This window comes from Mesoplodon mirus, assembly GCF_964341445.2.
Source record: "Mesoplodon mirus genome assembly, chromosome: 9".
Classification (NCBI taxonomy): domain Eukaryota; kingdom Metazoa; phylum Chordata; class Mammalia; order Artiodactyla; family Ziphiidae; genus Mesoplodon; species Mesoplodon mirus.
In genome coordinates, this window is record NC_138985.1 from 15,425,545 (window position 1) to 15,569,723 (window position 144,179).

The 144,179-nt window shown below is 38.0% G+C and overlaps 1 protein-coding gene across 2 annotated transcripts; it reads right to left on the reverse strand.

Annotated features, from left to right (window-relative positions):
* Positions 1 to 11,392: 11,392 nt before the first annotated feature.
* Positions 11,393 to 102,305, reverse strand: GNAI1 (G protein subunit alpha i1). Of its 2 annotated transcripts, none has more exons than XM_082631641.1 (9): positions 102,184 to 102,305; positions 101,508 to 101,672; positions 47,194 to 47,236; positions 46,958 to 47,099; positions 37,240 to 37,397; positions 33,611 to 33,739; positions 27,164 to 27,293; positions 25,963 to 26,116; positions 11,393 to 13,473 (listed from the first exon to the last, which is right to left on the reverse strand). In XM_082631641.1, the coding sequence occupies exons 2-9, from the start codon at positions 101,623 to 101,625 to the stop codon at positions 13,283 to 13,285; spliced, it is 1,065 nt and encodes a 354-aa protein (XP_082487767.1). In that variant the 5' UTR covers positions 101,626 to 101,672; positions 102,184 to 102,305; the 3' UTR covers positions 11,393 to 13,282. The 2 variants fall into 2 exon arrangements, with proteins under 2 accessions (XP_082487767.1, XP_082487768.1); XM_082631642.1 differs by lacking the exon at positions 102,184 to 102,305 and adding an exon at positions 101,776 to 102,076.
* Positions 102,306 to 144,179: the final 41,874 nt, after the last annotated feature.

A 144,179-nucleotide genomic window follows, 5' to 3' on the forward strand; every position in this document is an offset into this window, starting at 1 on the left:
TCCTAAAGATGGATTCTTTCAAACATTAGATTGTTTGATATAAAAAATGAATATAAATTTACTTGAATATTAATGCCTTTAATGGATACATAATCATTATTTAAATGATAACTAAGTGGCTATAAAACCTATTCTTTTTCTTCTTATAATTGTTAGAGCAACTTAAATCAGCTTTAATCATTTAGGCTATTCCAAACTTTAAAAAACCCCAACTAAACATATTTCTAAAATGTGTCTTGATAATTTCAACTATTTACCAATGAAATTATTCACATATCCCAATATAGTTTTATTTGGTACACGTTGTACTGAGTAGAAAACATTATATTTCTCATGGAATGATTTATGTATGTATACTCTCAGAAGTATGGCTAAAATATGCATATATGTAAAATAATCTTTCTCAGATTGATACTATTCAATTAATGAACTCAAATCCTGAGGGAAGTTTGAGAATCTAGAAAGCTTCAATTATACAGAGAAACAGATGTGATTTTATTGAAACTTAGAAGAGATGTGATTTTATTGCTTTCTTCTGTCTTGATGAGAAATACAAAACATGCATCTAAGACCTTGGAATATTTGGTGTCCTATCTTGATTTAAGCCCTGCAGAATATCAGATTCCTGTCCTCCTCCACACCTCCAGGGAGCCACTCTTTCTGAAAAAAAGTTCAGAAGCTTTTTTAATGCATGACTGTGCTCAGCCCAGTCCCGTGGGAGGTGTGGAGGAAGAAAGGAATTTGGCTGGGGGAGTTGAAAAATATTAAAAAACAAAGCACAACACAGTAACAACATTAAAAAAACCCACTAATATTGTGATTTGGCTTAAGAATGCTAAAGAGATGGGTTTGTAAACCAGGATTTAGTAATTTTCCAGTGCCCTGATGCATCTACTCCTATTCCACGTATTGGAACTAAAAATAAAGACACAGCTATTTGAAAAACTCAGTTTTAGTTTTAGAGTATGGATTTAAAATGTGTATTGCTCTCTTTTATTACAGCTGACATATTTGAAGTGAGAATGAGATAGCCAACCCCCTCCCCCTGACGGTAAAGGCCATATTACACCAAACCAAACCATAACATTTTATAACTGGAGTAGTCTTCAAGTCTTAGCTTTTTATCCATGGTATTTGCTTCTCTTAAACTTGGGAACTGTTCCATGGAATGCAAATAGAGTTGTTGTGGAAGAAAAAAATCAGTGTTTCACTTCCAAGTAGAAAGATAATGCAAGATGCTTGAGTATTTTATATATTCCATGAGGCACATTAACCAAGTAAGGAGAAACAGGTGGAATTTTAAAGATTTATTTAATTTAACTCAGTATATCCAAAATATTAATTTAACATGTACATTCTTTGTTCGCATAAGTCTTGGAATTCCTGTATGCCTTTGCCCTCATGCCACTCCTCAGTTTGGACCAGCTACATTTCAAGTGCCCTGGAGTCACATATGGGTGGTGACTGCTGGGTTAGCACAGCTCTAGGTTTGTAAAACAGCAGGTTAATACACACAGGGGCTTCTTTACTGAAGGACTTTTCATGGCCATTGACATGCTAATGTACACCAGGCACACTTCACATCTGCTTAGGCAACACCATTTGGGACACACTGCACAACACCCTGCGGCACTCTTAGGGAATAAAACCTCTTGATGCGACTGGATTCTGAAGCCATGGCTAACAAATGACTTTCAGCCCTGGATTTTACTCCCACTCTGCCATTTGCCAGGGATTCAGCATTACACCAGATACTTAACCTTTCTTAATTTGTCTCCTTATCTGAAAAATGGAACTTTGACCAATGACATTGCAGGACTTCTCTGATGACTAAATGGGAGCATTCGTAAAGCACCGTGAGAAGTCCTGGGGCACAGCAGATACCAAGGAAATGTATTATGTATGCATTTTCTATGTGTAGTTATGATATTAGAAGGGACATGTTGTGTGTAATATATTAGAAACTTATGTATAAGCTTATCGTGTTGAAGGAATCCTTATTATATTAGTAAAACTTTTCAAGGGACTCAATTTAGAACTATGTTGGGTTTTTTTCCTATATATATATATATATATATATATATATATATTTAAGATGAAGTACAATTGATTTACAATGTTGTGTTAGTTTCAGGTGTGCAACAGAGTTATTCAGTTACACACACACACACACACACACGTATATATGTATATCTATCCATCCATCCAACTATCTGTATTCTTTTTCAGATTCTTTTCCATTACAGGTTATTACAAGATATTGAATATAGTTCCCTCTCTACTATACATAAAATAGACAAAGAACTTTGTTGTTTCAAATCTGTACTTAGAAGCCATAGGTGTCAGAGATCAGAGGTGGGGTCTCAGAGAGAAGAAAGGGCACTTTATATTGGCTCCATGCTTTCCCCTCTACCTTTGGGCAGAAGAACTCTTTAACCATTAGATGTTAGATGAGTTTCCTTTTGACAAAAAATATACATAGTTAAAACTAATTGGTAATCTAAAATAATAGGGAATTTAAGAATGGAGTAAAATATATTCCCAAGCCTGCAAAAAAGTTCCATTAATTATAGGTTAATTGCCTTGTGAAGTAGATTGCTATGAGAAATGGTCACTTATATTAACAGGTTACTTATGTTTGTGAAAAAGGGAAACGTGTTATATTCTAGTGGAATGCTGCACAATGAACATCACAAATTAGATAAAAGAATTTGCTGCTGGGATGGTCCACATCCCACAAGCTACAGAATCAACAGTTCAGTACTATCGGGTTGGCCAAAAAGTGCCTTCGGTTTTTAAGTAAAAATAAAAGACAGTTTTCATTTTCATCAAGAACTTTATTGAACAACGTATTAACCCTTTTGTTCCACTACCTTCTGCCATTTTACAGGCAACTTCATAATTCCATCTTCCCAAAACTTTTTATCTTTTTGAGCAAAGAACTGTTCCAGTTGCCTTTTACAGTCTTTTACAGTCTTGCAGAGAATGGAAATTTTTTCCATTAAGAGAATTTTGTAAAGACCGAAATAAATGGAAATCCAAAGGTGCAGTGTCTAGTGAATATGGCGGATGAATCAGAACTTAGGGAGGAGCTCATAATAGAGGACTCCCTTCTAATCCCACCATATACACAACATTACCTTCTTTGGATGGAGACCGGCCTTTGGTGGTGTTGGTGGTGGTTCATTTCACTTGCCCCACGATCTCTTCTGTGCCACATTATTGTACAGTATCCCCTTTTCATTTCCTGTCACAATTTGTTTTAAAAATGGAATGTTTTCATTACATTTAAGTAGAGAATCACATATGGAAATATGGTCAAGAGGGTTTTTTTGTTTAACTTATGTGGAACCCAAATATCAAAGCAATGAACATAACCAAGCTGGTGCAAATGATTTTCAACACTTGATTTGGGTATTTTGAGTATGTCGGCTATCTCCCGTGTGGTATCACGCTGATTGTTCTCAATTAATGTCTCAGTTTGATCGCTATCAACTTCAACTGGTCTACCCGACCGTGGAGCATCTTCCAGCAAGAAATCTCCAGCACGTAACTTCACAAACCACTTTTGACATGTTCGATCAGTCACAGCACCTTCTCCATACACTGCACAAATCTTTTTTTGCATTTTGGTTGCATTCTTTTACCTTTCTTGAAATAATAGAGCATAATATGCCAAAAGTGTTGCTTTTTTTCTTCCATCTTCAGTATTAAAATGGCTACATAAAAATTCACCAATTTTGATGTTTTATTACATGCACGCTGATATGACAGCTGTTGCATACAGTCTAACAAAATTGTTTTGAATGAAGCTAAAGACAACTAAGTGCTACTAGAGCCATCTTACGGAAAAAAACAAATGAACCTTTTTGGCCAACCCAATATTTTTTTTCCTTGAATGAGTACATTTTTATTCACAGACAAATAGAATTTTAAAGGTGGCATTTATTCCTTATTCTACTTATTTTTATTTAGATATAATTGACATTGTTTTCCACAGTGGCTGCACTTATTTACATTTCTACCAACAGTTCACAAGGATTCCCTGTTCTCCACGTCCTTACCAATGCTTGTTATTTCTTGTCTTTTTTATAATACCCATTCAACAGGTATAAGGTGATAGCTCATTCTGGTTTTGACTTGAATTTCCCCGATGATTAATGACTTTGAGCACCTTTTCATGGACCTGTCGTCCATCTATATGTTTTCTTTTGAAAAATGTCTACTCAGATCCTCTGCCCATCTTTAAATCAGATTGTATTTTTTGCTAATGAGTTGTAATGAGTTCTTTATATATTTGGTCTTTATATATTTGGATATTATCCCCTTATCAGGTACATGGCTTACAAAATTTTCTCCCATTCTGTAGGTTGCCTTTCCAGTTTGTTTATGGTTTCCTTTGCCATGCAGAATCTTTTTTAGTTTGATGTAGTCCCACTTGTCTATTTTTGTTTTGTTGCCTTTGCTTTTGGTGTCAATTCTAAAATATCACCACCAAGACAGCTGTCACATAGCTTACTGCATATGTTTTTTTTCTAAGAGTTTTGTGGTTTCAGTCTTACGTTCAAGTCTTTAATCTATTTGTAGTTAATTATTTTGTGTGGTGTAAGATAGTGGTCTAGTTTCATTCTTTTGCATGTGGCTGTTCAGTTTTCCCAACACCATTAATTGAAGAGTCTGTCCTTTTGTCACTGTATATTCTGGGATCCTCTGTCATAAATGAATTGATCTGTAGATTTATTTCTGGACTCTCTATTGTTCCTCAGATCTATGTGTCTGTTTTTAATGCCAATATCACACTTTTTGATTACTATAGCTTTGTGTTATAGTTTGAAATCAGGGAGTGTGCCTCCAGGTTTGTTCTTGCTCAAGATAGCTTTAGCTGCCTGAGGTCTTTTGTGGTTCCATACAAAATTTAGGGTTGTTTGTTCTATTTCTGTGAAAGACGCCATTGGAATTTTGATAGGGATTGTATTGAATCTTTAGATTGCTTTGTGTTGTATGGTTACTTTAACAATATTAAGTCTTCCAATCCATGAGCATGGAATATCTTTCCATTTATTTGTGTCTTCTTCAATTTGTTTTATCAGTGTCTTATAGTTTTAAGTGTACACTTTTTTGGTTAAATTTATTCCTAGGTATTTTAATCTTTTTCGTTAATTTCTCTTTCTGATTGTTATTAGTGATAGAAAGGCAACAGATTTTTGTTGACATTTATATTGACTTTATATCCTGCAACTTTACTAAATTTGCTTATTCTAATAGGCAGCAGCTTTAAAAATATGAAAATATATATAGTCCTGTGGGACCACAAGCATAAATCCTACTGGCCATCAGAGCCAGGTGATCTGGAGCCATCTTCTGGAAAGCGGTTGCAAAAATTGGGGCATGAGATGAGTGTGCAAGCCCCTTTCCAGGAGATACTGGCAACCTGGAGTGAGGCAGAGGGAAGCACACAGATGGTGTCTGCTTGGCCTCCCTCCCCTACACTTCAGTAGACCTGTAGATATATGCGAAGTCAGAAGCCTGCCCCTTAGGTTGCAGCTCCAGGACAAGCAAATAGGCCTCTTTCCCATAAAGACTGGGGGTGTGTTTCAGTCTGCTGTCTGCACTGTTCCCTGGTGGTGGTAACCAGCTAAGAACTGTCTCTCCATTTGTTACAGTCCCATGAAACCCATGAATGAAAGCCCCATTTGCTACCAGAGACAGGCAGTCAAGGGGCATCCTCTGGTTGACAGACAGAAAAACTGGGCCACCAGACATGTGTACAAGCTCCCCTCTGGCAGGTACTGTCACTCAGGAGCTCAGCAGAGGGAGAGTGAAAAGAGAGTGCCAGGCTTCTGAAGTCTCTGGAGAGGATAGAGTTGGCCCTTAGATGTGTGTTTAATAAGCAGCCTGCCCCTCAGGCTGCAGCTATGAAGATGAGCTAATGTAGCACTTTCACAGAAAGACGGGGCACAGCAGTCTCTGGTCTCTTGCTGGGCCCTGGGGATGGTAGCCCGTTAAGGACTCTTTCTCCGTTTGTGACAGTCTCTTGGCAATGGTGATTGTAAGCCCCACTGGCCACCAGAGCCGGGCATTCTAGAGGTGTCCCCTGGGCAGCAGCTGCAAAAATTGGGGTACCAGATGAGGGTGAAATTTCCTTTCCAGGAGATAACATGTGACCTGGAACAAGGCAGAGGGAGCCCACTGTCCTCTGTCCCTGGAGAGTATTTCAATAGGTCCCTAGATGTGTGTTACGTTAGATGCCTCTCAGGTCCATGCTTTAAGATAAGCATAAAAGCCTCTTTCTCAGAAAGTTTGGGTGCTTTTCAGTCGGCTGTCCCTGTGGATGGGCCCTGGCATGGGTGCGTCTGTGCTCCACCCCTCTGAGAAGTGTTTCTGTTTGCTATAATCTTGTGGGTCTCATGGACGTGAGCCTGCTAGCTTCAAAGCTAGATGTTTTGGGTGCTCCTCTCTGAGGTGCAGGTCTTAAAAGTTGGGGTGCCCAATGTGGGGTTCAAAGCCTTTGCTCGTCAGGGAGAAGCCTGGGGTTTTGAGTTCTGTTCTGATTGTGGGTTGCCATGCCGTGGCTGGGTTTTATGACAAGATTGTGTCTCAGTTTCCCTTACCTGGTTCGACGTGTTTTTTTTTTCTCATTTGCCCAGTGTGTAGGAGTTGCTCAGCTAGTTTTTCGGTTTTTTTCCAGAAGAAATTTTTCCACATGGAGCTGTAATTCAGTGGGTCCATGCGAGGCAAGTTCAGGATCTTCCTATATTACCCTCTTGAACCAGAACCCAGGATTATTTCATTCAATGAAAATTAAAGACAGAATTGTTTAGAAGTAGCATTGACTTCACTCATTTTTGATTTTCAAAAGTAAGGAAAAGGATCAAAGTCGAAACTACTGTGATGTTTTCACAGAAAATAAAATTCAAGAGGGCATGACAGAAAATTCCAGGTAATATCCAGTCTTCATAGTGGCTTATTTGTAAGACTAGCTTTACAATGAAATTGTACAAATATGTCAATTTAGTAAAAATTAACTGCAAAATTGTACACCTGTGTTGGAAAAGGAATTTCTTTGGTTTGGATTCTTAGGTTCTCAAGAGTCCTACTCCATGTACTTTCTTTCAGGTGGGGCACTATGCAATTCAGAAGGATATGGTACCTTCTTTTGCTAAAAGTGGCACTACCACCTGCTGAAATAGTAGTTAAAATCTGCTTTGACTTATCTTCTATGCATGGTTTGCTAAATACTGGCATCTCATTTTTAATCAGTTACGATGCATTCTTAATTTGAACAACTATCCCTTGGCAATGTTTCCATTCAGTTTGTTGGTATGGAGACCCAGGAAGATGGCCAGTAAATCAAAGGAGTTGAAAATATTTGACATTATATACGGTGCTCGAGACTTATAACATGGTAGGCCTGTCCCAGTTCAGGCCTCCTCAGCCCTGGCCTGCTAGATTGCAGCAGATTCCTGCCTGTGCATATTTGGGTGTTTCCAGACTTGATGAAATGTGTTTCATAACTTTTAAAGTAACTAAAAAATCCAAGTAAATAACAGAACACATCACAACAGACACCAAAGCAAGCAGTTATTGGTTAAGGGAAAAATGCCTAGGAAACAGGCCAATGGAGTTGTAAAATACAAAAGTTTTGATATAAAGCCATTTTAATTATTAAGATGGGGGTTTTCAGAAGCAAGAGAAAATTTCCCAAACTAGCTTTAAAATAACATAAATCTCCCATATTTTTGGTTACATTAAATAACGTCATAATAACGTAAATAATAAAAAAATAAAGATAACAGAAGTGTCCTGAAGTTGAGATGCATTTTTTTTCTTCTCACGTTTTTCCAATATCATTATCAATGTGAGACACTCTGAAGTTTTAACTATAAAGATGAATTATGATAGTTATCTTGTTTGGAGACATATCATTCAAAGCTCATATCAACAGCTGCTGGTTAAGCACTGATTATGACTTTAAAGGCACCCCCAAATTAAATAGTTTTTATAGTCAAGTAGCAATAATACTTACTGAATGTTTACCACGTGCCAGGCTCACTTCCAAGTACTTAACATGCATGTGAACTTAAAATTAATGGTCTGATTATTTAATCTCTATTTTTTCAGATGATAAAAAGGAGGCCAAGAAAAATTAAATAACTTGCCCAGGTTTACCCAATTAATAAGAGATAGAGCCAGGGTTTGAACTCAGACTGAATGCCAGGGCCTAGGCCACCCCCACTACTTTCAACTTCTCTCTAAAATAACACATTAAGCAATGACAAGGCTAACATCTGTAATATAGATTACATTATTAAACTCCTTTACACAAGGCACCATGGGTGGTTCTGTAGATAATAAGTGATGTAAAAATGCCCATCACTGTTTGTCCCCTTGTGTCTTCAAATCTAATGGGTGTTGATAACATAAATAGCTTTGATACAAAATATAATAAGTATCATACATATTGTTTGAAGTTTTTATGTATTTTTATTGAGATATATTTGACATATAACATTATATTAGTTCATGTGTACAACATAATGATTTGCTATTTGTATATATGGCAGAATGGTCACAATAAGTCTAGTTAACATCCATCACCATATAGTTACAATTTTTTTTTCTTGTGATGGATGAGAACTTTTAAAATTTACTCTTAGCAACTCCCAAATATGCTACCCAGTTATTAACTATAGTCACCATGCTGTATGTTATATGCCCATGACTTATTTCATAGCTGGAATTTTGTAGTTTTGACTTTCTTCACCCATTTTGCCCACCCACACACCACCTCTGGCAACTACCAATCTGTTCTCTGCACCTATGAGCTGAATTTTTTTTTTTGATTCATATACAGGTGGTATCACACGATATTTTTTTCTCTTATTTCACCTAGCATAATGTCCTCTTCAAGGTCCATCCATGTGGCCGAAAATGGCAAGATTTCATTTTGTTTTATGGCTGATATTCCTCTGCATATGTATCACGTTTTCTTTATCCATTCATTCATGGATAGACATTTAGGTTGTCTCCCTGTCTTGGTTATTGTAAGTAACGCTGCCATGAACATGAGGGTTCATGTCTTTTTAAGTCAGTGTTTTTACTTTCTTTGGATAAGTACCCAGAAGTACAATTTCTGAATCATATGGTACTTCTATTTTTAATATTTTGGGGAACCTTCATCCTGTTTTCCATAGTGACTGCCCCAATTTACATTCTCACCAATAGGGCACAAGGGTTCCTGTTTCACCACATCCTTACCAACACTTGTTACTTCTTGTCTTTTGAGAATAGCCATTCTAACAGGTGTGAGGTGATAGCTCATTGTGGTTTTAGTTTGCAGTTCCCTGATACTTAGTGATGTTGGGCAACTTATTATGAACCTGTTGGCCAACTTTATGTCTTTTTTGGAAAAAATATCTTCATATTCTCAGGCCATTTTGTAATCAGGTTGTTTTTTTGCTATTGAGTTGTATGAGTATATTTTGGATATTAACTAACCCCACATAAGATATATGATTTGCAGTATTTTTCTCCCATTCCACAGGCTGCTTTTTCAGTTTGTTGATGGATTCCTTTGCTGTGCAGAAGCAGCGTCTCAGTTTGAGGAGGTCCCACTTATTTTTGCTTTTATTGCCTTTGGTTTTGGTGTCAAATCTAAAAAATGATCACCAAGACCAATGTCAAGGAGCTTACTGCCTATGTTTTTCTTCTAGGAGTTTTATGGTTTCAGGTCTTACATTCAAGCCCCTAATCCATTTTGGGTTTTATTTTTGTGTGTGGTGTAAGATAATGATCCAGTTTCATTCTTTTGCATGTGCCGTCCAGTTCTCCCAACACCATTTGTTGAAGAGACTGTCCTTTCCCCATTGTGTATTCTTGGTTCCTTTGCCATAAATTAATTGACCACATATGCCTGGGTTTATCTTTGGGCTCTCTATTCTGTTTCTCAGATCTATGTGTATGTTTTTATGCCAATACAACACTGCTTTACTCTAGTTTTCTAATATAGTTTCAAATTATGGAGAATGATGTGTACAGCTTTGTTCTATCTTACGTGTATTTATTCTAAAAATATTATGATTCAGATAAACTCAGAAGGTGAGAATGGGAATGGTTAAAAGACTACTTAGCCATTTTCTGGAAATAAGGTAGCATTATTTGGAGTTCTCTGATAGGCATGAAGTCAGAAGTCATAGGTTTGAAACCTTGATCTTGCTCGTTCATTAACCTCTCTGAGCCTTTTTTGATGTATCTCACAGTTACTGCTGGCATTCAGTAAGAACATACACATTTTATAGTATGGATTTTTTTTTTTGGAAAAGATTGAAACTGAATGAATGAGATGAAGCATGAAAGTATTTTTTAGAAGGGTACTGAAATAGATGGAAGGGGATTTTAGAAACCAGAAGAGCTGTAGGAACTTTAGGAATGGGAACCAGGACTATGTGATTGGTTCAGCTGGGATGCTTGCCCAGTGATGGGGATGAGGAGTGGTCCAGGGAGGTGAGAACTGTGATTGGCAGCCCTATCAGAACCATGCAGTTCCCAGGAGGGCAGATTGAAGAACAGATGCCAGTTGATCTAAAAAAGAGACCACAAACAAAAGTGCTAAGAAATAAAAATAACATTAACAGACGTGAATGAACATTTCCCATGTTCCAGGCATTGTTTTAAGCATATTTCAGGTGGTATGTAGTACAATACTTGAAGGAAAGCCCAGGCTATACACAAAGTATTATTAGAATGTAAGGGAGAGAAAGGGGACGTAGTGAAGTGGACTCAGATGATGAAGAGCCTGGAATAGAAGGCTAAGTTAGATTTCACTTTATTGACAAGTCAGAGCCAATGCACAGAAAATAACACAGCCAGAGTTTTAGATTAGGATAAGTAACCTGGATTAAAGAAGGGAGAAACTGGAAGTGGGGAATGTAATAAGCCATTTTAAGTGGAAGTTAAGCAAAGACCTGAATTCAGTAGGTGGTAGTGGGAATGGAAAAGAGAAAACAAACAAAAAACACATGTGAGGCACTGGGAAAGTAGACTTGTGAGCAAATGGTGACTTACATGGCTGAAAAATTCCCCACTGAGGGATTAAATGAATGACGATGGTGCAATGGCAAAGTCAGAGGGTGAGAACTGGCTGACAGGGAAAATAATGAATTTGGTTTGCACATACTGAACTGGAGCAGGCAGTCACTCCTCAGCAGGGGATATCAAGCAGGCAATTCCAAATGTGGCCCCACATCTCATGAGGAAACTTGGGGCAGGGAAAACTCAAGCTTCTGGAGTAGATGAAATTGCAGAAGGACAACACAGAGAGAGAAGAAATGAACACACAATAGACTGATACTTAAATGCTAATGCAAAACATGTATTAGCCAACAGGTTTGTAAAATTTTAAAAATTCAAATTTATTAGGTTTTATTAGTAACACAATTACACAGACTAAAGTTCAGGAATTCATCAATTATGGTCACCAATATGTGCTTCTTGTGGCATTTTAAACTTATTTCTCATGATTCGGATTGATTTACAGGATAGCTGAACTTCATACATAGCTTCATAATATGAATACAACAGGTCTTCCATCCATAAAATTAATGAAAACATATCTTTCATGAAAGGCACATAAAGAAGCTAAACTAACACATTTGAAGAATTTTGTTAAGAAATTTTTGAATTTCTCTACATTACAAAGAAAAACAAATCCCCAAAATGAAACGGTTATACACACACACACGCGCACACACACACACAACCACAAAGAGACTTCAACAAAATGACAGCACACAACTAAATTTAGAAACTACTTACCCATGAAGCTTACTGAAAGACTAACTTTTTCAAGATGAGTAAAAAAGAGAAGTAGGGTATGGAATGCTGTTCACTTTGCTGAAACGAGGTCATAGAGACACACCATGAATAATTAAAAATGACTATCAAAATTCAGTATCTAGCAGAAATGTAACACTTACTTGAGGATACACACAATCACTGACTTAATTAAATACTGTTACTCATTTTCTAAGTGTAATTGCCCATTTCATTCTCAGAAATAATAGCACAGTTTAAAAAGAAATAATACAAACTCAAGCAAGTGGAGGAAATCTGAATAATCTAAGGGAAAAAATTAATTTTAACATAGCGTGATAATTAAATTTGAAACTAGTTACTTACATATATGAATTTAAAGCTTGCATTTTATCATCAGCAGAATATTCAAAGATCTTTCTTGTTATCTTCTAAACAAGGAGCTATCATGTATAGTAGGTACAAGGGATTTCCCAAAGGAAATACGCAAATGAATGTCTCAAAATTCATTATGCTAACTTATTTTTTACCCACAAAAATGCTCTCACACCCACCTAAACTTAGTTATAAATAAAAATGTAGTTATTTAAAGTGTATAAAAATCTGGCATCACCTTTAAGGCAATGCATGAATACCATCCAAATATTAAAATTCAAAGTGAAAACAAACCAACCGAATAAAAATTAAGAATTTATAATAAGTCTGTAAGTATATCCTCAAAAATCTGAAATTTGTTTTCAAACCAAATCTAATGTAGAATCAGATTAGCTTGCATTCTTAAAAGAAAAAGTGAAATGCATACAATGTTTAACTGATCCAAAGGCAGGTATACTCATCCACTTCAAGAACGTTTCAATAAAACACATTAAATTTAAAGAACAAATCATGTTATTAAAACAGTCTGTGCAATGTTTGTACAAATAACATTTTTATGATTACAAGTATACATATAATCAAGACAAGGGCTGCAATGTGTCCTAATATTAATTACTGTACTTAGAAATTTACAGGACATGAACATAAATAAAGCTGTTTAAAACTGGCAAACATAATAGTCTGTCACTCAGTACAAAGTACTTAATATTTCTGTTATTTCCCAAGCCAGCACGCTAAAATCCTAAGTTGCCACTCTTAATACCTAAAAGTAATGTGGAAAACTAAAGTCATAAATACATGTATACATACATTTGCATATTTACACTTACACAGAAGTCATCAATACACTAGAGTCCAGCTTTAACACTGCCCTTAGTTTCACACTGCAGGACCACCTCTCCCATTTAAGAAAGGACCTTCCATTACTTCCAGTTGAAAAAAAAAAACCCAAAAAAACAAACAAACAATTTTGGTCAGGTCCCAGATGCACTTCCCATATACTACATTCTGTGTTGCTGCAAGACTCTAGTGTAGAGAGATCCACATATAAGTACTCATTTGGTTTGAAAATGCATTTTACCATTTACTGCAAAACTCAGAAGAGACCACAATCTTTTAGATTATTTTTTATGATGACATCTGTTACAGCATCAAAGACAAACTGCACATTCTTGGTATCTGTGGCGCATGTGAAGTGGGTGTATATTTCCTTCGTGTCCTTCCTTTTATTGAGGTCTTCAAACTGACACTGAATATATGCAGCTGCCTCTTCATATGTGTTCGAGCCTGATATGGGAAAAGGAAAGAAACATAAGGCGAAGTTAAGATGAGTACACCACTAAGCAACATGGACCTTAAAATACTGAAATCAGTTTCTTATGTGTAAAATATGTGGACTCTGTAATCGTCTTTGCCCTCGAGAACAAGATAAACTATTTCTTCTAAGTGAAAAATACCCAATGTTAATCACCCTGTAATGACTATAAGTTACCCTTGGGGAAAAAAAAAAAAAAAAAAGCACGGTACTCCACGTTCCCCATGATCTTTGTTCCTGCCTCAGTCCCCAATTGTCAGAGTCCCTTTTCTTCTAACCCCTTATACTCTACTTCCGAACACGGAAACACTCAGTTTCCTGATGATGGCAGCACACTATTTCACTTCTAGCCTAGTGGCTGGATCAAGAAATGTTGGCCGATGCTGATCGGTATTTTTTATTCCCCTTCCTATATATACATTAATTAGCATTTCTCAGTTTTTGTATTCAAAAACTGTACAAGGGTCTACACTGTGGTTTATGCCTATGAAAAAAAGTGAATGACACACTTCTGCTTTCAGGTGATTGACTGAAGACTCCTGAGTACAACACTTTGATACTTGGCGGGATCTAAAGCTAATCACACATACTCTGTGACCCAAGAGTTCAGTTTTCCAGGTGTGTCCTTGACAGAACTATATACATACGTTCACCAGAAGACATATAAAGACTGTTAACAGCAGAACTTCTACTTTAGGCAACAACCCAAAAGTTCATTAACTGTAGACTGGCTAATAAATCTTGGTATATATTCATACAATGAGCTGCCATAGAGAAATGAGAATAAAAGGACTACTGCTACACACAATACTATAGATGAGCTTCACAAACAAATACTGTTGAACAAATGAAGGCAGACACAAAACAGTATATGCTGTAAACAATTGATGTTTAGAAAACAAGTTTGGAAACAATCAAAATTAATCGATGAAGACAGAAGTCATAATAGTGGTTACTTTGTGTGAGTAGGTGGGTGCATGGAAGTTGATCAGTTAAGACTGGGAGGGGCATGACAGGGTTTCTGGGGACCTGGAAATGTTCTATTTCTTGACCTGAATGGTGCATATATCAGTGTTTTCACTTTTTAAAATTCAGTGTTTCACATTTGTGCTAAGTGTGTATCTATATACTGTATCTATATAGTTTATATATGTATACATATGCTACACATACATATGATACATAGTTTATGTATGTATACATATGATACCTAAAATGTTCCTTTGAAAAAGAACTGTTAATTCTGTCTCTTGCAGTAATAACACAAAATTATATGCCTGGACTTCAAGGTCCTCTGTTACCCCGCCTGCTTGGTAAAGCCATTCTAAGACCCTCTGTTCCACATGTGAGGCTCACTCCGTGTCAGGAGGAAACCTGTATTCAAAGGACCACCTGCGTTACTGCAGTGCTTCCCCTCCCCTGTGCTTCGCCAGCTGTGTTCATAGCTTGGCTACTCTAAGTAATGCTGCAATGAACAGAGAGGTGCATGTATCTTTTCCAGAAAGTGTTTTCATTTTCTTCAAATAAATACCCAGAAGTGTAACTGCTGAATCATATGGTAGTTCTATTTTTTAATTTATTGAGGAATCTCCATATTGTTTTCCATAATGGCTGCACCAATTTACATTCCCAGCAATAGGGTACAGGGGTTCCCGTTTTTCTACGTCTTTACCAACGTTTGGCATTTCTTTTCTTTAGGATACTGGCCACTCTAATGGGTGTGAGGTGATAGCTCATTGCGGTTTTGATTTGCATTTCCCTGATTGGTAGTGATGTTGAGTACCTTTTCACGGACATGTCGGCCACTGGTATGTCTTCTTTGGAAAAATATCTATTCAGATCCTCTGCCCATTTTAATAGTGAAATTGTGTTTTTGTTACTGACTTGTATGAGTTCTTTTTTTTTTTTTTTTTTCTTTTTTTTTGCGGTATGCGGGCCTCTCACTGCTGTGGCCTCCCCCGCTGCGGAGCACAGGCTCCGGACGCGCAGGCCCAGCGGCCATGGCTCACGGGCCCAGCCGCTCCGCGGCATATGGGATCCTCCCAGACCGGGGCACGAACCCGTATCCCCCGCATCGGCAGGCGGACTCCCAACCACTGCGCCACCAGGGAGGCCCTTGTATGAGTTCTTTATACAGCTGGCCCTCTGTATCTGTGGGTTTATAACCAGCAAATATGGAGGACCAACTGTATTATGCCATTTTATGTAAGGGACTTGAGCATCCATAGATTTTGGTATCTATGGCAGGTCCTGAAACCAATCTCCCAAGGATACTGAGGAATGACTGTACATTTTGGATATTAACCCCTTATCAGCTAAATGTTTTGCAAATATTTTCTCCCATTCCTTAGGCTGCATTTTTATTTTGTTGATGGTTTCCTTTGCTGTGCAGAAGCTTTTTAGTTTGATGATATCACCCAACTTGCTTCTTTTTGCTTTTGTTGCCTTCGCTTTTGGTGTCAAACTTAAAAAAAAAAATCACAACTATCAAGCTTACTGCCTGTGTTTTCTTCTAGGAGTTTTATGGTTTCAGGTCTTACGTTCAAGGGTTTGAGGTCTCACGTTTGAGTCTTTAATCTGTTTGGGTTTATTTTTGTGTATGGTGGAGAAAGCAGTCCAGTTTCATTCTTTAGCATGTGGCTGTCCAGTGTTCCTAACACCGTTTACTGAAGAGACTTCTTTCCCCGTTGTATATTCTTGGGTCATCTGTCATAAATTACTTGACCATGTTTACATGGGTTTACCTCTGGGCTCTCTATTCTGTTCCTCAGATCTGTGTGTCTGTTTTTTATGCCAATACCACTGTTTTCATTACTGTAGCTGTGTAATATAGTTGGAAATCAGGGTGCAGAGTGCCTCCAGCTTTGTTCTTCTTTCTCAAGATTGCTTTAGCTTTTGGAGTCTTTTGTGATTCAGAATTTTAGGACTATTCTCTTTCTGTGAAAAATGCCATTAGAACTTTGAAAGGGATTGCACTGACTCTGTTAGACAACTTTAGGTAGTACGGACCTTTTTAACAATACTTATATTCCTCCAATCCATGGGCATGGAATATCTTTCCATTTATGTGTATCTTCAATTTCTTTCAATCTATGTTTTAGTTTTCAGTGTACAGGCCTTTCCTCTCCTTGGTTAAATTTATTCCTAGAAATTTTGTTCTTTTAATGCAACTGTAAATCTGACTGTTTCAGTTTTTCTTATAGTTCATTACTAGTGTTACAGATTTTTGTATACTGATTTTGTATCCTGCAACTTTACTAAATTCACTGATTATGCGTATTTTGTGAATCTGAGATTTTCTATGTATAATACCATGTCTTGTGCAAATAGTGACAGTTTTACTTCTTGCTTTATGATTTGGATGCATTTTCTTTTTCTTGCTTAAACTGCAGTGGCAGGACTTGTAAATACTATGTTGAATGAAAGTGGTGAGACTGGGAAACCTTGTCTTATTCCCTATCTTAGAGGAAAAGCTTTCAACTTTTTACTGTTGAGTATGATATCAGCTATAGGCCTTTAATATATTGAGGTACATTCCCTCTGTACCCATTTTGTTGAGTTTTTATCCTACATGGATGTTGAATTTTGTCAAATGCTTTTTTTTTTTTTTGCATTTGTTGAGATGATCATCTGATTTTTATCCTTCATTTCGTTTTGCAGACAGTGAACTATATGCTTGCATCCTCGGAATAAATCTCACATAGTTGTGGTGTAATGATCCTTTTAATGTATTGCTGAATTCAGTTTGCTAATATTTTGTTGAAGATTTTTGCATTTATGTTTATCAGGGATATTGGCCTGTAATTTTCTTTTCTTGTGGCATACTTGCCTGGTTTTGGTAACAGGGTAATGGTGGCCTGGTAAAATGAGTTATGGAAAAGGAGAGAATGCTTCCAATTTTGGAAGGGTTTAAGAAGGACCGTTAACAATTAATTCCTCTGTGTTTGGTAGAATTCACCAGTAAAGCCATCTGGTTATGAACTTTGTTTATTGGGAGGTTTTTGATTACTGATTCAATCTCCTTACTAACATAGGCTGTTCAGATTTTCTATTTCTTCATGATTCAAACTTGGTAGCTTGTATGTTTCTATGAATTTTTCCATTTTCTCTAAGTTGTCAAAATAAGTTTAAGTTTTATCCCTTAAGTTGCTAGCAGACAACCATATACTCTACAAATCAAATTTTAAGTTATTGAATCATAGTAAGGTTGGTACTCTGAAATTCTAAAGCAACAAACGTCTTCTTGACTCACAGAAGCTAATACAACCTCTAAATTAAAAACATGTTTTGAGAAAACAGCTTGCCCTGAGTGCATGGCTCAATTTGCTGTATCTATTCTGGGTAGCTAGTTAGATTATTGAATCCCTAGAACTACAAGACACATTCCTCAACTTGGTTAGGGGGAAGGTGACAGATATTTTCTAACGTGATAGAACTGTCTTGAATAAAGGTTAAGTACAGATGATAATCTGGTTCAATACTGGAGAACTGGGTGCCTAGTGATATAATTCAAAGGGAGATAAAGGAGATTTGAATAAAAAAAATAACGTGAATTCAGTTGGAGTCTCAAGTGCTAAAAAACATGGATAGATTCAACAAGCAGTTGGAAATGCAAGCCTGAGTCTCAGCAGAGAAATTAGAGTTGACAACTGAATTTATCATGCTGAGAATAAATATGACTCTGAAAGAATGGAGTGCTAGAGGATTATAAGACTGCAGATGGAATCTGGTGAAATGCCAAAATGTAAATAGATAAGAAGAGGAGAAGACAGGAGCAGAGAGATGTAGGGGATAAACCAAGTGAGTAGTTTGGAGGCTACAGTGGGTTCTCCTATAGCAAACATAGCCACAGGGATTAAGAGTTGAGGGTGTGACAAGAGGTGACAGGATCAATACTTAGCGTGTGCAATGATGTTTTTAATTATAGTCTTAACACTGGGACTATGAAAGAATTATGTAATACTCTCTTTGCTCAAAACGCCTGAGATCAGTGATTCTTATTAACTTGACAACATACGAGAAACATTTTGAACACAATGCATACCTGGGAAAAAAAGAGCTAACAACCATCTTCTTGGCTGCTCTAAAAATCCCTGTAAGTATGTAATATTTGAGGATTCATTTGGGTCCTCTGGTAATGTTAGCACAAAAGGGGTACTTCACAATAGAAAATGACAAAGATGAACGGAAAGACAGAGGAAAGTAAAGGCCAAACGGAGCCACCTTGATTCTGGGTAACTTCAATCTTGGAATTAGAACTATAAATAATTTTATTCCTAACAAAGCACTAAAGAATGTTTCTGAATAAGGTGACTTAGGACACTGACTTTCAAAAAGAAAACAAAACTTTTAAAATAAGTTAATTCTGTGCAATTATTTCAAAGTATAACTTTGCGATACATAAAAAGGGCTGTAGTAATGAGCAGGAGGATCATACTGATTGGAGACCCTCCCGCTCTGCCTCCATTGAAGATATATAATTAAATGTATTCTGGTTGTTAATGTCCTGGATGCAGGAGTGCAACAGACTTGGGTCTGGATTTGGACTCTATTGCTTCATTAAATCACAGTGCTCTCACCTACATAAGTGGGATGTAAAAGCACTGATATCATATGGTTGTTTTAACACTGCCTGCAAAAAGGCAGTGAATACTCACTGTACAATTGACTGAATACAAAATTGACAAATTTTGTTTATAATGAAACAAATTCTTGAGACTTGGGCAGCAGTGGGGGAAGCCGGATTCCATGACAGCAACAGCAGGGATCATGGCAAGAATCACGGCTTGAAGGCTGCCCCGGGTGGTCTCATCTTCCTGCAGCTTGTAGGCCCTCAGGCTTAGTGGAGCTGTTAACAGAGGCAGCGGTAACCCAGAGCAGCAAGAGTAGCACCAGCAAGCACTACACTCAGCATCGCAGCATCAAGATGCCATATGTCTCCGTGTGGCTGACAGGGACTTGGTGCCTGGGCCTGGAGTCAGGCCTGAGCTGCTGAGGTGGGAGAGCCGAGTTCAGGACATTGGACCACAGAGACATCCTGGCCCAGTGTAATACATCAATCAGCGAGAGGTCTCCCAGAGATCTCCATCTCAACGCTAAGACCCACCTCCACCCAACAGCCAGCAAGCCAGAGATCTCCATCTCAACTCCACCCAACGGCCAGCAAGTTCCAGCACTGGATGACCCATGCCAATCAACTAGCAAGACAGGAACACAACCCCACCTGTTAGCAGACAGGCCGCCTGAAATCTACTAAGTTCACAGATACCCCAAAACACACCACCGTACACTGCCCCTCCCACCAGAACACAGGCACTAGTCCCCTCCACCAGGAAGCCTACACAACTGAACCAACCTTACACAGTGGGGGGCAAACACCAAAAACAATGGGAACTATGAACCTGCAGCCTGCGAAAAGGAGATCCCAAACACAGTAAGATAAGCAAAATGAGAAGACAGAGAAACACACAGCAGATGAAGCAGCAAGGTAAAAACCCACCAGACCAAACAAATGAATTCAGAGTAATGATAGTAAAGATGATCCAAAATCTTGGAAGTAGAATGGAGAAAATACAAGAAACATTTAACAAGGATCTAGAGGAACTAAAGAGCAAACAAACAGTGATGAACAACACAATTACTGAAATTAAAAATACTCCAGAAGGAATCAATAGCAGAATAATTGAGGCAGAAGAACAGATAAGTGACCTGGAAGATAACATAGTGGAAGTAACTACTGCAGAGCAGAATAAATAAGAATGAAGAGAATTGAGGACAGCCTCAGAGACCTCTGGGACAACATTAAATGCACCAACATTCTAATTACAGGGGTCCCAGAAGTAGAGAAAAAGAAAGGGTCTGAGAAAATATTTGAAGAGATGGTATTCGAAAACTGCCCTAACATGGGAAAGGAAATAGTCAATCAAGTCCAGGAAGCACAGAGTCCCATACAGGATAAATCCAAGTAGAAACAGGCCAAGACACATATTAATCAAACTATAAAAAATTAAATACAAAGAAAGAATATTGAAAGCAGCAAGGGAAAAGCAACAAATAACATACAAAGGAATCCCCATAAGGTTAACAGCTGATCTTTCAGCAGAAACTCTGCAAGCCAGAAGGGAGTGTCAAGACATATTTAAAGTGATGAAAGGGAAAAGCCTACAACCAAGATTACTCTAGCCAGCAAGGATCTCATTCAGATTCAATGGAGAAATTAAAACCTTTAAAGACAAGCAAAAGCTAAGAGAGTTCAGCACAACCAAATCAGCTTTAAAACAAATGCTAAAGGAACTTCTCTAGGCAGGAAACACAAGAGAAGGAAAACATGTACAATAACAAACCCAAAACAAATAAGAAAATGCTAATAGGAACATACATATCGATAATTACCTTAAATGTAAGCAGATTAAATGCTCCAACCAAAAGGCATAGACTGGCTGGATAGAAAAACAAGACCCGTATATATGTTGTCTACAAGAGACCCACTTCAGACCTAGGGATACATACAGACTGAAAGTGAGGGGATGGAAAAAGATATTCCACATAAATGGAAATCAAAAGAAAGCTGGAGTAGCAATTCTCATATCAGACAAAAAAGACTATAAAACAAAGACTATTACAAGAGACAAAGAAGGACACTACATAATGGTCAAGGGATCAATCCAAGAAGATACAACAATGGTAAATATTTATGCACCCAACACAGGAGCACCTCAATACATAAGGCAAATGCTAACAGCTATAAAAGGGGAACTCGACAGTAACACGATCATAGTAGGGGACTTCAACACCCCACTTTCACCAATGGCCAGATCATCCAAAATGAAAATAAATAAGGAAACAAGCTTTAAATGACACATTAAACAAGATGGCCTTAATTGATATTTCTAGGACATTCCATCCAAAAACAGAATACATTTTCTTCTCAAGTGCTCATGGAACATTCTCCAGGATAGATCACACCCTGGGTCACAAATCAAGCCTTGGTAAATTTAAGAAAATTGAAATCGTATCAAGTATCTTTTCCAACCACAATGCTATGAGCCTAGATATCAATTACAGGAAAGATCGGTAAAAAATACAGATACGTGGAGGCTAAACAGTACACTACTAAATAACCAAGAGATCACTGAAATCAAAAAACACCTAGAGGGCTTCCCTGGTGGCGCAGTGGTTGAGAGTCCGCCTGCCGGTGTAGGGGATACAGGTTCGTGCCCTGGTCCGGCAGAATCCCACATGCCGCGGAGCGGCTGGGACCGTGAGCCATGGCCGCTGAGCCTGCGCGTCCGGAGCCTGTGCTCTGCAACGGGAGAGGCCACAGCAGTGAGAAGCCCGAGTACCGCAAAACAAACAAACACCTAGAAACAAATGGCAACGAGAATATGACGACCCAAAACCTATGGGACGCAGCAAAAGCAGTTCTAAGAGACAAGTTTATAGCAATATAATCCTACCTCAAGAAACAATAAACATCTCAAATAACCTAACCTTATACCTAAAGCAACTAGAGAAAGAAGAACCAAAAAACCCCGAAGTTAGCAGAAGGAAAGAAATCATAAATATCAGATTTAAATGAAAAAGAAATGAAACAGAAAGATCAATAAAACTAAAAGCTGGTTCTTTGAGAAGATAAACAAAATTGATAAACCATTAGCCAGACTCATCAAGAAAAAAAGGGAGAAGACTCAAATCAATAGAATTAGAAAGGAAAAAGGAGAAGTAACAACTGACACTGCAGAAATACAAAGGATCATGAGAGATTACTACAAGCAACTATATGCCAATAAAAGAGGCAACCTAGAAGAAATGGACACATTCTTAGAAGAGCACAACCTTCTGAGACAACCAGAAAGAAATAGAAAATAAAAACAGACCAATCACAAGCACTGAAATTGAAACTGTGATTAAAAATCTTCCAACAAACAAAAACCCAGGATCAGATGGTTTCACAGGCAAATTCTATCAAACATTTAGAGAAGAGCTAACACCTATCCTCTCAAACTCTTCCAAAATATAGCAAAGGGAGGAACACTCCCAAACTCATTCTATGAGGCCACCATCACCCTGATACCAAAGCCAGACAAAGGTGTCATGAAAAAAGAAAACTACAGGCCAATATCACTGATGAACATAGATGCAAAAATCCTCAACAAAATACTAGCAAACAGAATCCAGAAGCACATTAAAAGGATCATACACCATGATCAAGTGGGATTTATCCCAGAGATGCAAGGATTCTTCAATATACACAAGTCAATCAATGTGATACACCATATTAACAAATTTAAGGGGAAAAACTGTATGATAATCTCAATAGATGCAGAAAATGCTTGCAACAAAATTCAACACAAATTTATGATAAAAAGTCTCCAGAAAGTAGGCATAGTGGGAACCTACCTCAACATAATAAAAGCCATATATGACAAACCCACAGCCAACATCGTTCTCAATGGCGAAAAACTGAAACCATTTCCTCTAAGATCAGGAACAAGACAAGGTTGCCCACTCTCACCACTCTTATTCAACATAGTTTTGGAAGTTTTAGCCACAGCAATCAGAGAAGAAAAAGAAATAAAAGGAATCCAGATCGGAAAAGAAGAAGTAAAGCTGTCACTGTTTGCAGATGACATGATACTATACATAGAGAATCCTAAAGATGCTACCAGAAAACTACTAGAGCTAATCAATGAATTTGGTAAAGTAGCAGGATACAAAATTAATGCACAGAACTCTCTTGAATTCCTATACACTAATGATGAAAAATCTGAAAGTGAAATTAAGGAAACACTCCCATTTACCACTGCAACAAAAAGAATAAAATACCTAGGAATAAATCTACCTAAGGAGAAAAAAGACCTGTATGCAGAAAATTATAAGACACTGATGAAAGAAATTAAAGATGATACAAACAGACAGAGAGATATGAGAGATATACCATGTTCTTGGATTGGAAGAATCAACACTGTGAAAATGACTACACTACCCAAAGCAATCTACAGATTCAGTGCAATCCCTATCAAACTACCAATCGCATTATTCACAGAAGTAGAACAAAAAACGGCACAATTTGTATGGAAACACAAAAGATCCCAAAAAAACCCCTTACCTAAATGTAAGGCTAGACACTATAAAACTCTTAGAGGAAAGCATAGACAGAACCCTCTATGACATAAATCACACAGCAAGATCCTTTTTGACCCACCTCCTAGAGGAATGGAAATAAAAACAAAAATAAACAAATGGGACCTTATGAAACTTCAAAGCTTTTGCACAGCAAAGGAAACCATAAACAAGATGAAAAGACAACCCTCAGAATGGGAGAAAATATTTGCAAACGAAGCAACTGGCAAAGGATTAATCTCCAAAATATACAAGCAGCTCAATATCAAAAAAACAAACAACCCAATCCAAAAATGGGCAGAAGACCTAAATAGACATTTCTCCAAAGAAAATATACAGATTGCCAACAAACACTTGAAAGGATGCTCAACATCACTAATCATTAGAGAAACGCAAATCAAAACTACAATGAGGTATCACCTCACCCCAGTCAGAATGGCCATCATCAAAAAATCTACAAACAATAAATGCTGGAGAGGGTGTGGAGAAAAGGGAACCCTTTTGCACTGTTGGTGGGAATGTAAGTTGGTGCAGCCACTATGGAGAACAGTATGGAGGTTCCTTAAAAAACTAAAAATAGGACTACCATATGACCCAGCAATCCCACTACTGGGCACATACCCTAAGAAAACCATAATTCAAAAAGAATCATGTACCACAATGTTCACTGTGGCTCTGCTTACAATAACCAAGACATGGAAGCAACCTAAGTGTCCATCGACAGATGAATGGATAAAGATGTGGTACATATATACAATGGAATATTACTCAGCCATAAAAAGAAATGGAAGTGAGTTATCTGTAATGAGGTGGATGGACCTAGAGTCTGTCATACAGAGTGAAGTAAGTCAGAAAGTGAAATACAAATATTGTATGCTAACACATATATATGGAATCTAAAAAACAAAACAAAAAAAAAGTGGTTTTGAAGAACCTGGGGACAGGACAGGAATAAAGATGCAGATGTAGAGAATGGACTTGAGGACACGGGGAGGGAGGAAGGGTAAGCTGGTACGAAGTGAGAGAGTGGCATGGACGTATGTACACTACCAAATGTAAAACAGATAGCTAGTGGGAAGCAGCTGCATAGCACAGGGAGATCAGCTTGGTGCTTTGTGTCCACCTAGTGGGGTGGGATAGGGAGGGTGGGAGGGAGACACAAGAGGGAGGGGATATGGGGATATATGTATACATATAACTGATTCACTTTGTTATACAGCAGCAACTAACACAACATTGTAAAGCAATTATACTCCAATAAGGATGTTAAAAAAATAATGCAATAAATGTAATATTTCACTTTCACATTTTTCAACCAAAAAAAATTCTTGAGACCTTTTTTTTTTTTTAACAGTGAGGATGGAGTGAGGGTAACTTGTATCAATTAGCTAAATTAACCAAGCTTCATAATGTTTAGATTTAGAGATCAGATAAACTATTGGTAGTCAAACTTTTTTTTTTTAGGCATCGAACTTTCTTCATTAAAATAAAGCCTTATTCAGAAACCCAATATGCAAAAAACAGATGAAAGCTAAATTACTCTGCCTTAGGGAGGGAGAAGTTGAGTGTGGAGGGGGTCAGGGGGTGGGGGGTGAGTATCACTGTTCCTTGCACCCACTTTCAATAGCAGCCAGGGAAGTGTTCCAAGGAACTAAACTTAACCAATGTTTTAGCCCAACTTCTGATTTCACAGATGGGGCAGTGAGACCCCATTAACTGCTTTGTTCAAGATCAAAGAGATAATTATGGAAAAGCCAGGACTGCATCTCAGGTCTCCTTTTCTCGCTGCAGACCATTTTACACAGTAGTAAAATTAAAGTACCACTAACAGTCTCATTACCAAAGCCTGGATTTTTGTGAAACCTTCCCTGACTCCCCTGAGGAGTTAGCTAACTCACGGACTCCTTTCTAATTTTTTCCCCCTTCCAATTACTATCCATATTCCTTTGTACTCACGTGCTGCACTGTTGTTTAGGAGTACCTCTGTCTTTGACATTAAGTCAGTGACCAGACACACATTTTATTTATTGTGCATCACACAATACCTGACATAAGATCTGTTAACTGGATGAACCAATCAATATCGTAAGTTTACGAAGACTTGGAGTCATCATAGAAAATTATCTAACAGCTTTTCCCTAAAATGAATGTTATTTTCAATCACCTCACCCACAACTCAAGGAACTACTTGTGCTTGAATGCAGTTTGATAAATAATTTCTCTTCAAGGTTAAGAATTACTAAGCCCAAAGATTCCAATCAACAACTGAAATCTTGCCTTAGGGGAACGTTCACTTAGAAATATACGAGCTGACAAGTTATCTACAGACAGTAAAATACCTGCATATTCTGGATAGCATATAGTGAGAGGGCTCTTTTTGATTTTTTCTTCGAAGAGATCCTTCTTGTTTAGAAAAAGTATAATAGATGTATCTGTAAACCATTTGTTGTTACATATGCTGTCGAACAACTTCATGCTTTCATGCATTCGGTTCTGTAATAGAATACAGCCAGTTTGTCATAATGGCAAGGATTTTGAGAAATATTACTTTTAAAAAATGAGCATGGAAAAAAAAAGTATGGTAGTAATACAATAGAACTTAGCTGAAAAGTAGGTAACGTCCCACAAAAACATATTTTTGCCATTTAAGAACAAGCACACACTTTGGTTTTAGGCAAGATGAGTGTCTACATCACTCATCACTTTTTTGCATTCAACCAGTACTTGCTGAGTGCCGGCAGCGTGTCACTGTGCCGCAGGACCCTGCGATCTAGAAATGCGAAGTGCAAACGTTTCAAAGGAGACCTCATTATTACAGAGTGAATTGAAGTTTCCATTAAAAGATAGGTAGAGGTTTTTAAAGATTAATAAATTAAACTGAAAAAGCTGAAACACAATTAGCCCAATACCCTAAATATAATGGTATATCAGGGAAGGAAACCTCCAATTCCTGTTTCGTGCCCTTCCAGTATTTGTGGTTTCAAAAAGGGCACTAATATATTTTATAGTGCCAGGATGACAGAAATGAACATGTGCACTACACCTACTGCCTGATAATTGTATATAACTTATTTTAATAAAAGAAACTGACACTTACAGCTTTTTTCTAATTAAAAATATTTCCCCCAGATTAATGGTACACTGAAACACATCTGAAAATTACATGACAGTAGCAAGGTATAACAGAGATCAAGGATTACTGAGCTGGCAGAAGTAATAAGTTTAGAAAAATAAGCCTTGGACTATAATGGAACTAACTTTATTTGCATTTAGTATGTAGATACCAGATCTCAGAAATGCCTAGTTAAGCAACTAGGGTTGAGGTGAGATTAACTTTTTGTCATTTCCTTTTATTCAGGATCCATCTGTTCTTTGCATTCTAAAAGGGAAATATACTGAACAGAAAAGTTAAAGAGCCTGAACTTTCTATTAATTTAGGCATCAGTAAGAATTCTTCAAGAATTTTTCACAGAAAAATTCTTGGCAACATCTCCAGCTCTTCATAGGCCATGCTCAATCTTTCAAAGGGGTTCTACTTGCCATTTCTTCATCTTCAGCTAGAACCAGGTCATAGTCACTCAGTGCCACACAGAAGATGATGGCGGTCACTCCTTCAAAGCAATGAATCCATTTCTTCCTCTCAGATCTCTGTCCTCCCACATCAAACATTCTGTAAGAGGAAAAATAATGAGTTTGACAACATGCGGAATGTTCAGAGGCTCTGAGGAGTTCTATAAAAATCAACAAAAAAAGCTCCAAATCGCATAGGGAATGTGGGATGGGAAGAAAGGAGAAAAGGATTTTATGGGAGGAAAATAATGTCACAAATTGATTTTCACAAAGGAAAAGAAGTCTGCTGGTTTTTAAACCATTTTGTTTTATCTCACAGTAAAACAAACAAACAAAAAACCCAAAATACCCTAAAAAAAAATAACACATTCATTAACATATGAGAACACTTTAGAACAGAAATGAAAACAAATACAAAAGAAGAGGCAGCACTATAAGAATGTGGAGATAATAGAATATATTCAATTTGCTCAAGTCACAGAACATTAGAGGCAGAGAACATGGTCCCCTCATCCAACTACAAAATGTTTTCTCTCAGAAGCAATACAGCAGAACTTCGATGTAAAGGAGAAACCATCCCAGGGAAGAAAAGCTGAGCAAGCAAGTCATATTTAAACAGGGGCAAACAGGCTGCCTAACTTAAAAAGTAAAACCATGGTATAGAAAAAAAAAAAAATGAGATAAATGGATGGCCTACTGAATAGTCTGAAAATCAGGACTGAAAAAACTCAATTTTTACATGATACACAACAGTAGACCATTATAGGTTACTGTACAGGGTAGTAACACAAACAGTATAAAAACAATAATCTTTTCCTCCTTTCCTTGTAAGAGTTTAAGTTAAGCACAAGTTGAAATTCACATAGATTACGTTATGCAACCTAGAAATAACCACTTACATAATGGAAACACTATGCAAACTGGTACATTTTTAAAGGCTCCATTTATCTAGATACTGCACTAATTAAAATAGTCCCTATTTAATTCTCAGGCAAAAAGAATTTTCCCTGTAGAATAGTCTTGGCCTATAAACCAAATCCGACTACATAAGATCTGTACTCATAACAAAAGTAACTAGTATTGTTACTTTTATCATCATTTAAGTGCCATTCTTTCTATGAGTGTAGCTAGTAAACTGTTCATTAAGTTTAAGTATGCTATATAACAAAATGATTCTACTACACACTAAAATGGGTAAGATATAAAAAGGACAGCTGGTAATAAAGATCAAACAAGAACAAAAGAAATTAAAATGATTACCCATTTGTTAAATTGCCAAGGAACACAATTTGAAGACAACTTTACCAAAAAGATAATATATTTTAGCTAACTTCTCTGATCAAATGTCACATATTTCCTGACCACTCCATGTAAAATAACAACAAAACCCACCCTGTCCCATATTATCCCTCTGTTGATGGCTGGTTTTATGTGTCAATTTGGCTAGGCTATCATACGCAGCTATTTCATCAAACACTAATCTGGGTGCCACTGTGAAGGTATTTTCTGGTTATGATTAACATCTATAGTCAGACGATTTTCAGTAAAGGAGATTATCCTTGATAATGTGGGCAGACCTCATGCAATGAGTTGAAAGGCCTTCAGAGCAAAAACTGAAGTTTCCCAGAAGAAAAAAAAAATTCTGCCTCAATACTGTAACATCGGTTTCTATCTGAGCCTGCTGTCCTGCACTACGAACTTCCAATTCGCTGGCACGTACAGTCACGTGAAGCCAGTTCCTTGAAATACACAGAACCTACTGGTTCTGCTGCTTGCGAGAACCCTGACTGACACAAATTTTAGTACCCAGAGTGGGGTAATGCTGTAAAACAAATTCCCAAAACTGTGGAAGTGGCTTTGGAAGTGGGTAATAGGGAAAGGCTGGAAGAATTTGGAGTTACTTGACAGAAAAAGCCCAGAATGCCTTGAAAGATGGTTGGTTAGAAATACGGATATTAAAGGTGATTTTGATGAGACTTAGATGGAAGTGAAGAGCATGGTAGAACAGCTTCTATCTCAGAGAATGAATATATATCATCATGAACACAATGGTGAAAGACATATGAATGTTAAAGATGTTTTTGTTGAGGTCTCAGAAGGAAATGAGAAGTATATTATTGGACGCTGCAGAAAAGGTAATCCTTGTTTTAAAGTGGCAAAAACTTGGCTTAACTATTCTAGTGCTGGGTGTAAGGTAGGACTTGTAAGAGATGAACCTGGGTATTTAGATTTAGCTGAGAAAATTTTCAAGCAAAGAATGCAAGGTACAACCTTGGTTCTCCTTGCTGCTAAAGTAAAATGCAAGATGAAGGAGAGAAACTGAGGAGTGAACTAATAAGCAAAGAGGAACCAGACCCACACAGGGAAGAAGGCCAAGGGCTGGAGTGATATGGCCATAAGGCAGGGAACACCAAGGACTGCTGACAACCACCAGAAGCTAAGACGAGGCAAGGGAGGATTCTTTTCTCGAGCCTTCAGAAGGAGCATAGTCCTGCTGACAAACTGATTTTAAACTTCTAGCTTCAACTATCAAAGAATAAATTTCCATTGTTATATGCCACTAGTTTGTGGTAATTTGTTACAGCAGCTTTAGGAAACTAGTATATCCCCCCCATCTTGCTTTATTTCTCTTTGTAGCAATTATCACCCCCTGAATACTAAATAGCTATTTCTTCTCCTCTCCTCCCCCATCCCTAAAACAACATAAAGGCAAAAACTTTGTCTTGGCCATGTTATATCCCCTCCACTGGACAAACACACACACTTCATAAACATTTGTTGAATGAAAGAATGAACTGTGTCTACAGAATATTTTAAAACACTTTCAAGCAATAATAGACTATTTTTTACCAATGGCATTTTTCACAGAACTAGACCAAAAAACTTTAAAATTTATCTGGAAACATGAAAGACCCTGAATTGCCAAAGCAATCTTGAGAAAGAAAAACAGAGCTGGAGGAATCAGACTCCCTGACTTCAGACTATGCTACAAAGCTACAGTAATCAAAACAGTATGGTACTGGCACAAAAACAGAACTATGGATCAATGGACTAGGATAGAAAGCCCAGAGATAAACCCACGCACCTATGGTCAATTAATCTATGACACAGAAGGTAAGAATATACAATGGAGAAAAGACAGTCTCTTCAATAAGTGAGGCTGGGAAAACTGGACAGCTACATGTAAAAGAATGAAATTACAACATTGTCTAACACCATACACAAAAATAAACTCTAAATGGATCAATAATAGGTTAGTTTTACCATGTTGAAGATCTAGACCTTCCAGTTATGCTGTGGGAATGTTAAAAATAAAAGCGCTTTAACTTGATAATCAAGTAATATGAATACAGAAGAAATCTTCAATTTATTTAATTTAGAAATGAATGAGGGTCATTCATATACTGGTCATAAAGAACCTTTAATCTAAGCCACTGCTTCTCAAACTTTAGTGTGCATTAGAATCACCAGGTGGGTAAGCTGATGCTGCTGATCTGGGGACCACACTTTGAGAATCACTGGCCTAATTCATAAGTCAAGGAGCAAAAATGACTAAGAACTAATATGACAAAGGATCAGACTGTGCACAGAGCATTTTCATTATTTCACAAACACAGGAGAATTATCTTCAAATTCTGAACTTCTATTTCTTTAACCCAAAACAAAGCAAGATTATAGTATGTTCTCCTTCATATGAAAAGTTGAGACTTTTGACTAGGATCAAATAAGGAGTGAAACTGAGTTTTCTTAGATTTCTCTTTTTAGAGGGAGCAGGGGGAGGGAGGGAAGATGGAAGGGGATATATTGGCTATCCTGAGCTATGCTGTCTTACTCTCAGGCTGTCATCTAATTCCACTGTGACCAAGACTGAGACAACGCTAGTTGACCATATATAAATACCAACCCCATAAATGACATTCCACCCCAAAACCAATTGCACATTACATTACTAAAGAAAAGGAACAGAAACATGTTATGATGATTTTCTAATAGAAGGGATGCTTTAATTCTATATTCAGCAAAAATATAACAAGATAAAACTGTTAATTCTTTAAAGCAAAATAATCCTCATAGATACTTTCCATAAATGCCTAGTCACAGAGGTGATAATATATATTGTTAAGTTATAATGCCTTATTGCCTCATTTTGAATTTGTTAATTCCCATACCACAAAATAAGTGAAACTGAAATTTTATATCAGCAGTTAAAAATCAGACAATGAATTTATACCACAAAACACACAAAATGATAAGCACACTCAAGTTTCCAGTAGAATTGTTCTAAGTATATTTTTGCCCTCATTCTTCTGAGGCTCACTTAATATATAAAAAGTTGGAACCACATGTTAGCAATGATAGCAATTTAACAGAATTCAAATCCAAAATAAGACAAAGTTTATTTGAAGTTCCTGACAGACCTATGTTTATCTGTAAGTCAGCAAGTGAAAATGGTAACTAAAAACATCCTGTGAAATTTTACCTCACCCAAGGAGACTAAATAGAGCAAGATAAGTAGGCTTCCTGGAAGGATCAGGATGACAGACAACTCCTGATGTTGAAATGGCAACTTTGAGAAACCTAGGCTGGAAGTGAAGTGTATGGTCTGGAAGCAAATGTTTAGGGTGCATCTACCGAAGAACGAAACTGAATTTTGCACAGTTAGATTGCCCAAAGCACCAAATAATTGATGTGACATTTACCTTTGCCGTTTCCCATCATCTACAGGCTCACACCTCTACGTTTCCTTTTACAGACAGTAAACATTTTATGTATAAACCTCTGACAATGAGCAAGATTGGAACAGTCTGTTAAGAATCTTAAACAAGCTTGCCCTTACCTAACCAGGGGCCTATGTCCAGAATCCTTACTTGCTAACCCTAACCCTATGCATTTTCTCCTGAAACTTCATGGTTAGAATAAAGTCATCATCTGAACATAACAATTTAAGTTTGCTATAGAATATGGTCTTAAAGCAAGGTAAATAGAAACCAAAAAAATCAGAATTTAAGGTACACTAGGATTAAAAAAAGACCCAATAAAGCTTTTAAAATCTAATAGTGAATTTCCTTATAATTAAAATCACTTTATAATTTTTAAATACATCTGGCAACAGTTATCAAATAAGACAGATCAGATTATTTAAAATAATACTATTTTAATATTCCTCGGTTTGGTTATTTAATATTCTCCAAATAGTAAGCAAACTATAAGATTTCAATAAGAGATCATACCAGCAGGGAAAGGAAAAAAAAAAGCCCACTGACAGCAAAAAAAAAAAGTGAAAACAGAAAAAAATTAAAAGCAAATGCAAAACAGTACCATGTTACAGTACCAAAAGTTACATGGTCAGATAAACTAATTATGATCTATATCTCTGTTTAAGAAAGCAGGGCAATGTTTGCTTTTTTGGAGGGAAGCTGCCAGGGAAAATTGAAATTAAATTTTAGTTTTCTGGAAAACTTAACTACATTAATCACTGAATGTGGGATAATGTAGTGATAAATGATAGTAACACATGTATTATATTTAAAATACTTATGGAGAGAATCAGAGGTATAGTTGCATATATTTAGCTGTGCTCCCCACAACTTGTAATATTGAGCTTCTTTACGAGGTGAGCTGATGAATATTTGTTTTTAATCTTTCACTAGTAGCCTTTCTTTAAGATGGTTTCAGAAATTCTGCTTTATTATCATACTGTTGGAGAGCACTGGAGTTAACTGAAGCAAAATTCAGCAGTTTTTCTCATACTTTGAAAACTGTTACTTATTGGAAAAAGAAAAACATAGTTCTGTAAATCTGAATGCAATGTTTAAATGAACTTCCCTGAGCTCGGTTCATTACACAATGAGCGGGCTAGACAAAATGAACTCCAGATTCCCTTTCATTCTAAAGGCTCACTTGGTGCTTCTCTGTTCAGACTTCAGTTAAGTTATAGTACACTGTAAATTAAATGAACATTTTTCATCATGAAATAGTCCAAACATGAGTTTGCATAAATAAAAATCTTCGTGAAAATTTTTAAAAAGGTAACTTTTAAAAATATTTCCATAAATAAGCATATACTCTATCAGTAAAACCTAAAACTGGATGGCAACACATTCCCAAAATACAAAATATTAGAGCAGTACTTTCTTTTAAAAATAAAAGCCAAAAACTATTTTTATTTAAGTCACTGTGAAAAATATAGGCAAAAGGAATTTGCATGGCTATTTTTTCTTAAATAAAAATATAAATATTCCTCCTGAATGTTTCTTGACCTCTTTCAGCCCAAAATTCTTTTGTCCAATCAGGTGTGAAACATTTTTTGTAATTTCAAACTCTAAACATTTTAAAACTTTTATTAGTATACCTTTTTTCCTTAAACAATGTGTTCTGTATCTAAATTCATAAATCATATGTTTTGAAGATACTCACTTAAAATGAAGATCTTTGAAAGTAAAATGGGTTTCAACAATTCCTGTAGTTTTCACTCGGGTTCTGAGAACATCTTGTTGAGTTGGGATATAATTTGGTTGTGCAATTCTGTCCAAGTCATTCAAATAGCTGAAAAAATAAACAACAATATGCTAATAGTTAACACTGTCAATAAAGATCATCTAAACCAAAGAGTAAAACGTTCTGATGCATGTGATACTCCAGATTACTGAAGTTTTTATATTTCTGTGGAATGATGTAATTTTAAGTCTATATCTTACACAACTCTCGCAGAAATGAAAATGTTTATACTTCTCCAGCCACAAAGTTCCTTAAATATTTCAGTAATTCTCCTTGTTGGAAAAGAAAACAAAGTAATAACTTCATAAACATCCAAACTCACGGCACACCATGAATTTGTCCCTTAAAACTCTTTATTACACTTCTTTGATGTAGCACTGTGTTTATGTTCCAGACATTATTCGTTTGTTGAGAAATTAGAAAGCCTTCCTAAGTAGTGAGGAAACCTCTGGCCAAAGGCTGAATTCAATACTGTTCCTTTTCAACCAACCTTAAGTAACATACAGGAAAACAGGACACATGCTCCTGTACTCTACATTTTACTGCCTCTATGAATCAATATTCATATTTTACTTCTCATTGATTTCAGTCACTCATTCAACACTTTCTGCCAATGATGCAAAATACGTTGTGCTATAAAAATGTAGTGGTGTCATACCATGCAATTCTTTTATCTTGTGTCCACTTATGTAGTAGAATCAATAGTTACAGTCCAGGTATGGAGAGATTAAGGTGAACCTGAGTGGTTCAAGAGGGCTTCATGGATAGTGAAGGGCGTAAATAGAAATCTGACAGGTGCAACGGATAAAAGGGAATGTCATTCACATCAGGAAAAGCAGTAGAACAGTATGGAGGTAGGAAGAGTCACATCTTGTATCTCAGAAGGTAAGTCCACTAGTAGGCTACGTGTGGAATTAATCCTAAGGTCAGTTGAATGTGGGGAGCATCACTGAAGTGTTTTCTAATACTAGAGTGGAAGAGTCCAAGATAATTTAGAGGATACATCTAGGTTTATTGTAGAGAGGCACCAACTTTTGCAACTTTAATTGATGTTATCCTCTGAAACTGTTCCTTAGCCATTTAGAATGGGGTCTTACAAACAAAAGGAGCTCAATAAATATTTTACTTCTGGAGATGGGGTTGGAAAGCTATCCTGTGAATTAGTAATCAAAATGTTTTAGACAGTTAAGTCTATGTATGTGATGCTGATACCAGAATACATGGAGATGATAGCTTGAGTTATCTGTATTATACTTACTGAATTTAATCCCCTAGTACTTCATCTGTGTTTTTAGTTCCATATATATAACATTCACCTTATTGTAAGAAAACCTGACTTAAAAAACAAACAGACAGGCCATGGCTAGATTTTACTAATTGTCCCTTTGAAATAGTGAGCTATTCTTATTTAAGCTTTTCTCTGATTACTCCTATATACATTTCTTTGCTTAAAACTGCTATAGTTCTATTAGCCTCTAAAAATAATGCACATTTATATTTCAACAAGACAAAAAAGAGAAAACAGGCATGGTGAAAAACTCCCAATTGTTTTAAAAGATCACAAATTTAAAATGTAAATTGGTGGTCAGATGGTCTTAATGGGCAGCTTGGCAGCATCCCCTATCTCCGGTCAAGAATTCAGAAATCAAGAGAGCTTGTAACTACCATGGGGAAAAAAGATTTTTATGATTTCCTTCCTTCTTGAAAAATGGCTCCACTATTGCCATCTTAAGATCAGAACGACCAGTAATGAAATAACGAGGAGCCAAAGTGACACGTTTCTTTCAGAGCGTGTCCAAGCACTGTGCACAGGACAAAGGGTCTTGGTAAATATACTGAGGGGGGTCCAGAAAGATAGGGGGAAAGGAACTTCAATCTATTGTCCCTAAGAAACACCCCTTAATTATTCAAATAGTTCCCCTTGCTGGGCTCAGCTCAGAGGAACCTTCTCACCGTGAGTGACTTCCACTTAGATCTTTCTGCAGGTTCTGGTGGTGCCAAAGCAAGTATGGTGGACTAAGAGCTGTGTCCTTGCCCTAAGAATTTTTTTTCTAATTTTCTCTTCTAGCTTCTGGAAAGTTTGGTTTACTAATTTAAGGGCATATTGCGTGATGACCATGTATCAGGCAATGGAGATATAACACTGGGGAAAAACAGACCTTACTGAATTTACAGTGCAGTGGCAGAGATAAAAAAGAACCAAAGTCTCAATATAAGTCAAACCACATCAAAATAAATGTAAATCTGTGAGTAGTATGGAAAAAAATACACCACATCATGAATACCTAACAGGGAGTCAAAGGCCTACTCACTGAGTCAAAGAGTATTTCCTTGTAGCAGTGAGGACACCAGTTGGAGAGATGGGCTACATAGCAATAAGAAGATGCTACATATACATATATAAACTATGTATGTAATAATTTATATGTTTATACACTTGTAAAACACTAAAAATACATATTGAGAAATATAGCATTATAAAAACTGTGACGGTTACACAGTATTACTTTGTATTACTTATGACTTTGTACATTGTATTACTTATTCATTCACACTAAATCATTTACATAACACTGAGTACTCTGACGTGCAATACATGACATGCTATACGATAATAAGGTCCTCAGGAGCCATACCCGTTGGTTTTCCACTGTGGCAAAGTATGTGTATTTACCTGGACCTTCTAATACCTGTCATCTTCTGTTTAATCCTCACTTGTGTTCCTAAGAGCCAATCACTCTGTCAAGAAAACTGAGTAATTTCGGAAAGTCAAACGAGTGCAACGCACATGTTTCTCTAGTCATATCATCTTTGACATTTCTGAGTATGTGTGCCAAGTAACGGAAACAAATCCTTGATTTTTTTTTTTTAATTCTACGCAGATCATCAAACAGAAAGCTCCCTGATTAGGTTTTATCAAAACTTCCTTTATAGACTTTTCTGGGGCCACCATCTGGAAAATCAGGGCAGATTTTTCTTCTAAAAAACTAGACTTAGATATCTGTAAACAATGTCCAATGTAACAGGGCACATATAGTTGACAACTTTCAACTGTATAGCTATTTTATTTTCATAAGTGAGAAAATACCTTGGCATCACCATGCACCCCTTTAAACCGGGTGCCTGTCACTCAAGGTGTCTGTCACTGGACAAGTAACTTCTCAGGCACTTAGTAAACAGAAAGCACACAAATCAGTTACCCTCCCCTTTGGCTAGCCCCAGGTAAACTAGAGATACACCCAAATTCAGAGTGAATTTTGGCAAGTTCCAATTACTTTCTTGGAAATATACTGGAAACAGCTCCATTCTGCATGTTTCAATTAGTTACATGGGTCCCTTGAGACAACTTTTGAACACAAGGGAAATACGAGCCTGGCTACCTACAAACACACACAAAAAAGACAGAAGTTTTGAAATACTGTCATCCTAAGTATCCTGAGTTGTATAAGAATGTGTCAGACAATTCTGCATTAAAAGTGACTTGGAGGTATACCTGACTTCCAAGTAATTATTCACGATAATGTAGCTCTGAAGTTATGATTACTTACTATGCTGCAGAATCATTAAGCTGGTACTCTCGGGATCTGTTGAAGCAGGCTTGTACACCGCTGTCTTTCCACAATCTCTTTATAACTCCAGCAAGTTCTGCAGTCATAAAACCTTCCTCAGCAGCGCCAGCAAGCACGAAGAGTTGGCGGGCATCATCCTGAACATTCAAAGTCCATTTTTATTTAAAAAGTAAAAAGGCAGATATTACAGATAAAGTATACTATAGATTACAAAAAGTGCAATAGTGAATTTCCTTTATGCCTTTTATTGGTGTCATAACTTGGATTTCTCTAAAAGCACCACTTAAAAAATTGGCTTAATCAAAAAAGCATAATCTTAAATCATGAGTCCATGTTTTGTGGTATTAGTAACAGCTATCAAGGCACTAAGGAGCTGAAAGAATGACGACACTGCAGCTCATGAGAGAATATATTAACCAACTACCCACTGACGGTCTGTTGTACCCTTTTGAGAAAACAGAGGAATGTATGCTTCGCCTCTCCCTTACCAAAAATGTTTCTAATCTAAAAAACACATTAACACCATTAGAGGTTATTTTTAGAATCTAATTAAATGTTAGCTTTGTGATATACTTCACAGATGCAAAGTAAGTTCAGAGAAGGGAGAAATCAATGTGGAATAAAGCAAGAATAGTTCCACAGAATGGTGTGAGATTTTTCAGAAGACCTTAAAGTAGGTATACCTTAAAATCAATGGGCCAGGAGATGGGGATAGCTGTTTGCTAATCCAGGCAAGGAAACAAAATAAGCACAGCTTTGGAGTAGAAATACTCATGACACATACAGAAGAGAGCATGCAAAGTTTTTAAATGAAGGAATACTACATATCAATTGAATTAAATTTTGCTTAAGTTTTGAGGTTCCAATATTTACAGTTATTCCACTAGGTCAGTGTTGTCCAAAAGAGATATGAGCCACTGACGCAATTCTAAATTTTCTAATAGCACATTTTAAAAAGTGTAAAAAAAAAAAAAAAGTAAAATTAACTGTAACAATATATTTTATTTGACCTGTATATAAAATATCATTTCAACATGCAATCAATATAAACTTATTGAGATATTTCATATTATTATAGATATTTAGTGTTTGAAATGTGGTGTTTCTTTTATACAGACAATGCATCTCAATTCGACACATTTCAAATACTCAGTAGCCACATATAGGTAGTAGCTACAGTGCTCTATAACACAACTCTAGTCTTCAGGTCATAACACAGTTAATACAAAAATAAGGGATGTGTGAAGTTACCATCTTCGCAAAGATTCTTTCTGGCCTGAGATATGCAGCTTTATGTTAACTGGAGAGACAGTCCATAATTTTTCTCTAGGGACATTTTTTCCAATGTGGTGTAGTAGCTCTTTATAAAGTGATGGCACATATTACGATAAGGCATACAGAAGGGACGCACTTGGTGACACAGGCTAGCAGAGGGTACTAGCTGACAATATAAGTTCATTCTACCGCCAGTTTGTGAAACATTTTCTTTTCAGATGGAACCCATGGTGAGAAATAATTAAGTCACTCAGCATGGGAACGTATTATTCAAGCATATATTTCCCTTTTTAGTAAATCACAAGAGAAATGCATGCAAGCAAGTAACACTTGTACCATGTCCTTAATAAACCCCAACAAAACACAATTTCAAGTCGTTTTTAGCACCATTTACCTAATTCCAGTAAACAGTTATTCAATTTTCCAAATAATGACTTACATGAGAAATTTCTAAATTTGGTTATTTTTATTTTTAAGTGACATCAAACATACTTTTCTCCAACCATTTAGAAAAGCGCTTTTCACTTAAGTGAGCTTTCAACTGAGCTTTCATTATGATATATTTATTCAATTTCCATAAAATTTGTTGACAGAAAAGACTAATGCCCTCTGGTATGGGTCATAAGATCACGTTCTCTTCAAACTTTCCAGGAAAGAAGCCTGAAGAAAAGACCTGGGAAACTGTGGAAGCTCTATTTATAAAATGCGGCATTCAAAAATGTCTCCTCTTCACAAAATGTAAAGAAGTCTCTTTTCCTTATACTCATCTCCATGTCATTAGCAGGACATTCAGATGTCTGCAGATGAGCTTGAAGTAATAAATTTAAGCAGGAAGGTACTTTAGAAATTGTTCTACCTAATTTTTTGTTTTGTTTAAAAAGAACCTGAGACAGGGAGATTGTGCAATTTATTTAAAGTTCCACAGGTAATTAGTCACCCAATCCCACATATTAGTCAACAATTACTAAGCAGCCACTGCCTAAGTCAAGATAAATTTGACAACTGCAGAATGATGACAATAATCCTATCTTGTCATGGACTGAAGTCTTTTCAAGATTCATGTAAAATGTTACGTAAGAACATTTAAGAAAGGAAGACAAACTTGAGTGTACTAAAACAGTATGACATAGTGTTGAAAGAGGGTAGGGATTACTAAAGGGCTATAGGTAAGTAAAGCAGTTTATAGGAACTCTTTTTGTAGTGTTAAAAACAAATTTATTGGGCTTCCCTGGTGGCGCAGTGGTTGAGAATAGGCCTGCTGATGCAGGGGACACGGGTTCGTGACCCAGTCCCGGAAGATCCCATGTGCCGCGGAGCGGCTGGGCCCGTGAGCCATGGCCGCTGGGCCTGCGCGTCCAGAGCCTGTGCTCCGCAACGGGAGAGGCCACAGCAGTGAGAGGCCCGTGTACCACAAAACAAAACAAAAAAACAAACAAAAAAAGAAATTTGCCAGGCAATTATTTGCAAGTAGCAAGGAAAAAAATCCTTGGATGTAGCCGAGTTAGTATGTTTTCAAATGACTAAGAACTAAATGAAGATAAGATGGTTTAAAGAATGTAAATTCTAGTTCATATAACTGCATGTTTGGGGAACTCAGAAAGGAGATACGAAATGCCATCCTGTCAAGAGACACATAATAGCCTCTTCTCACACGGTGATGATCAGGGAGCACCTGTTAGTGACAACACATTTTATTTGAAGCTGTCACCTATTTTGTGAGAATTATGGGGAAGAGAGGACTTTGAGGGACCATGATGGCTGTCTTCTGATATATCAGGAATCATCAAAGGTAAGAAAGAACTGACTTTGTGCTTAGGCACAGAGCAGAAAAAGAATTCTGAGGGCAAAAGATATCAGATTTCAGTTCAATAAGAACACTTTTTCACAACCAAAGCTATCCAAAAACACAAAAAAAGGAGGGAGAGTGAGAGACCGAAATTGTTAAGCAAAGGCTAGATGAGTGTTTCAATAGAAACATCAGAAAGCCCTTCTACAACAGAGGCTAAGTAATATGATAAAGGAGTGTCAAAAAAAAATAGTGCACCTTTGAATTTTTGACCACAGGGATAATGTATTGATCTCATGATTGATACAGGTATAGAAATCCTTTGTTTCAATGGTTTAGGATAATTATTTCATTAATTACATTAGGCAACAATACCGAACACCACATACAATGAGAATTACTGACATTACTGACATCTACCACATTTCTAGAGCATACAATCACTCCTATAAATTTAAGACAGTTATACTGCTTTCACCAAAGTTAGTGTATTGGTAAGGAAATCTTGAGAACTTTAGTGAAGTCACCTCTCCATGGCATCTGGTGCTAATCCCAGATGTTAAAGAATTGCTTTAAGAAATGTAAGAATGTAAGAAACAAATGTAAAACTTTTTTTCTCTAAAAATACAACTGTAACCAAAGTAAAAATGACTGAGGCAAGGAAAGAGGAAGTTGTTTTTCTTTTTTTCCCCCGTAACACTGCTTAAGGGGGAAGGGGTGGGGGATAAAAGTAAAATCATCTAAATTAATTTTAACTAAATTGCAGATGGCAAAATTTTTGACTACATTGCAGTGAGCATGAGCTTCATTATGTCAAGAAGAGAAATTATAATAAGTATGTTACACAAATATAACTTTAATGTATATTTTTATGAATCTTACAACTATATAGCTTTAATTTTCAAATTAATAAAATAAACATTAAACTCTTCTTTGTATGCACAATAGAACCTATTGTGAAAAGATAGACAAACATGTAATAAATAATACATGAACTGAGCAAAGTAGAAAAATACTGTGTTGGAGGCATATAATACATTTCAAATGAAGGTTAATATCACTTTGTCACATCACTGATTTGTCACAAATCAGTATTTCTCAGAATCAAAAACAACATAATATTATAACTTCTTCATCTTAGTTCTCAACGATAAACCAGACTACTACTATAAATAATTCAAACATTCATCTGGAAAAATGATAAGTAGAAATAACTAGAAACATTTTGAAAAAGAATACTGGGGACAGAGGGCTGAAATGATCAGATATTAAAAGTCTACAATATGTAGAACATCTAGTATTAATGCACATCAACAGGGGGAGAAAATCCCAAATGTGAACTTACATGACAAAGGTGGCAAGATAAGTCAGTAGGAAAGAATACAATTATTAAAAAAAACACTTGTGAATAATTAGATAGTCAGATGAAGAGGAAAAAAAATAATGCAGATCCTTATTCCATGCATACAACAAAGTTTCAGAGGGATTAAAGAACATAGAAACGATGTTGAAATTCACTCCCCTAAAAAACTTTTAAAATAGCACAAATATTCAGTAAATCTTTGGTTGAGAGAAGATTTTCTAAATTTAAACACAATGGAAGAAATAATAGGGGAAGTTTTTAAAAATGACAACCTAAGATTAAAGGCAATAAGCCAAATGTGAGAGAACATTTGCATTAGTGGACAAAGGGTTAATATACAAGTACATACAAACAAACAAATACATAATCAAAACATCAAGACTCCAATCCGTAGATGAATAAAGGATAAAATAAGCCACTAACATAGAGAAATAAAAAGTCAATAAAGAAATGGAAAACTGCATAGTTATATTAAAAAACTGAAAATGCAAGTTAAATGTAAATAAGACTTACTAATAAATTAGCCAATATTTTAAACATGTCAGACTCCAAATGTTGGCTACCCAGAGTGCTAAGAAAAGGCACTGCTGCTAGGAAAGTAAATTGACACAGCCTTTCTCAAAAGCAATCTGGCAAGTCTAGCAGAGACATAATATAACTAAATAATGAAATTAATTTTAAAATTAGAGGAAGAGAAAGGTGGCCATTATGCAGGAGCACGCTGAGGTTTGGGGGAGAAAGGGAGTTTAAGTCAATTCTAGGCAAGGTTTTCTGTTCCTTACAGCCCAGCTTATTCCAAGGAAGTGCTTCTCAAGCTTTCTGGGATGAAAGATCAGTCTTTTGTGTTTTATTTGTTTCATTTTCTTTTGTTTCCAATCTTTCAAAACTAATACTATTGGAAAAATAACATTTAAATGACGTAAAATATAAATACATTTTTGTAAACTATCAGAGTTAACATATAAGTTACTCTGTCAATTGATGTAAAAGTTGGTCTAATCGCTTCCTTTACTTCTGTACTCACCTGTGCACAAGGCTGTGTGCAGGCACTGTCCATGGACCACACTCTAAGCAGCACAACTCTAAGTGATGCAGTGACATGTTGATAGGCCCCTGTTCAACACTTCCCTAACTGTACATTATTAAAAACAAAATAATTTATCAATAAACTGTCATCTACAGATTGACTACACGCATTATGAGAGTTTTGAAAGGATATTAGGCACAAATTTTGATTGCTCTATGCCAGCCTTGAAAACCATTTTGTTTCCTCTCATTTTAAATAACTAATGTGTAATCTGCTTTGCATATCTGGTAGCTGCCAAATACGAAGCAAACCACAGCAAATTGTCACTGTCTCTTAAAATTTTACATCTTTTAGTCAATTCTCACCCAGTTAACCTACATATTAAAATGTAATTCCAATCAAGATACCGACAGGCTTTTTTTGTTTGTTTCAAAAGGGATGTGAGGAATTCAGTTGATTCCCAAGTTTATTGGGAAGAGAAATGCATTATAGCCTTTACATTTTGGTTAAAAAAGAACAATGGGATGGGTGCACTTACCCTACCAGATACCAATATCCTATGAAGCAAGAGAAACTAAAATAATGTGACTCTGACAAAAATAATAATAGTAGTATAATCATTATAAATAACAACAGCAATAACAAACATTTACTGAGCATCGATTATGACCAAGGCATGTAGTAAAGGCTTGTCATTATTTCTCAGAACCCTGTAAGGTAGGTGTTATTATTATTTCCATCTTATTATGAAAATAAGTGACTAAGCTAGGGAAGAAAAGAATATATCAATTTAAAAAAAAATGGAGCTCAGAAAAACACTCAATTTAATGCTAAGGGTAGCATTTTCAAGTCACTCAGGAATGGAGTATTAATACATGGTTGTAGGCAAGAGCTGATCAGATTATAAAATATACTTAGATTCCACCTAGAAAAAGGAAGATGATTTTTAAAAAATAATTGTAAGCTAAAGAATGTCTGACAAGGCACAAAACACAGAAGTCACAACTGATTGAAGAAAATTTAAAGTTCTGTAACAAGAAAAATACTGTTTCAAAAAAGTGAAAGAAACATGCTGAATAAAAACATTTGTAAAACATAAAGAAGTAATATCCCTAATATTCAAAGAGATTCAGTGTGAAAAGGGTTAGGAATTTAACAGAACTGAGTAAAGAATACTAAGAGGAGTCCACAGAAGAGATACAAAAAGACAAGATTCTCAACCTCACTACAAATCAGGAAAATAAAAACTAAAAAAGAAAGATTTTTTCACTAAGATATTAAAAAATTAAAATGTTAATGTATCTAAGTTAATGACACTCTGGGAAAGTTGACACTGATGCACGGTTGCTAGAAAAGATTATTCACTTCGTGTTTTTTCTGAAAACAGAAAAAACTATGGTACCTATCAAACTTAAATATGTGGTTATCCTTCAACTTAAAAGGCTAATACTTCCAGGAATCGATACTGTAGAAAAAGAAATATATTCAGCCTTTATCTATACTGTTTCTTCTTTCTAGAATGCTTTTTCCTTGTTTTTGTCTAGAAAACTCTTAACACATGTTCCAATACCAAGCTCAAAGTCCCCTCCTCCTGTCTAAGCCATGTTTAATTCATCTTTGTATTCCTTAGCACAATTTCAATAGCCTCATAGTATTTTAAAATTTGCAGACTTCCCTGGTGGCACAGTGGTTAAGAACCTGCCTGCCGATGCAGAGGACACGGGTTCAATCCCTGGTCTGGGAAGATCCCACATGCTGAGGAGCAACTAAGCCCGTGTGCCACAACTACTGAGCCTGAGCTCTAGAGCTCGCATGCCACAACTACTGAGCCCATGCGCCACAACTACTGAAGCCTGCACACCTAGAGCCCGTGCTCCACAAGAGAAGCCACCACAATGAGAAGCCTGCGCACCACAACAAAGAGTAGCCCCCACTTGCCGCAACTAGAGAAAGCCCGCAAGCAGCAACAAAGACCCAACACAGCCACCAATAAATAAATAAATAAACTTATTAAAAAATAAATAGAAAAATAAGATTTGCGTAGAGGCAAGGCAACAAAGACACAGAGTAGACCAATCAGAACCAATGAGAGAGACTGAAGATGTTTATGTGAAAGAGTAACAATGGCAAAGGTAACAGAAGTAACAGTCGGAAGGTAGGAAGAAAACAAGGCACCAGGGGACAGCTAGAGAGAGCCTAAAAAGAGTGGGTGAAACTAGCACCAGTGAAACAGAAATGAGCAGCGCAGGCCCCCATGTAGATTCCAAAGCATCAGAAAACCAGTTTTAAAAAAAAGCTTGTGGTGAGAGAGCAGTTATTTCCAGTCAGTCCTGAAACAGCCCAAATCTGCCCCAAAAAGGACAGAAAATGACAATATTTCTTGAGAGAAAAATATGAAAATAAAAAGCCCTCATAAAAAGCAGCTTGCATCGACCCATCATTACCTTGTACAATGGAGGTTACAAAAACCTCTCTCTCTAATAATCAATCACATGTAAGATCTGAACACAGAATACTGTACACATGAATTGGAATTAGAGTACAGTTTATTCAATTCTTTATCATAGGGTAGCTCTCTTTTGTGTAAGACTAAGAGCTCAAAAAAAATTGCTGAATGAATAAAAGATAAATGAATAAGTTGAATGCATAGTATTGATAAGGCAAAAATTGTCTGGATATGATCAAATCTTATTTCAGATAAGATAATTTAGAAGAATGTTATGAATTATTATTAAAAATGATCTTGAAATCTATTTGAAAATTTTAATTCATTACACTAAGCTTTTTAATCTTTGTTTAAAAGGAAAAGCTTAGTAAATTAATATGGCCTAGCAACTTATAAAGAAGTATTAGATTAACTTCTTATAAAAAATAAACCAGATTTGCTTTACAGATTTCTCCAATGTATGTTCTCTAATGTTGCTTTCATTCATTTTTTTTTTCCTGTTAAGCACCAATTGAGGCTCTGTGTAAAAATAAAAACCTAGCAGAGATTAAGAAGACAAAAAGTTACGGTCTCTATGCAAAAAATCTTCACAGTATTATCAGGGAGAAAGCACACACATATTGAACACATAAAAATAAAAGGGAACTATAAAAAGGGGTAACAGTAGTAGTAGTAATAATAAATCTACTTTGTACAAAAATATTAGAAATTAATCTAGAGATTCAGTTAAAGGTTTCTGGGAAGGTCAAGTTTCACATCAGTTATTAAAAAAAGAATCAGTGAAGAATAAACCATAATAAGATAATAATAAAACTTGAAATAAACAGATTAAGCAAGCAAACTGGGACTGGGGGAAAAGGAGAAAAAGAAAATACCCTATGGACTGGCTGGGGCTACTTCCAATCAAACTGAAAATACGTTACACATTGGGCCAAACAAGGAAGCACAGGCACACTGCATTGGTTACCACCGTGTGGCAATCTTTCCTTCATGTAATGTCCTGAGTTCCAGTTTCTTTACTGATAAAATAAAGAGGTGAAACTAGCTTGTCTCCTAAGGTCCTAGCTTTGAAATTCTGAAAGATGTTTTCTGATAGCCAGTATTTTCTGATTGCAAAGATTAGCAAACTTGTACACTGTTTTCATCATCTGAGACTAGACTGCTTTTTCGTCTGGGCATGAACGCAAATAGTTAGATCATTTCAGCACTCCAAATCATAAAAACAAATTCTGAAGAATGCCAGTGTAGGCAGTATACTAAACTCAGTAGTAACTACTAAAAACTGCTATGGAGGGCCTCCCTGGTGGTGCAGTGGTTGAGAGTCCGCCTGCCGGTGCAGGGGATACGGGTTCGTGCCCCGGTCCGGGAGGATCCCATATCCCGCGGAGCGGCTGGGCCCGTGAGCCATGGCCGCTGAGCCTGCACGTCCGGAGCCTGTGCTCCGCAACGGGAGAGGCCACAACAGTGAGAGGCCCGCGTACCGCAAAAAAAAAAAAAAAAAAAAACTGCTATGGAGATACAGAGGTGCCCAATATGCCATGTTATATAGAAAACACTGCAATGGATATTGAGTGGTCCCAATCATCTTATGGATAAGGAAAGTATTCTAGCTCTAAAGGGAAGATTATGCAAACCTGTGTATTCTTACTTCACTCACTTCTAAAGCTTCTGACCCACTTCACTCACTACCATCCTTCTGGTCCTGAGACAGTTGATAAATCTATGTTATACAATATGGTGTTAATCACGCAAGTTGTTTTTTTACTCATCGGGTCTGCTCCAAGGACTTTAGTAACTTACAGCCCGGGCCGCGTCACCGAAGTCTATCTTCAACCTTCCCATGGCCCTAATGATAGCGATAATTGACTGGATGGTGTTACTGTAGACCACTGCTTTGTACTGTTTACATTCCTCTTCTGAATAACCAGCTTCGTGGATAATTCTAACAAGACAAAAAGAGAAAAGGTAACTCTTACTTCCTTTGATGGAACAGTACACTTAAACATAAAAAAATTTAATGTTTTAAATCTACTTACTTCATTTGCTTCACAATTGTACTTTTCCCAGATTCACCAGCACCTAAAAAAAGGGAAATAAATGAGGGATTTCTAATTTTATCACTTATGTATATCCAACTCCCAACACACACTCTACTCTCTCTGTCTCTTACAGTTAATTTTTTTTTTTTTTTTGTGCCACGCGGGCCTCTCCCATTGCAGAGCACAGGCTCTGGACGCACAGGCTCAGCGGCCATGGCCCACGGGCCCAGCCGCTCCGTGGCATGTGGGATCTTCCCGGACCGGGGCACGAACCCGCGTCCCCTGCATCGGCAGGCGGACTCCCAACCACTGCGCCACCAGGGAAGCCCTCTTACAGTTAATTAAAAAAAAATTTTATTGGAGTATACTTGATTTACACTGTTGTGTTAGTTTCTGCTGTACAGCAAAGTGAATCAGTTATACATATACATACATCCACTCTTTTTTAGATTCTTTTCCCATATAGGTCATTACAGAGTACTGAGTAGAGTTCCCTGTGCTATACAGTAGGCCCTTATTTATTTTATATATAGTAGTGTATATATATCAATCCCAATCTCCCAATCTACCCCCACTTCCCCCAAGTTTGTTTTTTACATCTGTGATTGAATTTTTTATATCAAAATGATCTTTATTGGTTTCCAAACATACAGAAAATGTCTTAAAAATAAGTCCCATCTGTTTATTACATCATAATTCTTAAACTCAGCTTAAAAAAAAATGCTTTCATCGATGTTTTTATGTATTCCCTGAAGTATTAAAAAAATTCTTTCTTCCATAGCTTACACTGAAGCAGTATAAATACATCTTACTCAAGATTTTGCTCCCCACTGGAAGATGTTTATCTGTCTGGCCAATTATCATAATTTCAACCTTTGCCTCATGTGAAGTGGACAGCCCAGTGGTGCCAAGAAACCACGAAAATTATTTTTAAATAATACGTTATAGTAAAATAGCTATCTCACACATTATATAGTCAACCACCATTACCGAACAAGTGACACACAGCCGGCGTGCTTTGCTAACACCGGGGATGCAGTGGTATGGCAGAAATGTCTCCCCCTGTGTTTTTCTTTATTCCCTGTCATAAACCCATTCTCAAAACTCTCCTTCACTCTCTACATATTCATGACCTCCTCACAATTTGAGTCTCTAGAATTACGCCATCACAACACGAAAGTATCACTAACAAAATGGCCCTTTATAAAATTAGAGCCCTCTAGATAGCGTGAACATCTGAGCACAGGACACAAAACAAGGAAGATATGACAAGTCTGTTGTTTGGCTTCATACCATCTTTGACCAGCGCTACAGATCATGGAGCTGTTATTACTGTCTGAGAGACAGGGCTCAGGATTTTCATTATCTAGGCCTCATATTCCCATTTTTCCAGAGCCACTGCTACGCGCTCTGTGCTCCAGTGTCACTGAACTTACAGTACTGACGACACCTACTGCTGATGACGCCACCAATCTTCAAACATACTGTTCCTCCTGCCAAAGTGTAATTCGCTCTGCTTCCTAGAGCTACACTGCTGATGGCTGTATCAACCACCAAACCTACCCCCTTCCTCAGCCTTTCCTGACCCACTCCCGCTGTGATCCCTGTTGCCTATCCCTTTGAACATTTTCTACTTGAATGCTCAGCAGCTAACTAACTTGTGCTAGACACACAATCAACCAGAAATGTACCTGAATGTATTCAAGCTATCTGTGACGGATCAGTTAGATGGCAAACTTCTGGGCCTCACTGCCTTCTCCCCTGCCCCCTCCAGCTACACACATCCAAATCATCAGAGGCATCTGAGAATAAGTCATAGTTAAATGGCCTATTTGAAAACCTGGGGGGGAAACTGCTTAAATTTTACTTGTGATTTGATATTCAAGAAAGTTTCCCAAGATAGCTGCATATTAAGTAGAAAAGCAGGCGCTGAATAAACAACGAGGGCATTATTCATCTACAGACAGCCTTTGAATCTTGGCAGGGCATCTGCCAATACAAACAACTCCAAGATAAACAACCCATTATATATTAATCAACAAGCCATATACTTGGCTCTATGAAAAGCACAATTGTGGGCATTATGGCTCACACATTTCTGTAATTCAAGAGAAGCCCACCCAAGTAACACACCCTCGGCAGTTTCCAGCAGGGCTATCTTCAAGGGGGCCCTCTGTGCTTCTAGGGCACGGCAAGTTGACTCAGCAGCAGCCGTGTTTTGCTGATAGGACATTTTAGATCCCAACATCCGTTCACGGGGTGGTGATTCCACATGCACAGTGAGCTTCGATGAACAGCCACCCATGGCCCATTCTGTTAGTGAAACAGCTCAGAGGTTCAGAGAAAGGCTCACATGATACAAGCTCGTGAGGTCTGAGAGCCATACAAGGGGAAAATCAGAAATAGTAAAGAATAAGATGGTTACCAGCTGAACTCTGTGTATGCAGATGAGAATTTTTAAATCTTAATGAGAAAAAGGCAAGTTTTCCTAATGTTAGACATTATCTTTAAATTCTAACTCACTTCCTATCTCATACAATAGTTGGTGACATGAGACAGTGAGCTTACGCCACAGTGAGCATCTAGTCAATGGCTTGCGGTCCCCCAAAATCCTGAAATATGTTTACTATTAAAGAGTGGAGATGGCAGTGTTCTTGGCTGGATTTCTACCTAATTTCTTTGCTAGTTAGACAAGGTACTCTCTGTGGACCAGATTTCCTAAAGACAGAAATACTGGGGAAAAAACTTTCATAATTTAGCAGTTTATATAATTACTTTTCAATTCTTACTTCCATGCAGAGACTCCTAATAGGAAAATTAGAAATGCTGCACGGTTATGGTTCCAGCCTTCTAAACACTGGTATTCTTTCCACACAGCGTACAGGAAAGAGTTAAAGGTTGTCCTCCAGAAATCTCAGTCAGCACAGTCCTGTCTGAGAGACTGACAGGAAGCAATAGTGTAAAAAAAACCAAACCAAAACAAACAAACAAAAAACCCCTCAGAGGTAGTGGAGGCAGGAGAAAGGAGAAAAGGGTAAAGTTTCCTAGCAGTATTCGGCTAGGCAGCTATTGCTTTTCAGTTCAATCCATAGGCAAGACTAAAAGAGCGAGAGTACCCTTCTTTCAAGAAGAAACAAGGAACATGTAACACGTATCAGTCAGGAAAGATCAAAGCGTGGGACCGCTGCGGTCACAAAGCTGAGATGGTCAAGGTGACTAGGTGGCCTGTAAAGTAACTGTTGACAAGCTGGTCGCTGTGAAATGAACGAGACTTTAGGGTAGTGGGAAGGGACGATGTAGCTCCCCAGGGCAAGAATGTGTGCAGGGTCGCCACAGCGGGCCAGGAACCATAAAGCCACTGAGCGGGATCCCCCAGACCTCTCTTTAAGGAGGAAGTGGCAGATGGAAAACTGCATATCTGAGAGTAAATACTGAGCCCAGCAGGTGTGTGAGGTGGAGCTGGGCACCTGATAATGCACCACACAGATAATGGGAGGGCAAAGGAGCATCACCACAGTAACACGGACAGGGACTCACCTGCGGCTCCCTCCGGGCTACACGCACAGGGCCGCTTATTCACAGGGCTCGGAAAAGCAAAACATATCAAGTGAGGACAAGGAGAAGGACGAGGGAGGGGAAAGACTAAAAACAAATCAAGGTCTAAGTAAAGTACCCCTTGGCTAGATTATAAGCCCTTGAACAGAGTTATGTAAGTTACCATTATAAAAATGATCATCAAATAGCGCTCACCCCTGATCTTTGGTGAGCGGCAGTCTAGAGAAATTTGGAATTTTAACGGTGGCGAGGTTTAAAAGAAAAAAGAAAACACCTCTGACCTCAGAAAACACATACTCGCCCCCCCCAGGAATATTCTTTATCCAACTTTGCTTGGGTTCACATTTATATCATTTGTTTCCTGGTTTCAGCTGCCTAACATCAAGGCTGTTCAGCATTAAAACGGTGATTTAGTCAAAGTCATCTTACGCTGAATTCCTGACACCACTACTCCACTTTTAAAAACTCCCAACTTTTACGTACAATTAAACCATTTTTACGTTCAATAAGACTAAATTACAGTTCAGTTTAAACTGGAATAAAACCAAATTTACAAGTGCATTTAAAGTCGCTTCTGTTTATCATAATGCTACTGTAAGATTAGTAAGATCAAGGTCCTTGTTTTTAAGATAGAAGCAAATAAAGAGGATGCAAGGGCAGATACTAATTAAAAATAAGAGGCTTAATTATCCCCCTTGAAAGTAAAGGAAAATTTCCTTCCCTTTTTCTTAGGACATTTACTTTAGAAAATTTTTAAACATAAGTGCTTTCTCCTCTCTTTGAAATGTATATACAGTTGACCCTCGAACAACCTCGGTTTGAACTGCATGGGTCCACATATAGGTGGATTTTTTTTTTCCAATAAATTCATACAGCACTACGCAGTCTGAGGTTAGCTGCATCTGTGGCAGGTCCTGGAACCAATTCCCTGCAGATACCAAGGGACAACTGTATACCCTTTTGAAAACTAAACAGGCCTTTTTTGTCAGCTTTATGATCAAGAATGTCTTTCTCAAGGACCTGAGAACCATCTTTTTGAAAGGTAAACATCACAGGAGATAGCACCCCTATCTTCCAGTTTCTGCAGGTAGGTAGGAGTCTAACTTGGGTGGGTGTCTTGCTCCAAGTTGCAAAACTACCTCTTGTCATAGGATAAGTTTGTTTCTCTTCTGGATAAGGTCAATTAGCTAAAAGATGGTTACCTCAATTACCAGGTAAAGTTAGGATGAACTGTGTGTGACATAAGGTGTTGTAAAGCCTCTCATTTAGGGACTAGTTGTCATTTATCTCGAAAACATGTACGTAACTGGTTGAATCAGCTTGGCTATGTTAAGTGGGTGACATACCTTTCTGTCTTGCAGTCTCTTAATGGACTGCTTGTGATGCAATCCATTCAATAAAAAAAGGTTTTCTTTCTCCACTACCTTTGTGAAGATGATTTCTGGGTTGGGAGAAGACTTTGTTTTTAATTATAATTCCCCAACGTGGGTAACAGTCTAGAAATCTTTATTATTTAGCCGTGAGAAGCTCTGGACTTACATTTATATAAATATATACGTATTTATAGGCTATATCTGACATTCTGGGATATAAAAATAATGACTGTAAACAGCAGAATCTAGATTCCCCCAAATGATCCCCTTTCTCCAAATATTAACTCCCCATAAAATTACTCCCCGAGCCATTCATGTCTGAGATAGGGCTCACACTATTACACTGCACAAGGATGATTACACACACAAGACTACTCTAGAATCCAGGTAGGACAAAAGAAAGGAGAACTGTGGGCAACACAGGAAGCTTTTCCCTGGCAGCCTAGTCAAAGAGACCACAGAAGTAACTAACTGAACTGAGAGATCAATGTTTCCACGAGTCGAGTCTCAAGGCTCACACGGTGAGGGTAAGGAAGAATAGAGGGCTGGGGGGCACAAGTATACTCCTCGGGTCTACAAGTTTGCTGCAAGAAATTTTAATTCAGTGTTTTTATTTGTATAACAAGAATAATTTAAGAAATGCTGAGTCATCTGAATGCCTCTATCTAACTGAATTTCAGGATCTATACTGGAGTTTGTGTTTATAGGTCCTGAGATACTCAAGCAAGTGCCAAACATTGTACCTTGCTTGAGAATCTATCCATCCATCACTCTATCTGGTTTGGCTGTCAATCACTAGACCCCCTATCCAAAGAAAGGGCCATGTGTTTCCAACAGGCCAATCTGAGTTGTGTTGGAGAGTAAAATTCCCTATGCTTATACATCTTATACAAGCCATCAAACAGAACATTTTACAAATTAATATATGTAAACATATTTATATATAATATACACAAAATATACTAAAAACTTAACAAAATAATCACTTTGAATACACTGATCTTTTTTTTTTTTTCTTTCTCCAAGAAAGGAATGAGATCTAGGTGCCAGAGATTTATTTTCCCTGGCCTTTTATGTGAAAATTATCAAGAAAAAAACCCACAGCACTCAAAGCATAATGTGAAATCTGGCCCACAGAAGTCATTTTCCATGACCACATCATGGAAAACACCATTAAAGGATGGGGCCAAAACAGAGGGAGGTAGCACTGAGAGAAAACTAGGATAAGAGAAGCCAGACAGCAACCCTTGAGCCTTTAGATACAGTCATATTTAGGGAGTCATATTACAATTGACCATCCAGAGTGAAACACTGTTGAGAGTTAAAGGGGGCAAAAGCATAAACTAGGACTGACCTGGGAAAAGGAGAAAATATATCACTCTAGTCAGAACTGAAGACAATTTCAAGTTGATGTGCAAGCTATGAGTCAGTTATGAGTTTGCTTTCTGTCACATGAACCCGAAAAGAGTTTTGGACTAACCCTGTGCCAAACAGTATTACTTTAATTATCCTTAGCTAATGAAGGAAAAACAAAGGAGGTCAATGATGCATTTGCAGCAAGTAAAGGTCAAATGATAATCACTGCATGCTTTACAAAAGAAAGTTACAGAAGTTCAGACAGAGAAAAGATGTGGGAAGATCAGTCATTATATAGCCCACTGTAGAAGAGGGATGCCTTCCTTAATCCAAGAGTCATACTGTAAGTACAATTTACTGTGACTTATATTGGGTTGGCCAAAAAGTTCGTTCGGGTTTTCCTGCAACGTTACAGAAAAACCCGAACGAACTTTTTGGCCAACCCAACCATCATTATTTGTCTTACTAAATTCATATTGACTTTACTTTTTAAATGTTCATATACATTATGTTATAAAACTGTTTGTTTTTATAGTTCATAGAAGACCTATAAAGCATAAGGAACTTTGTTCCCAATGACAGTTACACACATTTGTGAAAATAATTTAGAACTATACAGGGGGGAAAGGTTTTCCTTTATCAGGGGGCCATACACTGCACCGTCTAAAACTCAAGTCTAACTGCTCTCGTGTTTTTGCTCAGCTGTTTACTATTAAGGACCAGTAAATAATTAACATATACAAACTGTCAACTTTTCCTATGTTGCCCTACAATTCTCCATGCGTCTCTGACACATTTCTGAACATATGTGAGCAGAGGCACCGACTGCCTTTATTCTCAACCATCTTTTCAAGGATGTTTATATAGAGAATAGTCTTAGAAGACAAGAGATAATGCTTCCCTCTGGAACAGACAAGCAGGTCTGTTTGTTGTCGAGCATAATAAAGATAACACGCTCTGGGACAAAGATCAGGTGGGCTTCCTGCACGTTATGAAAAAAAGACCGGGGATCCCTAACTTAAGGGCTCCTCTACTGCAACACAACCCATTGCTTGTGCAGCCATGGCTCTCTTCGTGTTGCCCTTAGGGAACTGGGGCTGGGTAAGTCGCCATAAAGGCTGATACTCTGACAACTGCAATTGCTGTAATAAAGTCATTTTTGTCTCTGAACCAGGACTCTCATGTCTTCCGCCAGCAACCATGAAACTGGGGTGGGAGTTCTCCAGCAGTCCAGTGGTTAGGACCCCATGCTCTCACTGCCATGGGCCCGGGTTCAATCCCTGGTTGGGGAACTAAGATCCTGCGAGCCGCGTGGTGTACGCCCCTTCCCCCCCCCCCAAAAAAAAAAGAAAAAAGAAACTGGGGTAAGCTAACTTGTTAGCTTGTAAGCAGGGTAAAGTTTCAGGTACTGAATAGTTCTTGACATGCTCTTCTGCTTAATTTTTAATTAGTTCCCAGATTTCTGACAACTAAGGACGCTTCCAGCCATGATCTCTACACCTGTACTACTTATCTTTCCTCAAATGGCAGCTTAATCAGGTTTGTCCAATAAACCCAAAGAAACAGCTAGAACAGTGGTTCTCAAAGCATGATCTAAGGACCAGTAGTATCAGCAACACTTAAGAAATGTACATTCTCAGGTCCCACCCAGAACTTACTCAAACTCGGGGAGTGGGGCCCAGCAGTCTGTGTTACAACAATCCCTCCAAGGGATTCTGAGAAAAGGGAGGTAGAGGAAAGGTCTCCTCCTTTTTTCTTGATTGCGATCAGAATTATTATAGTGATTAAGTTGCTGACAAGCTGTAACAAACCATTATTTTTATGAAATATTTATATTTCCCTCCTCCCCCTGAAAGTGAGACAAGTAGTATTGTTTTAAATTTCTGCAAATAGCTTATTAAAAGACAGCTTAATTCTCCTATCTATGTCTGCATTTAATATGATACAATGTATTACTTTGGTTGAACGAAGAAAATCCACTTCCACATAATAATGTAGTTAGAAAATGAAACAGCATTTTAATAGCATTTGCAGATAATTGTGGATAGTCTTCTTTGATTCTATACTGAACTTTGAAAAGGGTAGCTTAAAGTTTGGTTATAATGCATTTCTGTGAACTTTTCATACTTTGGTAGCTTAAAATCCATGGGTCTATCTTGTACTTGGAATGGATCTCTTACCCATGTCTGATTTGGAAATTACTTCACTGACTTATGGAGAACTGAATGTTGACATAATTTCAATGTAAAAAAAAAAGAGCATTTATTTTTAAATTGCCATTTTAATATTATACATAATTTCACCAGAAAAAGCTTTAGGTCATAAAATGATATCAAGCTCCCAGTGGTAGGGACATGGTTTTCAAATTTCTTTTTTCTTTTTTTTGGCTTGAAAGCTCAAATTTTATTATTGGCAACAAATACTGTTTGCTGTTTTCCTTGAAGTGACAACTGACTAACTGCCAAATCCCCAAGTCAGGTTAACCGTATTTTTCTATCAGTCTTTCTTTCAAGTGAAACTGGAATGGTTTTCCAGGAAAAGAGTAACTAGTTCCATTCACAACTCAATCAATCACACAGCTGCTCTTCCTCAAAACCACCAACGTGCTCTGGCACATGCAGAAGTAGTGTGGGAGAACTTCGCATTTGGTCACACAGAATATTAAAGACATATGTACTTAATGGCCAAGATTTAATAAAAATAATCATGCTTATGACTTCAGCATTTTTTAAATCACAAGTGCTTAGTAGTGAAGAATACAATGACTACTGGTACAATCTCATGCTACTGACATGATTCAGGAGTTTGACCATTATTACTTTGGTACCATTAGAGCAAACAACACAATAGAAAAGGCAAACAACATCTTAGTATTGCTATGAAAATGGTCTCAGGGCCCCCAGAGTCCACAGATCCCTCCTAAAACCAGATTTAATGTCTTTCTCACCCACTGGACTATGAGCTATGAGGCAAGAGAGCCCCTGGTTTCTGTCACCATGATATCCCCAAATCTAACTCCTATGGCAGGAGCACAAGACACTTATTCACCAGCTGGATGACAGGAAGAGAGGGAGGAGAGCGGGAGGGGAGGGGAATATACAAGATGAAGAAAGTGTAAGAAAATGTAACTGAATATTTACATGAATTGTGGAAAGGGAGAATTCTGTTAGAAGACCAGAAGAAACAAAGAAGTGGGTGGAAGCTTGTGACTGCCCCTTAAAAACAGGTTCACACACACACACACACACACACACACACACACACACAAAACAAACAAACCCAACAACAACAACAAAAAACAGGTTCTCTCCTTCTTCTATTGTAATAAGAGTAGTGGCTTGGAACACGGCAGCTAGAGACTACATTGCTTACCTCGCCTTGCTGCTAGGTGTAGCCACTTCACCCCATTTCTCACCAAATCATGATGTGTGTAAAAGGAAAATGCAGCCTTGGACTCTCTCTCTCCTGTTCCTATGTATGAGCCAGAAAATAGGTGTCCCTGTGGTCTTGTTCCAACCATGTGAATTAAGACAATGTCCAGGGACGGTAGGGCAATGAGAAGGCAGGAACTCAGGTCCCTGAATGGTCATGTGCGGCAGAGCACGCCAGCTCTAGTTCACCTTAGATCCGTTACACAAGAGAAATAAACACCTGTCTTCTTGAGGCCACGATCAGGTTAGGTGTCTCTGATACAGAGCTAGGCCTTCATGCTGACAATTGTTTTAAAAGTGGTCTAGATTTAAATATACAAGCAAATATAAAACAAACTAAAAAGTCCCCAAACCTACAAATGTTTTAAAAAATTACCATAAGTAAAGTAGAAAGGCAAACTACAGAATAGGGAAAACTATCAGTAATTAATGAGTATCAAAATGTAGATTTCTTTTTTTTTCCAGTGCACAGCAAAATGATTCACTTATGTCTGTGTGTATACTTTCTCAGATTCTTTTCCATCATAGGTTATTACAAGATATTGAATATAGTTCCCTGGGCTATACAATAGGCCCTTGTTTATTTTATATATAGTCGTGTGCATATCTTAACACCAAACTCCTAATTTATCTTCTCCCCTCCCCCACTATCCCCTTTGGTAACCATCGTGTGTTTTCTATGTCCGTGGGTCTATTTCTGTTTTGTAAATAAGTTCATTTATATCGCTTTTTAGATTATGTATGTGATAACATATGATATCTGTCTTTATCTGATTTCACTTAACATGATAATCTCTAGATCCATCCATGTTGCTATATATATATATATATACACACACACACACACACTACATCTTCTTTATCCATTCATCCGTCAATGGACACTTAGGTTGCTTCCATGCCTTGGCCATTGTAAACAGTGCTGCTGTGAACATTGGGGGTGCATGCATCTTTTAGAATTAGAGTTTCCTCCAGATATATGCCCAGGAGCGGGATTGTTGGATCATACAGAAGCTCTATTCTTAGTTTTTTAAGGAGCCTCCATACTGTTTCCATAGTGGCAGCACCGATTTACATTTCCACCAACAGTGCAGAAGGGTTCCTTTTTCTCCAACTCTCTCCAGCATTTACTGTTTGTAGACTTTTTAATGATGACTATTCTGACTGGTGTATAGCTGTCCAGTTTTCCCAGCACAACTTATTGAAGAGACTGCCTTTTCTCCATTGGATACTTGCCTCCTTTATCATAGATTAATTGACCATAAGTGCATGGGTTTATCTCTGGGCTTTCTATCCTGTTCCACTGATCTATATGTCTGTTTTTATGCCAGAACCATACTCTTTTGATTACTGTAGTTTTATAGTATAGTCTGATACAAAAACAGAACCCATATATATGCTGCCTACAAGAGAACCATTTCAGTTCTAGAGACACATGCAGACTGAAAGGGAGGGGATGGAAAAAGGTTTTTCACACACATGGAAATCAAAAGAAAGCTGGAGTAGCAATATTTATATCATATAAAATAAACTTTAAAATAAAGCCTGTCACAAGAGAAAAAAAAGGACACTCCATAATGATCAAGGGATCAATTCAAGAAGATGATATAACAATTGTAAATATATATGCACCCAACATAGGTGCACCTCAATATATAAGGCAAATGCTAACAGCCATAAAAGGAGAAATCGACAGTAACACAATAGTGGGAGACTTTTACACCCCACTTACATCAATCGATAGATCATCCAGATAGAAAATGGATAAGGAAACACAGACCTTAAATGACACATTAGATCAGATGGACTTAATTGATATTTATACAGCATTCCATCCAAAAGCAACAGAATATACATTCTTCTCAAGTGCACATGGAGCATTCTCCAAGACAGATCACATGCTGGGCCACAAAGTGAGCACCACAAAGTGAACATCAGTAAATTTAAGAAAACTGAAATCATATCAAGCATGTTTTCCAACCACAGTTCTAAGATATTAGAAATCAACTACAAGGAAAAAACTGTAAAAAACACAAATACATGGAAGCTAAACAATATGCTACTTAACAACCAATGGATCACTGAAGAAATCAAAGAGGAAATTTAAAAATACCTAGAAACAAATGAAAACAAAACATGACAATCCAAAACCTAGGGGATGCAGCAAAAGCCATTCTAAAAGGGGTGTTTACAGGGATACAAGCTTACCTCAGAAAACAAGAATGTCAAATAAACGACCTAACCTTACACATAAAGCAACTAGAAAAAGAAGAACAAACTGTGAAATTAACAGAAATCATGAAGATCAGAGCAGAAATAAATGAAATAGAGATGAAGAAAAAAATAGAAAAGATCAATGAACCTAAAAGCTTGTTCTTTGAAACAATAAAATTGATAAACCTGTAGCCAGACTCACGAAAAACAGAGAGGGCCGAAATCAATAAAGTTAGAAATGAAAAAGGAGAAGTTAAAACGGACATCGCAGAAATACAAAGCATCATAAGAGACTACTAGAGCAATAAAATGGACAACCTGGAAGAAATAGACAAATTCTTAGAAAGGTACAATCTCCTAAGACTGAACCAGGAAGAAACAGAAAATATTAACAGGCCAAACCAATCACAAGTACTGAAATTGAAACTGTGATTTAAAAAACTCCACACAAACAAAACTCCAGGACCAGATGGTTTCACAGGCGAATTCTATCAAACATTTAAAGAAGAGTTAACACCCATCTTTCTGAAACTGTTCCAAAAAATTTCAGAGGAAAGAAAACTCCCAAACTCATTCTATGAGGCCACCATCATCCTGATACCAAAACCACACAAAGATACCACAAAAAAATGTATATTTTTAAAACTCATAATGAATTAACATTAACTGACAAGAAAAACACCAATACTCTAAATAACAAAAGACATAAACACAATTCATAGAGGAAAAACAGATACAGTAGTTTTAAACTGTATACAGATATATATATCTTCATACTAAAAAAAGTACTTTGAAAGAAATACACTGAAAAGTGTTTGTATCTGACTAATGCAATTTTATGCCTCAAACATTTGTGTAATCCCAAATTTTTAAACTGTAACACTGAATCAAAATTATGCAATTTATTTATAAAAATTTGGTCATATCTCTCCAATGGTTAAAGTTGAATAAGATCATCTTATCATCTTCTTTAATCTCATTTGTTTCAACCCACGTTCCCATCTTATCACTCATGCACATAAATCTCACATTCTGATCGCAGCAAATTACTTTTACTTTCAAAGTTTCACGATCATCCCCGCCTCCATTCCTCCCCCATACTTTCTCCCAAGTGGAGCCCTTATCAACATCGGCACTACAAAGGACCACACCATGTTCAGGCAGGGAGCATCTGGGATTGAATTTTCCCAACCAAGGCACGTCCAGTTCTCAGGGACAGTGAAAACTGAGCAGACACACCCCAGGCCTGCTACATGGCCCAGTATGGCAGGTGAGAAAACCACCCAGCCCGCAGCCATACAGATACTCAGGTGAGAGATTCCAAGGCCTGCACTTTGAGGCAGCTCAAGCAGGCAGGCTCTAAGCAGGCCATGAGTTACGGCACCAGAGACTTCAACGGTGATACCAGGAGCACCTAGGTGAGAGCCATTACCTCCACGATCAGAGGAGGAAGAGGGCATTACATCTAAGGGACTAGACCCTGTTCCCGCTGCAATGAGCTCAAGAAAGTCCCTCGTTCCTCCCTGCCCACTCACAGTGCCCCACACCAATTAGGGAGAACAGCAGGAAGCAAGGATGACAAGGGATGAAACACTTTTATCCGAACACCACATAAGTAGACTGTTTAAATCATCAGATTGGACCAGGGCTTAAGCAACATTGAACATTTTGTAATTTTCCCTGCTAATCAGCAGGAAGTAAATTGATTTTAGGCTAAATTAAAATTGAATAGTGTGAATCAACTCTTGTAACCCTCACTATTAATATACAGGCCATGATTTTTAAGCATATTTTTTAAAAGACAAGGATATTATACTTTCCCCTATCAAACATCCCAAATTTTACACACTATCTCCATAGCCTGTTCAGAGGAATTATTAAACCAGACTTGGATGACCACATGTTTCCTATCTGATGTGAGCTGACATCATCCTTTCACCACTTGGAACACTTCCCTTCAGTACGTAATCCGATGCACATTCCCTTTTCTACTTTCACCAGCTCAGAATAAGTCAATTCCGTGTGGTGTCAAGCTTTTGGCAAGTATACACGTACCTTGAAGTTTTCATTAGGATTCGGGTTCAGGCAGTGGAAGTGGTCTAAACACGAGAGAAAGAATCTCATCGCTCTTTCACGAAGCAGTCCAGGGCTTGCGGTCAGCTCGATACTGTGAGAGACCCAAGCACCTTCTCTCTTATTGCACTGCCACCTTCATGACATGGCTTCCGACTCAGGCTAGGTATATCTGTTCAGGATCCCACTGGCACATGAACTTGCACTCAGTGGGAGGGACAACAAGCAGACGGAGTGAGGGAATGTGCTTTCTCTTTAAGGGGACAACCCAGAAGTTGTCACTCATTTCTCCTCATATCCCTGTGACCAGAACCTAGCTTCCTGGCTTCACTTGGCCACCAGCATAGCTGGGAAATACAGTCACGAGCTGTGTAACTATGTGTCTAGAAAATAGATGTGGAGGGACCGTGCATACTGGGGAATAACCAGCAATCTCTGCTTAGCCCATAAGCGTATTCTTTTCTGTCTTGTGCCATCTGTTCCACCTTTAAGTTAAAAAAAAAAGCAAAAACTTTAAAAATGAAACATTATGCCAGTCAATATATACAAAATGAAAGAGTTGGGTTTGGGTTTTGTTTTTTATTTGTTTTGGTTTCCTCCTGAAAACTAAGTTGGATGCCTTGGAAAAATGTAATAAAGCAAGCTATTTAAAAAGGCCACTGAAGTAGATAAGTGTGAGCAACTGTCCAACAGAGACAAGCAAAAAAATTAAATCTAAAAGGATTCTTCATTCATATTCCTTGGCAAGTATGTTTAATTGAAAAAAACAAACTGGACATAAGGGGTTCATTTTGGATAAGCAAAAAAGACAGCTGTGAATTATAGTCAGTGATTCATACTCCCCCCCAAAAGGCCATGATCGTACATCAAAAGATTGCTGAATAGCATTATACCTATGTTTTCAACTAAAACAAAATATTCAAGTTATATTTGCAAAAGTTTTTTTTAGGGTTTCCCCTTAAGACAGGTAAATTCTGATCCCATCAGCACAGAAAATTTCTACGAAGGAAACTTCCCCCTGCATATCAACATATTCAGAACTTAATTACCTTTACTCCCAATTTCTATACTCCCCCCATAACTGTTTTTCTAAAATGTTTAAATTTGTATCAACTGTTTAACCAAAAACTTCTGAGCATGGCATTGCAAGGATGCTAGGATTTGGACCCACATGCCTTTTAGCCTCATGTCTTCTATACTATACACCTCTAATCATTCTCTAGCCATGTAAGTCTTCAAAATAATCTAACCTATACAGCCAGAATTCTAGCATCTATGCGTCAAGGATTATGTTAGGCAATCAAGTCAAAGTTGGATAAATCATGGGTCCTGACTCTAGAAAGTTGTATCCAGAATCAAATGAGATAGTCAAGAAAATGAACAATTTCAATATACTTTCTTTCATTCAAAACATATGAAGGGGCTACCCTGGTGGCGCAGTGGTTGAGAGTCCGCCTGCCAATGCAGGGGACACGGGTTCGTGCCCCGGTCCGGGAGGATCCCGCATGCCACGGAGCGGCTGGGCCCGTGAGCCATGGCCGCTGAGCCTGCGCGTCCGGAGCCTGCGCTCCGCAACGGGAGAGGCCACAGCAGTGAGAGGCCTGCGTACCACACACACACAAAAAAAAAAACAAAAAAAACCACATATGAAGTACCCACGTGACGGCAGGCACAACTCAGGGCATCGAGGGCAGCGTGAGTGGGAGTAAGAGCGGTGGCCCCCATCTCATGGGGGGAGGAAAAGGTGGCAGGAAACACTTCAGATCTTGTGGCCAGGAAAGGCTACTTAGAGGGGATGACTGATACATGCAGATCATTTACTTAAAATATCAACACCTGCTACTAATATATCTCAACAAATTGATGTATCCAGTAAGTCAGTGGAAGAGCTCAATTAATGGACGGAAGAAAATGACCGTAAAATGTTACAGAAAAGTTAGTACAAACAAAACGTGTACAAGTGAGTAATTCCAAAGTATAAGAACCACAGCCCTCATATACTTTTCACTGGTCCAATAATGTCTAAAATACCCTCTTTAACCACTCTCCTAGGAAGGACACTAATAGGATTATGTCCAGAGAGGAGGCATAGAGGACCATAAACTCCTTCATTTGAGCAAAGGCTGATGGAGGGAGGAATGTTTAGAAAAAGACCAGGAGACAACAGGATGTCTGACACACAGCTGAAGAGCCCTCTCATGGGAAGAGAGTTATACTGTGTGACACACTCAAGAAGGCTGAATTAAGATCAATAACAAATTACACAGAAGCAAACCTGTCTCAGTAAAAGGAATAACCTATGAATAAAGTGATGCCAGAATCTATAAAAACACATCATCTGTCAATAGGATTATTATTCCCCCCAGTTCTTTATAGCAGGAGGCATATATATATATATATATATATATATAAAATATAAAATTTTGTTAGATGCCATTTTACATCATTAAGATATAAGTTAAAAAGAAATGGTGCAACTCCCCATTTCCCACAGTTAAAAATATTATACACTTAACAGTTTGTTAAGAGGGTAGATCTCATTTAAGGTATTCTTACCACAATAAAAGGGTGCGTGTGTGTGGAAGGAATGGGCAATACAGAACTCTGGATTACACTACCGGAAATCTTTAAAATTACTTGTACCATCTTGATTTATGCAGTTGTGTTTAAACTGTAGGTTTCATACAAACAACAATAATAAAGGATTATGTTGAATTCATACATTCTGGCCATAGCCAGTTTCTGTGTGAGGTCAAAGTCCCATGGAGATGAAAAGAAAAGCCTTCACTGCTTTTTCTCATCAGCTCTCTCCACCAAACAAGAGTGAGTCTAACAACTATCAAATGACGGGGCAGCTTTAACTAAATACCCAACTCCATGCAAACTGACACACAGAAACCTAAAGTTTATAAGTAACAGAAAAAAAGTCTTCAGTAAATATCCAATAAATTAAGTTTTGCAAGGAAATAAGGAAATATTTTTAAGTAAAAATGAGAATAAACAATGCATCAAATCCCTCATGACTGGCTAGGACATAAAATAGGTTGGCAAGTATCGTCACACTAATCAGAAAAGATTTATTTAAGCAAAGAGGCTTCACATCACTTAAAAATTTAGTCTGGTTATCCGTAAGAGAAGGAATTACTTGATGCTAATTTGAGAACCCTTTAGTTTCTAGTTGAACCGGACTATGGAACCAGAAACAGTCAAGTTCTTAAATGCCGACTGGGTTTTCTTTTCAAATTGTCTTTATTATAGCCATATTACAGTTACTATAAGATGTGTTAACTTCTGTATGTTAAATGTGAAACACGTGTATAATTAATGAAATACATGTCTTGATTCATCATCTCTAATGGATGTAAATGCCAGATTAGGGCTTCCATTAGGGATTTAGTATACTTAAATATTAAGAGTTAAGTAAGAGTTAATAAACATGAAAAGATACTACTGATACATCAGTTGTTGTCATCAGGGTAATGCAAATCAAAACCACAGCAGGAGGGGCTTCCCTGGTGGCGCAGTGGTTGAGAGTCCACCTGCCGATGCAGGGGACACGGGTTCGTGCCCCGATCTGGGAAGATCCCACATGCCACAGAGCAGCTGGGCCCGTGAGCCATGGCCGCTGAGCCTGCGCGTCCGGAGCCTGTGCTCCACAACGGGAGAGGCCACAACAGTGAGAGGCCCGCATACCGCAAAAAACAAACAAACAAACAAACAAACCACAACAGGATACTACTTCACACCAGGATGCCTGCCATATAGCACAGCGGTCCCCAACCTTTATGGCACCAGGGATGGGTTTCGTGGAAGACAATTTTTCCATGGATGGGCGTAGGGGGCTCAGGCGGTAATGTGATCGATGGGGAGCGGCAGATGAAGCTCTGCTCGCCCACCGCTCACCTCCTGCTGTGCCGCCCAGTTTCTAACAGGCTGCGGACCGGAACCAGTCCATGACTCGGGGGTTGGGGACCCCTGACATAGTGGGTACCAGGATGGCTAGAATCTAAAGGTCAGATAATAACAAGTGTTGGTGAGTATGTGAAGAAATCAGAACCCCCATACACTGGTGGTGGGAATATAAAATGGCACACCGACTTCTGAAAACACGCTGACAGTTCAACAAGTTAAACAGTTACCATTTGATTTAATATTTCCACTCCTAAGTATGTACCCAAGAGAAATGAAACATAAGTCCATGCAAAAAGCTGTAAATCAATGGTCAAAGCAGCATTATTTGTAACAGCCAAAAGATGGAAACAACCCAAATATCCATCAATTGATTAATGGATAAACAAAATGCAGCATATCCATACCATGGAATATTATTGGGCATATAAGGAATGAAGTACTGATAGAGGCTACAAACATTATCACGCTAAGTGATAGAGGTCAAACAAAAGGACCACAGAGTGTATGACTCTGTTTATATGAAATGCCCAGAAATGTCAAACAGAAACAGAAGTAGATTAGTGGCTGCTTAAGCCTGGGGATGGGGGGGTGGGGGTGGGGAGGAAATTGGAGGTGACTGCCCAAGGATACAGGTTTCTTTTGGAGGTTATGAAAATGTTCTAAAATTGATTACAGTAATGGCTGCACTACAATGTGAATATACTAAAAAACACTGAATTCTACGCTTAAAAAGGGCAAATTGTATGGTTGGGGAATTATATCTCAATAAAGATATTTTAAAAGTTAGTAAAAATTTGATAGTCAATAATTATAATTAAAAAGATAATTTTAAGAATACTTTAGTAGAAAACAAACTTATGACTACCAGGGGGGAAAGCAGGGGGGCGGGAGGGGGGATTAACTGGGAGATTGGGATTGACATATACAGACAACTATATATAAAATAGATAACTAATGAGAACCTACTGTATATAGGACAGGGAAGTCTTCTCCATACTCTGTAATGACCTATAAGGGAAAAGAATCTAAAAAAGAGTGGATATATGCCTAACTGATTCACTTTGCTGTACAGCAAAAACTAACACAACACTGTAAATCAACTATACTCCAATAAAATTTTTTTAAAAAAGAATATTTTAAAAACCAGATTACAGACGTTCCATTTACCTCCTTCCTATGAAACTGTCTTGAATATTGATTAACACTTGGTTCCCTGGTCACAGGAGACCAAATCTTTTCTAAACGGAAACTTTGTTGTACCTTTCCTTCTATCGTGTAGCATTTCTGACCACAGTTTGCTAAAAGACTAGTGATTTTATCTAAAGCAGAAATCCAAAGATTTTATACCTAGCAGATTAGTGGTGTCTGTTATGAGAGAATGATGTATTTCTACTACTTTAGTCTTAATCTAGTACTAGCAAAATACTCCCTGAGGAGGAAATCTTAGTCTGTAAAGTCTCTAGACTTGAAAAAGTGAAATGCTTTTAGACTATTAAACAGTCATTTTAGAGCTTCATTAAGGAGAGCCAGAGGGCTCCTACAGGGGCAAGTGGATGGAAAAAGCCACCTCAAGTACCAGATGTAGGACAGGATATGGGATCTTCCTAAAACTGTCATCTTTAAGTCATGATTCTTGCTCCCTCTTTTAAATCCAGGAATATTTAAAAAGAGAGAAATAATTATTTTTTCAATTCTGACAGACAAAATAGTTAAAACTACAAGAATCAGGAAAAGAACTACAGAAAGAGGGTAATGAGAAAACTATGATTTAAAATACTGAAACAAGATGAAACCAACAAACTAATACAGAGTAAGCAACAATAAAGAAACAAAAAATAAAGCACAAGAATGGCAACAGAGGAAATATAGAAGCCCTGTAAACTTAAAAAGATAATCAATCTCACTAATCACCAAAAAGAAAAGTAATAAAATATTTTTAGCCAAATCAGTATGCTAAATTGTAAGAAATGGTGTGGGAGTGTAAGTACACTCACATACTATTCCTGAAAGTAGAACTGTTGAAACCTTTTGGAGGGCAACAGACTATATATTTCAAAAGCCTCAATAAATACCCTAATCCAAACACTATGATCCTCTTTAGAGATCTGTCCTAAACATATTTATACATTTTAACAATATGAAAAGAATATACTCAAACGTCCAGTAACAGGAAGCTGATTAAACAAATCATGCTATAGCCATATAAATTTATTTTTATAAAAGCATTAAAAACATGATGGCTCTATATGAGTCAACATAGAAAAATGTTCAGGATACATTATGTGAAAAAAAGCAGGATGTAAGAGTGTATGGATAGATTAAATATGCGTGTATGAATACACACATACACAATCAGTATCTAGAAGGATATACACAAAATTGTTATTATCTCTTGAGACTAGGATTATGAATGCTTTTCATTTTCTAATTTACATATCTTCTTTGGTAATTCTTTTTATAATAATCACATATCACTTTATAATAAAAATAATATTCGAAAAATAGCATTCAAACCAAGTAAATAATATATCAAGTGGGCGAGTGCAAAAAGAGATAAGACATATCATGGTTAAAAATAAGAAAGACTGCAAAAGAAGACAAAGCTAAAATAATTTCAAAATTTAAAAAGAATGTGCTTTTATATTTAAGAATAAAAATGACTGCATAACACAAATTAGAAAATAAGTAAAATATTTTAAAAATTAAGTAGAAAAATGTTATATGTGAAAGGAGATTGATATTATAGCAGTGAGATAGCTAACAATTCTGAAAGTGAAAAGTTTAAAATCTGGTAAATTAAGGAGTTCCCTGGTGGCCTAGTGGTTAGGATTCCAGGCTTTCACTGCTGTGGCCTGGGTTCAATCCCTGGTAGAGGAACTGAGATCCCGCAAGCCTTGCGGTGCGGCCAAAACAAAACAAAGCACACACACAAAAAAACCCCAAAAAACATGTAAAAGAATGAAGTTGGGGGAGTTCCCTGGCAGTCCAGTGGTTACGACTCTGCACTCTTACTGCCAAGGGCCAGGGTTTGTTTGATCCCTGGTCAGGGAACTAAGATCCCACAAGCTGCAGGGTGCAGCTAAAAAAAAAAAAAAAAAAAAAAAAAAGAATGAAGTTGGATCCTTACCTTGTACCATATAAAAAAGTTAACTCAAAATGCATAAAAGGTCTAAACATAAGGGATAAAACCACAAAACTCTTAGAAGAAAACACAGGGGAAAGCTTCATGGCATTGGCTTTGATAACGATTTCTTGGATAAGACACCAAAAGTACAAGTAGCAGAAGAAAAAATAGCTAAATGGGACTTCATCGTACTTTAAAACGTGCATTAGTAGACAGTGAAAAGAAAAGAGACCACAGAATGGGAGAAAATATTTTCAGATTAAGTATCTGATAAAGGATTAATATATATCCAGAATATATAGAGAGAACTCCTACAACTCAACAACAAAAAGACAAATAACCCAATTAAAAAATGGACAAAGGGGGCTTCCCTGGTGGCGCAGTGGTTGAGAATCTGCCTGCCAATGCAGGGGACACGGGTTCGAGCCCTGGTCTGGGAGGATCCCACATGCCGCGGAGCAACTAGGCCCATGAGCCACAACTACTGAGCCTGCGCGTCTGGAGCTTGTGCTCCGCAACAAGAGAGGCCGCGACAGTGAGAGGCCCGCGCACCGCGATGAAGAGTGGTCCCCACTTGCCACAACTAGAGAAAGCCCTCGCACAGAAGCGAAGACTCAACACAGCAAAAATAAATAAATTAATTTTAAAAATGGACAAAGGGCTTGAATAGACTTTTCTCCAAAGAAGATATACAAATAGCCAATACACACATGAAGAGATGCTCCACGTCACTAATCTTTAGGGAAATGCAAATCAAAACAGCCATGGGATACCATCTCACACCCATTAGGACAGGTACTTATCAAAAACCCATAATTAACAAGTGTTGGGAAGGATGTCATGGGAATATGAAATGGTGCAGCCACTATGGAAAATGTTATGGCAGTTTAAACTTAAAAAATATAATTTTTTGATTCTAAAACATGAAAATAAAAAATAGAATTACCATATGATCCAGCAATTCCACTTCTGGGTACATATCCAAAAAGAATTAAATGTAGCGTCTCAAAGAGGTATTTATACACCCATGTTCACAGCAGCATTATGCACAATAGACAAAAGACTCAACAGCTGAAATGTGTATCAACAGATGAATAAACTGTAGTATATAAAAACAATGGAATCTTATTCAGCCTTAAATAAGAAGAAGATTCTGATACATACAACAAAATGGATAGACCTTGAAGACATTTTGCTAAGTGAAATAAGCTGGACAGAAAAGACAATTATTGCATGATTCCAATTATATAAGGTATACAGAATAGACAAATTCATAGAGACAGAAAGTAGGATAATGGTTGCCAAGGGCTGGAATGTGGAGTTATTGTTTAATAAGTAAGGAGTTTCAGTTTGGGATATGTAAAGGTTCCAAAGATGGACAGTGGTGATGGCTGAACAATGTGACTACACTTAATGCTACCGAATTGCACACTTAAACATGGTTAAATAATGAATTTTGTGCTCTGTGTATTTTACCATAATTAAAAAAAGAAATTTAAAAAGTACTACCTGGTGTTCTAGGTGTGTTTTCCTATGCATGGGGGCTTGTTTCTAATATATTTCTAAGTAATTTAAAAATAAAATCTAGTAAATTAGTGAAAAGGGGTTAAATAAAGACTAAAGATTTCTACAGCACATTTTACATGCACAGGTTCATGTAAATTTTTTGACCTAAGGAAGTTCCCAGGGCTTCAAGGTGCTGGTAAAGTTATACTGGAATCAGCACAGGGCAGAGATTCTCAAAAGGATGGTGCGGCCTCATGGGCACTGTAAAGGAAATTTATGAGAGCATTTTTGGTTATTGGAGTAGCTGGGTGTATTACTGCAATATACAAAACAATCCTATCAATGACGCATTGTCCTGTGTTCTGCACAATTTTCTAATGAACTTCTGGACATCCCTGTTGCTCAAAAAAAAAAAAAAAAACTCTACTCAATACTGTGTAATGGCCTACATGGGAAAAGAATCTAAAAAGAGAGTGGATATATGTATATGTATAACTGATTCACTTTGCTGTACACCTGAAACTAACATACCATTGTCAATCAACTATACTCCAATAAAAATTTAAAAAGAAAAGAAAAAAAAAAGAAGGCAAACAACACAATATACAAGGCAGAAGACTGGAAACCTCCAATAAAATGTTAAGAAAATAAGTCATCATGGCCAAACAATATTTATTCTGGGGATCAACGAATGACCCAGTGTTAAGAAATCTATTAATATAAATTATTATGTTGATAGTTCTGAGGCAAATAACTGTACATGTGTCTCCACTGATATATTTTCAAAATTCAACACAAAAGAGAAGCAAGTGAGCTTATCTGTATATTGACTGACAACATATCCACACAGAAAAAATTAACACAAGTACCTGGATCATATTAAGTGTGTACCTTTAATAAAACAGGTACTAAGAAAAAAAGAAACACAAAGATATCTTGAACTTAAAAAAAAAAGGTTCATAATCTGAGTCTAGAACCTAATCCCATCGCTCATATAAACACAAAGGCCTTTTCGCATGGTTTTAATACATACTGGATGTTTCCAGGAAAGCAACTACTGCATAAATGGAGAGAACAAGTCCTTATCATTTAGAAATTTCAGGGAAGTTGAGCTCCATTTCTGACAATCTCATGTATCAGCGGCACACATACTGCATTTTGCAAGCGTAGCAAACTACAAATGATTCTCCAGGCAGAAACAAGTATCTGACTTTTATAATCACTTGCAGCGTGGCTGAGTCACATACTGAAAAACATAGTATAAATTACTTTGTTTCTCTTAATACATTTATAGTTAAGAGTGTTATACGGATTGTTTTTTAGTAAGTATATAAATATAGGTTATTATTGTCTACAAATTTTGTTTCAGAATATTATGAGGCACATTAAAATTATTTGCCATGAAAGGGGGCATTGAGTCTGATAAGGATGGGAACCACTGCTCTAGAGCAAGTAAAATATAGACCTCTTTTCCTTTGTCAGACACCGGACTCCCTCTTCACTTCAGAACACTGACCCCTGTCTCAAGTACAGAAAAGAGAAGCTAGACTCCATGTGACTCTAGCTGCACATTAAGGACATTGTAAGTGTCTGTTTTCCACAGAACGCCAAGCACTGCAAGGAAGAACTTTCTTTTCTTCCTTCCATCCATCCATGTACAGTGCTCAGAGGCAGAATGCCCACCAATCACAGATGCAGAATGATGAAGGTCATTCCTACAATAGCTGAAGGCAGGACAAGGGTCAACTCCAAGTTTCTTTCTAACTCCAAGAAGTCTGTGAAACTCCCAATGATTCTAAGGTGATTTTAGGTCACTGAACCCCAGGACACAGCAAGCCATTAGCCTACCCACTCTCAATGGTCTTTGTTTATAAGATGTCAACCACTTCATCAACTCCCATGGTTAGCAGACATCTGGTCCTGTCCAAAACATCCGTAAGACATTTGGTTCATAAGACATTTGATCTATGCCAAAACGTCCTTGATATTTGTAGGAACATTTAGTCCTAGTCCCAAAAGTGCATCAGACATTTATTTGGTCCATGCCAAAAGGTCCTTGATATCTGGTCCTGTCCAAAACCATGTGGCATGGACCGAATACACTCATGGATATTTTAAATAGGACCAAATGTCCTAGAAAGGCTCTCTCACAGGCAACATACTGCCCCAGGTGATACATCCCAACGACTGCAAATCAACCTGTCATGACAACCTTTATAGATCTCGTCAACCTATAAACCGGAAGACTGAAAAGGAAAGACCATTTGGAACCTGCTTTGGGAACTGTAGCACATCATTTTTAAAAACCACAGGTATATATTTTATAGAGGATAATGTGTAGAAGAAGATCCATTTTTATCCCCAACCAATGACATTAAGAATGGGGGGGGCTTCCCTGGTGGCACAGTGGTTAAGAATCTGCCTGTCAATGCAGGGGACACGGGTTCGAGCCCTGGTCCGGCAAGATCCCACATGCCGCGGAGCAGCTAAGCCCGTGCGCCACAACTACTGTGCCTGCGCTCTAGAGCCCGCGAACCACAACTACTAAGCCTGCGTGCCTAGAGCCCATGCTGTGCATCAAGAGAAGCCACAGCAATGAGAAGCCCGCACACTGCAATGAAGAGTAGCCCCCCGCTCGCCGCAACTAGACAAAGCCCGCACGCAGCAACAAAGACCCCAACTCAGCGAAAAATAAATAAATAAATAAATTAATTAAAAAAAAAGAATGGGGGCAGGGGGGATGAAACTAAAAATAAATTTATAAATATATATATTACTGTCAAACTCCCACATAGTTTGAAAAGACTAAAATTAAATTATAATAGAGTTAAAGCAACAAAATTAGAATGGAGACTCAATCTGAGTAATCATAAAGTCAACCTAGAATACTAAATTAACATCAATATGCAAATATTCACAATGGAATTGTCTGTGACAAGCACTATGCTAAGCATTTTGCATTCATTTTTTCATCAATCTTAATAAGCACTGAGCCATTATCATGTTATATTATAAATGGTAAAACTGAAGCTTAACAAAGATTAAACCAATTGCCCAAGGTCACACCACTTGTAAGTAGAGATCCAGAAGTCAAAGGTTTTATATTAATTCTCTGTCTTTAATTCTCTGTCTTTAATTCTCAATGAAGTACAAAGTAATGAAAGTCAAGTGGGATGACACTTCCTGTCTAAATGGTGCAGTAACTGTTATGAAAATATTTTATGGATTTACTTTGATATTTTGACTATATTTATTATTTATTTTATTTCCAAACCAGAAAAAAATTGGGATATTCTCAAATAGCATTTGTTCTTTTAAGATAGATAATATGACCAGCTTAAGAGTAATCTAGTTTCTAAAAAGTACTATAGTGAAAAATACCTCCAGTTGTAGAATAATTTAGCTAAAAAAAACTACCTACTAATGAAATATTTGAAAGATGAACTAAAAATAAATGTATGGCATATTCAATTTCACAACAGACAGAAAAATGTTCAGCCAAAACTCTTAAGGTGAATTGAAAAATAAAGATTGTCATTAAAAACAATTTTCAAGTATCTCCTGCCATTTAAATTATTGAAATATTATATGAAGCATTTATATTTTACATAAACATATTGAGTTTTATTTTTATACAGAATAGTACACTAAACTGCATAGTCACTTTTCCATTAGCAGATTCATGATGGAATGTTAATAGCACTTTAATTGACAGAAAGAGAAAGAATAGGAGTGGCTCTAAGGCATCAGATCTCTAGATGGGAGGTGAGATTTGTCAAAAGACAGAATCACTGGGCCAGAAAGGACTTGTACACGTCAGCCAGTATCTCTGTTAGCCTTGGGAAGCACTATAAGGCTGCACCATTACTGAGAGATGAAAATCTGTTATTTTTAGAGACTTGGGGAGGAAAAAAAATCCTACTTCCTCTAAAAAGTCACTTTAGAGATGAACAACTTATTTAGAATCATAAAATCTCTATTTATACTCAATATAAATCTTTGAATAATCCAGCTTAAATCCATTTCCTTTTGTTCGGTCTTCGTGGAATGTGCAAAACAGCTGGCCATCACACTACAAGTAAAGTTGTCAGCTTTCTCTTTTGGGGGGACAGATATGCCACCTTTAGCTTCGTCTCATAGGCTTTATTTTCTAACCTGTTGTAAATCCTTTTCTCTTATCCCTCTCCATGCCTCTTAAAAGGCCAAGTGAGGAGGCAGGTGGCTTCTCATGCTCTAAAATGTCAACCCGCTGTTATTAAGCCATGATTCTTGCTCCTCCAATTGCTGGTATCTTTGTAAAGTCATCAAATGAAAGCTGAGAAATCATGGAGAATGCTAGAGAAGAGGAGAAATGGGCAAGGAGGAGTGGAGAAATTAAATAAGCCTGGAATCAATTTCTGACGATTTTGAAGACAATTCACTGAAAGGTAAATTGTGAGCACTCAGAACAGAAATCCCTGACATGAGGAAGCAGCACAGGTTCACTGAAAAAAAAGTCGGTCCTGTATTGATGAGATTATTAGACAGAGAAAAAGGCATGACTACATTTGAGCCCAAGAGTAGCTTTAGTTTCAGAAAGGCTTTAACAAATGTCCCATAATATTCTTGTGCTCAATACAAGAATACAGTGCTTGACTCTAGTTCATTTAGGTGGGTTTGTATCTGTTATCTATTTAAACAATGTTGATTAATGAATTATTATTTGTGAATAATGTGTTATAAAATTTATACTTTAATCATGAGATAGGGAAAAAAATAGAAGGAAAACCAGTATCTCTTAGTATCTCAAAATTCAGTAATAAAGCACTAGAACAAATTGTCTTCACATATGTTAAAATGGATGTAAAATACAGAACTTAGCCTCAAAATGTCCAATTTTTCAAACATGTGTTACAGGTTTGAGCTAAGTAGTTACGTAATGAATTTTAGTGGAATACAATTAACATGTTAACAGCGAAGAGTTTGCTACGCACAAAATACAGTGATGGACAATCTACCCTAAACAGACCATATTACTAGAGGATCTGTAGAGACCGAGCAGGGTCTAAGTACTTCCTACGGTACAAATATATCTGGGGTTTGCAAATAGGTGTGCGCCCGCCTACAGAAGGGCTATTAGGATGCCAGTGTGTCTGGGGGTGATGTGATAATGATGATTACAGACGAAAATTATTTAACTTAAACAAAATATTGAGAGGTTTTAGGGTAGGGACCATTCTGTCCTTTAAACATCTAAAACCCCTTCAGATGCTATATAAAAGAGAAGTGATACATATACTGCCAGAGGGAAATGAATACAAGGACCACAGACACATGGAACCTAGATGTGTCAGCCTCCCTTGGGTCATCTCAGCCAGTCAGCTCTGAGTCTCCCATGAAACTGCAGTCAGTACTTGGCCTAAAAAACAAATCCAGGTTCACACACTATTTTTTAAAAGTTTAATAAAGATTCTGTGGGGAGTCAAGGAATAAGATTTGCATCACACAACGCATACCTGAAACCATCCATTCTTCCTTCCCGTTTCTCTTCACTGAAAGTCACCGCAACCCTCTCCCACTCCCTTCTCATATGCTTTCTCAAAATCCAGCCACCATGCTCAGCCACCGCAAATCCGAAGTCTGTGGCTGAACAAGGACCATTTATTATTTCTCCCAGTTATCTTAACATCTCTCCCCCAAACTCGAGGAGCTGTTCAAAGTACTCCTTCAACCAAAGAAGGGTTTCTTTTCTAGGTGGAGAGATTTACCACTGCTACTGAAATAATAGCTCCAAGAGCAAGATCTCTTTGAAAACATGAAACTGAAGACAATTCTGCTGATTTTGCTTGTGTATCAACAAAGCCAAGTCCAGAAGAGGTAGCAGAGTTCCTTTCCTGCCTTTGGTATTAACCTTGGTATTCAGGTGTGTAGTCTCAGTCTGAGATGCATGAGAAGAGTATCTGTTTCCTCATCTATAGAACGAGTGTAATAATACAAACTTCCTCAGCCAGTTGCTGTAGGATTTAATAAAATACCTTAAAGATCCAGGCAAACTACCTGGCATATTAGCAGACACTCGATAACTATTAATGAAATAAGCTGATATTTACAGATCCCCTGGGACACTGTCTGGAAAATGCTAAGCAATGTATAAGCATCTGCTAATAAATAAAACTGAGCACCTTTCCAGTGACTTTCAATCATGCTATACAATTCCATGATCCAGTAGGAATGTTGCAGGGATAATTTCAGTTTTTAGAAAAGGGAGATGGACTAACAGACATCGAAAATCTCTTTGAACTCAACTTCCTACCGGTCTATGATTCACTGTTTTGGATTGTGGGGTTCACACTTTAGAAACAAATACAGTCTCCCTTAGCAAACAGTAACATTATACATTAACATGTATTTTTAAATTTAATAAGAATCCAAAGAGTTTATATTGCAGAGCCATAATGTCCTTTTAAAAACATACAACATTTAAAGAAATTCCTTCCTGTTGACACAAACGTAATTAAGGAGTGGAAATGTTCACTTGTGTGCCCAGTGGTAAATAGCTGACATTCTTAAACCCGCATTCTCTAAATCAATGTCTTCTAACAGATTTCCTTTTAATCACGAAAGCTGTACTCAATTAACTGCTAAAATACTTCTCAAAACAACACGCTATTGCTGATTTAAGATCAAATTTCCTTCTCAACATAAATCTCCAGCTAAGTAAATACGTGCCTTTATAACACAGCCACAGTTTCTCCAACATTCATGTACCTGACTAGTAAAACAATACCTAACAGGGTTGTGAAAATCAAAGGAGGTAATAACGCAACAGTACTTTTATAAACTGCTAAGAACTACATGACTGAGCTTCTCACAAACTATATCCTTGGAACACTAATATTATGAAGAATGCCCGTAGGTGTTCTGTGATAACCAGGCTGTATAGTGTAAGGTGCGTACTATACCTACTTTTTGAGGATATACACAATGCACATTAGCATATTAAAGCCTCAGAAGTGTCCTACATTTTATCTGTTGTTTTTTTTTTTTTTTTTTGCGGTACGCGGGCCTCTCACTGTTGTGGCCTCTCCCGCTGCGGAGCACAGGCTCCGGACGCGCAGGCTCAGCGGCCACGGCTCACGGGCCCAGCCGCTCCGCGGCATGTGGGATCTTCCTGGACCGGGGCACGAACCCGTGTCCCCTGCATCGGCAGGCGGACTCTCAACCACTGCACCACCAGGGAAACCCGAAGCCCTACATTTTAAAGTCTGTTAACTCTAACTCTGCACTTCTTAGAGGTAATTAACTGAGAAACCATTTTATTTGATTTATGGAAATTCAGAAAACTGTTCCAAGATATACTATATGATATCAACTATGATGTTAGCTATCAAAACATTTTTTTTCTGAAAAACCATATTAGTAAATGTAAGGAATATAAAAAATATGTATTTCCTGTCTTCCCTAGAAAATACTCGCATTATTTTATCAAAATATCTCCTTTAATAGATGTTCACATTGCTCTCAAGAATATGCTCTAACAATTCAAGGTAATATTCTTCTTTAACTGGTAAAATCACTCCAGATAATATATTGGCAAATAACTTGAGATAAAGTCTCTGCTTTGCAAATGGATATCGTAAGTACTATCCATTTTTAAAATTTAATGAAAACCTTCAAAGGCAACAACCAAAAGGGGTCGGATGCTGTTGGATCAATTTCCAAACTCTGACTGGTACTAGGTTTCTCCTGGATACTTCCTTATTCCAGGATGGGAACACCAGAATACATCTTACTTATGTGCAAACCACCTGCCTAAAATACAAAGTTGAGCACAGTAGATCTTGTCTTACAGAATAACAATTTTTTTTTTTTTTATAGCATGGAAAAGTTCTTCAAAGATCACCTGGTTCATTCCTCCTATTTTTTAAAATAACCAGACTGAGGTCTAGAGAACTACAGAGAAGCTGGGCTCTGTGAGCTGCTGTGTTTTACTCTAGACTCCGCTGACCGTCACATGCTCACATCATATGCAAACAGTTCTAATGTTTCCCGCCACATTTGAAAGGAAAATTGTCTGCAGTGAGCTACCAATACATAATATATAAAAGTCACTTCTGGGGTGGTTGGTGGGATCATTTAAACAAGGAGCAGTCATTTTCCAGAGAAGCTGCAGGGAACTGATTTGCAATAGAGCTGCCTCTCAGCTCAGATCTATGAAGCAAAGTAACAGGAGGAATTCATTTATTTACTGAAGATTAATGAGCAATCCAACCAACTCAGGAAGGTCAACATTAGCTATCACGTAAGCATCCAGCATGTGCATAGCACTTGACGCATATCTAATCCTCACAACAAACCCTATGAGACAGATATTTTCTTACAATTTCACAGATGAGGAGATTATGTTCCCCAGAAATGTAGAAATGTGTCACGGTCAGCCCAAGTGAAAGTGTTGAAGTCGAGATTCAAACTGAATTCTGCTTGCTTGAAAACTAGGATCTTTTAGCACAGAAAAGTGAAATGGAGAAAATCGACCTGGAGACAATCACAGCTGAAGATCCTCAGCCACCCAAACAGGAAACAAAGCATAATTCAAAATGTTAAACAGTTTGCTGAAAAACAAAGAATTATGGAGCCTCAGAGCTATGGTTCTTAGCATGATGTCACACAGCCAAGACCATCTGAACTTGGGCCTGAATAGGGCACAAGGGCTCTGCAGTAAACAAGCAAGTAAAACTTAAACAGAACTCCTTCGCAGAAGTCTCTGTGGGCATGTGAGAGCACAAGGCTCCAGAACCTGTGCCAGCAGCTGTGGCCCAGGACAGTACTCTCAACTTGACGAGGGAAACATCACAAGAGACTTGGAGAGACCTTGGGACAGACAAAGCAAACTCAAGCCTGGGCACCAACAGTACCAGCACGTCTGGGTGGGCAGTAAGCAGTGGCAAAAGCTAGGCTGCCTCTGACCTCAACAGATATTTAGACGACATCGCCACTGTGAGCCACAGCAAAAGAGCTGGGCAACAACAGAGTTCACGTGGAAGCCAAGAGCAAAGACACAGCAGATTTGATTCTCCCTAACAAATCTCAGGACGGACCTGGAGGAATTGAAAAGGGATGGATTTCCTGAGGCTGCCAAGAGTAGCTTGGTGCAAACTGAGAATACAGTGTTTTGCCAGTTGCACTGTGACTTTTTATTTAAATGTCACTCTTAGGAAAAGAAAAGTTTAATTACGTATCTAGAAACATTGTTAAATATTAGTATACTGATTAAGCATGCAAACACCTCATTAAGAGTCCTGGAATTTGAAGGAAATGATTTCATTTCAGTATTCAAAAGCCCTTCTTTAGAATAAGTATACTTATACCTGGGGGTCTGTTTCACCTAAAAGGATATCTAAATCTCTTACCACTAGATCCAGGGTACAAGAGCCTTCTCTTCCCTTGTTTTCTTTCACTTCTGCCAACAGTATGCATGGCACATGATAAGCCCACAGTAAGCGCTTACTGATACAGCATATTTATTTAAGACAGAGGAAGAGTGTTTGGGAGAATTATGCAAAGGAGCATGGCATCCTCGACAACTAAAGACTGTTCCAACAGCTCTGATTTTAATGTCCCTGGGAAAAGAGGCAAACGTGCCTGCTCATATGTACATTTGCTTTCTAATAGTCTGCTCAGTGACACACTGGATTCTGTTCTCTTAAACATCGAGCTGAATAACTCTGTTACCATTCTTTCTGCAATGCCATTGCTACTTAAAATTTCAAAACCTCAATTATAATCACTGATCTTTAATAATAAAGACACCAGCCTACTCACTGTCTTTGACACCTTAATGACTAAGAGTGCAAAGTCTTGAAAACTAGACTACATAAAATATATTTAAGGAAGGTAAGCACATACGACTTTTTGTTTAACCTTGATGAAATCATATGACTCAGAACAAAAACAACACCCCAACAACCAAATTCTGAAATCACTAAAATCTTTAACTATTATAGACCCGGCACACACCAAAAAAAAAAAAAAATCATTTTTATGCTTTATACATGTATTATCTGATAGAAATACAGAATTAGAAATTATTTGAAATTTACAATACTAGCAAAGAAAATTTTGTTTCCTTTTTTATGCAGTAAAAAGCAATTCAATCATGATTAAGATATTCAAAAACAAAACAATTCATGTGCTTGATTAATATCAACTCTCGGAATGCTTTACCCTTATTCATGTTAAGGAAATTCTATTAAAAACATTAAACTTTTCCTTTTACCAAGAAAAGCTCAATAATTCAAAAGTTGGATAATCCCACTTATTGAATCAAAAATTTTGGAAAATCTCTGCACTTTAGTTACAAATACAACATTCAGAGGCAATCCACTTAAAAATGAATTCAAAAGCAGGCTAAAACTGAATAAAGAATAACCAGCACATTATTTTATTTTCCCCATAACATGTAATAGGTATTTCTTCTGTAGCAGTACATCTCATTAAAGATGAAACAATATTTTATAAAAAATAATCTACTTAAAAAAATATTGTATCTGTAACCTAATAAATAAGTCCAAGTCTTTCACAGTTAGACTCCACGTATAATTCTGGAACACAGGCCAGAAAGCTATTGCTGAGGCCAAAGCTGTAGTTACAATAATCGAAATCTTTCTAAGTTCTTGCAACTTGGAGAAAACACCATTTTCAAGAGATACTTTATAGTTTTCTCTTAAATGTAAAATGTACCCATCATTTGCTTTATTATAACAAAGAAAACGACCTTAATGATATAACTGAAATGTATTATTTGTCCACCATGAACCTATATAAAGTTACTCTGGTAAAGAATATAAATTATGGTACAAGATTATTTATCTAAGAAGTACCCAAATAAAAGATGAAAGCTCAGATGACTTAGTCTGGAAAGTAATGTCTACAAGAGTTCACAGCATCAGGTTCTGTCACCCCATCCCTGCCCTGAAATAGGGCTTTATTTCTGAAACCCCTGCACAAAGAATGCAATCCTAGTTTACCATAACTGCACCAAATACAAAATTCACCATATTTGCATAGAGGCTTTAAAGTATAATCTTAACAAAACATTTACAACCCAGAACTCAAACACAAGCCATTATAACCATAAAAATAACAATTAAAATAAAGGTACACCTCACCATTTTTCCTTAAAAAAATCAAAGTAGTTGAGTATATAAACCTGATTTCCACAGAGACTTTGTAAGTTGGCTCCTTGAAATATTTCTAGGAATTATACTAACGGAAACAAAATAGAAGTCACGAAAGATTGAGAGTAAGAAAACTAGACAATCTTCTAATGCAAGGGGAAAAAATGTATTACTTTCAGCTCATTAAAAATGTTTTCCTCTCCTCGACCACGGAACAAAGGATGTATCTCTTTTTTTGATGGTTTCTGGAGTAAAGTATCTAGGGCCGTACTTCAGAATGTTAAGGCCATTAACTAATAGGACCCCTCAAAATAAGCTCACCAGAAATGCTCCTTTATAAATTTACAGTATTTTAGCATCCTGCAGGGAATAAGCACCCTAGCCCTAAAACTTCTGACTTACTAATCATCTCACTGTTTTTCTTGTACAGAATCAGAGCAAAAATACCCCCAACGTATTCCTGGTTAACCTGCAGAAATGGAAATGGTTTTAATTCCCATTTGATAATTAAACATACCAGTGTTCAAAGTATACTTACAAAGTTAGAAAAATACAAGCATGAACTACGCTTACCAATTTTTAAGATATACATTTTATAACCAAAACCTTAAACCAAAAATGTGAAACTGTGTATTATGCCTATGTCAAAGAACAAAGGAACTCAAAGTTAAAATGAATAGTTTGATTCTTCTTGAAGTGGACATTAGACATGACAGGCTTGGTTAACTCAATCGGCCCTCTTACAGTCTCCATCATTATCAAGCAGGGGCCACGTGTCAATGAGATGGGTATTTTTACATTGTGGCATATTCTTAAATTTTAGTTACCTTGGTTAATGGGAAAGTCACTGATGTAGAAAAAAGTCGTTCTAAAATAAAATAGCCCATAATTTTTCTATGGTATAGTAAAATTAGTAAATATAGTATAGTAAGTATAATTAAGTCTTTCTTCAAAGATTCAGGATATTTGGTTTTATCAGTTTTTGTTTGTTTGTTTGTTTGCGGTACGCGGGCCTCTCACTGTTGTGGCCCCTCCCGTTGCGGAGCACAGGCTCCGGACGCGCAGGCTCAGCGGCCATGGCTCACGGGCCCAGCCTCTCTGCGGCATGTGGGATCTTCCCAGACCGGGGCACGAACCCGTGTCCCCTGCATCGGCAGGCGGACTCTCAACCACTGTGCCACCAGGGAAGCCCTATCAGTGTTTTAAAAATAATAAATTTCATTTTTCATTTGAAATACTTCAGCTCTAGATTTGGAGACGGAAGAGATGAGACTGAATCTACACTAACCCGAGATTAGATCCAGAGGTTGGTTTCTCATACTCAACACTGACACTATTTTAATGAACATGTAAGATTTAGTCTCCCCTTAACAAATACCTAGCTAAAACATCTCATTCTGCATATCAGTTAATATTGGTGTTTTAAATTATAGTTATTAATTCTTTCAACATAAGACATAATTGTTAATTTATTCAACCAACATTTACTAAAGGTCTGCTCTTTACCAAGCCCTGTCCCCCTAATATACCCTTTAATTTCACAAACGCAAAAACCCACATAAAATAACAGAACAGTAGTTTACTTTAGATCTAAGCTAAGAAAGTACTGACAGGCAGTATATAAAGAGTGTTAAGAACCTGGAATGTGATCAAGAGATATCCAAGACCCAGCCTGGCTACTTACTTGTTGTATATCCTTGGGCAGATTACATATGAGTATAAGCCTCAATTTCCTACTTTGTAACATGAGGTTAAAATTACCTTTCTTAGTTCTAGAAAACTGAAGGAAATAGGTCCATGAAAAAGAAATGAAGAGAGGCAATGAAAGGAGAATGAAGAACATAAATATGAAAGTAGAGAAATCAACTCAAAATAAACACATTGACCTAATATTTTTGCTTGTATCCTTTAATAGCATAAGGGCTATTAAATGAACAGCTCTGAATTTGAAATCCAGGTGTCTCCCTATGTATGTTCAAATACCCAGCATTTATTCCTCCTATAAATAATGTTTCCTTTTGCTTTATATTACCACTAAACTCCTTGAGGGCAGGATCCATGTCTGATGTGTGTATGGATCCATACACTTGACACAGCCCATAGCAGAGAGTAGCTAATTTAATATTTATTGGTGATACCTGGATTTAAGTCTAGATATACTTTTTTTCACATACAAAATTAGGCCACTTGGTGGGAACACTACTGAGCCTTATGATTCATGATATCACAGATGATGATGCCTCAACGAAGCATTTATACCAATGAAGGTGAGAGCACCACCGAAATGAGAGTTTTCCAATAATTCAATTACAGAAAGGGGAGGAGAGAACTGGGACATTTTGTGGCATCTGGTAGCACAGGCATGCCAAATGCAAAGGCAATATACACCTGACTCATACCACAACCAGCACAGAACAAATAATGTTAATGACAATTGTATACGAAGTTTTGTTTGTAATTTTTTTGGCTTTGTGGTTGCTTAAGAGTAAGAAACATGATTTTTTACACCTGATTACATGTTTGCACAACTGTATATATTTAAGTGATATTTCAATACATTTAAATCAGGAATCTATAAGAATTGTTAGGAATCTATAAGAATATAGAACTAGGAATATTAGAAATCTGTAAGAACTGTTTCCTCTTTGTTAAGGATCCAGATATTACTCAATTTTGACAAAAGTTGTCCCAAACTCTACTCATGAACATACATGGGCAGGACTGGAAATAGGTAAGGATGGAAGGGTATCCCTAGAAAGAAGACCAGCATGAGGAAGGGTATCAACATGGGAAAGCATGTGAAGTGCTCAGAGACTGGCAAGGGATCATCACGGGAAATATGGAAAGGCAGGGTGGAAGCCCAACCACAGAGGCTCTTGATTACCAAAGTAATAAACAGGGGGATATTCTGTAAGTAATCACAACTACTGAAGACTTCTGAGCAGTTACTGCTAAGATGAAAGCTGTCATTCACGAGGATTAATTTAGAATGAAAGGCAGAAAGTGTGTGAGTAGGAAGTCCAGGTAGGAAGGAGTTACAACAGATTAATTTATATGAAAATGGAAAAAAGAAGATGATGGACAAGGCAATGGAACTGAGAGAAACAAGGCTTGGGAAATAACAGATGTGAAAGCACAAAACAAGAGGACGCCAAACGTGACATGAATTAGCCCACAGTAACAACACTTCTGTGTACTTGGGAAATATTTCAGTCATACAGAAATACCTGGAAAATAAGAGAATCAACACCTGTGTAGTGTATCCAGCATGCTGCCGGAGACTTAAAGCACTACATACCTCTCTTACATCCACTTTCCTCTCTCGCTTCTCAGAAATCACCAGCACTCTGAATGTGATATTTATCCTCCCCATGCATTTCTTCATACTTTGCTATATACGTGTGTACCTATAAACATATGGTATCGTTCTGAAGATTTTATTTAACTTTACATGGATGTGCCATACAGCATATCATTTTACACACTGCATATGTAACTTAACATTATCACTGAGATGCATTATACGTTCACTTTCTCTGGATAGTATTTCATTTGTATAGTTGTATATATTTCATTTTTAATATATACTCGTATTTATTCATTCCTGCTCATTTATTTATTCACTCCTGAAGATGAGTAAATTCTGGTATTTCCAAATTTTGCTTTTACTACTAACAATATTGCAGAGAATATTTTTCTTGGTATAAGTATACTTATACTAAGTATAGTATAAGAAAAAGTTCTTAGGTTGTATATCCTGAAGGCATATATAACTAAGTGAATATAAAAATATCAAGGCAGGGCTTCCCTGGTGGCGCAGTGGTTAGGAGTCCGCCTGCCAATGCAGGGGACACGGGTTCGTGCCCCGGTCCGGGAGAATCCCACATGCTGCGGAGTGGCTGGGCCCATGAGCCATGGCCGCTGAGACTGTGCGTCCAGAGCCTATGCTCCGCAACGGGAGAGGCCACAACGGTGGGAGGCCCGCATACCAGAAAAAAAAAAAAACAAACAAGGCATAATTATATGGTCTAACAATTTAAACACTTCTCAATCTTTTTATTTAACTTGAAGTAAGACAAGAAATATATGTCAAAAAGCAAAATCGAGAAAGAAGCACACAAGTGGGGAAAAATCTATGCAAAAGTATGCAGTGTTACGGGACAGGTTCTGACGAATCTCAAAATGGACCAGATTAACTTCTTTAGAACAGAAAGCCCTTCTACTGCCCTTTAGTAAATCCAAGATTGCAGATTAAAGTAACAATGTGAAGCCATTTTTATTCAATTTAGTACTTTAGTATTTATAAGAATACTCAATGCTAATAATGAGTGTGAGGTGAAACAGCAGCCTCACATACCACCTGTAGGGGTACAAACCTGAACAACTGGGGAAAGCAATTTACCTGTATACATAAAGCCTTTAAGCAGTTCAAACCTTTTAAGCCAGTAATTTAAGGAAATAATCAGGAATACAGGCAATGATATATGCATAAAATATGATCATCTCAGCATAATATCTGATCATAAAACTCAAAGATCTCAATTTTCAAGATTAGTGTGATTAAATAAATCATAGCAGATCTATAAAATGGATTATTATGTAGCCAGTGCACTTGAAATTTACAGAAAACATTTAATGACAGGTAAACAAAACAGTTTTTTATACACACACACACATACACAATTATGTCAGCTGTTTAAAATGCATCAAGAGGACTTCCCCGGTGGCACAGCAGTTAAGAATCCGCCTGCCATTGCAGGGGAAACAGGTTCGAGCCCTGGTCCGGGAAGATCCCACATGCCGTGGAGCAATTAAGCCCGTGCACCACAACTACTGAGCCTGCGCTCTAGAGCCCGTGAGCCACAACTACTGAGCCCACACACCACAACTACTGAAGCCAGTGCGCCCTAGAGCCTGTGCTCTGCATCACGAGAAGCCACCGCAATGAGAAGCCCGCACACTGCAGCGAAGACCCAATGCAGCCAATTAATTAATTAATTAATTAAATTAAAAGGTGCACCAAGAGAAGAAACTTTCTCAAAGGTTTATTTTCCCAAATGTCCAAAGTGCACATATAAAGGATTTGGAAGCACACACCATGCTTTTTTTTTTTTTTTTCTTTTCTTTTTAAACAGAGTCTGACAGCCCCTTCCTTGGCTTTACTGAGAAGCAGGCTCAATGACCCTGCACTACTCTCACACCACAGCTGCCTAGACCAGAGAAGAATGAGCACTTGACCGAAAGGTAGCCCAATATTCACCTACCAAAGACCTATGAATCCATAGCTTGGGGCAAAAGTTGAGATGGGCAGGTGATTTGTCTGATTTTGGAAAACTGATTAAGGGTCTGAGGCAGTGAGTGGTGTGAGCTGAATTTAAAGCTCACGGAATAAGGAAACCAAAGGCTGGATGGAAATCACTGAGGCAATGTCATGCAGATCCAGAACCAAAGTCACCAGTCTTGGTTCCTGACACACCAGCTTTAAAGAGTTTGAGCCTTGGGCTTCCTCTGAGTCTTCTGTGATAATGATGCCTTCTTTGCAAGAGCTGGTTTGAGGAGTATCACTTCCTAGCCCATAAAGAGACCCACCTAAAAACAGAAGTATTCTTCACACACTTATCATGTCAGATATTTACTATACCTATCAGCACAGATGCCAATTTATTTTTAAGAGAATGATATATAAACATTAACTATAACATTAGAGAAACAGCTAGGAAGGAAGAAAAACACTTTATGGATGTTTTACACCCAAGAAAGTTGAAGAATGTATCTTTTATAAATCTCAATACTGAAATTATAAAAGTAGACTGCATTAAAGTATGAAATAATCTTGGATCTATATTATATAATCCATTATTAGCAGAAGAAATGTATTCAAAGAGTACTTTTAACAACTCAAGTGCTCTGGCTGACTGCTTCAATTTAAGACATATACATCAAGTTTTAGAAACTTTATAGTAAACTGTGAAAATGCAACAAATGTAAATGATATATACATTACTAAAAACCAACTTTTCTTCAATCACAGACTACTTATATGGGAAACACATGACAAGTAATTATACCTCTATATTTGTACTCAAAACGTTCTATCAAATAAGGTGACTTTCTTGGTTGCAAACTTATCCACATAATAGTTAATGATTAAAACTGTCATAAAATCTAAATACCTAATCTTAACTTTCAGAATCCAGATGAAACCATTATACCAAATTATTTTTGAGAACACCATATGATTCTTAAAATACTAAAGTTCAACTCTCAATTTATTCCCCCATGTACATGGATCCATTCTAGAAATTCCTCATGGCATTTGCTATCTTTATTCAGAAAAAATAAGTTGCATATCTGACAGACTCATTCTCTTTGAATTTTCTAATGTTTCTGTTTTTTAAAATAACATTTGTCCACAATGAACAAAAACATCCACACACCCCCAAACAAATTCAAAATCTACACAAGTCTGTGAATTATAAAGCATAAGTTCAGCTGACTCTCAAAAGGTAGCCACTAGGAAGCCTCTGTTTAGAGTTTCATATAAACACTCTTTGTATACTTCTTAGATTAGAGCTTAAGCTATTTCAGATGTGACTGCTAAAACTAAAATGGGCTACATTTGTTGATTGATAACTTTTCAGGAAGTTTGTTCTGAAATTATACTAAGCATCACTATGTGCACAGTATAAGTTACTGTGGAGCTCATTACTTATTCTCTGCTCTGAAAGTTTTTAATAGCTTTTGGCAAAAAGCAATAAAATTCAACTTGACATATAAAATGCAATCATCCAAAGCAAAGTTAAAATGATCTACCACAAAGGCTTACCTTTAAGACAAACGGCAGAGTGGAAGAAACCCAGAACCCATTATTTTATACTTAAACTTATAACTAAACAAGCCAAAATAACCATATTGTTTTTATCTAATGGTAAAATGCTTAAAGACTACTTTCTCTAATTAATTTCCGCTTCCCAAAGATTTTTCCATTCCCAGATACCTAAATGCAGGCCATAGGGTTGGCATTCCATAAATACTTGTTGAATGAATTTACACATTTCATAAGAACCAGATGTCATAACTAACTTAAGTAAGCCCAACCAACAAATGATACTATGATGAAAGCAGAAGTTATAGAACATTTATGCTATATTTAATCACATTTTGTAGGTACCTGTCAGTAAATATTAATGTGACGGATAGTTTCCTAAGATCAGAATTCCCTTCTAAGGGCAGTGAAAAATGTGTTGTATGTGCATATAGATTAGGAGAGCTGAGATTATATACAAATAGCAATGGCTATAAACTTGCTCAGAATTTGCAACCATCTTTTACTTACTTCTAACAAAGGAATTTCATCATGAACTTTACCAGATGAAAATGTCCATAAAAACATTATTATAAGGTCACATTCAACTTGACCTGAATAATCATATCATCACAAGAAGCAATCCACTGTAAAAATTCTTACTAAATACACAGAAGATTCATTCTCACTAATTACAGTTTTTGATCACTTTCCAGGCAGCGCATGTTTCCATGCAAGAAAACATCAAATAGTTTTTTCTCAAAATGCACTACTAAAACAAGGTTCCAGATTAACATCAGAAGTTAACTATATAATACTAAGTGGGTAGGCATTATATATGTGTGTACATACATGTGAATGTATAAAACATAATGAGTGCTTACTTCGTGGAAGGCACTGTTTTAAATACTTTATTAATAAGGTTATGGGAGGCTTCATGAATGTGGCAAAGACCGGATAAGTCTTGAAAAATGCTTACAAAATGGATAAATGGAAAAAATCCAGGAGGATCACCTCCAGGACTTTGCTTCTAGAAGTATGGACTGGACTGTGGGTAGCAGCCAAGGCATCCCCTCTGAGCTTGTGAGGAATGCAGAAACTCAGGCCCCGTCCCAGACCTACTGAATGAGAACCCGTGTTTTAAAAGATGCCAACTTATTTCTATGTGTACTAAAGTTTAAGTTTAAGAAGAGCTGCTTTAGGAAAATGAGGTGAGCACATACGGAGCAGCAAAAACATACAACTGTGGAAAAAACCAACTTCGGAGCAGGAATGTAAAGGATAAGAGAGAATGTAATGCGAGAAATACTTTGGAAATTACTGTGGTTTTTTTGATCTTTTGCATGTACATGAATAAGGGGAAAGAGGCAGACAGGGTACCTCAGTGTCATCTAGATACAAATGGATGAATACAAGTGGTGTACTCTCCAGACGTCACATGGCAAGACTGTAACCCTGGCGGCCACAAGGGACCCAGTGGCCTAGAAGCAAACTGCAGAGTCACCTCTATCCTGATCTCCTCTTTGGGCCAAAGTTTCAGGGGTGAATGGTACGTGAGAGAGGATGAGGAGATGGCTAAAGGCAGAGGGGCCTATTTGGGATGCGGGAGAAGAAAGTCGCCTAGGCAGCAACACAACCACGCAGCCCGGCGGAGACGTGCAGTTCTGCCCAGAGAACACCTGAGCTCATCTCCCCCAGCACCGTGGCACCACCCCAGAACCGATGCAACTCAGAACCCGCAACGTGCTTGAGGTGGCTGGAGAAAGCAGCGCGCTCAGGGGGCTAAGAGCCCGGCTACCACGTGCTGGCTCTGCAGCAAAGAGCCGCCTGGGGAGGAGCGAGATCAGGAGGCCCACAGCCTCCACGAGGACCAAGGAGGGCCACGACAGTGAAACAGATGCTCCCGGCTATGATCAAAACGAGACATCACGGACCAACAAGGATGTCCACACTTAAGCAGTGGGTGCCAGTAGACAAGAAAGCAGCTGGCTGCCAGGGTCACGGGCACGATGCGAGTAGACGAGGATCCCCAGGAGACCCTCCCCACCGTGCTCGCACATGGACGGGGACGGACACACACACACACACCCTTCTCAACCTAAGCAGAGATCACGTGAGCAAAGGGTGGAGGGAGGCAAAAAAACAGCACAGGAATAAATAAGTTCAGTGCTGCTGGATGATAAGTTCTTCCTGTTTTCTTCTTCTTAGCTCCCGGCACCACCAGTCCTTGACTTCTTATTTGTCTTCACACCGCATTAGTCAAAATCTCCATTGACTTTATTTTCTAAATATTTTAGTTATTTCCCTGCCTTAAGGCTGCCAGGGTTACAGTCTTGCCATGTGACGTCTGGAGAGTACACCACTTGTATTCATCCATTTGTATCTAGATGACACTGAGGTACCCCGTCTGCCTCTTTCCCCTTATTCATGTACATGCAAAAGATCAAAAAAACCACAGATTAAAAAAACCAAAAATTAAAAAAACTAAAATATTTAGAAAATAAAGTCAATGGAGATTTTGACTAATGCGGTGTGAAGACAAATAAGAGGTCAAGGACTGGTGGTGCCGGGAGCTAAGAAGAAGAAAACAGGAAGAAGGAGAAAGTGTAAATAAGTGGGTGAGAGATGATGCCTTCATTTTGGAACACCATGTTAGGTAAATGAGAAATAAACCTGCCCTCCACCCTCCACCTGCAAGACTGAAAGGAAAACTGCAGCCAGTCCAGGGTGCCCAGGATTCACACAGGCCACGTGTTGGTTAATATATGCTCACAAAAAAAATTACAAGAGGATACAATCTACTTACCATGAGATACAGTCAAGACCCTACAAGTAGCTGAACAACAAGATTTTTTTTTCAAAAAATCAATTTGCAAAGAGACTGTGAAGTAAGTGTAGTACTAATCAAAGTTACTTTTTAAAGAAGATAGAAAATACAATAAACTATTTTTAAAAGATTAGAAATAGTTTCTAGAAATAAAAATGTCACATTAAAAATAAAGACTCAATTATGTTAAAAGGCACATTAGTTGATTACTGAAGAGAGAAAGTAAATTAGGAGATATCTAAGTAGCACACAAAAAATAGGGAGATATAAAGCAGGAGAGAGGAGAGAGGTTGAGAGAGAGAGAAGTTAGAATGAGAAGCCCAAACTCATTATAAAAGAAACTCCAGTGGAGAGAGAAAAGTCACAAGATACTATCTCTTTAAAAAAATATATTGATGCATGTTCCATGAGTGTCTGTGATATTTCCCAATACTTCTGTACCACTGGAAAAGTCCACAATTTTAAAATAAAAAGCAGTTTAAAGACTGAATGGAAGGTGAAAAGGATGGGAATGCAGCCTAATATTTTGAAAAGTTTAGATGACAAAATGTAGGATGAAAAATTATTTAAGGAGGGTAAGAACATTTTTGTCTGGATTTTATTACTTTTAATGCTGGGCATGTCTTGAGAATGCTTACGGAGCAGGACACAGGAGTCTTTAAAGAAGCGTGAAGATGGTAGAGAGAATCACGGAGGATGGGAAGGTCCTGAGGGTAAGAAGGGATGAAGGAGTGGGGGTGAGTACGGAGCGCTGGCCTAGAGTCGGGGGGGGGGGGCACCTTCTCATCAGTTCCAGCAACTCAACTGACCGGCATCACCGCTTTGTACTGTCACAACACATCTCTTGCAGGCATGTCTTGACCTGGTTGCTGATGACACTGATGTGCTCAGTTTGTGAAAACTCAGTAGATCAATTTTCAAACTGCATAGAAATATGTTATGCTTCAAAAGATTAGCTTCAGAACTACCGATCAGAAGGCAGTTTTCTTCTAACTCCTATTATATTATATTAATTTTAAATGTGGTTTCCTTAGAGGTTGCATGCTTCTTAAATACATGAAACACTATCAAATAAAAGGCATGTGCCCAAGCAAGAAAAAATATAATGTACATTAGATAAATATATTACCATAACAAAACAAAACAAAAAGAATCTGGAGGGTACCTTAGAAAGGCAAGGTAAACAGAGGAATTCCAGGTAATTCAAGGCTAAGTCTTAAGTGACTCCTTTGAAAAATTATTAAAAGGCATAAATACTGTCACAGATTCAATGCTTGTTTCTATTTCAAGGTTATGACCACTTTTCAAGAGATGTTGCTTCTCTTTTAAAAGTAAATTCATTGTAATTCTGGAGTTTTATTAGTAATCTCTTTGAGTTATCGGTACAGGGAGTTTCAGAAAAGTTTTAAAATTTGTAGGAAATAATCATAAACTCCCCTGATAAATGGCACATTCATTTGAGTCAACTCAAAGTTTCGTAATTTATATCAACAGCTGTGTTTTATTTTCAAGAAAGATAAAAGGAAAGTTTGCAGGAAATTACTGCATTTATTCTAAAAATGGGTAATAAAATGGAGAGAAATTACTTTTAAATCATTTGTAAAGTTTTCTAATTACTCAAAATTCATGCTCTATAGAATTCTTAACCTAGCACAGATATTTACCTGGTCTATTCCCAGTGGGGAGTCTGTTAACAGAAATCCAAGCCCCAGAAGGAAGCTGTGGTGGGGTCAGAAACTAGTAATTACAATTGATTTTATACTTCTTGAAATCTTTGCTATGTGCATACCCTCTGCTAAGAAGAGCCAACTAAAGGATTTAATGTCTATGACCATAAATGGATCTACCCACAAGGAGGCAGGGAGGGAGGGCTGATCGCAAAGAGTCTCTAAAGTATTCATAATAACAGCTTATATTTAATAAAAACTTGAGCCATGTACAACTGCTCTAAGTACTGTAGATACATTAGCTTACCTTGTCCCCAGCCCTATAGGGTGGGTGCATTTATTATCTTGAATTTATAGAAAACTGAGGCTTAGAGAACTGGATAACTTGCCCAAGGTCTTAAGGACAACATTTTACAGCCCAAGTTCCTTATACGTGGAAAAAAGTAAGAAAACTAAACTACAGATGGCAAAGTCTCCTCTAGATTGCAGGTTTCTGTATAATACAGAGCTTACAGCCAATCAGGATCCAAAAGTCTGCTCAGAAATACATGAAGGGGTTTCCCTGGCGGTCCAGTGGTTAAGACTCCGCGCTCCCACTGCAGGAGGTGCGGGTTGGATCCCTGGTCGGGGAGCTAAGATCCCGCATGCCGCGAGGCACAGCCAAAAAAAAAAAAAAGAGAGAAATACATGATGGCAATGGACAGATCCTTAACTGCTGTGATTTCTGAGAGGCATGCTACCTGCACCCTCATCCCACAAGAGCAACAATGCACGCTCCGATATTACAGCTCATGTCCCCGGGTATCTGTTTATACCACTTCTTCCCCATTTTCCCTTATAAGGAGTTATCTTTATGTACACATTTTCTTTCCCTAAGTAGACTGTAAATTCTCCTAAGGATTTAGTAAACTTAAGGCATAACTGGATAACAAAAACATGAAAGGCACTTTACTAATGCCACCAATGGTAATTCTCACCACACAAGGACAGGCAAGGACCTCCCTGGTCGGGCAGTGGTTAAGAATCCGCCTGCCAACGCAGGGGACAAGGGTTCGAGCCCTGGTCCGGGAAGATGCCACATGCCGCGGAGCAACTAAGCCTGTGCGCCACAACTACTGAGCCTGCGCTCTAGAGCCCACAAGCCACAACTACTGAGCCTGCGTGCCACAGCTACTGAGGCCCGTGTGCCTGGAGCCCGTGCTCCGCAACAAGAGAAGCCACCGCCATGAGAAGCCCGCGCACTGCAATGAAGAGTAGCCCCAGCTCGCCGCAACTAGAGAAAGCCTGCGCACAGCAGCGAAGACCCAACGCAACCAAAAATAAAAATACATTAAATAAATTTAAAAAACAAAATTAAGAAAAGACTATTACTCAAAATGAATCATTTGATTAGTCACTCATTTAATTAACATTTATGAAAAGACTAGTATGTGCCACCTCATTAGGTGATAAACAAGTTGGACAGGATTCGTGGTCTGACGAGCCAATCCCCATGGAGAGATGCAACAGACAATAAAAAAGTAAACGCACAAGATGATTTCAAAACAGTCTAATTTGGAAGGGAGCGCAAAGAAGACTAATTTAGACTGGACGGTCAGGAAAAACTTCACTGAAGAGGAGGCAAACAAAGGAAAGTCTTCTTCGTTCACACTAATCCTCAAGTGAAATACCATGAGCTCAATAAGAAACACCAGAAACTGGTGGTTTTGCGATTACCATAACAGTCACATAAAGTATAAGGGACCAAAGAATATAAAATTACCATCATTATGCATTCCCTGAAGTTACAGATGAGGTATCAGTGAGGGTATCTGGAAGTAGGGTGTTGCCACAACACACACTAAAAACGTGGAAATGGCTTTAGAATTACGCAATGGGTAGAAGCTGAAAGAATTTTGAGGGCCATGATAGAAAAAGCCTAGATTGCCTTGACACGCTGTTAAAAACACAGATGTTAACGGCTCCCCTGGTGAGAGCTCAAAAGAAAGTGAGGAACATGGCAGAGAAAACTAAATACGGTCATGAACAGACTGTTGATAGATATGTGGACTTTACATGTGCTGCTGGTGAGGACTTGGATGGAAAGGAGGAACATATTATTAGAAACTAGAGGAAAGAGGATCCTTGTTATTTTGTGGCAAAGCATAAGTGAATTATGTCCTGCAGTTATGTGGAAAGCAGAACTTGTAAACTATAAATTTGAATATTTAGACAAGGAGATTTCCAAGCAAATTCTTCTGTTGTGGCCTGATTTTTTCTTACCCGTTATAGTAAAATGGGAGAGGAAAAGATAAATTAAAAGAGTACATAATGCGGTGGTGGTGGTGTGATGAATTGGGAGAGTGGGATAGACATGTATACACTAATATGTATAAAATAGATAACTAATAAGAACCTGCTGTATAAAAAGTAAAACTCAAAAAAAAAGGTACAAAATGAAAGAATGCTGTCAGATCACCATCACACAGGCAAGAAACAGGCTGTTAACATTACTCCGCTGCAAACATGTGCTACGTTTGATTGAAAAGGAAAAGTCCAGAGGCCAGAAAGTCAAGCAGAGTCACCAAGGTTATCTGTAGGCCTTGAAACCTAAAGTAGTTTGGCACGTGCATGGGACTGAATACTCACGCCTTTTTCTTTCCACTTTCTCCCTTTCTGAACGGGAGTGACTATAACGGGTATTCTATGCCTGCTCTATCACTGTGCCCTCCTACTGTATTCTAGGAGCAGGTAATGTGTTTTCTAGCTTCACAGGTTCACAGAAAGAAATTTGGTCCCAGTATGGATTATATGGAGAATCTCACCCATACCAGAGTTAGATTCTGAGATCTGAATGAGATTTTGGATGTTGAGTTGATGCTGTAAGGGGATGAGACGTTGGGAGATGTTGGGACAGGATAAGTGCATTTTCCATGAGGGCAGACTAAAGTAGACAGAATAACAGCCCCCAAAGATGCCCATGCCCCCCGTCCCTGTGAGCACGTTATCCTACATGGCAAAGGAACTTTGCGGATATGATTCAGATAAGGATCCTGAGATGAGTCTGTTATCCTGGATTATCTGGGTGTGCCCAACGTAATGACAAAGGCCCTTAGAAGTGAAGGAGGGAGACAGGAGAGTAATGCTACGTGAGAAACACACCACTAGCCATTGCTAGCTTTGCAGATGAAGAAGAGGCCAGGAGCCAATGAAAGCAGGTAGCCTCCAGACCAGGGGTCCCCAACCCCCAGGCCACAGACCAAGAGAACGGTCTGAGGCCTGTCAGGAACCCGGCCACACAGCAGGAGATGAGCAGCAGGCAAGCGAGGGAAGCTCCACCTGCCGCTCCCCAATGATCACATTACCGCCTGAATCACCTCCTCGCCGCCCCGCAATGCCCGTGGAAAAACTGTCTTCCACAAAACTGGTCCCTGGTTCCAAAGAGGTTGGGGACCGCTACTCTAGACAGAGGTTGGAAAAAGCAAATATACGGATTCTCTTCTACAACCTGCAAAAGAAAAGCGGTCCGGCTGACACCTTGATTTTAGCTTGGTGTAACCTTCTGACCTACAGAAATGTAAAGTTAATAAAGTGTGCATCGTTTTAAGCCACTAAGTTATGGTAATGAACATTCGTTTTAAAATTATTTTTGCCCCATTTCTGTTAAGATTTTTAACCCTATTTCTGTTAAAGTTTTTTTTTTTTTAAAATACATTTATTTATTTATTTTTAGCTGTGTTGGGTCTTCGTTTCTGTGCAAGGGCTTTCTCTAGTTGCGGCGAGTGGGGGCCACTCTTCATCGCGGTGCACGGGCCTCTCACTATCGCGCCCTCTCGTTGTGGAGCACAGGCTCTAGACGCGCAGGCTCAGTAGTTGTGGCTCACGGGTCCAGTTGCTCCGCGGCATGTGGGATCTTCCCAGACCAGGGCTCGAACCCGTGTCCCCTGCATCGGCAGGCAGATTCTCAACCACTGCGCCACCAGGGAAGCCCTCTGTTAAAGTTTTTAATTAGTATTTAACAAATCATGACAGAGAGCAGCCTAAGCGCTACAGGATTAGGTGCAGTTGACCTTTAGCTCATTCAGCTCAAATGCCATCCGGGATCTGAGCTTCACCAATGTCACGCTCCGGGAAGTCCGACATTGGGTAACTGCGTGCCAGAACGTGTGACCAAGAGATTTATGTGTCCTAGAAATGTGACAGATACATCAGGTCCTCCCATGTGAATCTGTGGTATCTTGAATTTTCCAAGGCAGAGAGAAATGCATAAGAAAATACAAATTAAGATCGTGGTTGCACACTCAATTTTTGTCTTAAAAATTACAGTGATCTTTTTCAGGTTTAAATAACATCTTCGACTAAATCCTATAATGTAGGTACTGTATTTCCTATCATTGATAAGTTAACAAGATTCATGCTCTTTATAGCTAAGAGGTCGAAAATAAAGAGTAAAAAAAAAACCTGAGATCTATCCTTACCAAAAGAAATGATTTTAAGGACTAACACTGCACCATAACACTATAACAACACAGAAGACCTTCCTCCCACTCAATGGACAATGAATATCCACTGTCATTTTCTTGAATTTATCTAACCTGTCAAATAAATATAACGACTGTGAAAAGTTCTTATAAATATGAAAAAAATTCTTAAACCAAACAACTTACTTTTAGATACTGTGCGCTTACTTTGGTTGTCATTTACTTTTACTGTTCCCTTTTTGTTTACATTCCCATCAATACTGAAAATGGCAAAGTATAAGGTTTATATTCTAGGTAAACCCTAATCCTACACAAGATATTAACATAATTAAGAACTAAATGTGCTCATGACAAAAGGAAAGGGTTGTTACGACGACCTACAAAGATCCTGCCCCTGAAGTCTCACACTAGTGCGGGAAGCAGGCGGGGCATAAAGCTAAATCACACTAGAAACCAGAGTGCAAATGTGCTCTGCCATATGCCAACTACTCCTGTTTGGAGAAGAACGGTGCCCTGAGGAAAAGAGTATGAGGCCAGAGGGAAGCCAGGTCTAGAAGAAAGTTTTTATTCTGCAGGCAATGGAGAAGTCAAGAATGGTTTTCCGAGCAAGGCATTAGCATGATACCTACTGCAGGCTAGAGGCAAAGACCAGAAGCAGGAAAGTCTACTGGAACTAGGCTGCCAGAGGCAGAGGAGAACTCGAACTATAAAAGTGAGAAGGAAAAACAAAAGATACAGAAAAATCAGCACCTGCAAAACATGTTAACACCACCTGTGGCTTCTAGTAAAGTAATGCTAATACAAAGTAGGTGAGGGAGAGAGAAGCACAAAACCCCTGTAGAAATACCATATCCATTCACTCACTTAAGGAAAGGGGCCTTCTGACATCTAAGATCCTGAGCCAACTCTAAGTTAACGGCTAAAGCTATGCAAAATCAAAAGTTCTGCAATGCCAGAATTTCTCAACTGGGGAAGTCACAGGGCAAGTTTAAAGAAAGCCAAAAAGATGAACGGTTTAGTTTCTCAAATAGCTGGTGGGTGGTAGCAATGTAAAAATATTCACCAAGCAGAAGAGATCCAGTCCCTCACCTCAATTTAAGAAGTTAAAGAGATAAAGGGTATGGATTTGTATTTGTTTGTTTGTTTGTGGGGATGAGTTCAGTGGAGGGAAGGATAATGCGAGGAGTGAAGGAGAATACAAGCTCAAAACTTCAAAGTGAAGGGACTTCCCTGGTGGCGCAGTGGTTAAGAATCCGCCTGCCAATGCAGGGCACATGGGTTCGAGCCCCGGTCCGGGAAGATCCCACATGCCGCGGAGCACCTAAGCCCCTGCGCCACAACTACTGAGCCTGCGGTCTAGAGCCCGCGAGCCATAACTACTGAGCCCACTTGCCACAACTACTGAAGCCTGCATACCTAGAGCCCGTGCTTGGCAATGAGAAGCCACTGCAGTGAGAAGCCTGCGCACCACGACGAAGAGTAGTCCCCGTTTGCCGCAACTAGAGAAAGCCCACGCATAGCAACGAAGACCCAATGCAACCATAAATAAATAAATTAATTAAATAAATTTCAAAAACTAAAAAAAGAAACTCCAGAGTGAAATAATTTAAGAACAATTAATTCATAAAAATTTTACTTGTATGTACTCTACCCTCATATATCTTTGAAAATTATCGTAAGATATTTAATAAGTACCCATATGTACAGTACAACGTAGTCTCACTGAAACAACAACCTAGGCCTAATTCTATACCCTTAAAAGGATAAGTTGTAACATCCTCAAAGATATAACAATAAATGATGCTTTCTCTTGAGACAATCAGCCATATACAATGGAAAGAAAACTTTAATTATTAAAATAAGTTTCATTATTTAGGATTATTGTTCTAATACTAAAGCCTGAAAGCTAAATCTTTAGAACCACTCAAACCCTGACCTGATTTCCTTTAGGTCAAGGATTAGACTAGGTCCTCTCTTTTTTTTGAAGGCCTAATTCACTGCTCCTAATAAGGATAGTGAAATACCTCTGAGTTTAAAAAAAAAAAAAAATATATATATATATATATATATATACACACACACAATATATATATACATATATAGTATATATACACATATATGTATAAAATAGACATCCAGTGCCCAAATCTTTGTGTCTTATACCCGAATCTCTCAACCCAAATGTCTAAAATGACAACACATGCCTTAAGAAAAATGAAATACAATGAACTATTTACTATACCATCTTAAATGTGCTGTATACCTTAAATGAAAAAAAAATCATTTGATTAGAAAAACAAAATAAGTGAAGAGGAGGAAAATCTGATGTAAACAGAATTGACATTGGTTATAGGTTACCTAGAGACCATTTCACATTTCTAACTGATTCAGCTGCCATGTTTTACAAGGACTGATTTCACTTAGCTCCTTACACGTATAACTTTAAACCTCCAAAAAGGAACCCAAGGTCAACCCTCCACTGCTAAAGTCAAACTACGAAAAAGAAAAATGTTTTCAAACATTCCAAGAATAAGCCAACATTCTGTTTATAGGAACTAGAATGCTGGAATTCTGGGCAAAAGGGTAGAGCAGAATGGGAGTAAGACAGACAAAGAGGAGGAGTGCTGGGCCAACAAGACAGGGATGCTGTGACGGGGATTTCTACAGAGAAAAGGTGTAGGGAACAGCAAGAGACTAAAGCTAGAAAAGAGAGCTGAAGAAATTCAGTTACCTGAAGATTTTGAAATCACTGTGAAAGTTTTCTAATGTTATTGGTATGGAGAAACAAAAATTCCCTAACTTGTGAAAATCGCAACTCTGCTACACCTTTCTCACGGCTCTCACTATAGTTCGTGGTAGAGATGCAACTTTGGGTTCTATGTTACACATTGAAGTACATTTAATTGTTAGTCTAGAACAGTGATTCTCAGCCAAGATTAAATTTTGCTCCCAGGGGACGTTTGGGGGATATCTGGAGACTCTTCTGGGTCACGAGTGGAGGGGGGCTGTTCCTGGCATCTAAAAGGTGGGTGCCAAAGATTCTGCTCAACATCCTACAATGCACAAGACAGCCCGCACAACAAACAATTATTCCACCCAAAACGTCAACAGTGCTCAAGTTGAGAAACACTGATCTCTTATGAATATAAGCAAAAGCCAACTTGTCGGACCTTGATCCTAGTCCATCTCTCTCTAACAGACATCTATTTAAAGCATAAAACAACACCAGAGGACTCATTTCCCAATGCTTTAAATATGGTGGATGGCTGACTCAAACTCAGAGTCACACAATACACTGAAATAATATAACAGAGCAGGAGTGCCGAAACTGCAGGAAAAGAACTTTTCAACCCGTTTTCCATTTTTGTCGCAAGCACATGGAATTCAAAAGAGGAGGACCTACACGTTTCCATACAAAGGTGTGTCTCTTCTGTGCTCAATACACTAAAATACACTGACTTCCTCAAAAGACAATATTTCTCATTAATGTAAAAACCTAAGTAAACAGTATTAACTGAGAAAGATTTACGTTGGGGCGCGGGGGTGCAGAAAACCACCAGGTCTTTAAAATGCAAAGTTATTTCACAGTTACTTGCAGAATGACTCAGATCATTATTACTTTTAGTCATGCCAAGTTTGCTGCTTCTAAGCCTACTAGTAATGGAGAAAAAACCCACCATTTTTCCTGCAGTCATTAAACCAATGAAACAGAAGCTTACCGAAAACAGGTTTGTGTGATAGTATTTCTATTTTATTGTAACCGTTACAAAAATAAAAGCAGTCGCTGGGAGTGCAAATAAAGATTCTGAGAAATCTTTCACCTACTTCACTGCCTACAGGGTGTGTGTTTGGGGGGTATGGGGATGCAAACAAAAGAAAACCCTAACTCACACATCAACAAATCTTAAGCTGCGAGTATTTTCCTAATGCATCCCTTAATCAAAATCCTGGCTTACTCTTTTTACGTTCCCTCCCTTCAAACAACTGCAAAAGACCTCCACAGAGCGTTTCACCAGGAGAACAATACTAAGAACAAATAAGAGCCTTGCGTGTACCTGGCAAATCTCATTCATCTGAAGCCGTAGCAGCAGAGAAGAGAATCCTGTTGTCCAATGTGACCCACTCACATCTTTCACATCGGTTTTCACCGCTCGAGTATCTTTCTGAATTCAGTGTTACCTAACTTTGATGGTTTCCATGTCCCCACCGTAATAAAAATCCAGCGTCCAGCATAGCCTACTTCCTTACGCAAGATAAATATCATCAGTGCTCCCCTAACACTTACTGAGTCGCCACAGGAAGTTCAACGGAAAGACACAATTCAACCCTACGGAGACCCCACAAAAGGTGCACTGATTTCACAAAACGTGGCACTCGTGACATGAAGAAACCACAACCGCGATACGACACCTTGTAGGAAGGGTTTTCGCGCGGGGGAGGGGTGGAGGGTGGGATGTGCTTTTATTTCCTTGTAGCCAGTGCCCTTTCATCTTCACAAAGCTGAGCTAACTTCAGAGAAAATCCTCGCGACCCGCTCCTCGGCTCCTGGCGGGGTCCACACCGAGGCACGCGAGTGAAGCCCCTGCCCCGCCGCGGGCGAGTTCCCCCCGGCCAAGGGAACAGAGAGGAAGGGGACCGGGGAGAGGGGCACCCGCCTCGGCTCTGCGCCGCGCCGCACAAGCTCGCGCTCCGAAAGCATCCTCGGGCGCTACAAGACGCGCCCTCCGCGCTTCGGCACGTCCCCTCCGGGCTTCCCAATGCCGAGGAGCCCGCGGCCAGCACACCCGCCAGACTCCCTGGCCCCAGACCCGCCGGGGGCCCCCGCCCGCCAACCCGGCCCGGCCGCCCTTACCGAGCAGCAACAGCTTGACCTCGCGCGCCGCCTTCTCGCCATCCTCGCGGAGGTTCCGGTCGATCATCTTACTCCGCTCCACCGCCGCCTTGTCCTCGGCGCTCAGCGTACAGCCCATTGTGCCAGGAGCGAGAGCTGGCCGCCGCTCCCTTCAAGTCCGGCGCGCTGCCTCGAAACACAGGTGAATTCTTTCTTCCTGGATGCGGGCGTTCGAATTCCTCCCGACGCCGCCACGCCACCCCCACCCACACCCACTTCCGAAACGGACCTAGGGAAGCGCTGTCTGCAAACGAGCTAGCAGCACCGCGCGGCTCTTGCCTACAGCCGGGCTCCGCGCCTCGCCTCCCTCCGCGGCCCCGAAGTCTTGCGTTTCCAGGCTCTGGGTACAGCTACCGGTGGCCTCCTGCTGGTGGCCGCGCCGCAACCTCTAGAAGCCCGGCGCTGCTCGGCGTCCGCGCGCCGCCGCGGCCCCGCCCCTGCTCGCCCCTCCCGCCGCCCGGCGACCACTCCCAGAGCGCGCGCCCGAGCACGAGCCCTCGGACATCAACCCCTCGGACGGGTGCGCGCGCCCACGCTGCCGCGGACACCGGCGCCCCACAGCCCCAGCGGGCCGGCCGCCGCGCGCGCCCTTTTGGAGCGCCCCCGGAAGGCCAAACGTCGCGGCGAGCCCCCCTACCTTGCTTCCTCCGCGAGAGTGTGATAATTTCTTCCCGTTTACTCACACCCAGGGATGTGTTCGGACCTGCCCCTTAGGGGTGCGGGTGGGAGAGCTGCCAAAGTTGGAAACCGAAAAAAGCCAGTCCTGGGCGTTTGAGCATGCCCAGCTCGGGCAGGCGCGCAAGGGTTTTCCAAATGTAAACGCGTGTCAGCTGGCCTTCAGGAGTGAGGGAAATAGAGGGAGCTGGGGCCGGGAATGGAACCGTGGAGAAAGCAGTGAGGGTAAAGTGGGGAACCGAAAAGTCTGGGGAGGATAGGAGGTCAACTTTCTTCCGCTTTTTTCTTTTTCCCTTCTCTCCTCCCTCCTTCCATCCACTCTCACGTCCCTTTCCACAAGCAAAGAACATTTTGAAGGATTTCCTCAAACCTGAGAAAATGTAAGATAAAGGATCAAAGAGCATATTTTTTTCTCCTATCCATGCAATTTTATGTGCCGTAAGTTTTATTCAGAAAGTCTTTTCCATACTGTGTCCATTCATGCCACTTTCAAAATTATCCACAAAATGTCCAAGGATTGCCAAAATGATGAGATACTCTACAGAATTAAAAGTTATATTATAGAATAATATTTAATGATAGAGGAGAGATATTTATATTTTAAATGAAATAGAATTTTTAAAGCAGTGTGAAAAGTACGATAATTTTTTTCTTAAATAACAGATATATGTTGATAAGGTATTTGAAAGAACGCCACTTAACATTAGAAGAGACCATAATCGTCACTTAGCCCAACCTCTCCATACTACGCACATTTCACAGCTGCTACCTATTCCCTCCTGCCACAGATTCAGACATATTCCTGGCTTACATGTTTTCATTGGCTGAGAATTCAGAAACGCAGAAGCATCAAAGTGTACTGCTAGATTGCCCTCGGATATTTCTTACTTGCATTAAACAAAATCAACCCTTAAAGGATTGAAACAATAGAAACGTTTTACTTTTTCTACAGTACCAGGGTAATTATATTTTCGAATGGATAAGCTTTAAAAAAGAGCATATTTTTAAGTAAGACCAAACAACACACCCACACAAACAAATCTCCACACCTTAACTGACCTCCTCTGGGGCGACATGGAAGCTTCCAGGCCAAGTTCTGAACCAATATTTATGACCATGTTAGTAAATCATAAGCCACTGGGCATGTCATTCCTTATTGCAGGCCTTGGCTTCCTCACCCATGAAATGAGATGGAGTTGATCCAGACCATCCTCCATCCTTCCAGCTCTACCTGGTCTGGGGGAAATAACTTCTGTGGCCCTTGTTGGCATTTCACCCAGCACAGTATGAATGAGCATAGGGTCTGGTCTCTCCCTGTCACTTGTACGACTACACTTTTCCCTTATAGACATCGCAGGAAATGTTGACTGATTATAAGATGGGGTTGGTAGCAAAGAAAAACATCTTCTTTGATGTGTTCAAAAATTAGGAAATTGCTCTGATGGAAACCAAAGAGCAACCATCTGGAAGTCTTATTTTCTAAAAAAACATTCGTAAAAACTGGGCTTGAGTTTTCCAAGAAGGTAAGCCTGAGCTGATGCTACAGGAAGAACAGCCTTAGAGTGGGTCTCCTAAGCAAGGCCTGTGGGCTAGCAGAGGTTGCCAGTTTCCTCCTTACTGGACATGCCCTTTCCTGTTCTCCTGCAATAGTCAAACCTGCTGGGCTCAAGAGCTGCAATTTCAAGAACTGCCTCAACTTTTCCTATGGCCTTTTGTAATATACCAACAAAAAGGAACAAGCTTTAAATTGTATTTAATCACCTCCTACCCTCTTTGTATTTCTTGGCAGTCTAAATGCTGATGTTCATCAGAAATTCTGGAATTAAACTTGACAGAGTGAGCTTTCAACATAGTGTTTACATATTACCACTTTGGATTATCTGTGAGTCTTTCCTATAAGCTTTCACGCCATATGGAGTATGGGACCACCAATTGCAAGAAAAGAGCAAGCAATCATGACTGAGTACTAGTGGAGATGACTACAAAACTTGTTTTGGAGAAAAGAAAGCTGAACAGAATGATAACACATTACCCCTCTCATTTGTCAAGTAGGTGAGGAGTTAAAATACAATGTATGGATGAATAAGAACTGAAAATTAGCTTTATTATGAAGCTAAACTTCTGAGAGGATGCGGAATAATGGAGTGAGCAGTTTGAGGGGAAATTCCAAGAGGAGAAAGTTTTGAAAAAACTTTAGAAGGAAGCCATGAGTGGGGATTGATGGGGAGTTTCCAGGACTTTGTGTTGGTCAACTCAGGCTGCCACAACAAATACCATAGGCTGGGTGACTTAAACAATAGGAATTTATTTCTCACAGTTCTGGATGCTGAGAAGTCCAAGATCAAAGTATGAGCCAATTTAGTTTCCCGGTGAGGACTCTCCTCCTGGCTTTCAGATGGCTACCTTCTCGATGTGCTCTCACTGTGTGGAGAGAAAGAGCTCTAATCTCTCTCACTCTTCTTATAAGGACACTAATCCCATCATGGGGGCCCCACCGTCATAACCTCATCCAAACCTAATTACCTGCCAAAGGCCCCACCTCCAAATTCCATCATACTGGAGTGAGGGCTTCAACAAATGAATGGGGTTGGGAGGGGGGCACAAACATTCACTTCATAACAGGGTGTATTTTAAGAGGAATAACCAGCTAAAAGGGTTAAAAGCAAAGTACATGATGGAAATAACAGTTGTTTTATCATCAAAATGTAGTTTGGTTGTAAAGAATGATGGGAAGTATGGCACAAAGTTGAAAGAGAGCTTTAAATGTTAAGGTGAAGAGGTGGATTTTTTTTACAACAGGCACTAAGTGTTCCCTACATTCTCCTGAGCTGGGTAATAGGTGTAAAAAAAAAAAGCTTTTACCCAACAGAACAAGTGGTGTTACCAGCAAGTGGATTGTGTTAATAGTCCAGATATGAGGTGGTGAGAATCATTCAAATAATTAACAATTTACATAATTATGATGTTGAAAGATATGATTCAACAACCTTGTTAAGCAGGTGGAAAAAATAGTATTAACTCATCTATTTTATAGAGAGTGAAATTGATATACAGATGTTGAAGCAATCTACCTCAGAGTACTGTTTTCCCTTCTGGACATGATATGTTTTAAGCAACTATATTGAGATATAATTCACGTACCATATTATTTATCCATTGAAAGTATAAAATTCAATGGTTTCTAGTATATTCACAGAGTTGTGTGACCATCACAACAATCAATTCTCGAACATTATCATTACCTGCAAAAGAAACCCCATACCCTATAGCCATTATTCCCCCAATCTTTCCACCTTCCCTGCTACGCCCAGTCCTAGGCAACCAATAACCTACTTTCTGTCTCTATAGATTTACGCATTCTGGACATTTTATATAAAAGGAACCACGTATGTGGTCTTTTGTCTATGCCTTCTTTCACTTAGCGTAGAATTTTCAAGGTTCCTCCATGTTGTGGCACATATAGTACTTTGTTTCTTTTTGTTGCTGAATAATACTGAGCATCATATGTTAAGGAAGTTAGAGACATATGTTACAAGACAAAGTGAGACACATTCAGCTGAGAGCATCTAGGTCTTAAAGTAACTCCAAACCATGTCATAAGGAATAATTGAAGCAACTAGGGATATTTAATGCAGGAATGAGAAGATACAAAGTGACGTGATAGCTATTTATAAATGGTTGAAGAGATATCATAAATCAGAGGGAATAGACATCTTCTGTCTGGATTCAAGGTGGTGGATTTAAGACCTATTGGAAGAAAGCTATAGCCAACAAATTTTACCTTGAAGTGAAAAAAAAAAAAGTGTACAATTTCCCCCGAAGGAAATAGGGAACCTCAGAAACTCGTTTATTCTTGACTAAGTTGTAAAACTCTAGACTGGATGATCATATATTGGGAAAGATCTAGAGATCGATGAACTTTTGGGATCCCTTACAACCTTGAGATTCTATATCAGTCAGAAGCCAAATGGGATTAGTGTGAGAAATGATATTAAAATCCAGAAACTCCTTCTGGTCTTCAACCCTTTTCTTACTCATCCTGCCATGAGATATACAAGCAGAAGTGGGAAAGGAGAGTTTACGTGAGACGTGTTGGCTTGGTGTATTGATGGATTAGTGTGGGGATAAGGATGAACCAGAGAAGAGAGAGTCAGGACAACCAGACGTGTACACACACACACAGAGACAACCGATGGGCAGTGTGTGTCTTTGGCTAAGTTGGGAGCAGATGTAACATGCGGACACCTTTCCATTGTCTACATTGAGGGTTTTGCTCTCTAAGTAAGAAGGAGAGAGTCTGGTTTGGGGAGAGCCTATAAATAATTGGAGAATAGCGGGGCTAGCATGGCATCCGTACCTGTCTATAGTTAGAAAGGCCCCAAACCAAAACCATTTTTATTAGAGATGTTGTGAGATTCTGGGCAAAGGTTGAAATACAAAAGCTCATTGAATTATTACTGAAAGACTTTAAAAGACAAGCAGCACCCTTTGGTTTGCAAGTTACAACACTGTGGGGCAGAGATAACATAAAGGCCATCATCTCTGCATGGAGCATACCACCACCCAGGCACCAGCATGCTGGTGGACTGAAAACATACAGAGACAGCCCTTGAGTATGGACACTTACATGCTCCTGATGGACACTGCACCCCTGGCAATGCTCAGTCTCCCTCATTTAGCTTCACAGACAGCAGCCATGACAGAAGAGAACTGGAAAAGAAGAGGAAAAACATGTAAAGTATTAGGCAGTGACTTCAACCATCAGACTGGTTTGCGAGCTCATGTGAATATGATGCCAATTTCCTGCTGAAGCAGGTAAATCTTGAAGTCATTGTCCATGAGGCCAGGGGGCATTGAGGAATATAACAGTACCTAAGTAAAGGAGGGAGATGTTTAAGGAAAAAAAAAAAAGGTAATATATTATTTCAAACGCATCAAAAATACTCCCAGGGACAAGTATAAACAAAAGAGAAATGGAAATAGTATTATGGTAGAAGAAGCTCTAAGCAGGTAATCAAATAACCTTGGAGCAATTCAAAGCTCTATTTTCAACTGCATATCTGTCTTTGAAAGTCCCTTAACTTATATAAACTGCAATATCCCTACCTATAAAAGTGTGTTGAATTAGATCATCGGCAAGATCCCAATAATTCTGAATTCCTTTGAGTCTGTCATTTCAACAGTAGATGGTTGGTACAGATGAACTGGTTTGCAGGGCAGAAATTGAGATACAGATGTAGAGAACAAATGTATGGACACCAAAGGGGGAAAGCCGTGGGCAGTGGGGGGGGGTGAAGAATTGGGCGATTGGGATTGACATGTGTACACTGATGTGTATAAAATTGATGACTAATAAGAACCTGCTGTATAAAAAAAGTGCCTTCTTGATAAAATGTTTAAAATAAAAAAATGTTTAAAAACCACTTTGCTCTATGTATTTATTAAGAACTTTGGGAAAAAAAAGAAAAAAAAACAGTAGATGGTTGGCAAATATACCAAAGAACTTTGATATACTGCTGTGAATGGAAGCCATACCATGTAAAATTAAGGAGTAATTAAGTGCTGAGCATGCAGAGATTAATGAGGAAATTTTCTAGAATTTTTAACCATGGAAAGTGGTAGACACATGGGATGGTAGACGGAGAAGTGGGTTTGGGATTTGTTGTTGTTTCATTTAAGCCATGACTCTTCTTCCCAAGTATTAGGCAGGGGTAGAAAAGGAAATTGTTATTATGCTAAGGAAAGAACATGGCTGCCTCACTCTCTGACCTCTACCTCTGATTTTTCCATCTCACACCCTCTGAAACCTCATCACCATCAATTCTTCAATCCACAGAGATCTTCCATCCATTGACCATATGCCTTTTCCCTGTCCCTCATGCCCTGTCATGTGATAATCTCTCTCCTTAAGCAACTTATGCATCTTGTACCAGGATAATCATTCTTTTGCAGATACCCTCAAAACATCCCCACCATTGTATTCAACAGAAAAACCTCAAATTTGGTTAAATCAACTCTTGGCCTATCTGTGTCTGAACCTGTACAACTGAGCTTGACCGGAGGAAAACACAGTACTCAGCAATTCTATCCTTCCATTTGCTCAGGCCAGAAAGCTGGCATCCTCTTTGATTCCTCCCTTTCCCTCAACCCCTTGAGGAAATCCTGTTCACTCTGCCTTCAGATATATTCAGAATTTGGCCAAATATCACCATCCATTGATATATCCTAGTTTGAGATATTGATGGAATATCACAATAGCCTGCTGTCTTGTCCCTCTGTCTGCACCATTATCCCCTCCTATTTTCTATCTGGCAACCAGAGTCATCCTTTTAGAACTGTCACCCCTTGACTAAGAACTACATATCCATTTACTTTCCATCTTACTTAGAGAAAAACCCCACCTAAAGTTCTTACGATGACATACAAGGATTTACCTGGTTTACCAAGTTCACTTCTTTCACCCTAAATATTACTTCCTACCATTCTCCTTGCTCTCAGTGGTTCAGCCTCACTGACCTGCACGCTCTTCTTTGAACTTGCCCGACATGCTTGTCATGGGACCTTTGTACTTATGTTCTCCCTGCCTGGAACACTCTTCCTCCAGATAGCTGCTTGGCTGACTCTGTTACAACATCTCAGTTAAATGCCACCTTATCAGGGACGTATATTGCTTAACCACCCACATGTCACCCTTCATTCCCTTACTATGCGCTGCCATTTCTTTATAACTCTTATCATATCACACACTTATTTTTGTGATTTGTTTACTGCCTGTCTTCGCTCGCTTGAACATAAATTCAAACGAGCGGAGAATTTGTCTCTTTTGTTTACTGTTTTATCTCCAATCGCTAGCACAGTCAATACCCATATTAAATAAATAAAGGGAAGGAGCTGGATTTAGAATATAAATCTAGTCTTCCATACCATTCATTCATTCATTCAACAATATTAATTAAAGACCTGACATGAGTCAGGCCCTGTTCTTAGCACTGGAAATGAGGGGGTGAATAAGACTTACTTTGTTGGGATGCAGCAGTGGTAGAAGAGAGATGTTAAATAAGCAGGTAAGTGGATCCATTAAACAGGATACAATTAAAAATAGTTGTAAGTGCTATGAAGATAAAGAGTTTTACAAAAAGAGTGTACCAGTTCACGTCTTCTGAGAAGCAAACCCCAAGACAGAATTAGACGTGCAAGAGGTTTATTGGGGGAAATGCCTGTGAAGGATAGATGAGAGCAGGGAGAGATGGGGGGGACCTTCCAAGGGGACGAAGCTCTGACACCTGGGGGAGGAGAGGAGGAAAGAAGAATTGGCTAAGGAAGAGTCTCAGACTCTGGTACAACTCTGAGAAAGTCTTGGCCAGGCCAATCGGGCTCCCTTCCCTGACTCCTGAGGAAATACTGCTCATTAGACGGGTCCTGCCTTGGGCAGAAACGGCCTGGGTCTAGTACCCCCATGATGCTCAGTGGTGGACTCTGGGCAGCCTCAGATGTGAACACTGACGTGGATCTAAAGACGGGGCAGTTGGAGGCGGTCAGCCAACTACACTCCCCTAAAGTGGGATCGTAGTGAAACGCTTTCATGGCTACGACAGGGAGTTACTCTGAGGGAAGAATTGCTTTCAACTGAGGATTCAGGGAGATCAGGCTGAGGAGGGGACACTTTTGAACTGAGAATTGGAGGAGAAGAAGGAACCAGATGTGGGGGCAGAGGATTCCAATCTCTCTCATTGCAAAGTGCCGGTGCCAAGTCCCCAGGATAGAACTGAGGTTGGCCTAATCAGGGAACCCGCAGGTTGGTCTGGCTGAAGCGTAATAGTGAAGAAGAGGGTGGTGGGAATGAGAAAGGAGAGGGCTGCCAGGGAGGCGGGGCAGACCCTGTAGAGCCGGGCAGGCCATCCTCAGGTGCTCAGAATTTATTCTAACTTTATGCTAAATTGGAAGGTGTAAGCCTCAGTTTCTTCTACAAAACTGGATATCTCAGCAGATGCGTTTGCATGATTAAATAACATCAAGTGTAACACAGTTCCTGGCACATCATGTGCTCCTAATTATAGCACTTTTTCTTTCTGCTTTGTCAGATCCAAGAGTTTAAGTATGTTACTTTTACGCAAAATAGGAGAGAGAAGAGATTAAGGTGAAGAGGACAACTAAGGGCACTGAGGGCCAAGATGAAGGGTTTGGATAAGATCCAGAGAGGAGAAATTACGTAATAGTCAAATTGATGATATACTATCTATTTGTATCGTGATGGACAACGCTAAAAATTTTGAATGTTTTTGGGATTCCTAGTTGCCTTCTCTTTTCCTGGTTCTTAAACATCCTGCTTCTCTTTGTGAGGGAATAAGCCTAAGATAAGGTCATGTCTTTTTTTTTTTTTTTTTCTCCCATTTATTTGTTTGACCTTGCCAAAATTTCAAAACGCTGTTCCAAAAAAGGATCAAGCAAACCTTGGGCCGAGCTTGAAGCATAAGCTAACTTCTCAGGGAAAGAGCTACCTGGCTTTATTAAAGTCTATGTGTTTATTTACTACACTGGATTTAAAAAAATAGGTATATTGACACCTTCCCCGCCGTTTATGCTTCCTGCTGGCTCAGCTGTTCTTCTGTAGCTCTCTCTTTAAACTGGGAAACTGGCATGTGTGTCTCTTGTTCAGCTCAGCAGGAACTGCAACAGAAGGGCTGATAAGGACTGGAATTAGGATTCAGGCCAAGGGAATTCAGGGAAGCACTTTCTGCTTTTCTGTCCTAATTACCAGTATTGGCAATATTATTCCAGATCATGGTAGTAAGGAGGTTAGCAAGCATTTGTTGACTATCAACACCTTATTAGTCTATGTATGGATTAGGGGCTAAAAGGGACAGAATTATGTTTTATATTCAGTTATTAAGAAATGAATTCTTTGTAAGAGTTCAGGGTCACTGAATGGGGAAAAAAAACCCCGTATGAGGAACTTCAAGGCATGAAATTTTCAAGGTTTTCCTTGAAAAAGAACCACAGTCCTAAACCACTAATTGACTATTTTACTCAACCACAGGAAAATAGAGAGTCAATCAGTCAAATGCTGAAGAGCAGACCTTAAATCTTCTATGAGAATAGCGACTGGGGTAAAATGTATGTATTGGCAGAAAATCTCTGGTCACCCCGCCCTGGGCCTGGCCTATCCTTGCGCCCTCTATTCCCAGCTCACTTGTACTCTACCCTTAACACCCAGTTAGAGCAATTCAATAACTCAGGAACATGGCATGGGTGCTGGTACATACATTGGTTTCCGCCTGGGATCCATGCTCTCCTTGCATATCCTGCTTCTAATTCCCGTGGGGTGAGCAGACAGAGGCCTGGCCTCGGAGGAGCTTCTCTCTGCCCTTTGATGCGCTCTGGGTAGGTGCATGGGCTCAAGGCCTGCCTGGGGTACACTGTTTTTCACAAGCATGCTGAGTGTGTTGGCCCACAAATGTTTCATATGTGTTGACTGGGAAGTGCTGCTTAGCCCTCAGGCTTCAGCCACAAGTTCACCCTCATCCTTTTACCAAAGCTCTGCTTCAGACACCTGGTGCTGCACAGCTGCCGACAGAGTGGTGCTCTGATTCACAATGTGCTCCTGTTCCTTTCCTAAACAGCTCCTTTCGAAGACCTGGGTGAGCAAGAGTGTCCACGTTGGTGGAGCACCTTCCAGGCCCTTCTTGGTCCTAGAAAGTAAAATTTTAAATAATTATCAAAGCTTTACCCTTAGCTTCTAAAATTCTCAAAGCAGAGAGACAACTGATCTATCCTATGTTGAGTCACTAGCAATTGCTTTTTCAACAAGAAGTTTATGCTGAGAACAGTATCTAAAAATCACAAAACAGAGCCAGAATATTGAGGAAGGTAAGGTAAAAAAGGGCACTGGCTCTTTTTCAGAAGTTCATCAGATTATTCAGACTCCTTTTTAACATATAGTGGTTGAGAGAATTTTGGCGAGCATAGGAAAACAATGAAAAGGAAAATGTAGCAATGGAAGTAGCGATTGCAGTGGAGTTAGTGTTCATTTTCAGAATGATTTTATTATCCTGAATTTATACACAATTAGAAATGTGATGTTGTTAGTTTTTTTTAAATTGGGATATAATCCATGTATAAAATTCACCATTTTAAAGTGTACAATTCAATGATTTTTAATAAATTTATAAGATTGTGCAACCATTACCACTAATTCCAAGACACTTTTATCACTCCAAAAAAGAGATCTCATACACTTTAGCAATCATTCCCAACTCCCTACCCACCCCAGCCCTTGGCAACTACTAATCTACTTTTTGACTCTATGGATTTGCCTATTCTAGACATTTCATGTAAATGGAATCATACTATATATGGCCCTTTGTGTCTGGCTTCTTTTATTTAGCATATTGTTTTTAAGTTTCATCCATGGTGTAGCCTGTATGAGTCTTCCTTTCTTTTTATTGCTGATAATATTATTCCATTGTATGGATATGCCACATTTTGTTTTTCCATTCATCAGTTGGTAGACATTTGGGTTGTTTCCACTTTGGGGCTATTGTGAATAGTGCTGATATGAACATTTGTGCATAAGTATTTGTTTGAATACATGTTTTCATTTATCTTGGGCATATACTAGGAGTGGAATTGCCGGGTCATATGGTAACTCTATGTTTAATTTTTTGAGGATGTGCCAAGCTGTTTTCCAAAGTGTCTGCACCATTACATTCCCACCAGCAATGTATGAGGGTTGATGAGGTTAGTTTCAGAATCTTAACTATTCAGTTCCGCTGCTGAAACCAGATCAGGCTTTGTGTGACACTGCGATTTCAAAGAGTACTTAAAAAAAATCAGGAACACCGTGAACTGCGTGGTCCTCCATTACTATTTAGTCTTTTTGTTTTACAATTTTAAGATTCACTTTGGTCAAACTATTCTTGCTCAGAAGCAAGGGGCTGTCACCTACTACAGTGCTGGTCACAGAATAGGAATTCAACAAATATATATTAAATGAGTAGATGAATGAATAAGAGGTAATCTTAGTGGTTTCATTAAAAGCCTTTAGAAAACAGTAAAAGCATTGTGTGAAAAGCAATGTCGTCTTGATTCTTGCCACTAAGGTATGCTACCCCTGTTCTATCAGTGTCGTAACATTTGAAGGAAATAAAGAAAATTGAGTGCAGTAACATGAGCCCAGGAGTGAGGAAACATAGAGGCTTCGGTCCTGCTCTAAGACGAATTGGCCATAAGACTCTGGGTAAATGAGTTTTAGTTTCCTCATCTGTCAAACACTAATGATGTGTTTTAACTACTTGACATGTTGTTGGGCAGATCATAGGGAATAATACATGTATAGCCCTTACTCAGCTGTTGCCTCGCTGCCCTTGAGATCCTGGGTGGTGTATGCTGTGCCTCTCATAAGCAAGGGGCTTTTCGTTTCTGCATACATTTCTTCTCTTCCTTACTGATTTGGTCCAGACGAACTTAAGTTACACACACACACACACACAACACACTTACCTCATTTACATAATGTCTACAGAGCAGACATATAACCCAAATTACACAGAATCAATTAAAAACCACACTGAGTTATTTTCCTCCTTAAAGGGCTTTTTGGGGTTAGATGGAGGCTGAGGCTTATTCTACCACCAGGGAGATTTTTACAACTTCTTTACTCCATGCTGCTTTGATGCACAGCATTTCTTGGACTCTTGGCCTCGCTGTCTCCTTTCTTCTTTTTCCTCCCCAGTTGCCTTAAGAGCTGAATCCGATGCCTTTCATTTTCTGGAACAGAGAACCCTCAACCACTCTTTTGTTCTTGGGACTCAGGTGGTAACCACACCCTCAAGATCTCACATTTCTTTCGAATAGCTTGCCAAAGTATTTTTTTCTCCTCAACAAAAATAGTTTCATCCCTCAGAGAATTCTATCTGTTGTGTATTAAGACATTTTTTCACCTCACTCACATGCAAAAATGCTTTCAAAAGTAAAGGGGAATAGTGGATACCTAAGGGATTTGATGTCTGACAGCCCCTTTTCTAGGGAAGGAAAAAGGGTCTATCTTTCCAGTCTATTGGAGAATAGCAGTATTCACTGAACAGCCATTTCGTTTGTCTTGTCCTTGATCATTGCTCACAATATAGGGCATGGATGGGCACGTCATCCAAGCATAACCAGATTCCCCATGAATTTGTAGTTGGAAATGAAAGAGATCAGTGTCTTTAGGTGGCTGGATCTGTAAAATATATGCTCTGGATCTGTGGGTAGCCACATTTTCATTCATGGAAAAGCAGAAGAAATCTATCTTTAGATTAAAAAAAAAAAAAGCTTCAGGCAAATAGAAGAGAAGAGAGAAGTAGCTGGTTTCAGTTTTTTTCCTAAGATCTTGATGTGCTCCTGGTTTCATATACCAAGAGGTGATTTTGCATCCTTATATTACAAACCTCTCTCCATGTTTTGCCCCCCTTAAGCTTCTTTGAGTTGATTTCTTTTGCTTGCAATCAGAAGATTCCTAATAAAAGAAATACTTACAAAATGAGGACTTGTCATTGTTATTACTAATGAAATTTTTCTAAGCTTCCAAGAATAATGTCTCTTTTTGTTTACAAAATGTATTTATGTTTTACCTCATTTGATTCTCATGACAACCCTGTGAAGTAGGTAGCACAAGATGTACTGTCCCCATATTATATGTGAGGAAATTAACTTTCAGAGATTAACTGACCTACCCTTGCTAAAAATCACTAACTGGCAGAGCCAGAAATAGAGGACAGACCTTCTTTCTGGTGCTTCTATGACACTATAGGAATGATGCAGAGAGGAGTGGCTCCTAACTGAATTACAATGTGTTTATATAAAAGGTGTAACTGTTAGAAATTTAACAATGTCTAGGTCCTACTTATTATCTATTTAACTTGAGTGAAATGTGGGACATAGGAGGCAAAACCCTTACTGCTGAAATAAATGGATGAAAAAGACTCAATTGTACTGCTCTTAACCAAGAAAGTCCTATGATCTTATTTATGGGCTAAGTAGCATAACAGATTCAAATTTTAAGAGACTTTTTCTAGCAATGCTAAATATGGTATTATATTTTATTTCCATATAATACCATAAAATATTTTTTCTTCTGTATCTGTAATTTTCTCTATATTAAATTTCAACCTTTTCTGTCTAAGAACCTACCAGTGGCCTGACAACACTGGAATTTGTAACTCACACAATACTGAAACACTGAGCATATACTGGACTCAAACTTCTTGGAAAATCAAGACAGTCCTACTCTGTTTATCTCCCCTAATGTGGAATGTATTAGAAGTTCTCTGGAGACAATATTGTTACCTATTCTGGACACCTGGAGCCGATCTGACATTTTGGAGCCCAAAGGATAAAGGCCTCCCTGAATTGGTCTGAGAACCATTCCATTCCACATCCCTTGGCAAACCCCTGAGGTTGGCCTAGATGGGTAAATTCTGATGTGTTCTCAGGAGGGCTGGACCAGAGTACCTGTCCATGCAGGCTCTTTGTCTTCTGACGTTGTACTCACAGCATCTTCTAGAGTCAGGCAAAAATCACAGATATCGGCCAGAGCATTCAGCCTCTTATATCCATGAGCTTGTATTCTGTTTTTAAAAATAGCAGTATATCATTTATCTAAAATTATTTTTTAAAGTGTTCTCAGAGAGATGAAATCATCATATAACATATTTTTCCCGAAAATTAGAACTGTCTTAAATAGAATTTAAAAAAAGAATTTAACTGTTGTTGATAGAAATCTTCATGTTATTTACTTTCTGTCTTAATAAGCAGAAGGTATGAAACATATAAAATCTCTTATTTTTTATTCGTAGGGACATGATTCTATTAGAACGATATGTGTAGGAGTTGGGTAAGGTCATTTGGACCAAATGTCTTCAGATACCCTTGATGCCCTTGATTTTAGCCACTTCTGTCTTCTGCTTGTTACTGCTCCCACTGCCGTTGAAAACTCTTCTTGCCACCACTTGTGTTCCTTCTGGAACCCACTGTGACCGATGCTCCATCCATTCTTTCACAATTATGCATAGGAATCCACTACTTTTGTTTTCCATTACTTTCATTACTTCAATGATTATTGAAAAATGTCTCCTTGCCTTCTTTAATTGCTTTAAAATTTAGCACTAGGGCTTCCCTGGTGGCGCAGTGGTTGAGAGTCCGCCTGCCGATGCAGGGGACACGGGTTCGTGCTCCGGTCCGGGAAGATCCCACATGCCGCGGAGCGGCTAGGCCCGTGAGCCATGGCCGCTGAGCCTGCGCGTCCGGAGCCTGTGCTCCGCAATGGGAGAGGCCACAGCAGTGAGAGGCCCGCGTACCGAAAAAAAGAAAAAAAATTCTGCTTAACCCTCTATATCCAAAATATTAACATTTCAACATGTAATCCATAAAAGAGTTATTACTAAGATTTTTGGAGTTTTTATATTGTCTTTTAAATGCGGTGTATATTTCACATTTACAGCACATCTCAATTCAGACATTGTATTTTCAATAAAGCAAAATGTAGTCATGCCAAATAATAAAGTGGTGTTTGGAAAAAAAATATTTCATACTGCCTCAATTTTAATTTTAGTTTTATTAAAAATAAATAAGTAAATAAGTAAACTAAAAATTCAGTTCCTCATTTGCACTAGCCATGTTTCAAGTGCTCAATGACCATATGTAGATCTCCATGGGAAAAATCTGGAATTATGTAATAAAACATTAATTGAGGTTTTGACCAGTTGATAGGATAGCAGGTATTCCTAGATTATTTTTCCTTATAATATTTTCTAAGATTTATGCAATTATATATACATTTCTTTGTAACTTTTCAAAAAGGAAAAATGTGTCCCTTTAAACTTAGTATGTTTATTTTTTGTTCTCTCAGCTGTACTGTTGCTCCATATGTTCTTGGATTATTTACATTTTCTGAATTTTCTAGACAACTGAAGGTATTGACCACTTAGTTTGGGTTAGATTGTGATGTCATCCAATTTCACACTCCTTGACCTTTTTCATATAATAAACATACTTTATAAATAATCTCTTCATTTAGTCATATATTTATTCAACAATTACCTATCAAACGCTATACAGGGCAGACGTTGGCCTGGGCTTTAAAAAAAAACAAAAACTGATCCAGAGAGATAATGTCCCTGTTCTCCAGAAGCTTCCATTCAAGTGAACATTCAAATGGATAAAGAGTGAGCAAGAAACCAAATCAGGGGACTTCCCTGGTGGTCCAGGGGTTAAGACTCCGCACTCCCAATGCAGGGGGCGCAGATCTGATCCCTAGTCAGGGAACTAAGATCCCGCATGCTGTACAGGGCGGCCAAAAAGTCGGATGTTTTCAGGTGGTGTTAGATAGGTGTAGGGCAAAGTAAACAGAGTGAGAAGATAAAGAGTCGTCGGCAGAAGCTACTTTAAATGGTTTGGGTAGAGAGGAGGACTCTGCAAAAAGGAGACATGTGAGCTGAAATATAAAGGATGAGAATGAGCCAGATGAAGGTAGGAGTGGGAGGAAGATCATTTCAAGCAGAGAAAGGCAACGTGGATACAGGAAGGGCAGTATGAAGACCAGGTGGCTGAAGAATGGAATGTAAGCCAGAGGTGACACAGAGGACCTGTATTTGCAGAGGTAAATAGGAGCTTGATCATGGAAAGACTCCATGGGGAACAATTAGAGGAGAATAAACAGATAAGTGATATGATCTTATTTATTTTAGAACATCACTCTTAATATAGTTTGGAGAATGGAAGAATTGTTCATGAGAGCAGGGATTATAATTAAGAAGTTTTTGTAATATTTTAGGCAACACAGGGAAGATAACTTAGAACAGGGCTGGTGCAGTTCAGAATCACAATTGACATCTTTTAGATAAAGTCAAGACATATTTTAGAATTAATTAGACCAGGAGGACTTGATGATCAATTGGATTTAGGGATGATGGTGTAGAACAGAAAGGAATCAAGCATGATTTTTAGATTTGTTTGTTTGTTTTTGTCTTGAGTAACTGGCAGAGCCATTGCATAACATGGGAAAATAGGGAAAGAAATAGGTTAGTGGAGAGAATCATCAGCTATGTTTGAACATTTCTTACCAATTAGGTATCTGAGAGATGATGTCAGATAGGCAGGTGAATACATGAGTCTCGACTTCATGAGCCAGGATTCAGACCTAGAGGATAGGTCTGACATGGAGAAATAGACATGGAATGTGGGAGAACAGGAATAGTATCTAAAGCTATGAGAAAGAAAAGGCAACCTAGGAAGAAGATGTGGATAATAAAGAGAAGGAGGCATACTAGGAAGGCATTTAGGAAGATCTAAATCAGAAACAGACTTTGAGAAGACTGTGAGGTAGGAGGAAAAGCCTGAAACTATTAGGTCAAAGAATCCAGAAGGGACGGTTTCTAGAGGAACAGCATTTCCAACATGGTGAATACCGTCAAGAGGCCAAGTAGGTTAAACACAGAGAAATTCCTCTTGGAATTGGCAACTCGGAAGTAGTTGGTGACCTTGAAAAGAATAGAGTCAGTTGAAAAGAGAATGAAGTCATATATGTGTAGTTTGATGTATGAGTTGGAGAAATGAAGTCGGGGAGAGTCAGTAAAGCTGCTAAATAAAGAATGTTTTCTGGGAAGAGGAGTAGAAAAATAGAACAGTAACAGGAGGAAATGAGGGGTTACGTTAGGGATTTTAAAATAGAACTAGTAGAGAATATCTGTATGCTGATAGAATTATGCCAATACAGAGGAAGAGACTGATGATGGAGAGATGAACAGATTGAGGAGGTAGGGGAGAGGAGGCATGGCTGAGGAGTGAAGTTCTTGATACGGCAAGAGGGCATGGAGGCCAGTGCATGCAAGAATAGACTTGATAGGACACTCGTTCCTACTCTAAGTAGGAGTGCAGAGAAAATGAATAGATTTGCTGCTGGGAACGTGAGGGAGTTCCCCTGCAGTAACTTTTCTCAGTGAATGATGGGGTGGGGTGTGCATCAGCTGAGAGTTAAAGACTGTGGGAGAGGAAAGGCAAGTACCAAGGAAATGGACAACGCGAGGAACAGTGAACTGGGGGTGGGGTGAGGAGGCAGCATTCTCATTAAGGAGGGGATGTTTCTGTTGCGTTTTAATGTCATAATGAATGGGTTACTTTTCAAGACATGAAGGATGAGTGCATCAAGTAATATGACTGACATGTTTTTAAAGGTTCAGGAAAATAAGGTCCAATGTAAATTTTAGCATTAGCTTTCTAATATTTGTTAGAATCAATTAATTCTGTTTCCATTTAGGTGACTTATTTTCTGTTCCATTTTTAGTGATCTGGGAAGCACTTGATTATCTGTATTTACTGACACCTGACCAGACTAAACGTCTGTCTTCAATAGAGTGATGTTTAAATAGAGTCCCTGAGATGTAATGACAAGTCTTAGAACTACCATTTAGTGTAGTATTATTGAAGGATTCTACATCATATTTTATATTATTGAAGAATTCTATATCCTATTTTCCACAAGGATTTTCTAAAATATGTACATATGCACACACATGAAAATTCCTTTAAAAATATTCAAATAAATGAATAAGATAAACTATAAAATAATCTGAGATACTAAAGGACAGAAATCACAAAAACATGGACTTTAGTAACCATAATAAGATTACATAAATAAAAAATCGAATACAAACTAAAGAATATCTAGTATCTTAATAATCAGACAAATTAACCAGATTAAAATTTAAAATAGTCTTTTTTAACACTTTAAAACACCAAATTGCCCCATCTTTTTATGTATCTGTACATTTTCAACTGGGGTAGTATGTGAGCTGTGATTCAGTATATGTATGTGCATGTACATTTGTACATAGCAAAACTATTTTTTTCACGAGTAGTAAAATAAATCAATAGAGAATGTAAATATTTTAATTTTTAATTTCCTTAGTGCACTGAACTCCAATAGATTTATTTTTTATTGAATTATGCATTGTGTTTACTGGGTAAATGAAAATATAAAATTACCTTTCTGTATATTAGCTTACTGGACTCAATTGATTTGACTAGGTCTCACACAAAATTAATATGTAACAACAGTATTTTTTTCTTTCATGTTTATTAACTTGTTAGTAGTCTGTCATACCAACATAAATACAGAAAATGTATTTTTTTATCCTAATACTGTTTTAAAACACCTAAAATACCTACATTCAGAGGCTTCAAATGAAGAAAACTCAGTACCTTTGGTAGGAGACATGCCTTTGATATGGTCATTAGGAAAGATATTGCCCTTCAGTTTGTATCAAAACCTAATGTCCGAGGCTTCAGCCCACCATCAAGAGACCCAATGTCTCTTGATCCTCCCCACTTGAAAACAGTCTCCTACCAAACTGTATCTTTTTCTTTTCTTTTTTTTTAATCCCATGAAGGTCAATACCATCTATTAACAGATGACTTCCACTAACCAACTAACTATACTAACTAGTTCCACTAATCACAATATACAATCTAGAGATGTCTACTTCAGCTCCTATTAATTTTAATTAAATATAATTAAACTCTATCCACATTTCTCTCTGACAACTACCATCTACGTAGTTCAGACTACTATCATGTCATGCCTATACTACTGACATATAGTTTTGACTATTTGCTTTAAATTTCAGTCTGGGATAATTTTGAAAATGAAAGAGTCAAATTACATTACATAGTTTTAAAATGAGAAGACAACCCATAGAATGGGAGAAAATATTTGCAAATGAAGTGACCGACAAGGGATTAATCTCCAAAATATACAAAGAGCTCATGCAGCTATGTCAAAAAAACAAACAACTCAATCAAAAAGCAGGCAGAAGGTCTAAATAAACATTTCTCCAAAGAAGACATACAGATGGCCAAAAAGTATATGAAAAGATGCTCAACATCACTAATTATCAGAGAAATGCAAACCAAGACTACAGTGAGGTATCACCTTACAAGGGTCAGAATGGCCACCATCAAAGAGTCTACAAACAATAAATGCTGGAGTGGCTGTGGAGAAAAGGGAACCCTCTTGCACTGTTGGTGGGAATGTAAATTGGTAACAGCCACTATGGAGAAGAGTAGGGAAGTTCCTTAAAAAACTAAGAATAGAGCTACATGATTGATCCAGCAATCCTACTCCTAGGCATATATCTGGAGAAAACTATAATTCGAAAAGATACATGGACCCCAATGTTCCTTGCAGCACTATTTACAGTAGCCAAGACATGGAAGCAACCTAGATGTCTATCAACCCCGGAATGGATAAAGAAGATGTGGTACATATATACAATGGAATATTAGTCAGCCATAAAAAAGAATGAAATAATGCCATTTGTAGCAATATGGATGGACCTGGAGATGATCATACTAAGTGAAGTAAGTCAAAGACAAATATCATATAATATCACTCATATGTGGAATCTAATTTTTAAAAATGATAAAAATGAACTTATTTACAAAACAGAAACAGACTCACAGATATCAAAAACAAACTTATGGTTAACAAAGGGGAAACATGGCAGGGAGGGAGAAATCAGGAGTTTGGGATTAACACACACACACTACAATATATAAAATAGATAACCAACAAGGACCTACTGTATAGCACAGGGAACACTACTCAATACTCCATAATAACTTATATGAGAAAAAAAAATCTGAAAGAGAATGAATATATGTAGATGTATAACTGAATCACTTTGCTATAAAAACCTGAAACTAATGTAACATTGTAAATCAACTATACATCAATAAAATTTTAAAAAAATAATCTAACTAGAGACACAAAAGAATTACATTGTTTTTTGAAATGTTTATCTCTTTACTCCTCAAATTATTTTATTATAATGCTGAAACTATGCAAAGATTTCTAAAAATAAAAGTAGCATATAGCCATGTTCATCAAAGCAAAAATTTTAACAATTATTTATATTGATTATATAAACTTTAAAAAATATAAGCAGAATAATTGATTTTGGCACTTATTCATGTTCTTTAATCGGTTTTTTACATAAGGTCACTGGTGCTTTTCTTAAGAATGTATTTTTTCAACATTTTTTTCTTAAAAATGTCTTAATTATTTTGTTTTCATACAATTACCTGCAATATTCTTTGAGGTTGTATTTTATGTTTACTACATTTGAAATTGTTGACAATTTATATAAATATTTCTCTGTGGACCACTGTATTTTTAATTAAATAAACAATCTCTCTACAGATGTTAAGATGTCTGGTAAGATCTGAGCAAATTTTGCTAAAAGGATGATATTGTCAGTTCTTCTTTTTGCCATTCAGCTGTGCAAATATTTCACCTAAATATTTTGACATGCTTTCTTTTTGCCTCCATTCAGGAAACCTTTCTTTGATGTATATTTTATAAGAAAAAAACCTGTCAGTTATCTCTTTCTATTGTTTTTTGATGTTTTACCATATTTATAATTGTAGGTCTTTTATTCAATTTTTGTGGAAATTATAAATTTATCCATTAAAAATAAGACCTCTGTCAAAAGATTCATCCCACAACTTGCGATATTCCAAAGTGCAATTTTAGAATTCAAAAATTAGATTGTGTACCCCGTTGGAGCTCTCATCCTTTAATTTATTCAATTTCTCCTTTGCTTTTAAACAGATATATTTTAATGCCTTCCTGATTTTAGCATTGTTTTAAATAATTTTTCTTTTCTAAAAGTAAGTTTTTTATTGTTTCATTTGCAGAAAATTTTGGTTAAACATTTTCAACTTTAATTTTGAACAAGGGCTTCCCTGGTGGCACAGTGGTTAAGAATCTGCCTGCTAATTCTGGGGACACGGGTTCGCTCCCTGGTCTGGGAAGATCCCACATGCCGCGGAGCAACTAAGCCCATGTGCCACAACTACTGAGCGTGCGTTCTAGAGCCCGTGAGCCACAACTACTGAGCCCGCGTGCCGCAACTACTGAAGCCCGCGCGCCTAGAGCCTGTGCTCCACGAGAGAAGCCACCACAATGAGAAGCCCACGCACTGCAACGAAGAATAGCCCCCGCTCACCGCAACTAGAGAAAGCCAGCATGCAGCAACAAAGACCCAACACAGCCTAAAATACATAAATTAAAAAAAAAAATTTGTTTCAACAAAATGCAACCACAATTTAGAAGCCTCATTTTTTTTTAAGAAGTTCAATTCCACTGTAAGCCTTTTAGGTTGTTTTACAAAACTGTGTCTTCCAAGTCTCAGATACTTTTAAAAATCAAATTGATGATGAGCAGCAAAGAGAGAAAGCACATACTTCAAAGCCGAAGTGTGTTTGTTTATTTAACATCAGCTTTATTCCTCCAAATTTTGTAGTTTACTCTGCGAACATATTAAAAGGTGTAAATTCTGACATCTACATCCTGTTGTGACTATAGAGCACAGTACTTTATGGGATGCAGCCAATTATGTATGAGCACAGCCAATTCCAAGCTTATCTGTTTAAGAGTTATTGCTTCCAAAAGGGTTTGTAGATTGAATGACTGGCCCAAATCTTTGCATCCTTTTTTGTATCCACACCCTTATCATCCTGAGCAGAATCTACTTCCCACCCCTTGGCTTATTTTGGCCAGCGGCATGTGGATAGATTTGATAGTGTGCTAGTTCTGACCTCTGGCTTTAAGAAGTCTGCAGCATTTCTGCTTGCTCTCCAGGGCCTTTGCCATAACCATGGGAAGAACAGGTCCTTGTCTATTCCACTGGGTCCACAGGAAGGATGAGACAGGCATAGAATAAAGTGGCAGCTGAGTATAGCCCAGATCAGTTGACGCAAAGCTGACCCATGTATTTAAATTCAGTCACTTCTTATCACTCCCGAAGTCCTCACTCCTATCATCCTAGCCTGAGCCACCATCATCTCACTCTTGATTACTGAATTCATCTATTAGCTGGTCTTCTTACAGTCAGCTAATCATATATCCATGCAAATAAATAATTTTTGTTTTAAGCCACTGAATTTTGGGATGATTTATTAAGCAGCATTAATGTGGCAATAGCCAATTGATAAAATAGGTTTCTTAAATTAGCCACAACATTGTTTCTATCACAATGCTTGCTCCACCAAAATTTGTATTCATTTTATCATTGTACAAATAAATAACTGTATCTTAAATGTTGAACTTTTTAATTGAATTTACAACTTTTATGTAATGTTGTAAATGTCAGATGTTTTACCTCCAAGATTTTTCCTTTGCTTGCATGAGCTGGTGGAAAAAATCTGAAGCATTATTGGAATTAACTTAAATGGATTCTTATTTGAAGCATATAATGACACATATGAAACTGACATCAGAGCTACTGCTTCACCTTACACATGTGTCCAAGAAGAATTGGGATTGAAAATAAATTCAGCTATTTAGAAGGATACTCAGTTGATCCAAATGAAAACTCATGCTTCTCAAGAATGAAATGCATTAGCTGTACATATTAAATTGTTGTCTTTGGGAACATTCTTCTTAAAATAAGTATTAACTTTTCAAATAGATGATGTTTCTTCAGAGATTGTGTTTTCTTGCTTTGTAGTGAGTATTAGATTTACTCTGGTTCCTGGGATGAATGGTATCCATTGATAAGCTTTCTGTGCAAGTTCACATTGTATCTACTTGTTTGAAAAGTAGATGTTTAGTACTAAAGTTTTCATTAAACATGCTCTTCATATTTTGAGTTCATTGTTGCCCAGAGTCTATTGCAAAATTTAAAAAGCTTTACCAAACAATAAAATAAATATTTGTAATTTACAGCATTTAATAAATGACCAAACTACTACCTTAAGAGATTTTAAAGTACACTATACTGCAGAAGTACTGTATGCATCTAACCTTTAATATTCCATATTTCCCATTGACCCTATTGACTGGTGGCTTCATGGATCTGCCAGACTGTGACACGTGCCACCAAACAGTTGACTAGTTTACCAAATGTCTGGCAGAGGCTGCAACTTCAAAACCATCTCCTGTCAGGACCTGAAACTGAAAAGTTAACTACCCCTAGCCTTTCATGCCCAAGCGTACTTGGTTTTATCAGTGTGCATACTGTATGCTCTTCTTGAAAGGGAGGGGCTTGCTATACTGAATCTGAACAGACTCAGGAAAAGGTAGGTGGTTATTAAAAGTTATTTTACAGGTATAACCGTGTTCCTGACAGACAATGACAGACCTGGAAACACAAAGAGTAGATCTAACAAACTCATCCCTGATTATTTTAATATAAATACTAATACTTTAAGAAAAATAAAAAGTTCTGAACAAATGTCAAGTAGGTGTAAATGAGGCCTGTTCCAGCCAAACTGGGACAGAGATACACACATACACACGTAAACACACATACAGTGGGTCAATGGGTTCCTAATAGGACTGGGTTCCCTCAATCCACTCTTCCTGCCATTCAAAGCATTTCTCCAAAAGAAAGAAAAGAAGAAAAGGAAGAATAGGCAGGGCAAATAGTAATAAAGTGTCCCTTGTACTAATCAGATGATGATTTAACCCGAACCCAGACAATCACATATCCATTCTGTGGGTTTAGTATATTCTAATGGTAAAAAACTATGTATCCGTTTTTCAGGCTTCATGGCACAAGCCACTGTAATCACCCATCTAATGTCTTTGGCTCACAATAACTTTCTGATTATAATATTGCTTCCCACACATAGTCGTCCCAGGAAGAGAATGTGTTGATCAGCACACATGGGTATCCTTTCTTCTTGATAATGTAATTCTTATCTTTAACAAATTGCCTTTCTGCTTTTGTAAACAGTCAAACAAAAACACTTTGAATGTATCTTCCTTTTGGATATTGCCCTATATCCTTTTCTGGTACAGTCTATTCTTGAAAGAATAGTCTTTGTCTCTAACACTGATTCATTCATTCAACAAATGTTTGTAGAGGGCTCAGTGCAAAGGGAGGAATCCTTCTAGCTATCCATTTAGCGAACTGTTAAAACAGGACCAAGTCAGGTGCACTTTCCCTATTACAGCTTCTTTAGATTTGGAAATCTTTTCAAGTCATGCAAGGAAAGTGAACAGAATGCTCAATCACTTGACTACTTAAGGATATTTATATTTAGTTCAGTGACATATTAAATATTATTGAAATTATCATTTAAAATAATGAAGAAATTAGCCAGAAAAATATATCACTAATAATTACTTGATATGTTTTTCTATTTTTTAAAAAAGTTTCCAACTTAGAGTACTATGCAAATAAAATCTCTTGTTTCTACTCAATTCTGAACTATACCCATTTGTTTAAACGGACTCATTTCAATGGCTCACTTATAATTTATTGATTATAAAGAAAACCCAAGATGTGAAAAAGTAAAGTTGAATATGATTTGAGCTACATTTGTTTGAAATGTATTTTCTTTCCACACCACCTGGGACCTTTAAACCTTCCAGCATACTAGGTTTTTACTCCCTCAAGCATTCTGCTCAAATTCTAATGTGCATGCACAGCATCTGAGAATCTCATTAAATTAAAATTCTGATTCAGCAGGTCTGAGGTGGAGCCTGAGCGACGTCTACATTTCTGACAAGCTTCCAGGAGATGTGGATACTGCTGATCCCAGGGACCACATCTGAATAATAAGGCCCTAAAAGACAGACCAAGATACAAATAACTTGCAATGTTTTATAAAGAGAATTCTTACAAATAAAAACATATGCAAATTATGATAAACAATCTTGGTAATATACACTGGTGTGTCCTGAGGGTCTAAGCCTTAGGCCCAGCAACGTCCAGAGATGCAGAACCATAGAAATGAGCTTTTTGTTTTAAAAACTGAGAGTTCACCCAAATTACTACAAACCAGTAAGTTAATCATTCTATGTATTATCAGATATTTAGGCATGTACAATTTAGGTTAATATTTAGGTATGCACTGATTTAGGTTAATCAGTAAAACTGACAAATTTATAGCTTGTCTCGGTTTCTTAGCTGCAAACACAAAACTCAGTTTGCACACCATACTTGTGGAAACTTTTTAAACATGAAAAATAATCAAGAATTTGAGAACAAGAGCATTATTCACATCCTATGTGTGTGCTCTTATTCTATTACAAACTATTTAACATATCATTATTAATATTTGTTACTTTCCCCCTTGGTTGAATTATTGTATATTTAAAAGAAAATTTCTATTGTATAACATAAATGTTTTTAAAAAAAATAACTTTCATCGTTTCATAGGAAAATAACAAATCCAGTATACAAGTACAAAATATAAAATATCATGAATGTAATGTTTTATTATCAATTAATTATATGTTGAATGAAGTATATATAAGGTCTTTCTGACGACATACTGTTTCTTCTACCTCTCAGTAAACCTTGAAATGCCTTGCTGTATTAAGAAAAGAGGCACTAAATGAACTCAGTTATTCTATTTCTATGGTAATCAGAACCCTCAATTTCTATCTGATTTTTGAGTTAAAGAAGTCTCATTTACATGAGTACAATAAACGTTTTTAAGTGTGGCTAGGACCATTTCCATAATTCTGTATTTTTTCTCTTTCCTTAATCTTCTTGAACCCGACAGTGTGCTATAATTTGCAAAACTAAAATCCATTCAGAAAAAAAAATCTTTGGTAAAAAAGTAAAAACCAAGAAGACAGGCTCCACATTCAATGCTTCTCTGCTCTTTCATCATTAACCCAATGGGCAGGAAGAAAAGCATCACAAAGTAGTTCACAATAAGGGCAGGATTAATTAATTTGCTAGAAAGAGACATCATTTTCATCCAAGTTTGGACTGGCTCATACCAAATACTGTGTGATTTCACTTGGAAGTGGAACCAGCTACAAGCAGTCATGTGCCTGAGCTGAATACAGAAAGAATACCTGTGCTATTACTCTCCTTTTTGGTCTAGATTATATAAACGTAATGATAAAAGCAAAGAGAAAAGGCACGAATGTGAACAGCAATACTAAAATACATACACAATTTTTCCTTGAGTTTGTGTGCTTCACAAATATCTCTATACAACTTTTTTTTTTCCAAACAAGAGTCTTTTTCTGCGTGTCTCTTGGCATTCTAGCAAACATTTGTGTCATGTTTAATTATGAATGTGTTCATTTAATTGAGAGAATTGAATAAATTATATGCTTAGCTGATGAAATCGCTTTCTTTTCTAAATAAGCAGATTGGCATAAAATACTTCAGTCAGTCACTTATCTATATTTGACTGATTTTGAAATTTGTGTCAGGAACTTACAGTTTATCTATAGGGGCTACATATTTAATTAACAGTTTTTTTTTCCTAAAATAAGGAAGTGTTACCAAATGAAATCAAATAAAATTTCCATGCAGCTTTTCCTTATACCCTGAGAAGCAAGCACTTAGGCAAATAAAGTCAGAGTGTGTCATAAAGCCACATCCTCAGTGGATGTTTTTTAGAGGAAGCACTTTTTTTTTAAATCGAAACAGGACACTTAGAGCCTTTAGAGATAAAATAGCAGAACCTACCCATCTCTTAGCTGAAACCACAGTCTGTACTTGTCATTTATTGTTTTGTAAATCAACTAAATATACAAAGTTGATGGGCTGTGTGAAATCCATAATTTCTGTTAATGGCCTAAGAAGCCATGGGTTTAGAACTCTTGTTATTCAGTGATCCTCCTTCCACGTTGTTTTAAAGAGAGCTCTCAGAGGACTTGTGTAGTCATTTTTTGTATTTCACCTTTGAAATAAAATAATAATTTTAGCTTATTCAATTTAGTTTCTTTCTATAAATATTTTTAGCACATGATATTGCTTTCTAACTTCACAGAAAGTCAAGAGCTCTCAATTTCTTGTCCCCTCCCCCATTTAACTCTCTGAAAACAAATTATTTTTCTTTTTAGTCTCAGGGGCTGTGCTTATGTCCAAAGCTAGTGCTAATATATATCGTTGTCTGGATATTAGTGTCCCCTTCTGCTCAAGAAAATATATAATTATCTTCTCCCCCGACCTCTCATTCTACCTCTCTCCCTCCCTCCCTCCCTCCCTCTCCCTCTCTCTCTCTCCCTCCCTCTCTCTCTCTCTTTCTCTCTCTCCCCTCCACCCCCACCTCCCTGTCCTTATCTCTATCTCATCTCTATCTTTCCCTCTCTCTAGTATTTCAACTTCTTCAGCTCCAGCTGCTTTTCCTTTCAAACTCTTTCCCTTCTAAATATAACACTCCAAGTCTCTTTTTCTAAAAATAATATCCTATGCCCCCCTTTTCCCTTCCTTGCAAAACCAAACTTTTCCATAGAAAAGAAAAGAGCACTCCCTACTTCATTTCCTTACCTCTAATTCAATCACAAGCTTACTGCAATTTGGTCTCTGCTCAGAGAACCCCTCAAGGCACCAAAGATGTCAATAACTTCCTCCACACAAAACAGTTTCCCAGCGGTATTTTCTTGGAGTCTGTGGCATTTGATAGAGTTGACTCTTCTCTTCTTGAACACATCCCTTTCTTGGCTTGTCTTTTTTGTTTATACATTTCCTTCTATCTCTCACTAGTCTTTTTTTTTTTTTTTTTTTTTTTTTTGCTGTACGCGGGCCTCTCACTGCTGTGGCCCCTCCCGTTGCGGAGCACAGGCTCCGGACACACAGGCTCCGCGGCCATGGCTCGCGGGCCCAGCCGCTCCGCGGCATGTGGGATCTTCCGGGATCGGGGCACGAACCCGTGTCCCCTGCATCGGCAGGCGGACTCTCAACCACTGCGCCACCAGGGAAGCCCTCTCACTAGTCTTGAACCAAATATATTTAAATAAAACTATGTGTAGAGCTTAACAAATTCTTAGGTATAAAAGAAAAAAAAATGCCAATCTCATTGTACAGAAAAAGGTATCAAATTGCCCAGGCCCTAAAATTATGTATGGAAAGCAGTCATCATCTACACTTCTAATTAGCTAAATGTATAAAACTGGAATTTTATCTCAGTTATCAGCATAGGAAAAACTGTTTTATTCTATGCACTTATCACTGGGTGCTTGAGCTGACCCAACCAGGAGAAACCGCTAAGGAGGAAAAATCAACACTAAGTCCTTGAACATTGTATGATTATAGGGAAGAAGTTTTAGATTCTCAACTGTCTGCATTTTCTGTTTCTCAAAAAGGAAGGTTTAAAAGGTACTAATCTGAGACAAGTTTTTCAAAAGCAACTTCATCTGTTTTTGCTAAATTATAAATTCATCTTAATGGGGAAAGATGTATTCGTTTTCTAGGGCTGCTGTAACAAAGTACAGAAACCAGATGACTTAACAGAAATTTATTCTCTCATAATTCTAGAGGTTAGTATCAATAGTTCAAAATCAGGGGGTCAGCAAGCCATACTCCCTCTGAAGCCTCTAGGGAAGAATCCTTTCTTTCTTATCTCTTCCAGCTTCTGGTGGTTGCCAGAAATCCTTGGTGGTCCCTAGCTCATACATGTATCAGTCCAATATCTGCCTCTTGTCTTCACATCCCTTTTCTCCTGTGTGTGTCTCTGTGCCCAAATGTTCCTCTTCTTATAAGGACACCAGACATTGGATTTAGGACCCACGCTACCCAGTATGACCTCATCTTAAGTTGATTACATGTGCAAAGACCCTATTTCCAAATAAGGCCACATTCACTGGTTCGACATGTGTTTTGGAGAGACACTATTCAACCCAATACAAATAAAAAACCAAAAATTAGTATTCTGGAAAATTAAAAAGGAATTTCTTTTTTTAACCAAATGACTGATCACATGTTATTTTTCTTCCTTTACAAACCTTACTAAAATACTAGTAAAGGAATAAAGCAATAAAAAAATACCATAAGAGATAAAATCCACTGGAAACAGAGATAACATAGGGAATACTATTTTTCAATGTGGAAATACTATTTCTCAATGTGTATATTTTTCAATAGATATACGAATAGGATGCTATGAAATGGAAAAAAATCAGAGCACAAAAATAATAGAAATAAATAACATTCTAAAATAATTGAAAGATAAATCCAGGACCCAAAGTAAAACAAAACACAAAGAAGTGAAAGACAGGAAGTAGAGAAAAGAAAATAAGTAGATAAGTCTATGGGGGTTTAGAATCCACTTGTTAAGACACTTTGGAGCAATGTCTTCAAAAGTTTTAACAAAAATGGTATTTAGTGAACAGTTCTATACTCAAGACAAGCTAATGTTCAAGAATGAGAGTAAAGGGAATTCCCTGGTGGTCCAGTGGTTAGGACTCCATGCTCTCACTGCCCAGGGCATGGGTTCAATACCTGGCTGGGAAAGTAAGATCCTGCAAACCGCATGGTGTGACAAAAGAGAAAGAGATTAAAATGAGGACATTTTTAGGAATGCAAGGATAAATATATACACACATACACACACATATATATATATACATACACACCGTTCAGTCATTCATTAATGGGAAGCTACTACTAGAGGATACCTCTGAACAAAGGCAAATGCAAATTCAGCAAAGAGACAGATATAGTATACAGTCAACAGTGGATAAAACCTAGAAAAATGACCGAATTTTTGAGGATGACAATGAAGGGAAGTACCAGTACTGTGCAGCTAGCCTGGAGGGCAACCAGTCCACACTGGATGAGGAAAATGGACACTTACTGTCAGGGGTTCTTGGTTCAAAGGAAAAGTCAGAACAGCATAAATTATTAAGGAATAGAGGAATGTTCAGATGAATTGCAAATGGAGACAAAATTAGTTTTCCACAGAGGGGAGGAAGTCAGTTAAATCACTACCAGACAAGACAATTTACTTATCTCTCAGTTACCTACAACCTACAACAACTGCAAATTAGCTCAAAGAAAAGTAACAGGGCTGGAATATGATAACCTAGAAGGGTATACTACAGAAGATGCACAGTTTTCCATGGAAGCACACAGAAAAAATATTATGGAATGTATATAAAATAAAATAAAATATGAAACAATATATAAGGTAACTTTGTGAGGTACGCATTCTTCATTGAGGAAGAAACTGAAGCTTACAAATTGGTTACACAACTTATATTCCCATAGTCAGCAACAGCATAATTAGGACTGTAAATTATGTGTGTTGGTATGTGTGTGTTTTCAGAAATCACCCTTGATACTGCTAATTGTGTTTTTTTTTATTTTAAAAAATAATGAAGAGAATGATATCAGTTTCTTCAGTGGCTTCTTATTTTTTTCAAAGCTGATATTGTCAGTTTATCACCTGGGACCCAGTCAAAGTAAAATAATTTTACTTTTCAGAGTCTTTACCTACAGTGAATAGTGACATAATCTCTTTCTAGTTGCTTCTAAGAAGAGGAGGCAACTTCAGGACAGCCAGGGAAGGAGCATGTACTTGGTATTGTCGAGGACTGAGCATGCACAGTCCTTGAAGTGGCTGTGAAATGACACAAAGATTCCACCTTCTTCCCAAAAGAATGGTAGCCCTGGAGAGGCAGGAACGTGCAGTGACTTTCTCTGGGGACACAGAGGCCAGTGGGCATTATTTTTGGAGCCCTCCCTCTAGCCTGCTAGCGCCAGTGGGCATTCTCTGCACAACACCCAACCAGCAGCTGCCGAGAACCCACTCTTAAAGGGCTCAACCGCAGGCCAACTTGCCCTGAGATCCATCAAAAAGCAACAGTTTGAAAAACACCCAGACAGTATGTGAGGGAGACCCAGTTACTAAACCCAAAGTGACTGTCAGAGAGGCAGACAACTGAAGTGACTTTCTCCAGGGATGAAAATGCTCGTGGGTACCATTTTTGCAATCTCATTCTAACTTGCTGTTGACAGAGCTGGCAGGAGCTATTTTTGGTACCTCCCTCTCACCTGCTAGCATGGCAGGCATCCTCCATGCCCCACCCTCCCCACACAGCAGCCATGACACAACAAAACTGGGCAAGTGCACCATGCCCTGCCCTCCCCACACACTAGCAGGGCTGCAGCTGGGCAAGCACCCTGCACCCAACCCACCTGGCACAGCAGCCATACCACAACGAGGCCAGGTATGCAGACTGTACTCTAACTTCCCTGTGCCACAGCCATGCTACATCTGCACAGGGAGACTGCATCACACCCTGCCCTCCCTATGCAGCAGCTGAGGCCACAGGACAGTCCACAAAGGGATTCCTCTTGAGCACCTGGCTCTGGAGGGCAGGGAAGAGAGCACTTCCAGCCATCACAGATCATCTCCTACACTCCTACACTTCCAGACTACTCCTTCAAGACTCGGAAAGGTAGATGTTTTGCTTAATATATATAGAAAAACACAGAGAGTCAGATAAAATGAGGAGATGGAGGAATATAACAAATTCCCAGAAAAAAAGACCTATGGAGATAAATAACCTACCTGATAAAGAGTTTAAATTAATGTCGTAACCATGCTCACCAATCATAGGAGAAGAACGGATGAACATAGTGAGAACTTCAGTAGAGACAAACTATAATAAAGTACCAAAAAGAGAATATAAGTGAACTGAAAAATGCACTAGAGGGGGTTCAACAGCAGAAGGGATGAAGTAGGAACACAAATCAGCAAACTCGAAGACAAAGAAATAGATCTCAACCAGTCAGATAGAGAAAGACAAATACCATATGATTTTATTCGTGTGTGGAATCGAACAAAAGAAAACAAAGGAACAAATAAAATAAAACAAAAACAAACACATAGATACAGAGAACCGATTAGTGGTTGCCAGAAGGGAAGGGGGCTGGAGGTGAGCAAAATGGATAAAGGTCAACTGTGTGGTGATAGATGGTAACTAGATTTATGGTGTTGATCACTCTGGATTATATACAGATGTTGACCTGTAATGCTTTATACCTGAAACTTACACATACACACACACAAAAGTAGGGCAGCCCTCTTTATGTGTACATGTTTTTCCTGTGTATAATTAGCACAGCTTCATTCATATCCCCCTCACCCCCCACTGTCTCCTTTTTTAAAAATTTGTCTTTGTAAATTCTGTCTCTTCCACTGTGTTTTGCCTCACTAGTCTGATTCTGATATCCTAGCTCTGGTCTGAACCTGGCTAGAATTTGCTAACTTTGGGTACAAACCTGCCATAACTGGCTTAGACAAAGGCAGCAAGGACCACAGGGACAGTGCTGGTCTCTCTCACCCTTAACCAGTTTAGTTCTATGAAATTTATAACCACCAGGAAACAAGTTACATTATCTAGTAGGTTCAAATGTCATCCCTTTAGGCCTATACCTCTCCATGGGAAGCCACAGAACTGCCCCCCACACCTCCCATATTCATACTGTGTGCTAGAAGGGCTACTGGGAAAACTAGATATTTAAAGTAAGATATCCTTGAGAGGGCAGACAGCAGAAGCAAGAAGAACAACGAACCTGCAGCCTGTGGAACAAAAACCACATTCACGGAAAGACAAGATGAAAAGGCAGAGGGCTATGTACCAGATGAAGGAACAAGATAAAACCCCAGAAAAACAACTAAATGAAGTGGAGCTAGGCAACCTTCCAGAAAAAGAATTCAGAATAATGATAGTGAACATGTTCCAGGACCCTGGAAAAAGAATGGAGGCAAAGATCGAGAAGATGCAAGAAATGTTTAACAAAGACCTAGAAGAATTAAAGAACAAACAAACAGAGATGAAAAATACAATAACTGAAATGAAAACTATATGACAAGGAATCAATAGCAGAATAACTGAGGCAGAAGAACAGATAAGTGACCTGGAAGACAGAATGGTGGAATTCACTGCTGCGGGACAGAATAAAGAAAAAAGAATGAAAAGAAATGAAGACAGCCTAAGAGACCTCTGGGACAACATTAAATAAAACAACATTCACATTATAGGGGTCCCAGAAGGAGGAGAGAGAGAGAGGACCAGAGAAAATATTTGAAGAGATTATAGTCGAAAATTTCCTAACATGGGAAAGGAAATAGCCACCCAAGTCCAGGAAGCGCAGAGAGTCCTATACAGGATAAACTCAAGGAGAAACACGCCAAGACACATAATAATCAAATTGGCAAAAATTAAGACAAAGAAAAATTATTGAAAGCAGCAAGGGGAAAATGACAAATAATATACAAGGGAACTCCCATAAGGTTATCAGCTGATTTCTCAGCAGAAACACTAAAAGCCAGAAGGGAGTGGCATGATATATTTAAAATGATGAAAGGGAAGAACCTACAACCAAGATTACTCCACCCGGCAAGGATCTCGTTCAGACTTGATGAAGAAATCAAAAGCTTTACAGACAAGCAAAAGCTAAGAGAATTCAGCACCACCAAACCAGCTCTACAACAAATGCTAAAGGAACTTCTCTAACTTGGAAGCACAATAGAAGAAAAGGACGTACAAAAACAAACCCAAAACAATTAAGAAAATGTTCATAGGAACATACATATTTTTTTTACCTTAAACGTGAATGGATTAAAGGCTTCAACCGAAAGACATAGGCTTGCTGAATGGATACAAAAACAAGACCCATATATATGCTATCTACAACAGACCCACTTCAGACCTAGGGATACAAACAGACTGAAAGTGAGGTGATGGAAAAAGATATTCCATGCAAATGGAAATCAAAACAAAGCTGGAGTAGCAATTCTCATGTCAGATAAAATAGACTTTAAAATAAAGAATGTTACAAGAGACAAGGAAGGACACTACATAATGATCAAGGGATCAATCCAAGAAGAAGATATAACAATTATAAATATATATGCACCCAACATAGGAGCACCTCAATACATAAGGCAACTGCTAACAGCTGTAAAAGAGGAAATCGACAGTAGCACAATAATAGTGGGGGACTTTAACACCTCACTTACACAAACGGACAGATCATCCACAACGAAAATAAAGAAGGAAACAGAAGCTTTAAATTACACAATAGACCAGATAGATTTAATTGATATTTATAGGACATTCCATCCCAAATCAGCAGATTACACTTCCTTCTCAAGTGCACACAGAACATTCTCCAGGATAGATCACATCTTGGGTCACACATCAAGCCTCAGTAAATTTAAGAAAACTGAAATCATATCAAGCATCTTTTCTGACCACAATGCTATGAGATTAGAAATGAATTACAGGGAGAAAAACATAAGAAACACAAACACATGGAGGCTAAACAATACTTACTGAATAACCAAGAGATCACTGAAGAAATCAAAGAGGAAATCAAAAAATACCTAGAGACAAATGACAACAAAAACACAATGATCCAAAACCTATGGGATGTAGCAAAAGCAGTTCTAAAAGGGAAGTTTATAGCTATACAAGCCTAACTCAAGAAACAAGAAAAATCACAAATAAACAATCTAACCTTACACCTAAAGGAACTAGAGAAAGAAGAACAAACAAAACCCAAAGTTAGCAGAAGGAAAGAAATCATAAAGATCAGAGCAGAAATAAATGAAATAGAAACAAAGAAAACAATAGCAAAGATCAATAAAACTAAAAGCTGGTTCTTTGATAAGATAAACAAAATTGATAAACCATTAGCCAGACTCATCAAGAAAACGAGGGAGAGGACTCAAATCAATATAATTAGAAATGAAAAAGGAGAAGTCACAAAAGACACCACAGAAATACAAAGCATCCTAAGAGACTACTACAAGCAACTCTATGCCAATAAAATCGACAACCTGGAAGCAATGGACAAATTCTTAGAAAGGTATAACCTTACAAGACTGAACCAGGAAGAAATAGAAAATATGAACAGACCAATCACAAGTAATGACATTGAAACTGTGATTAAAAATCTTCCAAGAAACAAAAGTCCAGGACCAGATGGCTTCACAGGTGAATTCTATCAAACATTTAGAGAAAAGCTAACACCCATCCTTCTCAAACTCTTCCAAAAAAGTGCACAGGAAGGAACACTCCCAAACTCATTCTATGAGGCCACCATCACCCTGATACCAAAACCGGACAAAGTTACTACAAAAAAAGAAAATCACAGACCAATATCACTGATGAATATAGATGCAAAAATCCTCAAAAACATGCTAGCAAACAGAATCCAACAACACATTAAAAGGATTATAATCCTTGGACCATGATCAAGTAGGATTTATCCCAGGGATGCAAGGATTCTTCAATATATGCAAGTCAATCAATGTGATACACCATATTAACAAATTGAAGAATAAAAACCATATGATCATCTCAATAGGTGCAGAAAAAGCTTTTGACAAAATTCAACACCCATTTCTGATAAAAACTCTCCAGAGTGTGGGCATAGAGGGAACCTACCTGAACATAATAAAGGCCATATACAACAAACACACAGCAAACATCATTCTCAATGGTGAAAAACTGAAAGCATTTCCCCTAAGATCAGGAACAAGACAAGGATATCCACTCTCACCACGTTTATTCAACATAGTTTTGGAAGTCCTAGGCATGGCAATCAAAGAAGAAAAAGAAATAAAAGGAATACAAATTGAAAAAGAAGAAGTAAAGCTGTCACTGTTTGCTGATGACATGATACTATACATAGAGAATCCTAAAGATGCCACCAGAAAACTACTAGAGCTAATCAGTGAATTTGGTAAAGTTGCAGGACACAAAATTAATGCACAGAAATCTCTTGCATTCCTATATACTAATGAAGAAAAATCTGAAAGAGAAATTAAGGAAACACTCCCATTTACCATTGCAACAAAAAGAATAAAATACCTAGGAATAAACCTACCCAGGGAGAAAAAAGACCTGTATGCGGAAAACTGTAAGACACTGATGAAAGAAATTGAGGATGATACCAACAGATGGAGAGATATACCATGTTCTTGGATTGGAAGAATCAATCATTTTCACAAGTCATTGTGAAAATGACTATACTACCCAAAGCAATCTACAGATTCAGTGCAATCCCTATCAAACTACCAATGGCATTTTTTATGGAACTAGAACAAAAAATCTTAAAATTTGTATGGAGACACAAGAGACCCCAAATAGCCAAAGCGGTCTTGAGGGAAAAAAGCGAAGCTGGAAGAATCAGACTCCCTGACTTCAGACAATACTACAAAGCTACAGTAATCAAGACAATATGCTACTGGCACAAAAAGAGAAACATAGATCAATGGAACAAGATATAAAGCCCAGAGATAAACCCACACACCTATGGTCAGCTAATCTATGACAAAGGAGGCAAGGATATACAATGGAGAAAAGACAGTCTCTTCAATAAGTGATGCTGGGAAAACTGGACAGCTACATGTAAAAGAATGAAATTAGAACACTCCCTAACACCATACACAAAAATAAACTCAAAATGGATTAGAGACCTAAACGTAAGACCGGACAGTACAAAACTCTTAGAAGAAAACATAGGAAGCATACTCTTTGACATAAATCATAGCAAGATATTTTTTTTTTGTTTGTTTGTTTTTTGTGGTACGCGGGCCTCTCACTGTTGTGGCCTCTCCCATTGTGGAGCACAGGCTCCGGACGCGCAGGCTCAGCGGCCATGGCTCACGGGCCCAGCCGCTCCGCGGCATGTGGGATCTTCCTGGACCAGGGCACGAACCCGTGTCCCCTGCAGGTGGACTCTCAACCACTGCGCCACCAGGGAAGCCCCCATAGCAAGATATTTTTTGATCCACCTCCTAAAGTAATGGAAATAAAAGCAAAAATAAACAAATGGGACCTAATGAAACTTAAAAGCTTTTGCACAGCAAAGGAAACCATAAACAAGATGAAAAGACAACCCTCAGAATGGGAGAAAATATTTGCAAACAAATCAACGGACAAAGGATTAATCTCCAAAATATATAAACAGTTCATGCAGCTCAATATTAAAAAAACAAACAACCCAATCCAAAAATGGGCAGAAGACCTAAATAGACATTTCTCCAAAGAAGGCATACAAATGGCCAAGAAGTATATGAAAAGCTGCTCAACATCACTAATTATTAGAGAAATGCAAATCAAAACTACAATGAGGTTATCACCTCACACCAGTTAGAATGGGCATCATCAGAATATCTACAAACAACAAATGCTGGAGAGGGTGTAGAGAAAAGGGAACCCTCTTGCACTGTTGGTGGGAATGTAAATTGACACAGCCATTATGGAGAACAGTATGGAGGTTCCTTAAAAAACTAAAAATAGAATTACCATATGATCCAGCAATCCTACTACTGGGCATATACCCAGAGAAAACCATCATTCAAAAAGACACATGCACCCCAATGTTCATTGCAGCACTATTTACTACAGCCAGGTCATGGAAGCAATCTAAATGCCCATCAGCAGACGGATGGATAAAGAAGATGTGGTACATATATACAGTGGAATATTACTCACCCTAAAAAGGAATGAAATTGGGTTATTTGTTGAGACATGGATGGACCTAGAGACTGTCATACAGAGTGAAGTAAGTGAGAAAGAGAAAAACGAATATCGTATATTAATGCATATATGTGGAACCTAGAAAAATGTTACAGATGAACCAGTTTGCAGGGCAGAAATAAAGACAAAGATGTAGCAAATAAACGTATGGACACCAAGGGGGGAAAAGGGGCCGGGGTGGTGGTGGTGGTGGTGGGATGAATTGGGCGATTAGGATTGACATGTGTACACTGATGTGTATAAAATTGATGACTAATAAGAACCTGCTATATAAAAGAAAGAAAGAGAGAAAGAAAGAAAGAACAAAAGAAAGAAAGAAAGTGAGATATCCTCTAAAATTATAGCAACTCTCAAACAAACAAAAAGCATAGAGGATGTTTTTAAAAGGATGGTAAAGGTCCTTTAAAAGATATGGAAGCTGGGTATGTAAGGTTAAATTGGTCCTCAGGTTTGCATGTTTAGTCAGTCATTCCACAGAGCTATTGTGTATCTATTATATGCCAAAGTCACAATTTTATCAGGTTACTCAGAGATTATTAGGATTTGAGGAAATTATTTCATATGAATAACCAGAGAGGAAAAAAATAGAAGTTTTAATTGGCACATTCTGGAAATATTATCTGCTTCCATCCAGGTTACAGCTTGGGAAGGCACCCCCCAAAGGGTGAAAAACATTCCAATCAATGGAATTAATCACAAAACAAAGGATAACACAGCCAGATCTCCCTCACATTCTAGTTTACTAAGAAATAAAGCTGATAAACACTCATTTTAAGAGCTTTCAGTAGGAATTTTAGTATTATTCAGATAAAAGGCATATATTTAGATAGGCTTGAAATAGACCATCACTTTGCCAAGATTATTATTTGTATGTAATATAGAGTCATGGTAGAGAGAGTTGAGTAATTTCAGAAACAATGTCATTAAGCTATTATATCCTAAGTCACCTATTTACTTCTGTTAGTAAAGGAAACTGCCTGGATAGTATGAACATACAATGACAGAATCAACTCACTGTTTCTCTTTATAGACACCATGAAATCATTATCCTTGCCCTAGGACAATATTACCTTGAATATTCAAAAATTAAATTAGTTGTCTAATAATCAGATGATAGCTTAATAGTCAACATCAGTTTTGGAAAACCTTTAAGTAACTTTAAGACACACTTGATCTATATCTTAGACTGGACTTTAGAGTTATTCGGAAAGTATAAAAAACTCATCTATTTACAACTTTCCACCAAACTTCCATATATATTCAAATACCATGTTCTATGCCAAAGCAAAGGGGCACCAACTCTACCTGACACTAAGGGATTACAGTAGTGATTTTATTTAGGTTTATTTTGAGGAACAAATAGAATCAGACCTTATAACAGCATATTTATAAGAAAAAGGTCTTCTGTATTTGGCTATCAATGAGTTGGTTACTTCTGAAGATAATCTCTACCTTTTTTAGTTTTGATGTGGGCCTATTTATATCCAACTTTGGGTCAATGCCAATTGATAGATTAAGGAGAGTTTCCTTAAAAATAATTTTCCTACATTAACTTATACGTGATCCCATTTCTAATTTTCTGTAAGCTATCATGTAGGAAAAGAAAGTACTTTGGAGCCAAGCAATATGTCTCAGTTTAAAAATGCTTATGCAGCTATCTTATCACATATATTCAAATTACTTAAGTTTTCAGTTCATAAAACCTTTGATTATTGATCAATGATGATTCAGTTCTAACAGCCAAAGATTTATATTGATAATGGTAATTTTTTTTGCTTTATCACTTCTTTCAAATATTGCATTATTTTATTTTGGTGTGAGTTTGACTAATCCAAGACAAAGAAATATACTCATTTTAGAAATATGATATGCCAATAGCCCAATTCAATATGTGACTTAAAAAAAAGAAAGGAATAAATTAGAAATCAGTTATATCACTTAATGAGTTTTCCACAAAACACTGGCACCTAGTGGCTATACAAGTGCTCCTCATAGCTGCTTCTAACTTGTCTTTGTTATTAGTTTACATCTCGCATTAGTTGCCTAATGGTTCAATTGCCATTGAGGTTTACTGAAGATCACCTGCTTTACAGATTCAAACCTTTGCAATATTAAATCAATCTTTTATTTAGCAGTTGGGTGCTTAGCCTAATGTCCACAGTGCTATTTTTCTTACTAAAGAAGTTATTCTAATATAGAGCTTTATATGTAGATGGTGGTAATGACTTACTGCTACTTAAAACAGATAACTTACTTTTGAAACATCAAACAAAAGACTACCTTATTACAAAGAGCTATAAAAAGAGATTCACCTTTGGAAGTTATAAAATTTGCCTCTCTATTTCTATAGCAGAAAAGAGTAATGTAAGCTATTTTATCGCCACTTTGTATTAATATATAATAAATATTCTTTCACCTATTGCCTAGCAGTCTGTAAACCTGACCACAACATGTCTGTGTTTTGAACTTTCTCGAATATTCTTCAGAAGAAAGATGTCATTATCTTCTATTTATTACGACCAAGTATGGTGTACACCAAGTTGATTTAGAAAAGACAAATAAAATACTGTCTTCTTTATGTAAATAAATCAATGAATAAGAATAGTATATGTTTTTCTATCAAAGTGACACAAACACACACACATATATGCTTTTTTTTTTTTTTTTTTTGCAGTACGTGGGCCTCTCACCGCTGTGGCCTCTCCCGCTGCGGAGCACAGGCTCCGGACGCGCAGGCCCAGAGGCCATGGCCCACGGCCCAGCCGCTCCACGGCATGTGGGATCCTCCCGGATCGGGGCACGAACCCATGTCCCCTGCATCGGCAGGCGGACTCCCAACCACTGCGCTACCAGGGAAGCCCGCACATATATGCTTTTAAATGCAGGTGTTTCATTTTTGTTTGAGAACGTCTGTTCACTCATATGACCATGACATGTGAAACTCAGATCTCACTATCACTGTGCTCTAACTATAAAAATGATTTTAAATAATTCTGACTGGAAATAAACTCAGAAGCAGTTAGATGGCAACTGTTAATTTAAACAAATTCAGATTTGCATCTAGTTTCACGTTTACTTTACAAAACAAGGAGGAACTCTGTAATATTCTCTTTCTTGATCTGGAGGCTAGTTACACTTGGTGTAAATTCATTGAGCTCTATACTTATGATTTGTATATGCAATTATGTATAACACATATTATATACAAATAAAATTTACATTAAAAAAACTAAGGGAGCTGAAAATGGATCATGTTTTTTAAGAAAGTTCTTGACAGTGTGAGCACTGTTTGAAACTTGCAGGCCTAATGGAGGCCAATTTTTTAATTAAAAGAATTATTGCAATCTCTTTTTAAAATTAATATCAAATTTTCCCTATCAATATAATTTAAAAAGATATTTAATGTTTATTTTTATACTTTACTTAAGGAGAATAACTCAATTATTTACATGGAAAATAACTTATAGATCTTTTAACATTAACCCATCCCTAGGATTTAGAATTATTTATTTAGTTAACACTAGATTGTGACCAAAGTTTGAGATTTTAAATTACTTAGATAGGTTCATTTATTCTTTAGGTACCTTTAAGCAAGTTAACATTACCACTCAGTAGTAGCCTACAATAACTTAATGCCAAAATAAGTTTCTTTAATAGTAATATTTTATTTGTAAATCTGCAGATCTCACAACTAATTCATATAAAAATATTATTTTGTGCAGTTGGTACCAAAAATAGAAAAGATAGAAATGAAAAGAATCCTTGCTGGAGCTGGAGGAGTTCAAACTGAAAACTTTATGAGGAAAATATTGCTTTATGATTAAATATTAACAAGTCACATAATTCATTTTAGTCATCAACATTCTAAACATCAAACAGATTGAGAGGTATAATTAGAAGAAAATATAGTAATTTGGGAAAAATATTTTAGGAAATAATTAAAAAACTCTGAGCTGTAAATATTCATAAAATGATAAGCTGATAATCTGAAATGCCTATTTATTTTCAAACTATTTCACAATTATAAGCCACATATAAATTCGTCAGTCATTTTTAAAATAACTAAGATAGTACTGCTATATGGCTTACCCTCTTTTAATTAAAAAATTACCTAAAATTACTCTAAAGTATTGACGCATAGATGGTACGGGTGTTTAGGGGACATTAACTATCAGATTTACTGATGCAGTTATATGGGGTTTATCAAACACTTTTCACACTTCTCCTCTGAGTTTCCTGGCCTTACCAAGCTTTCAGAGCCTGGGCTGCTTGCCCCACCCACAGCCAGCACTGCAAAATACGGGATCAGCCTGCCCTAGAGGCCGTCATAGAGACCAGGTGACACAACACAAAAGTGCAGGGTAAAGTTTTCTCATGGGGAAAACTTTGACCAACGGTTGGCAAGAGACACAGAGACAACAGCAGATACATTTGTTCTCTATTCTTCCTGCAAATGGACTGTTCCATTACACAGGCTTTCCATGCACGTCTTTTCAAGGCTCACCTGCATTTCCTTTCCAACTCTCTTTACCTCACTTCCTTTTCCTCTCACTCTTGGTGCCCTGGGATTGTACTCCTAACTAATTAACATGAGGGTATTCTCTCAGGCTTTTTTTTTTTTTTTTCTTCTCTAAAGGACCCAAACTTAGACAGGGTTTCCT

Bases quoted from the DNA above. Each gene is read 5' to 3' on its own strand.
- GNAI1 (XM_082631641.1), bottom strand. From the start codon at position 101,625: ATGGGCTGTACGCTGAGCGCCGAGGACAAGGCGGCGGTGGAGCGGAGT. The intron at 27,294-33,610 runs GTGAGTATCTTC...TTCCTCTTACAG, and splicing joins TTCAAAGATCTTCATTTTAA to AATGTTTGATGTGGGAGGAC. The intron at 13,474-25,962 runs GTATTTTACTGT...TTCCCATATCAG, and splicing joins ATGCTATCCAGAATATGCAG to GCTCGAACACATATGAAGAG.